This window comes from Coptis chinensis, chromosome 8, assembly GCF_015680905.1.
Source record: "Coptis chinensis isolate HL-2020 chromosome 8, ASM1568090v1, whole genome shotgun sequence".
NCBI classification, from domain to species: domain Eukaryota; kingdom Viridiplantae; phylum Streptophyta; class Magnoliopsida; order Ranunculales; family Ranunculaceae; genus Coptis; species Coptis chinensis.
This window is the reverse complement of record NC_141463.1, coordinates 57,081,607-57,222,729: the sequence shown is the minus strand read 5'-3', so window position 1 is coordinate 57,222,729 and position 141,123 is coordinate 57,081,607. Positions and strand designations below refer to the sequence as shown.

The window sequence follows — 141,123 nt, the reverse complement described above, 5'->3', positions numbered from 1 at the left end:
CAAATCTCCATAAATCTCTCTTCTCCTCCTACACTCCCCCTCAAGTTGGTGCGAAAATATCGATGGAGCCCAACTTGGATAGTATCTCTTGAAACTTGGCAGCGGGTAATCCTTTTGTGAAAATATCTGCTAACTGTTGACCACTACGAACAAAGGGAGTGCAAATGGGATTGGCTTCCACATTTTCACGCACGAAGTGACAATCTACTTCAATGTGCTTGGTCCGTTCGTGAAACACTGGATTCGCTGCAATGTGGACAGCAGCTTGATTATCACAAAACAGTTTTGTTGGCTGAGGAGCATCAAAACTTAAATCTCGCAACAGGGCACGAAGCCAAATAATCTCGCTAGTGGTAGATGCCATAGCTCGGTATTCTGCTTCAGCACTCGATCGAGCAACAACATTTTGCTTTTTACTCTTCCATGTTACCACATTACCTCCAACAAAAGTACAATAGCCTGTTGTAGATCGTCGATCAACTGGGCAACCAGCCCAATCAGCATCACTGTATGCAACAATAGAAGTATGACCATTCTTGCTCATCCAAATACCTCTCCCTAGAGAACCCTTTAAATACTGTAATATTCTATGAATTGCATTCATGTGGTGAGTCTTTGGAGCATGCATAAAACGGCTTACCAAACTTACTGCATAAGAGATGTCTGGGCGAGTAATAGTCAAATAGATTAGTCTACCAACTAACCTCTGAAACTGACTAACGTCCGAGACTAATTCTCCATCATTATCAAGCTTTGCTTTACTATCAATCGGAGTATCTGACGGTTTCACTGCTAGCTTTCCGATCTCTTTGAGCAACTCTAAGACATACTGACGCTGATTTAAGAAGATGCCACGTTTTGAGTAAGCAACTTCTAATCCCAAAAAAATACTTCAACACACCCAAATCTTTGATAGCAAAGCGATCATGCAGCAACGCCTTAAGTTTTGATATTTCACCTTGATCATCACCTGTAATGACAATATCATCAACGTAAACCAAAACAATGATAATACCGTACATGGTTTTCTTAACAAAGAGAGATGGATCAGCACCACTTCTTTTGAGTCCATGCGTTAGGAGCACGAAACTGAGCTTGGCATACCAAGCTCGTGGAGATTGCTTAAGCCCATATATGGCCTTCTTCAGACTTGCATACAAGACCCGGGTTTAGTTTCTAGTGGATGTCGGGGAACACTCATGTAAACCTCTTCTTTGAGATCACCATGCAAAAAGCATTTTTAACGTCCATTTGGAATAATTTCCAATCTTGATTGATGACCCGGAGATAAAAGCACTCGAAAGGTGCTCATTTTTGCAACAGACGCAAAAGTCTCTTTATAATCTTCTCCATAAGTCTGAGTAAATCCCTTAGCAACAAGTCTTGCTTTAGCCCGATCAATGGAACCATCACTTTTAAATTTGAGTTTAAAGACCCAACGACACGGAACTGTTTTCTTTCCTCGAGGTAATGGAATGATCTCCCATGTCTGATTTGCATCCAGAGCCTGCAATTCTTCCTGCATAGCCTTTCTCCATACCGGATTGGAGTTAGCCTCTCGAAAAGTCTTTGGTTCCTGAATATCTGAAACTGCACTTAGAAAAGCAGTGTGAGACTGACTGATATTATCATATGTGAAGTATTCTTGTAATGGATAAGAAACTGCATGATAATTAGTAACATAATCTTTCAATTTCACTGATGGACGAAGTAAGCTCTTGATTTGTCGAGTCATCTGTGGGACAGAGGGAGCCGGTGCAGGTTGAGGAATAAGAGGAACCATAGGAGATTCTGTTGTAACATGAGTTTCTGTTACTGCAGGGACAAGTTCTGTTACTGCAGGGACACCTGTCATTTCATTGACTTCTGTAGGAGGAGGTGGCACATTAGAGATTGAAGGAAGTGGTACCAAGCCAGACAAGTACTCCCCCTGGGATCGAGTCCCAAACTCAAAATAGGATTCAGTCTCCACAAACTTCACATCACGAGAGATACAGATTTTCTGAGAAACTAGATCATAACAAACATACCCTTTCTTGGTAGAACAATATCCAAAGAATACACATCGAGTAGACCGAGCATCGAACTTATCTCGATGAGGAGCTTGTTTATGCACAAAACAAATACAACCAAATACCCGTAAATGTGATATGTCAGGCTTTCGATTTTTCAGCACTTCCAATGGTGACTTAAAGTCAAGGACTCTACTCGGAAGGTGATTAATCAAGTAGGCAGCTGTCAAGACTCCATGCGACCAATATCGTTTGGGAACGTTCATCTGAAACATAAGGGCTCGAGTAGTTTCCAAAATGTGGCGATTTTTTCTTTCAGCAACCCCATTCTGCTGTGGAGTACCAACACAACTGGTTTGATGAAGAATGCCCTGGCTACGAAGATAATCAGGTAAAGGTCCTTTAACATATTCAGTGCCATTATCAGAACGCAAAAATTTGATTTTAGCACCATACTGTGTCATTACCATGTTATGAAAGTCTTTAAAAACAGTGCATACCTCATTTTTCGCTTTTAACAAATACAACCAAGTAGCTCGCGACCGATCATCGATAAATAAAACAAAATACTTATACCCATCATATGAATCAATAGGTGCAGGTCCCCACAAATCAGAATGAATTAATTCAAACAATTCATCAGTTTTAGACAATGAATTAACGAAAGGAAATCGAGTTTGTTTTGAGAATTGACAAACATCACAAACATTGGATTTATTAAAAATAGAAGAAGGAAAAAGATTCAATAAAACACGGTCAGATGGATGTCCAAGACGTTTGTGTAGAGTGCAACTCTCAACTAAACCACTAACATGACATGCCTTATCTGAAGAATTTAAAAAATATAGTCCATGCGAATATGTGCCCTCACCAATCGTCTTCTTCGACTCTCGATCCTGAAAGATGACAGAAGTAGGTGAAAAAATGACATCACAATTTAAAGAATTTGTAATTTTACCAACAGAAAGAAGTTGAACGGGAAATGAAGGAACAACAAGAGCATCAGTTGTTGGACTCTTAGGGAAAAAATTAACTCTCCCAATACCTCGAACAGGAACTTTAGACCCATTGGCAATAGAAATATCATGCGTATCAGAAGTTGGAACAAAATTAAGAACAGAAGAAGGATTATTGGCCATATGATCAGTAGCTCCAGAATCAATAATCCAAGAGTTAGCTTTAGAATGGGAAGCAAGATACGCATGAATGTTACCTGACACGTGAGTCGAAGAAGACTGATCCTTATTTGAAGAGATAGACTTACTGAGTTGTTGAATAAGATGAGCCAATTGATTCATTGACATTGAGGTTTCAGCGACAGCAGCATATTCTTTTCTAGTTTTGAGATGAGGATGTAGTTCCCAACAACGATCCATGGAATGCCCATTTTTATTACAATGTTCGCATTTCAGTAACTCCCAACAACGTTCATTGGTATGTCCAGCTTTGCCACAATGATCACAATGATAAAGCTCCTTCTTTCCTTTGTGGCGTGCATTGTTCTTCCATCTGTCATAACCGAGACTTTTCTGTTCTGCCAAGAGAACATTAGACTCGATCTTTTCATTAAAAGATTTAGATTCAATGATCATTGTTTTCTTTCTAGTTTCCTCCCTCTGAATAGTGGCACAAACAGCAGTAAACGATGGTAAGGAACCACCCATGAGAACATTACTCTTGACGTGGTCATATTCTGGCTTCAAGCTACGAAGGAGAGAAAAAATCTTGTCGTCTTCAGCACGTTTCAACAAGATTTGTGCATCAGTAGTGTGTGGACGATACATATTGTACTCGTCCCATAATTTTTTGAGGTAGCCAAGATGCTCAGTAAAAGTTTTCTCACCTTGTTCTGCCCCTCCAATCTCAAGTTGGAGTTCAAATATTCGAGCTGAATTGTTTTGATTACCATACAGTTTAGCCACTGACTCCCATAACTCCTTAGCTGAATCAGAAAAGGTAAATATTCCAGCAATATGGGGTTCCATAGAATTGAGAAGCCATGACCTAATAAGTTGATCATTAGCAACCCAATCTTCATACCCTGAATCGGTCTCGGATGGGCAATTTTTACACCCATTGAGAAATCCCAATTTCTTCTTCCCACCGAGAGCCAAAGTTACAGCTCTAGACCATAGCACATAGTTCACACCATTTAAAGGGACTGATGAAAGTTTCCAACCTGGATTTGAATCAGAGTCTGCCATGCTGTTTTCTTGTCTGACTTTGAATCAGGTTTCAGCCTATCAACGAATTCAAAAAAAGATCCCAAAAAATACAGTGGACAAATACTGATGCTATGAATCTAACGCCTCTGACCTTGTGTGATTCTGATCTGTGGTTGAAAAGTTACAACCGTTTGAATGAAGACTGGGTAGAGAAAAATTACGAACTTGGAAGACAAAAAATTCTCTTCTTGTTTTCTAATAGCGCGGATTGGATTACAATCACCGCTCTGATACCATGTCGCAAATTAGAAACGATAAACAAAGAACACAATAATTTAACGTGGTTCGGCTGCCAGTGTAGCAGCCTACATCCACAGGAGAAGAGAGGAGTTGATTTTATTCATTGGTAGTTTAAGGAAAAACACACCAGCACTTATATAGTTACAATGGGAAGTATCTTTTACTTGATACTTAAGAAATCTATATTAGGCAACTCAATAATAGAAACAAATCTCCATAAATCTCTCTTCTCCTCCTACACATATTAAGGATGATTATGAATCTGAACATACTAAATTTTTTAGATTGGGTCGTTAATATACGAAAGTGGGTTACCAAAATCCTTCATTGGTTGCAATTTTTTTTTTTTCTGGTTGTTTAAGGTGAGTTTCAGGATTAGTAAACATGGGGTTTCAAAACCCATTTAAGTCTATTCGTTCCTTGTGTTGTTGTGAGGAAGAAGATGATAGACATCATCACTCATTAAGATTTCCTTGGACTATAAGTTTATTTTTACTTTGGGCTTCTACTCCTTATGTATTGTTTGTTCCAGCCCATAACCTTTTATATTTGGGCCTCAAGATCTCAATTTTATTTTGGGCTTTATCATTTTCAGTCCACATATGCAACCTTTTAAATACCCATTTCGTTTTAAGGCCTCTTAAGCTTATTAACCCGTTAGCCCATGGACTGCTCGTGTGTGGATCTGGCCCATTATATTCGGTCGCTTATGCATTTTTTTTACATACCCAGTTTGGTTTGAGAGCCATTTATCTTGATTTGGACCTATACAACTCGTTTAGAATTGTTTTTTGACATATAAATAGCCATTATGAAGCTTTTTCCAAGCCCTACATATTAAACAACCTTGAAAGTGGTTTTGAACATTTAAGAATTCTGTATTAAAGTTGAAATTTGATGTACTCTTTATAGCTTGCTAAGTTAGGTTCTGGCTTATGAACTTGCGGGCATTATTTGTTTTATTACGTTCAAAGCATGCAATATGATAGAATGAATATTTCTTTTGGTTTATTAATATTATTGATGTCTATTAATTTCCACTATAAATATTATTGCATAGTGAACTTTTTAATCTTGTACATTATGAAGGTACACACGTTATACTTCTACATGTTTAGTTTTTAACTATGATTATGTATGTTAATCAATGTCATTTAACGATTTGATACTCACAAATTAAGTTGTATTGGTAGTAGCCACAGTGGCTCAATATTAAAATATTGTGAATGCTTCATTGTATTATTGTTAGTGACATTGTATAATCTTATTTATGATGCTGATTAAGGATCCATTGGGGTTATAATGAAGTTACACGAATTGATATAAAACTGATCATTTGGTAGTCACCACAGTGACCCAACACGTACTGAGAAGTTTTAAATATCATTAACGTTATGGTTCTAATTAATTTTGGGTGAAAATGTGTATTAAAGAGTTAGATATGAAATTGACTGTCGACAGGTAGCAGACCTATCTAATTTTGACGTACTTAATGATTTAACCCTAAATGTAAGTAAACATTTTGTATGTTGTGATACACACCCATAGGTGGTTTCACAATTCTAATGTACGTTCATCATCATAATATTATGGAGTGAACACCTCGTGTGTTGTAGTACTCACCAACATGTGGTATTGTAATGGCACTATTATGTTCATCATTAGATTTTAATCTAAATTATAGTTATTTGTGTTAATAATCAAAGTTTTTAATGTAGTGAGCATTATTTTGTTTATTAAAATATCGATTCATATACCATAAAATTTAATTTACTTGTCAAAACCTAAGGTGTAGAATATTCATATTATGTATAAGTTGGTGTTCACCACAATAATTCCAACTTTGTCCATGAATATTGACTTAAAACATTCACTTTATGTATAGTTTGGTATTCACCACAGTGAACCAACTATGTTCTTGAATGTTATAATAGTGATAATAATTGTTGTTTGTTTATTCGATTGCTTTGAGTTTCCTAGAGGTAGACCAAATATGTAAGGTTGAATAAACATTAAAAGAGAATATGTATTCTTTGGTTAAATAAGTAAAGGATATCCACAGATACCTTACTTGTTTGATTATCGAATAGGGACTTTATTATTATGCATCTCAAAGTTAGAGTTGAACATAGCTAAATGACTATCATTTCTTCTTAGTTGTGGCATGAAGAATATATAAATCTTCAAAGAAAAAGTTTATCGAAAGATTAGTATATAATGTGATTCATTCGAATCTAAATTTGCTAATATCATATGTGTGTGAAATGTACTATAGAAAACAAACCAACACACAAGAATTGAAAGCCACAATAAGTATCGACATTTATATACTTTTTGCCACTTTGTATTTCATTGTGAGATACATCTCACATGAAGATGACAATTCACTTTAAGATTATGTTCCTATCTTACGGAATGAATCTCTACCAGTGTGAGTCGTTAAGATTTACATTATTGAGATTGTAAGCAACTAAACAGATAAGTTAAGACTGTCTAACCAAATTGAAGTGGTGAAAATTAAGTTGAAGGTCAAGTCCTAGACTAATAATTGTTGAAGTTTTAGAAAAACAATGTATTTGTGATAAATACACAATACTTAGAACGCCACAATATAATGATATTGCTGAAAGGCGTAATCGTACTTTATAAGACATAGTTAGGATTAGATTAAGTTAGTCTAATTACCCTAGTTGTTGTGGATATTTAAAATTAAAAAGACGTACTGTTGTATATAAATTGAACTTCTTTATCGTAAGAAAGTTCCAAAGACTCTTTTGAGTAGTTACGGAATAAAAGAAAACCTAGTTCAAGTTACATACCTTTTTGGAGATACCAATAGAGTTTGAGTTCATAAATTATCCACATAAAATAGGATTTTAGAAAAGTTATTGATAACATTATTGGTTATCTTGAAAAATCCAAAAGATATATAGATTTGACTTACCTAACCATAATACGAGAATAGTATAAACCGATAATGTTCCTTTGACAATGGTGAAATTAATGGGAATGACATATCATGATACATGTCTATTAAAGAAAAATGATGACTTAATCATTAAATGTGGAAAGTAAAGAAGCTTTAACGCAAGTTTAGATACTTGTAGCTTCTACAATGATTATTGTTTCTCATGATATTGATTTATTCAATATGAATGAATAATGATTGTATGATCAAACACTCCATAAAGGGATTTTCAGCAATGAAATTATAGGAGAAAAACCACAATGAATAGCATGATAGAAGATCTTAATTGAAACAAATATTTGCAACTCCAAATGACTTTGTGGCATATCTACAAGAATCTGATTATCAAGATATAATTAAGGTCAATGAAGGCTCAGTTTCATTTTTTAACAAGCCATTATAAGTACTGATTATGCTAAATATATTGACGCCATGATAGAAAGTCGAAATCAATGCAACATAATGAAGTTAAGGATATTGTTAGATTGCCTACATGATACAAGTAAGTTGACTATAAATGTTTCTTGAAGACATAAAATGACTATAAAGGCAATAGTAAAAGGCATAACCAGACTCGATTGTTCCAAAGATTCCATCGTAACGAAAGGTGTTGATTATATAAGGAGATACCATCTCTTGTATCCTATAAGGTATAGAATCATTATGGCTTTTGTGACTCATTATGATTTGAAACTTCACTAAATGAATGTCAAAATTGTTTTTATGTATGCAACTTTATAATGAAAAGAACACATAGTTTGCAAACTTAAGAGTCATATTATGGACTTAATAAATGAGCTTCCCAATGATGATATTTTAAGTTGAACAATATCATTAGTCTTTTCATCTTTAAGGGAAGTGAAGCACTATTGATTATTGTGTATACCGGAAATGGTATGCAAATGCATCAAACAAACCTCAAATAATAATTAACGGGTAATCGGAAATTGGATACAAATGCATTGAACTAATATTAAAAAATAATTAACAGGAAATTAAAAATCGAATACAACAACATTGAACTAACCTTACAGAATAATTGGCGGGAAATCAGAAACTAAATACAAATGCATTGAAATAACCTCAAAGAATAGTTAACGGGAAATCATAAACCGGATGAAATTGTATCGAACTAACCTCAAAGCATAAATAATTAGAAATCATAAACAAGATGAAAATGTATTGAAATAACCTCAAAGAGTTATTATTGAGAAATCGGAAACTGGATGCAAATGCAATACTAATTTCAAAGACTAATTAATGAAAAATCGAAAACTGGATGCAACTACACTGAACTGACCTAAAAAAATAATTAATGGGAAATCATAAATTTGATGCAACTGCATTGAACTAACCTCAAAAAATAATTAACGGGAAATCGAAAACTTGATACAAATGCATTGAACTAACCTCAAAGAACAATTAATGGGAAACCGAAAATTGAATGCAACTGCATTGAACTAACTTCGAAAAATAATTAACAGAAAATTGGAAATGAGACGCAACTGCATTAAACTAAAATCAGAGATTAACTAATGGGAAATAAAAAATTAGATGCAATATCCTTGAAGAATATTTAACAAAAAATCGGAAATTGGATGCAAATGTATTGAAATAACCTGAAAGAATAGTTAACTGGAAATCGAAACCGGATGTAACTGTATCAAACTAACCTCAAAGCATAAATAATCAGAAATTGGAAGCTATATGTAAATGCATCGAATTAACCTCGAAAAATAATTAACGTGAAATCAGAAACTGGATGCAGATGTATTGAACTAACCTCAAAGAGTAATTAACAAGAAATTGGAACCTGGATGCAAATGCAATGAACTAATCTCAAAAAGTAATTAAAAAAGCATTAAAAACTGGATACAACTGCATTGAATTAACCTTAATGAATAATTAACAAGAAATCATAAACTTGGTGCAACTGCACTGAACTAACCTCAAAAAATAATTAACGGGAAATCAAAAACTTGATACAACTACATGGAATTAATCTCAAAGAATAATTAATGGGAAATCGGAAACAAGATGCAACTACATTGAACTAGCCTAAAAAAAATTAACATAAAATCGGAAACTTGATGCAAATGCATTAAACTAACTCCGAATTACTTGCAAGTGGGCTTCTGTGTTAATGGGGTCGCTTTTAGGAGAGACTGGGTGTGAGATTACGTAAGTTGAGTTCCTGATCCAGTGCTTCGTTTTATTACTTAGAATAGGATTCTCACCTTCTCGTCCAGAATTCTTATCCCAAACGCACTTCTATTCTTTCTTCTTTCGGTAAAATCCTCCACTGATTACAACGAGAGTTCTTTGGTGAAAGAAATATCTCTCTGTTTAGTTTCAAGTATCTTGGTGGAGTAACAATAGTGGTGGGTTTAGAAGTAACTAATGCTTAGTATCTCCATCTTCTTGTTGGTTACACTAGCGGTAAAATCCTACTCTGACTACAGTGATAGTTCGGTAGTGTAAGCAAATCCTTCTGTTTTCTTTGCATCCTTTCTATTCCTCTCTGCTGCTACTTCACTCGGTTTCGGTTCTTATGGCTATGGTACCCTTTGGTTTTGGTAGAGACAGACACCAAGCTACCTTTCCAAATGGGAATGGTGTTGAATCATCAAGACAAGGTGAAAGTAGGAATATAGTGGAAGCTAATACAACCAGAGAATCTTATGCCAACATAGCTAAAGGCAGGATGAAGCAAACTGTGGATGTCTCAACTTTGCCTCCGCCGTCCAAGAAAGATGATAAGCCAGCTATAAAGATTCCACTAAGCTCGTTAGAAAGAGGAATAGAAGCATGTAAGTTCGCTCTTATTGCTCGCTTGGATTCTAAAGTGCTGAATTCAAACTCTATCAGCTCAGAAGTCAGTAATGTTTGGGGGCTGACAGGAAAACTAAAGTTGTCACCTTTAGGAAAAGGATATGTGGTTTTTCGACTGGATAATGAAGGAGACTTTAATAAAATCTTTTTTTGGGGACCTTGACATCTACAAGGGCAACTGATCAGGTTTATTAGGTGGACGCCAAATTTTAACATAGAGATGCACAGACAAACCTCTGGTTTTGTTTGGATCAAGTTTCCAGGACTACTGTTTGAATACTGGGAGGTGGACATTCTTATGAGTATGGGCAGAGGTTTTGGAAGCCCTATTTGTGTTGATATAAACTCACTGGAACGCAATAATGGTTACTATGCTAGCGTACTTGTGGATGTTGATCTGTCCAAAGCTATATCGGATCAGATATATGTTGAAGTGCTGGAACGAGGGATCGAGTTTTGGCAAAAAGTTCAAATAGGAATGCTACCCAAGTTTTGTAACTAGTGAAAAATTGTTGGCCATCTAGTGGCAGAGTGTAGGCAGGCATCCAACAATAATGTACCAGCTACTATGCCTCAATAGGTAGTATCCGCAGCACAGTAGCAAGCTCGGGACAAAGGAAAGGAACCAATGACACAAGATGCTCTCAGGGGCAAGAAAACAATGTAAGATTGTCTAAGAGCCAAAGACGAAGTCTGAAGAGAAGGAATTAGGCCACAGAGTGGAGACCTATAAACTCTACAGCTAACTCTGAAGCAACCACTGTTGCAACAGGCAACTCTGAAGTAAGCAGGGGTTTAGTTACAAACATGCAGCAACCAAGTGAAGAAGGATCATGTCCTTCTATAATAGTGCATACTCCTTCCATTTCTTGCCAGGTGGAAGAGGTATTACAAGGAGCTCTAGAGCCCATGGAACCAAATATCTCTCCTCGCATTGTGGACGTGCCTATTGAGGCAGCAGAAAATGGAAGTAGTGACATTGTCGTATGGAATGCGCAGCGGCAGAATTTAGTTTTAATCGAGGAGCAAGCTCTAGTCCTTCATGACCATGAAATAAGCATGAATGCGATATTAGAACAGGAAATGGCTATGGCTTTTAACATGGAGGCTAGCAGGTTCCACGTGCTAACTGATGTTACTGAGGAGGAGGAAACATCGGACTTAGAGGAAGTGCAAGAGGAAATTCAGTTTTTTCATGTCAAAGTGCTAGAGAAGGACGATACTGAAGCTGAGCCATCTACCCCATTGATGCCCAATGGTGTTGTTATACGATCGAGTACAGTCTGTAGTGCAGCAAGTAAGCAATCCAGCAAAAAACACAAAGAAGCAACAGCCAAGAATCAAAGCAGTGGTAAAAAGGGAATGGGCAGACCAAAGGGCTCCAAGAATAATAATCACAAATGATTACATCTATGTGTTTTTGGAATGCCAGAGGTACTAATGACATTAAGAAAGCGCGGGAGATAAATAAAGTAAGAGTAAATAAAAAGCTTAGTGTTTTTTACCTACTTGAGACCAAAGTTAGGCAAGACAAGTATGACTATATAAGAAACATTTGTTGCCCGCTGTGGGAACATACAAATAATTATGGTAAAGATCCAGCAGGCAGAATTTGGATTTGTTGGGATTCTTACTTGATAAGTATTGAGAAGATACAGGACTCCAACCAGTTTATCCATTGTCAAGTTACTTTCAAGCCTTCCAATGAAATCTTTTTGCTAACAGTGGTGTATGCTAGAAACTCTGAAGGTCTCCGACAAGCTCTTTGGCAGGATATAAATGTTCTTCAAAGCTCAGTTATGCTTCCTAGGGCGGTAGTTGGTGATTTCAAGAACATAACTAAAGTTGAGGAAAGGATGGGGGGAAGCCCTATGCACCCTAGAGAAGTCGAGGGCTTTGTGGAATATCTACAAAGGTCAGGATTGTCTGATCTAAGTTTTAATGGGTTCTTTTTCACTTGGAATAACAAGGTAAAAGGTAAGGGCAGAATACAATCCAAGATTGATCGCTGCCTAGTCAACAGTTTATGGACTGATATGTATCCGTTATCAAAGGTAGAGTTCTTACCCCATGGGGTATCGAATCATTCACCAATCCTCCTCTTTTGGCATGATTATGACATGAAAGCTTTACCTTTTAGATTCAAGGATTATTGGGTAGAACAAGAGGAATTCTAAGGCATGTTGCAAGAGGTTTGGGAGGTACAATTGTTTTCAAATCCAATGTACGTTCTCATGCAGAAACTAAAACTTTTGGAGGCCAGAGTTAAACCTTGGGCTAGAGCTCAGTTCTCAGATATTCACAGTAGAGTTGAGCAAGCTAGGGAAGTGTTACATGATGTGCAAAGGCAATTGCAAGCCACACCTTGGGATTTGGTGGTGGGACAAAAGGAAAAGGAAGCTCTTCAAAAATATAGTGACTTGGCAAGAATAGAAGCGGCTGAAATCAAGAGTAAACAAGATGATTTATGGGCTAGAGATGGAGAAAAATGCACGGCGTATTTTTTTAAATCATTAGAGGAAAAAAAAAACTAAGAATGGCATATGGTGCATACAGAATGCAGATGGGGATATTGTAACTGGGCAGGCTGAGGTTATACAATCATTTGTAGGCTACTATACTGAGATTCTGGGGTCTGAGGCAGGGGAAATCTATGGTATGGATTTTTTCAACAATCTTCAGGTTAAAGCTATCATCTCACCTGCCATGAATCTTCTTCTAGACTCTGATATTACTCCTGTAGAAGTTAAAGAAGCTCTTTTTGGGATGAAAGAGAATGCAACTCCTGGGCCAGATGGTTTCACTCTGTTCTTTTTCAAGAGTTATTGGGAAACAGTTGGTGGCGATTTTACATGTGCTATCCTTAATGCATTTAAATATTGTAGATTTCCTAGAGGTGTCAATGCTACCTTTATATGTCTTATTCCCAAAGTAATACCATATATAAATGTATCTCTACGGTTATAGCGGACAGAATAAAGCTAGTTATTAATGACATTGTGCAGGCTAATCAATCAGCTTTTATTCCTGACAGATCTATACAGGACAACATTTTGCTTTCACATGAACTTCTCCGGGGGTATGATAAAAAGCATGGCACGCCTAGATGCTCAATCAAATTGGATATCAGGAAAGTGTATGATACAGTAAGCTGGGATGCTATCTTAGCTATGATCAAGGTTTTTCACTTTCCTCCTTCAATGGCTAAATGGATAGAGATGTGCATTATATTGCAACCCTTTCTTTCTCCGTCATGATCAATAGTGCCCCAAAAGGTTATTTTGCAGGCAAGAGAGGTATACGGCAAGGAGATCCTTTATCATCCTTTCTGTTTGTTCTAGTGATGGAAATTCCCAGCTTATAATGAAGAACATCAACAACAAAGCCATCTCTCTTCATTCAAAATGTAACAGAGTGAGACTACCACATCTAGCATTTGCGGATGATGTCCTCTTGTTTTGTAAGGGAGATTGTGCCTCTGTCAATGCTGTTAAAGAGTGCTTAAAATCTTTTGGAGAAGCGACGAGGTTGAATATCAACAAGCACAAAATATCTTTATTAGCCGGAGGGTTAAATCATCAAGATGCTCTAACCTTGGCGAATATCTTGGGGGTGGAACTTGTGAAACCTTTGGTGAGATACTTAGGCCTACCACTCATTTTAGCCAGATTGGGAATAAGGGAGTGCCAACCTCTTGTCGAGGAGATCATGAAGAATATTACAAACTGGAAATCAAAGTTACTCTCTCATGCAGATAGATTGCAGTTGATCAACTCAGTTATTATTTCTTTCCACACTTATTGGTCGAGAACCTTTATTCTCCCAGTAACTGTTCTTAAACAAAGTGGAAAAGATATGTGCACAATTCTTATGGACTGGTACGACTATGAAGAAAGGCCATCACCATGCATGTTGGAGTACAGTCTATCTCCCCAAGGATGAGGGTGGCTTGGGAGTTATGAATCTACAGAGGTGGAATCTAGGAGCATATTGTGGATTAATTTTCAAACTGGTGACAATAGAGGAGACCATTTGGGTTGATTGGACTTGGAAGCAGCATATTAAGGACAAATTTTTCTGGTCCATGAGTATACCAAAAGACTGCTCGTGGACTTGGAGGAATGTGTTGAGCACTAGAGTGGTGGCAAAGAAGTTTATCAAGTATTCGATAGCAAATGGGGAAAACACTCTACTATGGCATGACATATGGTGTTCTCGATCTCCGTTGATCCAAGACGTCGAAGCTTTGGCTGCGTGGAATTTTCCCCTGAACTCTAAAGTGAGTGTTCTCATGACTGATGGAAGTTGGAATGATGAAGTACAAGGGATACAATCTCCTACACTTAAGGGAAGCATAATGGCAGTGGAGATAAATCAAAGACCTTTTGGCCGACTTCATAGTCTGGACACCTCATCAGAGTGGAAATTTTACCTCCAGTAGTGCTTACGCAGCTTTGTCTCCTGAGCGAGAGAAGAAAAGATGGTGTAAAATGGTGTGGGGATGATGGGTGATGCCACGACATTCCTTCACCACTTGGCAGCTATTTTCGAACAGTATACCCACACAAAACAGGTTAGTCTGCAAGAAAATTCTCACACAGTCGGCATGCTGTCTTTGTTCCTCTTGTAGGGAATTCTCTGCTCACCTATTTTTTGAGTGCCAATACTCTAAAGATTTCTTCTCAAGAGTAAAAAGACTGTTGGGCATCTATACAGATAATAATAATGCAAATAGGGAATGGGAATCTTTGTTGAGATTGTGTAAAGTACCAAAAGTGGGTGAGATATATAAGGTATTCTTTTGTGCTTCGGTCAACTTCATATGGAAGGAGAGGAATGACAGGAAGTTTCACTAAACTACTAAGCCAGTGGAGGCAGTGTTTCACAAGTTGGTTCGTGACTTAAGAAACTATCTCCAAGTACTAAGACCGAATGTCAGAGACACCGAGATGGTTAGAAACCTTTTCCTCAGGCTTAACATAACCACTCAGTTTAAGCAGCAAGTGGAATCTAGGGATAATAGAATCAAAGTGAATGCTGATGGGGCCTTGAATAAAAATGGGCTAAGCCATGGGGGGGGGGGGGGTGATGAGAAACAAAGATGGTTTAGTTGTTGCACCCTTTAAGGGGGGGGGGGGGGTGCAGGACATAGATCAGTGATATTCCAGGAACTTAAGGTAATAGATGCTTGCTTGGAGAGATGTGTGCTCGAGGGCTTTACGGAGGTTGAAGTGGAATCAGATTCCATGAGAGTTATTAATGCAAACAACAAGATAGAGAAACATCCCTGGTATTGTAGAGATGTGGTGGCTGCAATTGAAAGGAAAAAGGTTAATTTTGGGTACATAACCTTTTCACATGTCTTTAGGGAAGTGAATAGGGTAGCTGATTACCTTGCTGGACTAGTCCATAATCATGAGCTGAATATTGTACACTTTGCTAATCCTTTAGATTTTGCTTTACATAGCATTGTAATTGAGAATGCAAGTGGAAAAATCTATGTAAGGAAAAATTGATCTAATACAGGTGGGGGTCTGCCTAACCCTAGCTTATTTGGGGAAAAATAACTCTGAAACATAGTTGTATTATATGTAGGGAGAATATAATGTCTCAACAAGTATAGTTTTGCATTTTAAGTAGTGTTTATCATAATTCTTTTATTATGATTAGGAATTAATGTCTTGTTATTCAATTAGCTTCAATACCATCTTCGCCACATTGGGCATTCTCACAAAACTTCAATCAAATTTCTATTATTAAACCTAACAACAAAAAGAAGTCGATGGGTTTTATCAAGGTTTGGTGCTTTCTTTTTATAGAGAGTGGTGCAAGATATTTGAATGAGTGATTAATATAATTTTCGTATCTCATAGCTCTGCATAGTTGCTAATATTTTTTTGAATAATTTAATATAACGACACCCATTTGTAGGACGGGTTCAAAAGCTAGTTATTGTGTATACCTGAAGGTCAGTGTGTGGGAGCATATTTTTCGATCCTATATGTTATGCAGTTTTGTTAGATAGTAGTGATCTTGGTTTAATTGCATAAAAATAGATAATTTTTCTCTTAAAGAACGTTGAAATGAAAGATATTGACGAAGCAACATATGTGATTGGAATTGAATTTTTTTGAGATCAATGGCAATAACTGTTAGCGTTGTCTCATGAAACACATCTTAATAAAGTTCTAGAGATATTATATATATTAAGTTTTTTCAGTTACTGATGCATTTTAAAATAATATTTGTCTAGTAGCTCATGTTTATAATGATGAATCACTTAATCGTGATTGAATATTCAAACTCAGATTATGTTAATTATCTTTTGTAGTAAATTTGAGTTTCGTTACTATATTTATGAACGAGCAAGTTTGTGGAATAATGTGAAGCAAATTACCTTGCTACTTCCACTAATAAAACTAAGTTCGTGGTTTGCTTTGAGGCCACAATTTATGACGTATAGTGTACATATTATTTTAGAACTTGGAGTTAATAACATTATTTCAAGTTGATGATAACTTAATTTGTGTCTATTTCTCCAAAAATGACAAACCACTATTGAGGTGCTAAACTGGTGAACTTGGAGAGAACTTATGAAATGCAAAAACAAAAAGTGTCTATGGATGATAATAACACCTACTTAAGAACTAGCTAGTGTGTCATTAACCATTTGGTTACTATCAAAGACGATTATAAATTATGTCAACAATACAAGTCTTTGATGCAACCAATGATGTTATGATGGTTATATAAATACATTGATGATTTATGTTTATTCTATTATACACTTTAAGAGCTTAATTTTGTGTTTTTGCCAACTATGTTTAATTAGTAGGAGTTTGTATATATTATGAATGAAACAAGTTCTCACTGTTGGACATTTTAGGCAATTATACATTGACCTACACTTCTTACTTATGGGTTATATTAAATACATTACTATTGGTGTAATACATTGAAGGGATGGTGTCGCACACATGCATAAATGACACAAGACTGATGTGACTCGTCTTAATAGATTGTTTGATAATGACATTATGATGGCCAAATTAATGAGAAAATTGGATTGGATATATTTTCTAAATATCGTGTGTGCATGTAAGATATTTTTAGTTAAATCCATGATGAGTCATATTACAAAACTATTATAAAGTATATATTTTCGATAACACTTGTCATGTGGGCCAAGTGGGAAACTGTTGGATTTTATTGAATCCCTAAAAATGTCCCACATGATTGACACATGTCATGTATAATTAATGGTTTAGAAAACATGGGTATATATGATGAAGTATCCAAATCCATATTAATATTAATATTTTGGCAATGAGAAGTTGTTTCCAATTATAGTCTAATTTTTATGAAAAATTAGAATCATTGTCCAATTAAGGAAATTTTCCTCTCCCCCCTTTTCGCTATATATATACATGTCTCATAGTTGTGTATTATGTAAAGAAAACACCTTAGGGTTAGAGAAAAGCCTTAGGGTGATAAACAAGTTCTCCTTCATTGTTCTACGCATTTTATTCATTATAGCTATAGATTAAGATATGTTTGTTTATGTTTAATTATTAATTTATGATTATTATGATGTTGGTGAGTTCATGCGATTCAAGATCCTTCGTTTAAATTTAAGATTATGTTTACATGTAATACTTATTGCTTACCAGAGTCAACCAATGTTTAACACAATGGCAGACACTTAGACCACTCATGTTTTTTTTTCATATAGCTCCAAGCATATCAAAGAAAAACTTTAAATCAATATAAAAATTAAACAATTGTCCTATATCAATATCAACCTAAAACAAAATTTTAGTAAAAGTCAATGCCATATATCCAATTTTTTCGATGATAATGCCATAAATCCATTTGTTTCATCCATATAGTTTCAAGTGTATAAAGTAGGTTCCCATAGATTCATTGCTCAAAAAACAATTCTTAGTTCGTTAACCGTTGAAACTTTAGGCAGGAATAACTTAAACTGTTGAAAGTGTCTAACCCATCAAACAACCGATTTGTTCTCACGCAAGTGAGCCTTAAGCCAACATCTCAACAGGGTAAAAGAAAATAAACTAACCTCCTCAGAGGAACCCTATAGGGAAAGTAGTAAGGAATGTACTATAGAAACATGAGATTATATTAGATGGTCGTCATTCCCCTCCTAGAAAAAAAAACTAATTAGAAACCGGGTATTGGGCTTATACTTCAGCCATTTTGAGGCCCGCCCCTCGCTCTCTCTCTTCCAAAACACACTTTTAAGAGGATGATTCGACGTGTATTCATGCAAGGAAAAGCGCTATTTAAAGGTTTGTAATAATTTTTTTTTTCTTTTGAATTCGTTTATGAACAGAAGTAATTGCACACTCTTAGTTTGTAATGATAATTTTATTGGTTGATCCTTTGATGATTCTTTATACATTTATATATATTGGATTGATAACCAAGTGAGCAGCTGTTAGAAAGTTGCAAATGTGCATTTTGGATAATACCATTTTCTTAACTTCATTTCTTAGGTTCTCAAGTTTTTCTTCAAAGGCTATAGGAAGTTTCTCATAGCTTCTTGTATATATTAATATTATAAAAGTAATGCCCATAGGAGAGGTTTTACATTTTCTACATGGATGGGTTTTACGTGCTCTTATTTGTCTTTTGTAAAGATTTTGTTGTTAATATTTCTCGTTTTATACTCGTATATTGTGGATGGTGTGCTAAATATGCCTAATTTGGTCGAAAAGTGGCATGATATGGTTAGAAGATTGTATATGGTATTAGCGCCTAGTGATATGATTGTTAATGGATGTAGTTAAGTATCTTATTATTAGACACAGTAAAAAAAAATTGAATAGTTCTAATCTAAGAACGTGCTTTTCTCAAACTTGCAAGTTTTAAACTATAGAATATAAAGAATGAGTGATCTCATTTCAATAGTTGGTCCTCTCATAGTGGAAGGGAAGAGTGATTTTGACATTGCTCATATTGCAGAAGTAAAAGCTTGGGTTGCTCCCCAATTTGAAGTTATTGGTAAAGATGCTGCACATTTACATGCCATTGCCATCGTTTCTTAAGCAAAGACTCAAGCAGCTGTAACCATTGCTTCTGATCTAGGGCAATGGAGTATCACTCACAGGGTTAGGTTTTTTATAACTGCATTTATGTTTATTTATCTCATCTTCAAACGCGAATATCTCAAAGCAAAAATGTTTTGTTTTCCTTTTAAATGTTTAGCTACCAGAGTTAGAAAGATACATTAAAATATAGGACTCACTCAAAAAATTTACACCAAAATGCAGTCGTCTCAGTGCAGGTTATCGCTAATATGAGAAACTTGTGAATATAAGAGATAGAGTTAAGTAGGTGAGTGTTTTTACCCTCGCCAGTGTGCGTATGTTACTTTTTCTTTCAAAATAGTTGATGTTAGATGTGTTTGATTGACCAAGATATAATCATATTCTTAAACTTAAACCAAGGATCTTGAATCGTATGAACTAACCAACATCATAATAATCATAAATCAATGATTAAACGTAAACAAACATACCTTAATCCATAACTTTAGATGAATGAAAAGTGTAGAACGGTGAAGGAGAACTTTTTTCTCACCTTAAGCCTTTTCTCTAACCCTAATATGTTTTCTTGACCTAATACACAACTATGAGGTATGTGAATATATAGAGAAAAAGGGGGAGAGGACAGTTTCTTTAATTGGACAATGATTCTAATTTCCCATAAAAATTAGACTATTAGACTATAATTAGAAACAACTTCTAATTGTCAAAATATTTATATAGATTTGGATACTTCATCATATAAGCTCATGTTTTGTAAACCATTGATTATACATGACATGGGTCTATCATGCGGGACATCTTTAGGGATTCAATAAAATCCAACAGTCTCCCACTTGGCCCACATGACAAGTGTTATCGAAAATATATACTTTATAATAGTTTTGTAAAATGACTCGTCATGGATTTAACTTAAAATAACTGACATGTATACGCGATTTTTAGAAAATGTATCCAATCCAATTTTCTCATTAATTTGGCCATCATAATGTCATTATCAAACAATCTACTAATGCAAATCACAGCAGTCGTGTGTCATTTATACATGTGTGCGACACAATTATTTCCATGTACTACGTCAATAGTAACTTATTTACCATAACACATAGTAAGAAGTATATGTCAATGTATAATTGCCTAAAATGTCCAACAATGATAACTCGTTTAATTCATAATATGTACAAACTCCCACTAATTAAACAAAGTTGGCAAAAATACGAAATTAAGCTCTTAAAGTGTCTAATAAGATAAACATAAATCATCAATGTATTTATATAACCATCATAACATTATTGGTTGCATCAAAGATTTGTATTGTCGACATAATCTATAGTCGTCTTTGATAGTAACCAAATGGTTAAGGGCACACTAGTTCTTAAGTAGGTGTTATTATCATCCATAAACACTTTTGTTTTTGCATTTCATAACTTCTCTCCAAGTTCACCAGTTTAGCACCTCAATAAAGGTTTGTTATTCTTGGAGAAATAGGCGCAAATTAAGTTTTCAGCAACTTAAAATAATGTTAACTCAAAGTTCTAAGATAATATGCACACTATACATCATAAATTGTGGCCTCAAAGCAAACCACGAACTCAGCTTTATTAGTGGAAGTAGCAAGGTAATTTGCTTCGCATTATTCCACAAACTTGCCCGTTCATAAATATAGTAACAAAACTCAAATTTACTATAAAAGGGAATTAACATAATCTTGAACATTCAATCACGATTAAGTGATTCATCAATATAAATGTGAGCTGATAGACAAATATTACTTTAAAATGCATCAGTAGCTGAAATAATTTAATATAGATAATATCTCTAGAACTTTATTAAGATGTGTTTCATAAGACAACGCTATTAGTTATTGCCATTGATCTCGAAAAATTTCGATTTCAATCATATGTTGCTCCGTCAATATCTTTCATTTCAAAGTTATTTAAGAGAAAATTTTCTATTTTTATGCAATTAAACCAAGGTCACTACTAACTAATAGAACGTCATAACATACAGGATTGAAAAATATGCTCCAATGACCTTCAGGTATACACACTAATCAATGGTGCTTCAATTCCCTTCAAGCTGAAGAGACTAATGATATTGTTAAACTTAAAATATTATCATTGGGAAGCTCGTTTATTAAGTCTATAATATGACTCTTAAGTTTGCAAACTATGTGTTCTTTTCATTATGAAGCTACATACAGAAAAGCGATTTTGACTTTCATTTAGTAAATCTCCAAATCATAATGAGTCACAAAAGCCATAATAATTTTATATCTTGTAGGATACAAGAGATGGTATCTCATTACATAATCAACACCTTTCGTTACGGTGAAATCTTTGGAACAATCGAGTCTGGTTATGCCTTTTACTATTGCCTTTATAGTCATGTTATGTCTTCAAGACACATTTATAGCCGACTTACTTGTATCGTGTAGGCAATCTAACAATATCCTTAACTTCATTATGTTGCATTGATTTCAACTTTCTACCATGGCATCAATATATTTAGCAGAATCATTACCTATAATGGCTTGTTAAAAATGAAACTGAGCCTTCATAGACCTTAATTATATCTTGATAATCATATTCTTGTAGATATGCCACAAAGTCATTCGGAATTGCAAATCTTTGTTTCAATTAGGATCTTCTATTATGCTATTCACTGTGGTTTTTCTCCTATAATTTCATTGTTGAGAATCCTTTTATGAGGTGTTTGATCATACAATCATTATTTATTCATATTGAATAAATCAATATCATAAGGAACAACAATTGTTGTAGAAGCTACAAGTATCTAGACTTGCGTTAAAATTTCTTTACTTTCCACACTTAATGATTAAGTCATCGTTTTTTTTAATAGACATGTATCATGATATGTCACTCCCACTGATTTCACCATTGTCGAAGGATCTAACATTATCACTTTCTATTATTCTCGTACTATGGTTAGGTAAGTCAAATCTATATACCCTTTGGATTTTTCAAGATAACCAATAATGTTACCAATAACTTTTCTAAAATCCGATATACTTTTATATGGATAATTTATAAACTCAAACTCTGTTGGTATCCCCAAAAAAGTAGGTAACTTGAATTAGGTTTCATTTTATTCCATAACTACTCAAAAGAGTCTTTGTAACTTTCTTACTAGAAAGCGAGTTCAGTTTATACACAACAATACGTCTTTATAATTTTAAATATCCACAACAACCAAGGTAGTTAGACTCCTTAATTAATCTAATCCTAACCATGTCTTATAAAGTTCGATTACGCCTTTCAGCAATATCATTATACTGTGGCGTTCTAAGGATGGTGTATTTATCACAAATACAACGCTTTTCTAAAACTTCAACAATTATTAGTCTAGGACATTGACTTTTATCTTAATTTTCACCACTTCAATTTGGTTTGACAGTGTTCACTTGTTTGTTTAGTTGGATACAATCTCAATAATGTAAATCTTAACGACTCAAACTAGTAGAGATTCATTATGTAAGATAGGAACATACTCTTAATGTGAATAATTGTCATCTTCATGGGAGATGTTTTCACAACGACATACAAAGTGGCAAAAATTATATAAATGTCGATACTTATTGTGGCTTTTATTTCTTGTGTGTTGGTTTGTTTTCTATAATATACTCCACACACATATGAGATTAGCAAATTTAGATTTGAATGAATCACATCCTATACTAATCTTTCTATAAATTTTTTCTCTGAAGATTTATACATTCATCATGCCACGACTAAGAAGACATGACAATCATTTAGCTACGTTCAACTCTAACTTTAAGATGCATAATAATAAAGTCTCTATTCGATAATCAAATAAATATGGTATCTGTGGATATTCTATACTTATTTAACCAAAAAATACATATTACCCCGTAATGTTTATTCAATTGTACATGTTTGATCTACCTGTGGGTAACTCAAAACAATCGAATAAGCAAACAACAATTATTATCACTATTATAACATTCAAGAACATAGTTGGTTCATGTGGTGAATACCAAACTATACATAAAGTGAATGTTTTAAGTCAATATTTATGGACACCAACTTGTACGTAATATGAATATTCGACACCTTATGTTTTGACAAGTAAAATTTTATGGTATATGAATCGAGACTTTAATAAACAAAATAATGCTCACTAGATTAAAAGTTTTGATTATTAACACAAATAACTATAATTATATTAAAATCTAATGATGAACATAATAGTTTTATTGCAATACCAACTATAGGTGAGTACTACAACACACGAGGTGTTCACTCTATAATATTATGATGATGAACATACATTAGAATTGTGAAACCACCTGTGGGTATGTATCACAACATACAAAATATTCACTTACATTTAGGGCTAAATCATTAAGTACTTCAAAATTAGATAGGTCTACTACCTGTTGGCAGTCAATTTCATATCTAACTCTTTAATACACATTTTCACCAAAAATTAATTAGAACCATAATGTTAATGATATTTAAAACTTCTCAGTGTTGGGTCACTATGGTGACTACTAAACGATCAGCTTGATATCAATTCATGTAACTTCATTATATCACAAAGGATTCTTAGTCATCATCATAAATAATATTATACAATCTATATAATAAAACAGCTTGGTTTTTAAGTGGTTTGTGTGAAGCCTACATCGGATGGCTAATAGTTAATACAATTAGTACATGAGACGGTAGACTAGAACGATTAAAGAGTAAGTTGATTCCAATTAGAAAACAATCTTTATGAAAACATACTCAAATAAATTACTACTAACTTATCTAAGTAACTTATCTAACTTATTTAAATTCTAACTTATCTAAATTTATCTAGAGTTATGTAAATTCTAACGTACTGATGATATTAATCCTCATAGCCTTCTTATCGACAAACTCTTCGGAGAGTATTATCCAGGTGTTGTGAATTCTCTAAATAATAAAGCATCCTTGGTTTTTTATGTATTTATATCAAGCGGTCAGGGAGAAAACAGTTTTGGGATGATCTAACGGTAATTATAACACTTACTAATACCCACAAAATTAGGAAATAAGAATAAGAATCCTTCATCGGGCCAATCTCTCTTTTTCCTTCAAATCACTTTTAGTTACCAATAAACAAATCACTTTTAGTTTTGGGATGATTTGACAGTAATTATAACACTTACAAATACCCACGAAATAAGGAAATAAGAATCCTGGGCCAATCTCTTTTCGTTATCAATAAACAAATCACTTTTAGTTACCAATAAACCAAATAACAAATCACAAAGATACCGTACAACCCTTTCTTCTTCCTAACCAGTAAGGTAACACCCTTCTTCTCACCCTGTCATGTTTGAGTGCAAGGATCTACTGACGTAATCCTCAGTTTAAGATAAAAAAATCTCATTACTTTGTTGTCAGTGAGTTTTGTTGCTTTTTCCACGTTGTTTTTTCAGTAACCATCTTCAATACTATCTTCTTCTCTTCAATAAGAATTCTTAACATGATTTATCTATCTCGGTTCTCTCCACTGTGTCATGCTCTCTTAACCACTCTAAGTCGCTTCTTCAACAGGTAATATTAATTTGTATTTAGTTTACATAGTGGTTCAGTGCATAGTTTTATGGGAGTAATGAAAACTATACCTTTAACACTCAATTTGGATTTCAGCGGGATGGGATTTCAGCAAAATCCATTGATACGTGAATAAATCTTTTCTATTGAATAAGATTCCTCGGGATTAAACGACAGTTGTGAAGGCAAGTACATTTTAACATCATTTCCTTCTAATTGTTCAAGTTTATTTCTATGCACAGAACAACAAATAAATAATTTACATTCATTTCGGTATGTACAGAGTGCAGAGACTTCAACGCTTTTTTTTGCAAGATTGAACTAATCAATGGAAGGTTTACGTATTGTTGAATGGGAACGTTTTCAGTCAACATGACTGAGAATGTGTCTGAGTTACAAGAAAATGTAAGAGTGAAGAATTAGCTATAATGGAAGCAAGTAAGTTAGTGGAAAAGTTATTTTTTACTATTTATATTTGAAAAACTATGTCTTATTTGTCTGTAGATGTATGCTTCATTTTGTACATTTTGTAGTTGTAAAGACGTGTTGAAGGGGAGACTAAATGCAGAAGAATGTATCGTTTCCCAATCCCAAATGTTTGTGTTTGACTCATTTCCCATGTTTATTGTGTTGCATAAATGCATGGTCAAGGATGCAACAACAACCAAAAGAGTATAAGTCAAGGCACAAGTAGAACTTCTACTTCTTATGATATCATCACTCGAGTATCGAGGATCAATATCCTCTCTTCTTATCAGATTTTTGAATCCTCATAATTTCTAATATGATAGTTTAGTTTCGATAAATTTTTATATTAAGGTTGTAGTTTCTTGGATGTTTTTGGCCTCTTTGTATTGTGACTTTGTGTGCACTTATTAGGACTTCATAACTGTACCTCACAGTATATGAATTTAGTTATCATTTGACAGTTATTAATTATGTTAAATCCAGGTACAAAGGATTGTGGGTTGAATTGAAATCAACATTTTGAGAATGTGACACATGAAGACTATATCACACTAAGATCAGAAAAAGTAGATAAAGGTAGGCAAGAAAGCACCCTCTTCATCAGACACAATTGAGTTGCATATTCGGGTTAGAAGTTTGGAGGCTAATGGTTTATATCCTTGGATTGTCTAACGAACGTAGCCGGTGACATGCACTCCTTTTTGTGTGTAGATGAGATATGGATGATGTAGATAGATGATGGTCGTTGAACAAAATAGAAGTGTATCAAAACCTAATTATCCCTTAATAAGTAAAGGATGAGTAGGGTATCGTTCCACTTTTAAGTGTATGTTATATAAATGACAGGACTGGAAATGGGGTTTGAAGGATTAAAAACTATGATTATAGATTTTAGATTCTAATATTAAACTAAACTAAACTAACTAAACTATTGAGAATTTATAAGAGAGGGAATTTAAGAGATTAGAATCCACCAATACTTTTGACCTATGACCTTCTGCTTCATGGTTGTTCTTACAAGTAGACTACAATTAGGCAATCGAGCGAGTGTCGATGCTCTCTTGGACGAAACATCGTTAACAATTAACTTTACTTAAGGTTGTTCCTATGTTTATGCTATTAAATCTTCTTTCCTTTTATGTAAGCTCGGGCAGCCATTCAATGTATTACCGAGAGCAACATTAAGGAGTACTTCCTAATAGGGCAACCATTCAATGAATCACCACTTAAGACAAACACAAAGAATACTTCCCCTAGGCAGCCACTCCCTGAGCTACCCCTTCTAAGGCAACACAAAGAATACTTCCCTAACTCTAAAGAACTATACTACTAGAAGAAAAGTAAATAACACTAGCATGATATTAATATTGCAAAACATAAAGCCTATTCTACGCTTCCATCCCCTGGTGTGGGCAATGGAACTAATAACTAAACACATAAAGAACTAACTTGATTGAAGAACACCATGAACCAGAAGAATCATTAAACCTTAAGCATCGGCTTCATCTCCTCCCTTGAAGGAGAAGATTAGTCTTCCATAAAGAAGGAAGAACACGAAGAACGAGAAGAATAAGAGTCGAAGAACATAAGACTAGAAAGACTAATTTATTACGACTCGACTAGTTAAAACCGAATATTTTATTATTAATCTCTCTCTGCCTCAAGTTCTGGAGACAAGAATATAAGTGAATTGGTAAATTACATGAGGCACTTAGGTCCTCTATTTATAGGGGTTACAATGAGTTCTAGAAATATTCCAAACCGCTATTTGTTTCCTAATACAAATCAACTTCTTTCAGAGTCCAACTTCGTCTCCAAAACTGAGAAGAGAGTGGCTACAGTGTCATTTCATGCATCTGGACGCACGATCTTTGCGTCTCAGACATGAGCATTGTGTCTAGACGCACGATCCTTGCGTCCCAGAAGCGGAAGTCTATTTTGCCTCTTTTGCTCTATCCTTCTATCCTCTTTTGCGGGCTTTGGTCCAAGCAACAAATTCTTTTGCCTTGGGCTTCCAAATAGGCTTTAAAATAGGTACAAGTCACATATTTAATAGCTTCAATTCCTTGGCCTTCTCCATGATTGTCCACGGGCTTTCTATGTGATCCTTAATGCTCCGAATTGCTCCGTTTTACCTCTTTTTCTCTAATATTCCACAAAACTCTCTTTTTCACCCATAGAATCATAAAACATAACTTACAAACACTATTATTCCACTAAGATGGCTAAACAAGAGGCATAATCGAGGGTTAAATTGCACTTTTTGAGCACTTATCAGCCGGCACTACACCATTTGGGTGATTTTGCAACATTTGGGTTTTTTTATTAGTAACACTTATGCATCCGTTAGCAAATTATTCACATTTATAATCCGTTAGAAATACTATCAACCGTTGTTGAAATACTTGAATTATTTTCTAACATTTCTTGAGATATTTAGTGACGTTTCTCTATATGTTAGAAATTGTAAAATGGAAAAAAGAAAAGAAAAATCAGGTTGGAAAAAAAAAGGCAGTGTTATCAGACTCGGCTCAGCCCAGCGGTTTGACCCGGTGAACTAGCGAACCGGTCACTAAACCGGGTTGGTGTCACACCCTGAATTTCGACAGAATTCAAAAAAACAATATTTGTTCCCGACTTTTCGATTTTCGAGGTGTGATGCACTTTCCACTTCCAAAAAACCTATCATCTATTTAATTACGCGGATAATTAAAAACCAATAAAATTTTTAAAATAAACAAAAGTCTTTTTCATTACCAAAAACTCACAAATATGATTAAATTACAAATCTCTTTTCAACCCTCTTTAATTATAATTACAACTGAAAATACAAAACAACATTTGTCTAAACTAAAATCTATTACACCTTATGGGAAAACAAAACATATCCTGAATGCGACGCTAACGCAAACCACAAGCAACAACCAACCTTCTTCAATACTAATCCTGTCAAGACTTATCAACTATGTTCATTTAATAAACACACCCGATAAGCAAACATGCAAATCGGGTCAGCATTATAAACAATGCTGGTATGAGTAGCCCTAAAATACAACATATACTTATACATATATTTACACAATAAATAAGGCAGTTAGTTCCTCCACCGAGGCGCCTTAACCTCCAACGAATAATACAACATCCTTAAGTACCATAATTAAGGCAGGTAGTTCCTCCACTGAGGCGCCTTAACTTCCCGCTAACCACATAACAAACCATACATATAATAAAAATGCATTTAGTTCCTCCACTGAGGCGCCTTAGGTTTTAACTAAACTAATAACCAGCCAAGCATATTCTATACTTACTGCATTTTGCTCAATCAATTCTGAGTGGGTCGTCTCTGCACAAGTAATTAGTTTGACCCACCCTTCTGCAAAACCATATACAATCATAAATTTAAAGATATATCATTAGCCAACATATTACCATAATTATATTATTTAAGGCTTTCTTTGCATGTCCCTAAAATCATGTCGTATCTATGTCTTACCTAGTCTCCCTGGCTACCACAATCGCTACCCAACGCCGAACATGTACATCCACATGCCTTCCCTCACATAGCGGACCACTCCGTGCGCAATTACCCTGAGCGGGATGCCGCACACCAGGTAACCCTCACACGAAAGTCATTATGTAAGTACTGCCACTATTCGGTATAAAATATCGCGCGTCTCGTTCTAATTTTGCGAACGGAATAATCAAGCCACTATTCGGCTATGCCAGAAGGGCCATTCAGATTCACTAAAACGCCAGAAGGGCCAATCATATCACATACGCCCATCACAAGGTCCAAATCACATGAGTTGTGGTAGCTAGGTTCTAGAATTTTCGTTACGTAATTTATTAAGGTGTCATACATTCATTACTCATAATAATTCTTGTTCTATCTCATGCCAGTATACTTAATTGTACTGAAGTTTCACGTTTCTCGTTATAATAAAATTCACATTATCACGTGCCAATACTATTCATTGCACAATTTCTAAGCATCTCTATATCAAACCTCAAAACTTATTATTTCACATGCCAATCATATATTGCACTACACCATATGGAATATCTCAAGCCTTCATAAATACTACAATTCATTTAAGTAGCAACTCATAATAGTAATCAATCATGAAATGTATTCGTTTAATATATTTATGTGAACTCAATTCACCATCAAAGGCACGCATTATTTTCATTTGTGCACAATATAAATAGGAAATAAATAATCAAAATATATGTCCATTCTACCAATGTCAAAATGAAACGACTTTAAAAAAAAGAACAACTCAAGTCCAAATATCAGGCATAATTATTCAAGTCCAAATCACAAGTCAAGTCAAACTGATCAACCGTCAAAAGCCCAATACTAAAGTCCATGAATCTGAGTCCATGTGTAGTTTAATTCTCATAAAAACGTATATATCTAAGTCTTATAAGAATTCCCCTCTTATTACGTGCCAATATTTATATGCTTCACACCCTACTCACGTCAAATCTTAATTAGATAATGACAAATAAGGTTATACCATTTTCAACAACATTTTATTATTACATTTGTTCATAAAATTAAATATGTGAAAATCTGGAAAAAATCAACATTCCACCGTCAATGGTCAATGATCAACGGTCAAAGTCAAAGTCAAGACGTCATTTCCATGTTCAACAAGTTCATGGTCATAACCATGGTTCATGGCTAAGGTCATAGTTCATGTCATGGCTAAGGTAAAGGTGCATGGCTCATGGGCTCATGGCTAAGGTCATGGTTCGAACCCAACTAGCCAAGCTTATGACTCAACCAAAGATTTAAATAATGTTAGTCGGATCCAACATAAAAGCCAAACCAGAAACCGGCCCAACAATAGATTTAGCCCAACTAGAAATATCCAAAAGAAACAGATCCACTTAAAACAACAATGGCCCAGCCCACAAAAATAAAAGAAAACCGGCCCATGTAAACAAAATTAGAACTGGCCCCAACAAAAAAATAGAACCGGCCCAACTCAAAACTAAAGACTTTGGCCCAAAGCCCAAGCCCAACCAAAAGAACAGAATAGCTGGTTCTTTTTCTTCCTCACCAGCAGCTCCTTCCACCACCAGCCACCACGAGTCTCCGCTCGTCCGACACTCCAAACCCACCGAAACAATTCGGTTTTGAACCTCATGAAAACCCCGTCTTTAGATACCATCAAAATCCGATTCCCCCACTCCTCAAAATTCGCGGTTGGCGCCATTAACAAAGCTTGGAAGCTTCAACAGCACCATTAACAACCCACACACACACACTACACTACCCCATCACCAACAATCCATTCCCGTACTCAACCAAAACCACAACAACAAGGTTCAAATAATCTAAGCTACTGGGCAATTTCTTTGGCCACCATTAACGGCCTTTCAAGCTCCAACAGCCCACCCAATCACCGATTCTAAACCCGACATCCATCTCTAAACCCCCGACATCAACCAAATCAAAATAAAAATCAACCCACAGAACAACAGTATAGCAGTTTCAACGATATACAGTACAAATGTTAGTTTGGGCTCGCGCCGCCATTAACAGGCCCATAAAGCTTCAACACTTCAGCTTCAGAGTTCCACCAGTTCCGACAGTTTCAATAATAACAAAACAATATACTAATATTTAACCAGTTTAACAATAACGACACAGGACGAAGAAGAATGAACAGTAAAACTTAGTGAAAACATTGGACAGTAAAATTGTTTCTATATATCAGTGAAGTAGAAAAACTAACTACTCACCTTAATCAAAAGCTCCACAAATCTTTATAGTCAGAATCGTCGCGCTCTAACTCTCTAGCAAGCAAGATTTCTTATCTCCGCCTCCATTTTATTTTATTTTTATCTAAAAACCCTATTCTTTGGAAAAATATGTATATATACTTGGGTTTAAAACCTAAGCCCAACACAGACTCGGGCCCACGTATCCCAAATCCAATCCAATAAATTTTAAATAAATAAATAAATAAATTAATAAATAAATAAATACGTATTTTAAATATGGGCGTTATAGTTGGGTCACATAGTAGATCATTTAAGCAGTTGACCCAGGCCAAACCCGGTTAACTCGTCCGATTTTCTTGTAAACCGCTTAAACCTAGACGATTTAGTCCGAGCCGGTCCATAACTAACTTTAGAAATTATAAAATTTTAATTTGTTGGTACTAAGACTTGAACCTTGGGTGGCATCACAACAGCTTTTCTTGCTAGTTATTAATTATATAAGAAATATAAATAACATCTAATAGTAAACTAGTAAAGAAACATTTTAATTTTGAAAAACATAACCTATATAGACTTGAACCTTCGTTTATTGGAAAATAAAATGGCTCTAAGACCACCTAGGCCACTAATGAAGTTGTGAAAATCTATGTACTAAGTGAATTATATAATAATTTTTAACTTAAGTACTGACCCACTGGTTGAACCAGTGACCCACTGGTCGAACCGGTGACCCAATGACCCAGTTTATTTTTCGGGTCAGTGTCTGGGCTGGGTCTGATAACTATGAAAAAAGGAAAACTTAAGCGGGAGTTTTTCACCTCTCGCGCTCATCGAAAAGTGGAAAAGAGAAAAACCCTAAACCGTAAGGTTGTTCCTCACTTGGTGAGTCTTCCTCTCCTTCTTCCTCTTCTTCTTCCTTCCTCCTCCTACAAATTGTCTAGAATTTTGATTTTGGTTTTGGGTGGCTAGGGTTTTGATTTTCATTTTGGTTTTGTATGGCTAGGGTTTCGAGATTCATTTTAGGCATAATTGTTCAATCTATTGAACAAAAGGTTCTCTTTAACAGAGGTAAGTAACTGTGGTTTTCCTTATTTGCTAAACATGTTTAATTTTGGTCACTGTGGTTTTCCTTATCTGCTGAACATGTTTAATTTTGGTCGTTAAATATTAATTTCTAAGTAACAAGTTTATCACTGTTTTCGAAGATTCTAATTCAAATATCAGACAAGATCAGAGCTTTTCCATTTCTTTGTTCATTAGGTACTAATTTCTCATCTTTTTGAGTTTTTAATACTTTGGTTTTGAACCAATTTACTTAATTTTGATTATTCTTTGTCGATTTCATTATTTGGGGTTCAGTATTTTAAGTTTTTGAAGGTGCATGTTGCCATTAATTGCTGTTGTTGCTTCTTAATATGTGCTTGATCTGCTCAAGGTAACAACTAATCTAGTGTTTTTAGTGTAACAGTTTTTGACATTAGGCTTTTAGCTTATGGGTTTGGTTGAATTACTTTAAATTATTATGTAAAATATTGTATCTTTATAGCTTCATATATGGTCCTTTCATGTTTAGTTTCTAGTGGAAAAGGTAATTTTGGTTCGTTTTATGGTTGGCAGTCATGGTTATTAACTTTATTATATAGTTCATATAAGTTACATTAAATTTACACAACATGCATTTGAAATGCACTGTCTGATCAATGTATGTTATGTGTCGATATATATTACTCGACAAGTGTGCTGCTTGTTTAATATATTTTGTTGAAAATAATTCTGTTGTCATGTTTTATGGAACTGGAATTATTTTTAATGGTTTGTTAGAGCAGTGGAGTTCTATTTCCTTTGTTTCAATGGTTCTTTGGGTCAGATTTTGTAATGTATAGTCTGTTATTCAGTAATAGAAATTTCGGCAGATTCCGGTAGATACATCTGTCGCAAAGGCCGTAAATTTTTTATCTGAAGCCAACATCATGTCTTCTCCTGTTAGGAATCCAAATGCGGGAAATACTGCGGATTGGAGGGAAAGATATATAGGCATGATAGATTACTCGGCTATCATTCTTTGGGTTCTGGTGAATGCAGAACTAACTAGTCGCTGCATTACTTTGTCTGCGGGATCTGCGAACAATGAACTGGACCAGTGCAAGTGCGGTCGGTGCTCTTGGAGCACTAGCGATGGGTGCTATTGGTCCCATTTGCGGTTGCGGATTGATCAAGCTTGTTGTTGTGGGTGCAAGCAGGTGGCTAGTGGTATAGCTGCAGAAAAAGGAACTAGAAAAGATGGCCCAACTGCCGCCAGTAGTTTAGGAAGGGATTTTTATAATGTTATCCTTCAAGAAGAACCTTTAAAGTCCACCACGGTAAGCTTACTCGAGCCTTACGTAGAGATCTTGCTACTTTATAAAATTACGCACTTGCATAGATTATTATGAGTACCTATGACCTAGATTCAAAATTGTTTTTGAAAATGAAACCTATAATGTTAGTTTTAGGGATGCTTTGTAAATCCTTTGAAAAGAAAAGGAAAGAAAAGAAAACATTCTTTCATACGTCTAGCCTTTCCTCGCTATATATTCCTTTAGCATTTTGGTGTACCATTTTTTTTATGTGTTGCAGTGTTGTTTAGTTGCATTTTATATTCCATATTGTGATTTGTATGGCCTCTTCCTATATTTTTGTAATGAATATGTCCTTGTGTTTTAGGTCAAGCAAATCATAAAGTCCTTCGGATGGGCTCTTTTTCTTCCTGATGCAACTGTCAGCAGTGGTGCAAAGTCTCCAACAATGCAAAGGAAGGGACTGTTTGATTACATTGCAGGTCACCCAATATTTGATTTTGGACTTCCTTTTACGTCGTATCAGGAGGTGAGTTACTATTATATAGGTTTAGTGGTCTACCAGTCTATGTTTCTTAGCATTTACAGCTCACTTTGTGCGGCAAAGAAATTCTAACAATAACCTTTTGAAGTATGACACTGATTTCCTCATTTCCACATCCCAGTTGATCTTTTCAGCACATTTCTATCATTAGGGTGCATATAACATAAACTGCTGCAACCATATGTCAGGAACCCCTTATTAGGGAGTCATGGTTTATTTGTTTCTATCCTATATATAACATAATCATTGCATCATCTTATTCGTTCTCCAGCACTAAGACAGTTACAATCAACTATTCATGTTAAGTGACATGTATATGCTATATAGGAGTTGATTGGGGGTGGAATTTAGACATTGGAGCTTATCTCTTTATGATCAGAGAATATTCTGCTGGACAAGGTATTGATATACAAAATTTGCAACTTGCTCTTAAGTGGCAATGTGTGTTTCACAGACTAATTCTATATATGCATTGATTTATGACTCAATTTCGCTTAATTTAATTGTGGTTTAGATGTAATATTTCTGGTATTGATATTTGATGCAACTAGTTAGCAAATTTATTCACATTGATTTTATTTGGTCAAATAGTAATGGTCAACTAAATGTAGTACACTAAGTTGCGCCCTGGTACGTTTAATATTTTTGTACTTGTTTTCATAGTATTAAATGGGTGAATTACTCTGTGTGAGCATCTTGAAGTGGATCAGTAAATATAGGAGAGCCTCATGGTTATATACTTATATATGTATGGGTTCCACACCTTATGATATCTAGAAAAATTTAATTGGAGGTGGACATGCAGGATGAAGAGGAGGTGGCTTGCACTAAGGTATGCTAAATTTATTAACACGTTTGTATTGGTTATATGCTACACACGCCTCCTGCTTGAACCAAACAAGAGCTGGTTTGCTCCAAGTGACCCAGTACAAAAGGGGGATAAGAAGAAAATAAAAAGGGGTATCCACTGTTTTTCTCCTCCATTTTTTAGTTACCTTATATCAATAATAAACAATGGGTGAGGGTTTTAATATATGCTTTGCTTAGTTATTTGACCCCATATACATGTACATCACATGATCACACTACTTTGATTTATTATTTTTTTTTTTTTCAAATTTGATTCTTTGTTCTTGGTTGTTTCATATGCTCACAATCTATCTGATGAAAGTTCCTTAAGGGCTTTAGTTTTTATGCTTTTACTATTTTTGAAAATTAATAATTACAAACAATGGTTAGTGAGCATAAGCTGAGTATAAGGTGGTGGTGCCTAAGCTTAGTGAGCACATTATAGCTTTACACTTTATAGCTAGGACCACTAAATCCCGAGGTATTGTTTTACTTAGTTGAAGAGCTTGAGAATATTTTATCAAGGTTTATTAATTCTACATATAGATAAGTGGTGTTGATGATTAATCATCTTTTTGTTGTTTTAGAATATGATGACTAATACTTTAAGTGACAAGTATAAACCCATGTTAGATAACACCAACTTAACTAAAAACAGGAGCTGGATTTCATTTTGGGAATTTTTTGAGAACATCAAGAATATGGGGGAGGACACATCGCTAACTTAGGGGTCTTTTATTCTGGTAGGTTGATGATTGGATGCTAGGTGGTGCCTTAGTTCTATTAAACCATGTGTGCTGGAAATTTAATGTTAAGTTAGAGCAGGAAAGCTTGCTCAAGGAAACAAAAAAGGAGAACTGGAGGAAAGGGATGCCACTTACCGTATTAGAGGCATTAAAAGCAAATTTTGGAAGTTCATTTGAGTAGCAAACCTATTCCCAGTGGTATCTTTGAGTGACAGATCGAACTATTCCCAGTACAGTGTATCTTTGAGTAGCAGACTTATAAATTTGTTTACAATAGCCATGTTTTAATTGGGCCTATTTGAAGCTCCATGGGTTCTATATTGGTCATTTGAAATATCTTTATTTGTTCAATATAATGATATAATTTGTAGTGCATCTTACATATGATCTCTTATGCATTTTTGTAGTAATTGTGTAATGGACGTGATTAATTAGATGAATTGAATTCATTTAGCTACTGTCTTCGAGCTTTTGATGTTGACAAAATCAGGAAAACTTTAGAACTTTTTGTTACTTCAGCAGTTCATATTAGTTCGTTACTGCTTTTGTTGTTGGCTGTTGACACTTCGTTTGGCAGTCCATTGGATTGCAGACTTGCAGACATGTCCTTTAGCAAGAAACATTTTATATCAATTTGGGATCTTAGTTGTATGATCCAAGCATGTTCTACCACAGGACAATCTGCAGAACTATTGATGATGATAATAATTATGTGCTCATGAATAAGCTAATCTTGTTATGTATATATTTAGCAAGATTAAAAACAAGTAAGCCAAAATACCCACAAAATTTCTCTCAAGAAGATTGTCATTGGCGAAAATTACATTTGCCTACTTAACGACGTGGATGGGGTGTGCTTCAATGTTCACTCTAAGTATACACATGTGCGACAAGTTCTCACTAATAGCCTAATAGTGCTCCAACAGTATTTGTATAACCCTTGAGCTTTAGGTTCTTATTGATAGCAATATATACTTTGGATTATATGAGTATGCTATTGACTTTTTATTTATTTTTCTAATTCTTATAAAGGGGCTTAACAACTATTCTGGTTTTGTTAATTGGCGTAAGGCATATTTACTCATGGGATTTGAAGCACTTGTGGGTGCATCACTTTTATGGACATATTACCATGTGAAATTGAGTATGTATGATGCACAAAAGTTTAATTTAAATGTAAAATAATAGTGGAAACACTCTTGATTTTTTCCCAATAAAATTGGGGTTAAAATAATAAATTAATACGATTTTATTTTGCTAAATTCACTTGTAATGACTCAAGTGGCGTAGCCACGGGTTAAATTCTAGTGTCATTAACAATAATACGATGAGATATTTATAATATTTTAATATTGGGCCACTGTGGCAGCTATCAATATAGTTTATTTTGTGATGACCATATCGTTAAATGACATTGATTAACATACATAATCATAGTGAAAATTAAACTTGCACTGGAATAACGTATGTGCTTTCATAATGTACATAATCAAAAAGTTCACTATGTAATAATCTTTAGAGTGAAAATTAATAGACATCAATAATATTAATAAACTGAAAGAAATATTTATTTATACAATATTGCATGCTTTGAACGTAATAAAACAAATAATGCACGCAAGTTTATAAGTCAAAACCCAACTTATCAAATCATAAATATTATATAGACTTTCAAACTTAATATCGGAATTCTTAACTATTCAAAATCACTTAGGGTGTGTTTGGCAACCAGGATTTTAGGGTGGAATTCATAATATATTTCCGAAAATTAAGAGTCACCTGTTTGGCAACTTTTTATGCACTGGAATAGAAACCTCAAATCCCCAAAATCAAAGAATTGTAAGTTTCTATAGGGGGTAGAAACTTGAGATTTCCATATATTCAGGAATTTTAACTACTTAAAATTGTAAGTTTTGGAATTATATTTTCAATTCCAATTCCAAAGGAAAACTTCCAAACACACCCTTAAGGTTGTTCAATACATAGGGCTAAAAAAAACTTCATAATGGCTATTCATACCTTAAAAAAGGACTTCAAACGAGTGGTGTGGGTTTAAAAGAAAGTCAATGGGCCTAAAAACAAATTGGGCCTACATAAATGACCACTTTAACGGACTAAAACCGGACCAGTTTTTATGGATTGGACCTGACCAAGTTGATATGGTTAAACCAGACCCGGTCTTTAAGTGTCAAAATGGCTCGACCGACCGAAGTCAGTAATATATGCAGGTTGGGCTTTATAATCCGGTTCAGGTGTCGGGTCAAGTCCTTTTTCCAGTTCTGTTAATGGGTTGGAGTGTTGGACACTTGGACAGGTCATTGAAATAGGACCAGGTCCTTATGGGCCATATCTGAGTCATGGGCTGGTCACTTATTAAAAGGTGGGTTGAGACAGAAATTAAACTTAAGGAGTATAAGCCTAAAATGACATAAAATATAAAGCCCAATCAAAACTTTAGTTTAAGAAGCCCGAAGCAATTAAACTGTTAATGCCCGAGGAAATATAATGAGTGTTGCTGTCATGATGATATCATCATCTTCTTCCTCTCAGGGGACGAACAGAACTTTAATGGGTTTTGGAATCCCATCGTTTCTAGCCAACCAACATACAACCCTTCAATTACCATGGCTAACCATGCATGCGCAGGCTAATATACTTAGACCATGGATAACCACTATACCATCTCTGGGTAGACATGATCTACTTGCTATTGGTGTTCCAATCTTAATGATCACCGTACTAAATCCGAGACAATTCGTCACCGGATTCACTGTAACCCAAAAAAAAATTACAAATGCCATATTTCGAAATTGATATCATGACATAATCGAAATCAATTAACGTAAGTTTCAAGTAGTGGTAGAATCGGTGATATAGAGTATTGGGGTAATAATGACCCGAGGTAGGCTGTGGTAGGGGAACCTGGAGGGTAGAGGATCAGTAGAAGAATTGGGCCGAGATAAGATATGTGGAGGGTTCACGAGCGCCGGATCAGTCCGCGGACTCTCGGGTACACGGTAAAAACCCTACACGTGGGAGAAGAGGAAGCATGGGATGAGGAAACAGGTGGACGACTATGATAGAGGGTTAGGGGTATAAAAAGAACAATGGAGAGAGAGAAGGGGAACTTTTTTCGGAGAATTGAGGGGCGAGACCTAAAGAAAAGGAGAGAAAAGAGGGAAGTAAAGGAGGGGTTCTAACATTTGGCGCTGTCTGTGGGGACTGAAATCTAATCAAATGGAGAAATGGCAACAAGAACGAAGAGAGGAGTAAGAAGGCCAAGGAAGGTGGCGGTTGTAGAGGAGGAGGGAGAGTCGGTGAGGAGTGATAGGGGAGAGCAAGGCGGAGAAGAGACCACCGCGTCGGTTTCAGAGCGAACAAGACTGTTACATGAGGAAATAACGAGATTGAGGGAAGAGAACGACGGACTTCGGAGGGAGAAGAAGACATAGAGGAGTTAGAGAGAGAGGCGTCGAAGTCGGAGAAAGAGGAGGAGGGGAGGCCCAACTTGATGGACAATGTGGTGCATGAACTCACGAGGGAGTAAGTGAGGGAAATGATTGCCAGTGACCTGAAAGCGAATCTGGAGCAAGCTAAGGGCATAAGTGGAGCGGCAAACCAGGTGGTGGCGGGGCTGAACTGCAACCCATTAGCTGACGCAGTTTGGAAGTCTGAGGTTCCAAAGCGATTCAACCAACCCAGATTTGAGAGGTATGACGGGAAGGGAGATCCGGCAGATCACATCCACCACTTCCGACAACAGATGCCATTGTGGTAGGAACCTCGGTATGATGGACTGCGATGCATGATGTTCCTCGCAAGCTTAAAGGGGGGAGCTTCTGACTGGTATTACCGGTTGCCATCGAAGAGCATAAACAACTTTCAAGAGTTAGAGCAAGCTTTCGTGGACCACTTCATACACCAGAAAAAGCGGGTAGTAGATATTGCGGCTCTGTTCAATGTGAGACAGAGTGAGAGATTTCTTATGCAGATTCAAGGCAGAGTCGTTGAAGGTGGAAAAATTGGACGAAAGAACCGCGGTGAATGCGTTTGAAAGGGGGTTGCGCCCGGGAACAAAGGTACATGAGTCTATGGCCAAGAACGAGATCGCGACATTACAAGATCTATACCTGAGGGTGGAGAAATATATAAGATATGAGGACACTATGCAGAAAGAGATGAAGAGGCCAGGGAATGTCGTGTTGTCATTAGAAGGAAGTGAGGATCGTAGAAGATATGAGGCATCAGACAGGGGAAGCAGTGGGTATCGGGGCTACTCTTTGCGACCTGAAAGGGGGAGAAACGAAATCAGGAGGGAGAACAGGAAGAGAAAACCTTACCGGGAAATGGAACAGGCACCGTTAAACTGGCCGCTGAGTGAGATATTGCCGATGATTCAGAATTTGCAGGGCTATTAAGGGCCGCGAACCAAACCAGAGGAAATATCGGGTAAGCCTTATTGTGCCTACCATCAGATACAGAACCATGAGATGAATGAATGCTACGCGTTTAAGTGGTTAGTACAGAGAATGATAGGGAAGGGGTTGTTGACGGAGTTTACAATGGGGAAGGGGAAAAAAGAGCAGGTACCAAACCAAGGAAAGATATTGGGGACAATCAACGTCATTTTCAGTGGAAAGATTTTGAGTCACAATGCCCACTGTGATAGGATAAGACGAACCGTGAGCATCCAGCAAGTCAATGAAGCATCAGGACACTCACAGCCAACCCCATGGACCGTGACTGAAAGGGAAAGCATAGTGTTTACTGACGCGGACTTGAAAGCGGTCAACTCCCCGCACGAGGACGCATTGGTAATCACGATGGCAATGGGTAACTACATGGTGAAAAGGGTACTAATTGACTACGGCATCGCTGTGGATTTGTTGTTCAAAGGGACAATGGAGGAGATGAAGATAGACAGGAAACAGTTGAGACCATCACAGACAAATTTGTACGGGTTCAATGGAAGCATGACTGAGCCTTTAGGAGAACTCCTGCTCCTTGTGATAACAGGACTAGTGATAGTGTTCTCTCGGTTCAAAGTAGTGGACGCCGGTTCACAGTACAATGCCATTCTAGGGAGGCGGTGGATTCACGAGATGAAGGCGGTACCATCCACTTAGTACCAAGTGATCCGATTTCCCACCCCAACTAGGATGTATGAGGTTCGTGGAGATTAGGTGACGGCGAAGAATAGTCATCAGGGAACAGTGAAGAGGTTGATCCGAGGGGATGAAGGAGAAACATCGAACCCTAGGAAGAGGCGGGCATAGCAATTATAGTGTGCCGCCGCTGAGGGGGAGTTGGAGTCGCCAGCGGTACTGAAGACTCTCGATGAGATTGAGATAGTGAATTTGGGGATAGGGGAGGAAGAGAAGTTTACGTCAATAAGGTCCAGTCTGACTGAAGAGTGAAAGAACAAACTGATACAGTTCCTCTTTGAGAATAAGGATGTCTTTGCTTGGACAATTGAGGATATCACTGGATTAGACCCGGGTTTTGCATGTCACCGTTTGCATATGAGGGAAGATGCTACTAAACATGTGAGACAAAAGATGCGAAGTATTAGGCCGAAGTATGCTGAGGGAATTCGCGAGGAGGTTGCAAGGTTGAAAAGAGTGGGAATAATACGGGAAGTGGAGTTCTCGGACTGGTTGTCCAACATCGTCGCAGTACCTAAAAAGAATGGCAAGGTGCGTATGTGCATCGATTTCACAGATGTCAACTCAGAGTGCCCTAAAGACAGTTACCTCATGCCACGAGTGGATGAGCTATTGGACCAAACGGCGGGATTCAAAATATTCTCCTTCATGGACGCGTCGATGGGGTATAATTAGGTTGCGATGTATGGATCGGACTAGGAGAAGACGTCCTTCGTAGTGGAATGGGTTACATATTGCTATACGAGGATGCTGTTTGGTTTGAAGAATGTCGGGGCCACTTTCCAGCGGCTGGGAGAGAAAATGTTCGAGAGCAAGATCCGAAAGGGAATCGAAATATATATAGATGACATGGTGGAAAAGAGCATGTCGGAGGAAGAACACCTAGAGGGTCTGAGGGAGACATTCAGCATACTGCGGGCACATAATTTAAAGCTTAACCCAGAGAAGTGCACATTTGGGGTGACCATGGGGAAGTTTCTGGGATACATTGTGACTCATCGGGGAATAGAAGCCAATCCCGAGCAAATACGATCGCTGATGGAGATGCCTTCACCTCTTAATATTAAAGAAGTACAACAGCTAGCAAGAAAAGTCACGGCATTGAACAAGTTCATTTCTAAGTCGTCAGACAAGTGCAGACCGCTTTATCGATTACTAAGGAGTACTCCGAATTTCGTTTGGACGACTGAATGCGAGGAAAACCGGTGTATTTCCAGAGTAAAACCTTGTTGGATGAGGAGACATTTACAGTAGAGTGGAGAAATATGCTTTGGCATTGATATTCTCAGCATTGAAGTTGAAACCTTACTTTGAAGCACATTCGGTAGTGGTGGTAACAAACCTGCCCCTCAAGCAAGAGCTGAAAGCAGAGAAGTCAGGGAGAATGCTAAAATGGGCGGTGATGCTGAGTTCTTATGAAGTTCAATATCAAATAAGGACTGTGGAAAAAGCGTAGGCAGTGGTGGAGTTCTTGGCTGAGTTCCCAGCGGAGGATCCAACTTGAGGGGAGGAGATGGTCATGGAGCCTGAACATGAGGGGGAGCCGGACATGTTAGATCCATGGGATAAGAGGAAGAGTTTATAACTATTTAGTACCACGAACTTTCATTTTTTTTCCTAAATGGTACCCGAACTTTGAAACTCGCCTATTCGTACCACGAACTTTCAATTTGTTTCAATTTAGTACATCAGTTAATTTTTCGTCCAATTCCGTCCAATTTCACTAACGGCGTTAGCACTATTCACGTTTTCACACAACACTATTCATGTGAACAGTGTTTTCACTATTTACGTGAACAATGTTTTTTAAAAAAAAAATCAAATTCTGGGGAAAAAAAACCATTCACGTGAACAGGGAAAAACACTGTTCACATGAATAGTGATTTTTTTTTTTCAATCTTAAAACTTAAAGATTGGTTAAAGATTTTTTTTAAAAAAAAATACTATTCACGTGAATAGTGATTTTTTAAAAAATCTTTAATCAAACTTAAAAATAAATTAATTTTTAAGATTGATTAAAGATTTTTTTTAAAAAACACACTATTCACTATTCACGTGAATAGTGATTTTAAAAAAAAAATCTTTAATCAATCTTAAAAATTAACCTTAATTTTTAAGTTTTGTTAAAGATTTTTTTTAAAAATAACTATTCACAACACTATTCACGTGAAGAGTTTTTTTTTTTTTTTTTTTTTATCTTTAATCAATCTTAAAAATTAATTTATTTTTAAGTTTGATTAAAGATTTTTTTTAAAATCACTATTCATGTTCATGTAAATATTCACATGAATATTCACATAAATATTCTTTAAAAAATCACTATTCACATGAATAGTGATAAACATTGTTTACGTGAATAGTGTTTTTAGTTTTTTCAAAATTTGAATTTTTTGAAAAACAATGTTCACATGAATAGTGTTTTTGGTTTTTTTAAAATTTGAATTTTTGAAAAAATACTGTTCATGTAAATAGTGAAAACACGGTTCACGTGAATAGTGTTGTGTGAATAGTGCTAACCGTGAATAGTACTAACGCCGTTAGTGAAATTGGACGGAATTGGACGAAAAATTAACTGATGTACTAATTGAAAGTTCGTGGTACGAATAGGTGAGTTTCAAAGTTCAGGTACCATTTAGGAAAAAAAGTGAAAGTTCGTGGTACTAAATGGTTATAATTTCTAAGAGGAATGGATGGAGAGTGTTCGCGGACGGGTCTGCCACGGATACGTGCAGCGGAATAGGTGTCGTGGTGGTTACTCCAGATAATGACAGAATAGAGTTATCTATGAAGTTGGGGTTCGCAGCAACCAATAATGAGTCAGAATATGAGGCTGTGATAGCGGGATTAGGAATGGCGGAGGATTTGGGGGTGGACGAGTTGACGGTATACTCATACTCAAATTTGGTGGTATGCCAGGCAAACGGAAGCTTTGTTGCTAGATGTGTGCGAATGTCGAGATATTTGGAGATTGTCCATAGCAGAGCAGCAAAGTTCAAAAAGATCAGGTTTATACATTTGGGTCGCGGTGAGAACAGACATGCGGACGCCCAGGCTTACGTCTCGGCTACAATATCGGGGTCAGAAGAGAGAACCATAAGAGTAAGGAGGTTGGAGAAGCCGAGTATCGAGAGGGTGAAAGAAATATGCCAGACTGCGGAAGGGATAGGAGGATGGATGGACCCAATTAAGCACTTTCTGTCTGGAGGAGAGGTGAGTGATAAGAAAGAGATGAGAATGTTGGAATAGACTTCGTGGAGATACACTCTGATAGAAGGGGAGGTGTACCGAAAGAATTTCGATGGACCGCTGTTGAGGTGCTTGGGGCCGGACCTGGCACAAGAAGTACTGGCAGAATTGCATGCGGGAGATTGTGGGTTGGGAGCCATTTCGCGGGAAGAACCACAGCACACCAACTGTTGACTCAGGGTTACTTTTGGCCTCATATGAAAAGGGACGCGGTAGAGTTTGCTAAAAAATGTGGAAAATGTCAGAGGTTTTCTCAGTTAATATTTGCACCAGCGGAGCCGCTGCACAATGTATCAAGTCTGTGGTCGTTTGCTATGTGGGCCATGGATATTGTGGGTCTCCACTGCTAATGGCCAGCGGTAAGAGGAGATTCATGCTAGCCGCTGCATATTACTTTACCGAATGGATAGAGGCCATAGCATTGCAGCAAGTGAAGGAGGAGCAACTGATTAAATTTTTATGGGAAATCATCATATGCAGATCTGGGTTACCGCATTCCATCATAGCGGATAATGGAACATAGTTCACGGGGTCAAAGGTGAAAGAGTTTTTCCAAACTTATAATGTGAAACAGGGATTCTCAGCTCCCTACAATCCGGAGGGTAATGGACATGCCGAATCATCTAACAAGACCATAATGAACAACCTCAAGAGAAAGTTGGAAGATCGGAAAAGGGCATGGGCCGATGAATTGAGTCACGTGCTCTGGGCTTACCATACTACACCGCGAACCTCCACTAGAGAGACTCCTTTCTCGTTAGCATACGGCATAGAGGCAGTGATCCCATCGAAGATGGTGGCATCCACGACATGCACTAAGGTTGTCGAAAGGGGTTTGAACTGGGGCACACTGTCTAGAGACTTGAACTTGGCTGAGGAGAGGAAGGACACTGTGTGTGTCAGACTAGAGGAGTACCACAGACGTCTGCAAAGGCAGTATAACAAGAGGTTGAAACCGCAACAATTCCAAGTAAGAGACTTTGTGCTCCGCAGAGTGAATCCAAGTACCAAAAAAGTAAATGACGGGAAGCTGGGACCAAATTGGGAGGGACCCTACACTGTAGTGGATGTCGGAGGGGCTGGCACCTACAAGCTGCAGACCATGGAAGGAAAGTTGATAGAGAGACTTTGGAATGTAAGAATGTTGAAAAAGTTTTATGTTTAAATGTAACACCAGTCCGGAGCAAGGGACTTGGGTTGTTTGCACATATATAATACAATGACACTTTTGAGAAATTGACATGGCGAATTAATAAAGGCAGATTAGCCTCAGAGAGACAGGGGGGTGGGGGTGGGACGAGCTTTTCGCAGACAACACGTCCAAATCAAACTTGGGGGCAAGGTGAGTTGCCCCAACATGCTCATCAGCCTCAGTGAGACAACTTGGGGGGGGGGGGAGCCCATCGCAGACAGCATGTCTAAATCAAACTTAGGGGCAGAGTAAATTGCCCCATCCGCTCATCATCCGCCGCGAGAGGCGATCTTGGGGGACGAGCCCTTTGTGGACAACACGTCCAAATCAAACTTGTATTTTCTTGGCCACCCTCTTGTCTGCCAGAGCTTTGAAGCAGTTTTGGAGAGTGACCATATCCGTCTTGTGCTGCTCTAAAAGTGCGTACTTTCCTGATGTTGCAAAGTAAGAGCATCCAGTAGATTGGTGCTGCAGGAGGAGAGTGGCACACTGGTGACTCAAGCGATCATTGACACTGTCCATATATTGCTGGTGGCTGGTTTTCGCAGTCTTTAGCTCATATTGGGCCTGGGTTTTGGCTAGATTCGCGGCTTCTAGATCTCGTTGGAGATAGGCACAAGTGGCCCTTAGCCCATTGGGATCACTGGATTCCTTCTCCAGGGACTCCACCTTAGCCCGAGCACCAAATAGACCGCAGATCATGTAGGAGATGTCAAGGCTCACCTGAAAACGAGAGGACAGGAAGTCAGAGGAGAAGAACGAGAGAACAAAGGCGGAGATAGGAGTGGATACCTTCTCCCAGTTGGTGTAAAGGGAAGTCTGGTGTTGCTCAAAGGTCCCTCCTGCATAGGCCATATCCTTTGGGAGGTGAGAACCATAGAAGAGGGAGGAGGCCACGGCAGGGTTCTCAAGGGCGGAGTCCATGACATTAACTTTATAGGTGCAAACTTTGAAAGTAGGGGTGAACTCTTCAAGGGCAATCTCTTTACCCGAAGGGAGGGCATGCTCCTTACCAGACCGGCGGGCGGGCACTGCAGGGGCTGCAGAGTCAAGTGCCAGGGTTGTAGTGGCAGGTTCTGCAGATTCAGATATCCTCAATTGTTTGGTGGGAGGTCCTTCCGTGGAAGCCACCACATCGGTGGGCGAGACTTCCATCACTTCATCATCATCTTCATCACTATCAAACAACTTCATTTTTGTGATATCCATGTCTGCGGAGGGAGAGAGTGGAGGGGTGTATTGATTTTCCCAGGTAGAAATAGATCTGTAAGAAGAAAAGGGTTCTGAAGCGGATGGAGAAAGAGGATCACTGGGTGCAAGAGCCGTAGAAGAATTAGAGGAGTCTCGGATAGGGTAGTGACGGGGAGTGTGGGGGCGAGAATGTTTCTTAGGAGGAGACGATGCTCTATGTTTCTTATCGTTGGGAATGGGTGGACAATAGAAGGGCGCGGAGAAGCCCGCGATGTTGTGGAGGTCGGGCACTTCTAACAGTGGGGTACCCGTAGACGGATGGAGGTTCAGAAAGGCAGCTTGGGCTGATCCTAGACCGCAGAGTGTTTCAAAGATGGGAGTGGTGACTCCAGAGTATATGCGAAACTTGGAATCAGGCCGCCACCATGCATGAGAAGACATCAACAAAACCGTTAATAACGTGGGTTAATCGCAAAAATAGAAGGAGGCTACAACTACTCACCACTAGATTGGAAAGCAAGGTGATTAAGTGTCAATCCTAAGGGGAGGTCCACAGGCAAGAAATTCCCCGATACATACAGCGGGTAGTGATGCCACAGTTTGTCAGAAGTAGTGATGCGAAGGACAAATGACTTCTTTTTGGGACGGACACAGGAAGATTGGTATCCCACACTGACATCTTTGGTGCTGGTCTTTATGAAATAGTTAGAGACAATATCGCAACATGACAGTTTGGGATTCTCGGACCTATTATAGTAGTTCGCGGCATACATCACTCTCCAAAAGTTCCCAATGCCTTGGCAAGGAGGGATGTTGAAGTGATTGCATACTTCAACGTCTAACAAGGTGAGGGGAAGCTGCATCCCAGCGACAATCTGACCGACAGTAACTACAAGAGACCCCGGCAGTCGGGGAACCAGATGAGGGTTGTGAGTGACAGATGGCACATGATCTATGGTGATGTCAGTAGGGATTCCGTAGGCAGCCCTAATCGCATTCAAATTAGGTTTGCGACTTTGGGGAGGGGTGGCAACGGGAAAATGAATCGTCTAAATGTGGACAGGACCGCAACAACGACCACTGGAGGTGGAGAGGCAACCTTCGTAGATCGGGGAGAAGAGGTGTCCTCTGAGTTGGACGCCGACATCGAGAGAGGAAGAGGAACAATTTTGAAAAAAAGGGGAAGATTTGAACAGTTGTTATGTAAAAAGCAGAAGGGATTTAAAGACAAACACTAAATCAAAAGGGAAAGGGAAATGACAAACCTGAATCGGAATCCCAATAGAGAAAAGACGAACCGGAGCAATCACCAAGGGTCTCGGTGGATCGGAATGTGAGAGAAGAGGAGGGGCTGTTGAAGAAGGAGAGAAGGAAAATGAGAGAAAAACGAAGTGAAGTAAGTGAGGAAGAAGAAATGAGCGGGACTTTAAGTAGGGGAAGGGTAAAAGGGTAAAATCCCTAGGGTGATGAAACCGAAGAATCGGCAAGTGGTCCAGCGGATGTGTGACATGTGGAGGCGCAGAGTATGAAGGGACAATGAAAAGATGCGCGTGATGAGTACTCACTGCATCACACTCATATCGATGAATTGTCAGAAAAGGGAGGCTGGGTGATGGGGAAGAGAAGTAAAGAGTAATTCTCGACTCCGGGCCTATATAGGGCCGCGGAGTCGAGAAGGGGCATCTGTAGTGGTAGAATCGGTGATATAGAGGATTGGGGTAATAATAACCCGAGGTAGGTTGTGGTAGGGGAACCCGAAGGGCAGAGGATCAGCAGAAGAATGGGCCCAAGGTAAGATATGTCGAGGGTTCATGAGAACCGGATCAGTCCGTAGACTCTCGAGTACACGGTAGAAACCCTACACATGGGAGAAGAGGGAGTGTGGGATGAGGAAACAGGTGGATGACTATGATAGAGGGTTAGGGGTATAAAAAGAACAGTGGAGAGAGAGAAGGGGAACTTTTTCCGGAGAATTGAGGGGCAAGACCTAAAGAAAAGGAGAGAAAAGAGGGGAGGGGTTCCAACATTTCAGATGATGGAATCAAACAGTTATTGGTTTTCATGAACAATAGTTTGAACTCTATGATGGTGAAACTTATATCACTTCTATCAATAACTTCTGATTCATACTTGTTTTTTATGGTGCTCGAAGCTTTGATAAACACCATGCAATCAAATCCATCAGCCACACAATTTTGATATCGAATCGATGATGAAACAGTAAATATATAGACCTTAAGTAGTGGCAATCCGAGTTTGTCAGAAACATTATACAAACATTAATATATTAAAAAATTCAAATTTTTTTATGGGAGAAACATATAATTCACACCAAAACCAAAGACCGACCTATAATTTTTAAACTTAAACCAAGGATCATGAAATGAATTGCATGAACTCACCAATATCATAATAATAATAAATCAATGATTAAATGTAAACAAACATACTTTAATCCATAGCTTTAGATGAATGAAACGTGTAAAATGGCGAAGGAGAAGGAGAACTTGTTTCTCACCGTAAGCCTTTTCTCTAACATGTTTTCTTGACCTGATAGACTATAATTAGAAACAATTTCTAATTGCCAAAATATTCATATGGATTTGGATACTTAATCATATAAGTCCATATTTTGTAACCATTAATTATACACCATCATGTGGGACATCTTTAGGAATTCAATAAAATCTAACACAATGAACCATTGCTTAAATCTGTTTGTGAGAAAAATAAGATCTATTTTTGCGTTCTGTGTTCATTGTTTTTGTAGAATAATCTCCAACATCAACACACCATACACCAAGATTTCTTTACATTGAATGTGAATTTAGTTACTTTGTAGCAATGGGAGATATCATTTTAAGGAAGACTGGTGGAGAAGAGAAGAGAAGAGGACAAAAGTACAGAAGGAGTGCAAGCTTCTTTTTTATCATACTCGCAAGGAAATTGCTGTCTAACGTGTTTGGAAAGGTCGATTATCTAAAAGAGCTTCTTGCTTGTGTTTTATATGCTTGTTGGTTTCAATCCACAACTAAGGGTGGAATTCGAGCTAAACAAGCCGAGCTTTACCATGCTCAAGCTCGACTCGCTAATTACACGAGCTTTAAATTGAGCTCGGGCTCGGCTCATATAGTTAAACGAGCGAGCTCGAGCCGAGCTTAAACGAGCCAAGCCCAAGCTGAGCCCGAGCCACTCGGTTATTTTACACTATAACTATGTTATTTGAGCTAAACGAGCCGAGCTTCATCAAGCTCATTTGTTACACGAGCTTTAATTTGAGCTCAAGCTCGGCTCATATAGTAAATGAGCGAGCTCGAGCCGAGCTTAAACGAGCCAAGCCCAAGCCGAGCTCCGAGCCCTCGGCTCAAATTCCACCCTTATCCACAACAGAGTATATCAAAAGTATGATTTGACTGAAGTAAAATAAACTGATAAGGAACCTTTTTATTCTTGTAGAACGCTTGCTCAGTTGGAAGATGATCGAAGTAATGGTGACTTGGTGAGGCTCAAATGGTTAATTGGAAAACATATTTGGAGATTAAGCTCTCAAATGAACAGCAATACTTTTAGCAAAATTCTAATTACAAGGTACAAATTTTCCAAGTTCTCTTTGTTGTCGATCGATATGTAGAAAGCTGTATATATATTCTAAATAGGAAACAATATATTTAGGATATATTTAGATAGGAAACAATATATTTAGAATATTATGTATTTAGAATAGTGTCTTGGTAGACAAGAAACTAACTTGTATATAAACCCATGTTATAGATGAATCAAATACACCGAATAGAATTAAAGTCTTTTATTCTACATGGTATCAGAGCATGTTCGATCCTTTGAACTTTTTTTTTATTGAATCTTGAATTCGTTGCATACTACAACCATTGAAATCAAACCATTCTTGAATCTTTGAATCTCAAATCCAAATATCAAACTTTTTCCCAAACCTAAATCTCATAAAGTTTTTTTTTTCTACAACAAATTTCTGCAATGGCTACCGAAAATCCAATTGTGCTTGAAAATCAATCATCCTCACAAGTCATTCATCACCACTACACCCCACAAGACAACTCGGCATTTCCAGAAACTATTTCATTAGATGAGTCAAACTATACCATATGGGCTCCTCTCATGCTGATGCGTATTGGAGCCAGGGGAAAGATTGGTTATTTGACTGGCGCAAAGGTTGAACCGCATATGGCTTCTCCAGAATATGAAGTTTGGGCAACATATAATGGAAAGGTGAACAGTTAGCTTATTGATTCCATGGAGACTTCTCTTATGAACCGATATATTCATCTTCTTACTGCAAAGGACATTTGAGAGGCTGTGGAGAAGACCTTCTATGATGACTCTGATGAAACTCGAATCTTTGAATTGAATATGAAGTGCTTTAAAGTGAAGTAGAATGGGAAACCTATTCCTACCTATTACAACGAATTGGTGGCCATGTTCTAGGAGATTGATCAAAGGGTGACTTCCCAGAATAATAATGTTGCAGCTATAGTCCATGAAATGTCCACAATGTCCAGATTGTGTGTTCATATGTTTTTGCGTGGACTAGATTCGGAGTATGATCAGGTGCGTGGAGAGATCCTTCGCAAGGAACCTAAATTTTCCTTGGAGCAAAGCTATGCTTACATTCGCAAGGTCCAATCTGAGAAACAGGCTATGGGGCACTCTGTATCAACTGAATCCTCTGTCTTGGCTGTTCATAGCAAGACAAATACTCCTCCTTGTTTTTCTGGTCCTTCACGCCACCCTAAAAGTAAATCAAATCCTTATGCAGATAAAAGGTGCAGTGTTTGTGGCGAATTGGGTCATAGCAAGGAGAGATGTTATGAAGTGATCGGCTAACCTGATTGGTGGGACTTTGCAAGGAGGCCACAAAAGAATATAAGCAAGGCCGCCATTGCTAATGCTGTGAATGGATATCCAGACAATGCTTCGGCTAATGTAGCACAGTCAGGTATGAATGGTAAGGTTATTTCGAATAATACATAGATAATTGATTCAGGTGCATCTGACCATATGACAAATGACCCTAGCCTTGTGAAAAGTCTTAGAGCTTCACCTCAAAGCGTTGTTTTTACTGCTGATGGTACTCCAACTCCGGTTAGCAGAGAAGGTTCTATTGTGTTATCTAATACCCTCACTCTTGAATTTGTCTTAGTTGTTCCATCTCTTGCTTATAACCTATTGTCTATTTGTCAGATTATTCTAGCACTTGCATATATTGTAACGTTCTATCCATCTTTATGTGTTTTTCAGGACATTCTGACTTGACGGGTCCTTGGTTATGGTGTTAGAAGGGGGAAACTGTACTATCTAGATTTGACAGAAACTGGAGAGAAATAGAAGAATTTTCTGGGGCAAGCTAATCAGGTCAACAAGGTCGAGAATGCAAAAGAAGTTGTGTGGTTATGGCATCGTCGTTTAGGTCATCTATCTTTTCGTTATCTTAAGAAGTTGCAACCTCATTTATTTTCAGTTGTTAGTGATTCTGAGTTTCATTATGACATTTGTGAACTGGCCAATAGCCACCGTATTTCATATTCACCAAGTATTAATAGATGTCCTGTTCCTTTTATGAAAATTCACTCTGATGTTTGGGATCCTGTAAAAGTTTCTTCATTTTCTGGAACTCAATATTATGTAACTTTTATTGATGATTGCACTCGCATGACTTGGGTGTCATTACTGAAAAACAAAAGTGATGTATATGGGATGTTTACTGATTTTTACAAAATGGTGGCGAGACAATATCAGCAATCTATCAGGGTCTTTCAGTCGGATAATGGTGGAGAATTTGTGAAAATGGTTTAGCAGAACGGAAGAACAAGCAGTTGTTGGAAGTTGTTCGTGCTTCCTTGTTTGGCATGAATGTACCTCGATCCTATTGGGGTGAAGCAGTGAAATCAACAGCATATGTTATCAACCGTACTCCCCCACGGGTAATTGAGTTCCAGAATCCTTATCAAAAACTCCATACACTTTTGTCCATCCCATTTATGCCTAACTTGGAGCCTCAGGTGTTTGGATGTACAGCTCATGTCCATATCCCAAAACCAGAACGAAGTACACTTGACCCTCGTGCGAAGAAGTGTATTTTTGTGGGTTATGCAGAGTTTCAGAAAGGGTATAGGGGTTATGATCTAATTACTGACAAAATGCATATATCTCTTGACGTCTCATTCTATGAATCAGACCCGTATTACTCAGGGGGAGTTTCCCAGTCTTCTCTTCAGGGGGAGAGTGGCGGTGAAGGGAATCCTTGGTCTATTGACAACTTTGATGTCTTTGAAGAATTGGAATACTTGGAGGAACGATTTGATCTTCCTGTAGTAGAAATTGATCCTGTAGCAGTAGAGAATAATCATGAACAGACAATCAACCATTTGGTTCCCAGCGATCAGATAGAAGCACATGATCAGGATGTATCTGAAACTGTAGCACACGACATTTCCCCTTCTACATCAATAACTGAAGATCTCGGTCAGAATGATCCGCCTCAGGTACCTCCTATAACCTTTAATGAGTCTGTTGGGTTAGAAAGTCTTAAACCTAGAAAATCACAAAGAGCGAGTAAGGGAGTTCCTAAGAAACAATATGAACCAAACATTAAAGCCAATGCTAAATATCCTATAGCTAACTTTATGTCTAACCATAGGCTTTCTGAATCACATGCACTTGTTATAAATTAATTATCTACTGTATCTATTCCTAGTAACGTGCAGGATGCTTTGAAAGATCAAAAATGGAAGAAAGCAATGAATGAAGAATTGGAAGCCCTTTAAAAGAATATAACATGGGAGGTAGTTGATATGCCTGTTGGAATGAAGACTGTTGGATGTCGTTGGGTATTTACCATGAAACTTAATACAGATGGAACTATTGATAGATATAAGGCAAGATTGGTTGCCAAGGGATACACACAACGTTATGGAATTGATTATGAGGAGACTTTCGCACCTGTGGCGAAGATCAATACGGTCCGAATTTTAATTTCGCTTACAGCAAATAAAGATTGGCACTTGCACTAGCTTGATGTGAAGAATACATTCCTGAATGGGAATTTGGAGGAAGAAGTATACATGGATATGCCTCTAGGTTTGAAGAACCACCCCAAAGATGTTGGGAAGGTGTGTAAACTGAAGAAGTCTTTGTATGGCCTGAAACAGTCTCCAAGAGCTTGGTTTGGAAGATTTACAAAATCCATGAGAGCTTTTGGGTACAAACAGAGCAATTCTAACCATACCTTGTTTATCAAACACAAGGATGGTAAGATTATAGCTGTAATTGTGTATGTTGATGACATGATCGTTACAGGGGATGATCCGAAGAAAATAAATGAATTGCAGAAGTATTTGTCAAAGGAATTTGTAATGAAGGATCTAGGACAACTAAAGTATTTTCTGGGTATTGAAGTTGCAAGGTCTAAAAAGGGGATTTCACTCTCACAGAGGAAGTATGTCCTTGATTTGCTTGCTGAAATAGGGATGTTAGATTGCAAACCGATGGAGACACCCATTGAGATAAATTATGGACTCGCCATTCATCCTGACCAAGCTCCTACTAATAAAAGAAGGTATCAGCGCCTTGTAGGAAGGTTAATTTATCTCTCTCATACTAGACTTGATATTGCTTATGCTGTGAGTGTGGTTAGTCAGTTTATGCATTGTCAGAGTGAAGAACATATAGATGCAGTCTTTTGTATTTTGAAGTATTTGAAGAAGGCATCTGGCAAAGGTTTATTGTTTGGAAAGAATGTTGTATTGGACATTGTTGGACACACAGATGCAAATTGGGTTGGTGATAAAATTGATAGAGGTTCTACATCAAGATATTTTACTTTCGTCGGGTGGAAATCTTGTAACTTGGAGTAGTAAGAAGCAGAAAGTTATGGCCAAATCGAGTGTAGAAGCTGAATTTCGAGGTATGGCACATGGAGTATGTGAATTGTTGTGGATCCGTAATGTCTTGAAGGAATTGGGCTTCAAGCTTCAAAAGCGTTTGGATTTACATTGTGATAATCAAGTCGCCATTCAGATTGCACATAATCCAGTTCAGCATGATTGAACAAAGCATGTGGAGGTTGATCGTCATTTTATTAAAGAAAATCTTGACAGGAAGGTTATTCGCTTTCCTTTCGTAACCTCAGATGAGCAATTAGCTGATGTTCTTACCAAAGGTGTATCTAAAAAAGTGTTCAACAACTCAGTTGACAAGTTGGGCATGATTGACATCTATGCATCAACTTGAGGGGGAGTGTAGAAAGCTGTATATATATTCTAAATATATTTAGGATATGTTTAGATAGGAAACAATATATTTAGAATATTATGTATTTAGAATAGTGTGTCTTGGTAGACAAGAAACTAACTTGTATATTAACCCATGTTATGGGATGAATCAAATACACTTAATAGAATTGAAGTCTTTTATTCTACAGTTTTCACATTCCGGTAAGGAATGCATATATCTTTTAGGCTCTTTTAAACCAACTTGATATGTTGACAAACCCTGATAAGCACGACCACAGACTTTCTTTCTCATACTTGACTGCCAAAAAGAAAGTATTATTGGATCAAGTTTTTTTGTCGGAAAAGAAAGCAGTGCTTACCGGGATAATAGTTAGTTATTAAATTCTCCTCCTCCCCAACAAAAAGCGAAAACATGGTGGGAAAAGAAACAAAGAAGTTCACAGGCAAAATATTTGAATTCATTGTTCCCCACACCTCAAGGTCTGTTAACATCTTTAACAGCCAATTAAATTTTTGCTTGTATCTTATGTAAATAAGCAAATGATTATTGACATTTCCTTTTGGTTTCATTGCTCGAGCTGCAGTTACTTGCTTCCATTGTTCTCCTGCTTGTCTATTTATTTGAACGCTGCTAATTATATGCTAAATTATTCTTGGGAGCAGGCTACTCTAAACCAAGTGAGCTACACTTCACATATTAGCCATGGCGTGCTGGTTGAAATGGCAGACTATAAGAAAGTGTAGAATTTAACACCTAATTAAAGAGACAAAACACAATGATTTATAGTGGTTCGGTGCCAATGCAAATGACTCCACCTGAGGAGGAGAAGAAAGGTTTTATATTGCTTGATTGATATTGGTTTTGTGTTACAGAGGTGTTTATATAGCACAACATGAGTGCATATTCGTGTCTATTGTTTCTAAAAGGATTGGGGACTTTCCTTTATAGAAAACATACGAATTTGACAAACACTACACCATAATAGCCATTTTGTAACAGTGCAAATTTTCAATAGGTAACGGATATAATAAGCATTCGATGAAGAATGCTGATTATATCCGTTACTTACTACAACAAGTGTTACTTAAAATCTTGAATTAATATTTAATAATGTTTTTACGGTTATTTTGGGATATGCTAACATTTATATCCGTTAGAAAAGGAAACAAATATGCATAATAAATTGAAAAATAAAAAAATATATATCACAAGCGGGCAAATTTGGTAACGCGGTCACATTTCCCCCTTCTTTTTTCTTATTTTTTTCAGCTAACAATTAGAAAAGGAATTATAATCTCGCCTCTTTTTTCGTACGGCAGGAAAAAAAAAAAAACCACTCTCTCTCTCTCTCTCTGAAGAACCCTAGTTTCTATTCGCATCTTCTACGATTTCTCATTCTCGACGAACCAAGTCAATCTCTTCATAGATTCTTGATTTAAAAAGGTTAGTTTTTTGCTGACTCTCTCTCTCTCTCTACTCTTGGTTGTTTGTATAACTTATGGATGTAGTCCCAATTTCCGTGATTATAGGATTTTGTCTCAGAACACATAATGCTCCGCTTACCACATACACGAACGGACTTCATTAGGATCTGTTTTTAAATTGAGGGGGTGATCGGGAGGCTATCTGAGAGGGCATTCTTTGTCATCGTTATTTCATTCTTGGTGATGAAAAAATAGTTGTAGAGATTAAGATTTATATAGTTCTGGCTTTGCTGCAAATAATGCGATAGTGATCGATGATTTTCGAGCATCCGCAACTCCGGTGTCTTGTTTTATTGATGGTCTCCTTGTTCTCCCGTGTTTGGTTATGGTTTGCTTCCCCTTTACTTGGAGACCGAGAGTTTTGAGTTAGGGCCTTAGCTGGTATCTTTGATATTGTTCAGACGATTTAAACTTAATGCAAGCTTAAGTCAGAATTTATAAAAGCAATATGTTTGTTTGCAAATTACAAACGTGGCATACTTTATTTGGTTAAATAGGAAATCAATCATTTACTCTCTAAGGAAGCCTATATGCATCCACACTCATTACAAACTGAAGCCTTAAAATCAATTATCCACCCCCTTCTTCCTCTACCTAACAATTGGGAGATCGATCTGTTTGCTTTTCATTGATGGCTCTTTTCTCGAAGATTCACGGTTAAGATTCACCAGTTGTGAAGGCACTATAATCTGGAAATGGCTTTGATAAATTCTTTGAAGAGTATTATTCCTTAGTTCTATAATAAACATGTCTGTATTTAGGATTGAATGGACTTATTTACTTGTTTTTATTGAGTTTTTTATTTTACGCATGTAAAGTGTATATTATTTATATTTATGATGCCGCTTCTTTCTTGTTTTTTGTTTATACATAGTTGGAAAACTAGCTAATTGGTATTTATGTTGACTATTATTTTTCCCTGGTTTCTAAATATAGTATAGAATGTCGAACCAATAGACAAAGAATGGATGAGTGAAAACGAAAAGAAGGCGAGTCTATTCATTGGGAGTTGAGGTTTTTCTTAAATTTGCATTGTGGAAGTTGGGCGGGAAGAAGTGTCCTTGTCCGTGCAAGAAGTGTCGGAATAGGTATTGGTTGACTTATAAAGAGGTTGGATACCATTTAATCTCAAAAGGTATAGAGAAGTCCTATTGTGTATGGACTTTACACGGTGAGGACTTATCTAACGCTGCTGTTCATCCTCCATTGGTTGCAAATATTGGGGAAAAAACCTCGGTTGATGATGGGTTTGAGATGGGGGACACCGAGGAAGAAACCATTGGGGATGTCGGGATTGGGATGGGAAATTTTGTTGACTCTGCTTTTAGATTACACGGTGATGCGGTGACAGGTGATGGCAGTTTGGGAATTGAATTTGATGAACTTTATGTTCCTGAACCAGACTTAGGAAAGAGGTATTACGATTATAAGAAAAAAGCAACTGAAAAATTGTATCCTACATGTGAGGGTCCTGAGACAACTCTCTCAGCACTTGTAGAACTTCATAATGTAAAGAAGGAATTTGGTTGGTCTGGAACTGGTATGACAGTACTCTTATCCTTGTTGAGGCGATGGTTGCCTAAAGGTAACACCCTCCCTGAGAAATATCCGGTAATGAAGGAGATGTTGAAAGACTTAGGGATGAAGGCTACGTGCATTCATGCGTGTGAGAACAATTGTATCTTATATTGGAAGACGAACAAAGATTTTGAGAATGTCCCGAGTGCCAAGCACCAAGGTTTAAAGTTAAGGAGGGGAGTAAAGGGAAGAAGAATTCCAAGGAGCCTAACAAGGTACTAAGACATTTTCCTTTAATTCCAAGACTCAAGCGGTTGTATACTATACCGTGGATAGCGCATGAGATGACATGGCATGCACGAGCAGAGACTTCTACGGCTTATATGCGTCATCCAATTGATTCAGGTCAGTGGAAAATTTGTAAAGAAAAGTGGCCAAACTTTGCTAATGAGCAGCGCAATGTTTGGCTTGCAATTGCAACCGATGGGTTTAATCCGCGTGGCATTCAGTCTACTAGTTATAGTTGTTGGCCTGTTATCACTGTGCCTTACAATCTCCCCCCTTCTATGTGCATGAAAGCAGAGTTTCAGATGTTGTCTTTACTTATACCCGGTCCAAAGGCACCAAAAGGAGACATCGATGTTTTTCTTGAACCATTGTACGATGAGTTGAAAGAGTTGTGGGAAGGAGTGCCGGCTTATGACATGAACAAAAGAGAAAACTTCAATTTGAAGGCTATGCTAATGTGGGGTATCCATGATTTGCCTGCATATGGAAACTTAGCGGGCTGCATAACACATGGTTACAAAGCTTGTCTTGTTTGTGGTGACAATACTTCTTCCATATATTTGAAGTCTAGTAGGAAAAATGTATACTTAGATTACCGTATATTCCTTAAAAGTAATCACCGTTCGAGGGCGGCAAGTACTTGGGACTAATGGGTAGCAAGAAAGAAGAGCGTAGAACTCATCCTCAACGATTAAATGGCGATGTACTTTTGCAAACATTGAGTTATGTGAAGTATAAACCTGGTCAGAAGCGGAAGAGAGGTGGTCAAATTGTGGTTGACGACAATGAAGGTAATGAAGTTACATCGGCATGGTATAGAAAGTCCATATTATTTTTTCTTGTTTACTGGATCTACCACAAAGTTCGTCATGTTATTGATATGATGCACATTGAAAAGAATGTTGCAGAGCACATACTAGACACAATCCTTAATAAGAAAGACAAATCGAAAGATACAGTCCAGGCACGAGAGGATATGAGGGAACTTGGCATACACCGGGATCAGTGGATGCAAACTGACCCTGCAAGTGGGAAACAAGTTAAACCCTAAACACCGTTCTTCCTAGATAAGGTAGAGAAGATGGATTTCCTTAAAACTTTGAAAACTTTGAGGCTCCCTTCGGGTTTTCATCTAATCGAAAGTAACATTGTCGGGTCTTGATCCGCTTTGGTTTGCTTGTAATGAAGTCACACAACTATCATGTGATTATGCAATATCTTTTGCCTGTGCTACTTCAACATGCTTTTCCAACTCATCCCGATTTCGCGGAAAGCTCTTCATCGATAAGCTTATTTTTTAACCTTTTGTGTTCGAAAGTTGTAATTGGGAAAGAAATCCAAGATGCCAAGTACATGGTTGCAGAGGCGTTATCGCGTCTTTGGAAAAGTACTTTCCACCATCATTTTTGATATTAGCATTCACCTTGTTGTGCATCTAGTCGATGAGGCATTGATGTGTGGACCCATTTCGAGATCGTTGGATGTATCCGTTTGAGTGGTAAATAATTCTTCTTTCAATCCCAATTTTTTTCCTTGCTTTTAAATAAAATTAATAAATGCATTCATGGGTTTATCACTTAATTAGGTCAATGAAGGAGTGCAAAGATATACCCGGTAAAAGCGATTTGTTGAAGGATCGATTTAAGAGTCATTATCTTGTCTCGAGTCCATTAGGTATGCAATGGAGTACATTCCAAATTCACAGCCCAAGAATCACAAAACCACCGGGTCAAGTGTTTCTAGATGAAAATGATGAATATAGCGATGAGGGTTCGTGTTTGAAGGTAAAGATGTAATTTTGTCGAAGGAGCAATTTGTACAAATCCGTAGATGGCTACTTTTCCGTTTGGAAGTCGATGGACTTGATGATCACTCAGGTGTTAGTTTTGGCATGAATGTTTACTTCCTATTAATAAATTCACACATATATACTAACTTCTTTGAATAAATTGTAGTGAGTATCGTGAGTCTTTGCAATCTAGTTCGAGGTAGCAGAGAAAAGGAATAGCAAAAAAGGCAGTAGAGATACAAACAGATTTTATCGACTGGTTATATAATAAGGTCTTTGTTAATTAGGATAGTAAGTTATGCTTTTATGTTATTTTCACTTTTTGAATTGTGGTATGTTCTCTCTGTAGTTGTTGGAGAATGGCGACACTTCATCTGAATTGTGGTTCTTTGCTAGAGGGCCATTGTTCAAAGCTAAAACTTTTCGAAAGTATCGCATCAATGGTTATGTATTTTCTACTAAGTCTCACGATGAAACCGTTCTTACGCAAGACTGTGGTGTTTGCATGAGTGCAATTACTACATTTACATCAAGTAGGAAAGATAAAAATCCTATCGATCGCCCCGCTAGGTGGTATGGAGTCATCAAACAGATACTAGAGGTGAATTACACAAATTTCAAGGAAGTGGTGTTTTATTGTGACTGGGTTAGGGTGGAAGATAAGACCAATGGATGTAAGCTATGCCCAGACTCTAACTTGGTGGTGGTAAATTTTAATCGGCTCAAGAGTTCCGACAAAATGTTAGATGAGCCGGCCATTTGTGCTAAAGAAGCCCATCAAGTGTTCTATTCAAGGGATTTGAAATATCCTGATTGGTGGGTGGTCATACATTCACCAAGGCGAATGACTAGCGAAGTGGACAAGATAGAAGCACCAGAACCAGAAGACTTCCTATCTACTCTTGCAGAGCAACCTCATTTGAGATCATTGTTAGAACCACGTCGTTGATTGTAGTGTGCAATAATTTTGAAAATATGTTCAAATGCATGCCTTCCTTTTTTGATGATCATCTTAAGATTTTCTAGTAGTTTGGAAAATTAATTTTGGATATTATGGTTACTTTGATAGTGCATATTCTTTTATTTCTTTTCGTTCTTTTTGAATAATTGATTATGTCATATTTTAAGTGTTATGAAATCCTTAATAATTTATTTTCAAATGTTGTTGGAAATTGTTAGGCTATTTTTAAATAATGGAATCGAGGTGGTACAATCAAGACACCCTAGTGCATCGGATGCCTCTTCTCCCACAGGTCAATGTACTTCTCAGTCATCCAAGAAGACACAATTAATGGGTCCCTCCGGGAAAGTGCTTGTTGAGTTATGGCCTAATGGCCAAATTGTTGGACAAAATGCAAGCAAGTTCAAAACTGCAATAGGGAACGAAGTGAGGCTTAATATCCCTATCAACACCAAGGATTGGAGACTAGTGGATGATGGCTTTAAGGATGCAATTTGGAAAGCCTTGACGGTAATTATTTTTATTTATTTATTTAATGTGTTAATTAAATAATCAACTTTACCATCGAGCTCAAAATGTTAAATGTTGAAAAAGATGCATCTTGAAGAAAAAATTGTTGAAGTACTTGATATGTAATAACATCATGTTTATCACAAGTTATGGAACTAATTGGAAAGAACACGACTTTTATCTTTAATTACTTCGGTTAGTTATCCAATCTTTGATATGGAAGAATGGTAGGTTTTGTAAATGTGTTTTGATGTCTGCTTATCTGATTTGTTGGTGTAGGATCATTTTTCGATATATTGCATAACTCTTATGTGAAAGGTGGTCTTGCTTTGGGAGCTCTGTTGGGCCCAGGCCGAGGTTAGTTTTGGTGTGCTAATTAATTTACTAGTTACAGTTTTTCAACAAGACTGGATTTAGGTGCTGAAATTTGAAAGTAACTGTGCTTAGATTGAGTCATTATTGAGTTTTGGTGGTTTCATTTGTCTGCAGACTTGCTTTTTGATGGTGGTCTGTTAGCATTTGGCAAGGGTTCACCAAATATGAACTCTCTTGTGGGATTTGGATCTATTGCGCATTTCTTATAAGTGCGGTAAGGTTTTTGAAAAGTAGACTGTTTCTTATATAAATAGTTTTTTTGAGTGATTTGGTTTATCCGTTCCTTATAAGTTGTCTCTCCTAGTAGGTGTCATTGCTAAACCCCGGCTTGGATGGGATGCATCATTCTTTGATGAAACGGTGACTTTTTATAATCTTAATCTTTTAAACTCATTTGGTTTCTAAATGTACTCATGTACTTGTTTGCATGCCCAATCTTAGTTAATCAACAAGAGTAACCTTAGAAGTATGAAAGTATTAGAGGCATGTTTTTTTCCTTAGTTTCCATGGTCCACTCTTTTGTGATATAAAACACCTATAGAAATCTAGATATAAGAAGCTTTCTTGATGGGCAATAGATGAGACAATTGTTTTGTTCTTGGTTATATATGCTATAGGAAGAGTGCATTACTAATATGCATCATATTATTAATCAATTGAACTCGTTCATCGCTAATTTCACTACATTTGTAATACGTTCTCCTTGCTAATCCTTGCCAATCGATTATACTTAACTTGTAGGTCCGATCTCGCCCCGACTTAGATTTGAAGTAGTTACACTAAAATATATTGATAGGGAAAAGGTTTTGTTGAATATCACTTAACAATATCAAAATATGTTCAAAACAATGAGACCAGGAAAAACTTTTTTGCGACTCCCAAATGGACAAATTGTCAACTACTCATGGCAATATTATGTATGAAAAAGATGAACAGTGTATCCCTTGAATATAGTTCTCAAGATAAGCTGTGGTTTTTAGTATGCGGTCATGCTTCTTGGTTTTTGTTCTTCTTGGACTCTCTTGAAGAAAAAGCGAGACTTAGTGCTTCTAGTGACATGAATGAACTCTTAGTAAGTGCAACTATTTTTCAGACTTTAATTAATAGCATTCTAATAAAAAATATATTTTTCTATGTCCGAAGTTTGAACTAACTCTGAATTTTCTGCGATCACTAGTATCTTCTCAATCACGATTAGTGATTACCTCGGTTGAAGGTGACCTATCTGGCCGACATCGTACTTTCGGTTCGATTCAAATGCATAGAAGTTCCTACCGATGATGTATGCGGCGTCGGAGATTCAGTCTTAGTTTTACTCGGGAAACCATTCGTAGATGTGAGCCATTTAAGCAAGCTTTTACATTTCCTATGAGCTCGACCATTTCTTCGTTGGACGGTGACTTGCTTATGTGTACTATAACCGTCTTTTGACTACCGACTTCGGGGAAAGGTTATGGCGGAGAGGTGTTGTTGATGAGTCTATGCTTACAGGAGAATCTCTTTCCGTGTATAAAAGAAAAAGGGCTTTGCGGTTCAATTTGGAACGATAAATTGGGTATGCTTGCGTAATCTTAGAGCTATCCGACTTATTTACCACTACTAGGAATAGCTTCAATTTTCATGCGGTAATCTTTGAAGTGCCCTAATACCAAATCGAGAGACCTAGTGTGCTTATTAAGTATTAACGATTAGAGAAACTACTTTTATAGACCTTATTTGGTAGTCCGTTATTAAACTTGCTTTTACGGAGGATGGATTTTGACGTTGTTTGAAAGAAATGCAATTGTTTCTTTCCGTCGGGATGGTCCTCTACGGATTGAAGCCACTACAACCCGGTTCAATGTCAACAATTTGAAAATTTGTACGCATGGTAAGTACGCTTCTCAATCATTGATGTCCTGAAGTTTGAACTACCATTTTACTAAGTACTAGAGCATGCTATTCCTGTTAACTCATGGTTATGGATTCGTCAAGTTGAATGCGTAAATGTTTTGTGATCCAGATTTATAATATCATGGTAAACCACATGATATGCTATACTTTGTTTTCAGCACTTTCCGACTTGAAGACGCATGGGATAATTATTAAATATTTATCTACAAAATGGAAACCTCGGAGGGGAAGCGGGGGTGGGGCGAGATGATAGTGGGTCTCTCCCCTAGCAAGAAAAATTATTAAATTAAGGGTTTAGAGAACAACATGCTAGATCTTAGATTTTGTGATTTTCTTCTCTCCAAAGCTGACTAATTTCTTCTCTTCCTTCTCTTCTCTTCCCTCCCCGCAAACCCCAATCCCTATTTTCAATTCCTTATCTCCAATCCCGACAAGATTTCGATATTGTCACCGTCCACACGGTTACTAGTAAATAAAGTATGCACATGCTACTTCTCTTCCTTACACCTTTAGTGGTTGTTGTACATGTGTTTAGGTACTACATTGGAACTCATATATTTCGCACGTATTGCTCAATGATATCTCGGACTGATGGAAACCCATTGCTTTTGAGTATGAAGCTTGCAGTGGATGTCTTGGTGAGTATCTAGAGACTATATGTTAGCTTAATGATTTCTGGACCTGAGAACCCATTGCTTTTTTGAATAGCATACTAAGTATACAAATAAATGTAGTTGGCTTTATTTTTTGATTATTTAACTATTTATTTATTTGTTTGTTTTTCTGTTGAAGGTGTAGTTATCTTCTTTAAACGAATTACTTTGACGTGTATCTAGTTTTCTAATCGAGTTCTCTTTGGCTTACGTGATAGTGTGAAAACAATTTAAACAAATTTAAGATAAAATGCGTTAGATGAAGACGAAAGAGATGATCTTGCAGCATTTCTTTCTGGAACGTCAGGGACCTCCCAAAGTATTTCTGAATTTCTGAATCTCCTTTACAATTACCCTCTAGTTGAAGCCGTTCTGTTCAGCGGGTTCCACTTGGTTATCATTTTCAACTGGTCGATTTTCATTCTCTCCCTGATTCTCATCTCCAGGTTGTCCCTCAGCTTGAGCAGCGTTTTCACCATCTCGCCTAGCAGCGGCACCAAGAGCATTCTCCCTAACGAGGAGGTTGTGGTTGTGGAGGTGCGCTGCCCTATGCATGCCTTGTGAAAGCCACTATATCAAAGGAGTGAGAGCTCCGATCGATAGAAATAAACCCGGTGTTCGCGAAAAACCGTATAGGGCAAGTCTCTGTTTTGATCCATCTTGGTTGAACACAAAAATGACAAAGACCAACTTCAGTATCAGCAGCAAGTCAAGTTGGAATGCGAAGTGAAATCTCCTTACAACAACTTGTCTTTGTGGTGCATGTTGTTGCCGCCCCTCTTATCCATGCTCGTCAGTCATCGCTCCACCCTCAGCAGTAGTTCTCCTTGTTGGTACAGTGTAGTTAAGAGGAATTAGTGTGTTGGAAGGAATTCCAGACATCGGAGGCATAAATGGGAAAGTGGGCACAGCATAAAGACCAGCACCAAGGTTAGTCCGTTGTTCTTGATTTTGCATAGGAATTAAACCTGGCACAAATGCAGGGCACATGATTGGAAACATCATTTTGATATCACCATTAGGAGATGTCGGAAACCCACCGGCTTTGAGATCGCGCCGTTGATTTGGGTATTGAGGACGAAGAATTTGCTTCCGTCGTCGCCATTATTATTGCTGATTCAATTGATGCTTACCATTTTTTCTGATTCAGTACTGGAGTTTCTGGGACACATTCCGTTGCTACAGAGACTCCCTAGTTCATCTCTCAAGAAGATGTTACTTCATATGGGATGGAGAGGTAACATGTTGTTGTTTATTGATGTAACTGTTCAAGTTTATTGATGTTGCTAAATCAATGATCTTGTAGGTATTGTAACTCCTGTTCACGAGGCAGATGTAATTGTTTTGTCTAAGGTATTTACTTTCTTCAATACCAGTGTTATTATGTCAATTTTAGCATATTTACACCCCCCACCAACACATGCACACACCGAAAAGCAAGGACGAGATAGATTAGATTCTGATGCATTGTAATTTGATGATGGCAGCTCACCGCTTGGTCTTTGCCTAATAGATCTGATTCTTTAATGAAGCCAAAATCGATATGGAATGTTGATGATACACTATGCTCAATGTTGGAACATTTACTGCAGTTGGAGCCAATAGACGTAAGTTTCATTATTCGATTCTTTTACCATCTCGTTATTAGGAGAGGATACAAAAAAAACCACAATCTAATTAATTTTGGTAGAAACAAAGAGATCCTTAAAATAGAAGAAGAATACTATACAGATCTAGTAAACTATAGTGAGCCAGTAGTAGATTTAGTGATTCTTTGCATAAGGTGCACATGGCAGCGATAATTTCTCAAATGAATTTGCCTAAGTGATCAACGCTACCAATACATTAATATCTAGTTGATGTTTTATTAATAGATAGTTTTTTTCGCAGAATTCTTAATGCACTGTATCTCTAAAATGTTCGCGATTTGCGGGGCCTTGGCTGCGACATCAAAGACTTGTTGATTGCCTTAAGTTTGTCCATAGTTTGCAGAGTCGTTTTCTTCTTTCTGGGGATCTTAAAGGTGAGTGCATTTTCTATGTCTTAGATTAAATAGTCACCAGGGACGCCGTCACCAGCCGGTGAGATAGCATCAGTAGCTGTTTATGATGGACCGTAGTATCTTATTGCTTTCCTGAGCCACGTTTTATAAGCAAAAATGACCTCATCAGCGTGGTCTTTTTCAAGATATTGCTTTCAGCACTATTATTGGAGCTACCAGTGCACCATTCAAATCAGAGTACGTGCTTTCAGTGACAATAATGAGATTATAGGTCATAATCCCAGTGCAAAAAAATTGGTCGGCATAAGTAGGTGTCTACTTGTAACCCTTGTGTGGTTCATGAATAAACCTTTATTAATTTGTATCCTTAACATAATCTTGACTTATTTCTTTCACTTGCAGTCAAAATTGGACGGCCTGGCTACCGGGTAACTAAGCAATTTGATCTGGAGACAAAGCAGCAGTCTCTTCTCTTCCAGGTGTTTATCTTTGTCTAATACTATCCGTTTAGTTAACTTCTATGACATTTTTTTACCAGTATTCTATCCTAATGCCTTTGTCAAAAAACATTTTACTAGAGCTAGTAAAGTCACAAAAACCATTGTGGGTCAGCTTGAAGTGATTTGTATGGGCTTAAAGTATGCCTTCGTCCATAGAAATTAGTTGTTCTTATCCATAAGCTTTATTCAAATAGTGGTCTAATAGCTGAGGAAGTGCTACTGCAAGAGCTGACATTAGCCCACCACACTAACCTACTCATAGTTTCTTCAGTTCTCACAACCCGATGAAAAGTTTCTTAAGAAATTTTGTAATGTTTCTCTCACTTTTTTCAGTTCTTGCCAGGCTTTGTCAAATAAGTGGTGATATCGTGGGAGAAGTTATGGGAATTGCAAATGTGCACCCCTGAAATTGATGGGGGAACACTTGAGAGAGCAATAACAGGCGAGCAGTGACGACCAATACAATGGGATATTCTATGACGACATATTAGACATCCCAAAATTAGGTTAGGTGAAGTCATTTCTATATAAGTTTGATTTGGATTGGTGTCTATATTTTTATACTAATTAATGTTTAATTGATTAGTGGTTTTGTTTTTTGTTATTATATGTTGATTAAGTTTGTGGAATGTGATATCTCTATAAGATGGAATATTCATATGTGCTAGAGTTAGATGTGTGAGGTGAATTTTTTAGACATTTTGATCTGCAAAATATAATAAATATATATTTTTTTTACTAACAAAACTTTAGTAACAGATATATCCGTTACAAACATCGATATAAATAGCAAGTGGCACATATATTACTAACGGATATATCCGTTACAAATATCGATATAAATAGTAAGTTGCACATCTATTACTAACGGATATATCCGTTACACTAATCGATATTAATAGCAAGTGGCACATCTATTACTAACGGATATATCCGTGACATATAAAAATTGATTTCCCGCTAAAAAAGTAACTAAAGAAGCCAAACGCGTTACTAACACTTACATCCGTTAGAAATGAATAGATTTAACAATTGGCTATCCGTTACAAAGAATTATAGTAACGGATATAAGTGTTACTAAGATTACTTTAAGTAACGGTTATATCCGTTACTAAATTTAGCCTAAGTGATCAGAATAACCAGAGCTACCGTGATATAAGCGTTAGTAAAAATATAAGTAACGGATATAGCTGTTACAAAATGGCTATTATGGTGTAGTGAAATATCTATCAAAACCGACTAGGGCGTGCCCCGCACTAGTCTTGCTCGAGGTGCGACCCGTGCTCTTGCCTTGACGAACCTCCAGACGATTGAGAGCTCCCCGTGCTCACCTTTGCCTGTCCAAGGGCACGACCCGCGCTCTTGTCTTTCTTCTCCCACACTCCCCCTCAAGTTGGTGCGAAGATATCCAGCGAACCCAACTTGGAGAGAATATTATGGAACTTGGAAGCTGGAAGTCCCTTGGTAAAAATGTCTGCAAGCTGTTGGTCACTTCGAACAAAGGAGGTAGTGACAATGTTAGACTGTACTTTTTCACACACAAAATGACAGTCAATTTCGATATGCTTAGTTCTCTCATGAAACACCGGATTTGTAGCAATGTGCATAGCAGCTTGATTATCATAGTAAAGTGTAGTTGGCAGATGCAACCCAAAACACAAATCCTTCAGAAGAGCGCGAATCCATATGATTTCACTGGTGGTGGAAGGCATAGCCCTATACTCAGCTTCTGCACTAGAACGAGCCACTACATTCTGTTTCTTGCTCTTCCAAGTGACTAAATTACCTCCCACAAAGGTACAATAACCTGAAGTAGACCTCTGATCTACTGGACATCCTGCCCAATCAGCATCTGTGTAAGCAGTAATAGATGTATGCCCATTTTTCCGCATTCAAATACCTCTGCCGGGTGACCCTTTTAGATACTGCAGTATTCTATAAACTGCATTCATATGTGGAGTCCTTGGAGCATGCATAAAACGACTAACCAAGCTCACTGCATAAGAAATATCTGGTCGGGTAATAGTTAAATATATTAGTTTACCAACTAATCGCTGATACTGACCAATATCAGTAAGAAGATCACCAGTGTTGTCTAACTTGGCTTCACTGTCAGTTGGAAAATCAGATGGTTTTACCCCCAGCTTTCCTGTTTCACTCAAAATATCCAACACATACTTTCTTTGATTTAGAAATATACCTTTTTTTGAATAAGCAATTTCAATCCCAAGAAAGTACTTCATAATACCTAGATCCTTGATGGCAAACTTCTTGTGCAGTAACTCCTTGAGCTTAGAAATCTTGATAAGGTCATCACCTGTGATAACTATGTCATCAACATAAATAAGAACAATAACCAATCCTGACCTGCTAGATTTAACAAATAAGGAAGGATCAGCATCACTTCGCTTAAGACCGATCATAGCTAGAACAGAACTGAGCTTGGCATACCACGCTCATGGAGATTGTTTAAGTCCATAGATTGCCTTTTTTAACTTACATACTAATCTGACCTTAGTCTCCTTCGGATGTCCAGGTGGGATACTCATATACACTTCTTCTTTAAGATCTCCGTGTAAGAATGCATTTTTCACATCCATCTGAAATAATTTCCAATCTTGATTCACAGCTAGAGATACAAGAACTCTAAATGTATTCATCTTTGCAACTGGTGCAAAAGTCTTATTGTAGTCCTGACCATAGGTTTGGGTGAATTCCCTTGCAACCAGTCGAGCTTTAGACCTCTCTAAGGAACCATCACTGTTGAACTTGTTTCTGAACACCCACTGACAATCAACAATTTTCTTTCCATACGGTAGCATAACAATATCCCAAGTTTTATTCTCGTCTAGAGCACGAAGTTCTTCTTGCATCGCCTTTCTCCATACTGGACGAGAGTTAGTTTCTCTAAAGTTCTTTGGTTCTTGCACGTCATCGACTGTACTTAAGAAAGATTGATAAGATGAAGTGATATTGACATATGTTATATACTCTTATAGAGGATATGTAACATCATGCAAAGAACAAAAATTCCTGTGAGTCACTGGAGGATGTCGTTTTCTATCAGATTTATAGTAATCCTTGAGAGTTACTGGAGGTCGTCTCTCTCGCTCAGATTGTCTAGAAACTGGAGGAGCTGGAGGAGCTAGAGAAGCACCAGAGCGCCCGCCCGCCTTGCTTTGCTCATCCCCATCCCCATGTGGATGGATCGTGGATCACTCAGGCGCTTTGCGCTGCTTTCAAGAGAGCCCAATTCTTCAGTGGCAGGAACTATAACTTCACCAACCATTGGGACATGAACAATGCCTTCGCCAACTGCTGGGAGAGGAGCCAAATCAGCCATAATAACAGCTTGGAGAGGTGCCAAATCTGCCAAACACTCCCCCTGGGACCAATTCCCAGGCACAGCTGAATCGTGAAAGAAAGCTTCAGATTCCACAAATCGGACATCACGAGAGACAACCAGTTTCCTTGTCGCAGGATTGTAACATATGTAGCCTTTCTGTGTGGTAGAATAACCAACAAACGCATATCGAGTAGCCCGAGCATCAAATTTATCTCGATGAATAGCTTGCAGATGCACATAACAGACACACCCAAACACTCGCAGATGAGAGAGATCCAGTGGCCTAGCTTTGAGCACTTCCAATGGGGATTTAAAACCAAGAACCCGACTGGGAAGACGATTAATCAAATAGGCAGCAGTTAAGACGCCATGAGACCAGTAGTGCTTAGGAACATTCATGCCCAACATAAGAGCACAAGTGGTTTCCAAAAGGTGTCTGTTCTTTCTTTCAGCCACGCCATTCTGCTGAGGTGTGCCAACAGAGCTAGTTTGATGAATTATCCCTTGGCTACGAAGATACTTAGGTAACATACCTTCACAAAACTCAGTGCCACTGTCAGATCTAAATATCTTGATATTAGCACCAAACTGGTTAGTAATCATAGTATGAAAATCTTTGAATACAGTCACAACCTCAGTTTTCGATTTCAATAAATATAACCATGTAGCACAAGATTTATCATCAATGAACAACACAAAATACTTATAGCCATCATAAGAATTAATGGGAGCAGGTCCCCATAAATCAAAATGAATTAACTCAAACAACTTATTTGACACAGAATTCAAGTTTGGAAATGATAAACGAGTTTGTTTAGAAAATTGACAAACATCACAAACATCATCAGAGTTTAAAGAAACATGCGGAAACAAATTTGACAGGACATGACTAGATGGATGCCCAAGTCTTTTATGCAAAATACGACTCTCAAGTAAATCACTAGTTTGACACACCTTCTTATGTGACTTCAACAAATAGAGTCCATTGGAATAAATTTCTTCACCAATCGTCCTCTTCGACTTTTGATCCTGAAAGACGACAGAGTTTGGAGAAAAAATGACATCACAATTTAACGAATTGGTAAGTTTTCCAACAGATAAAAGTTGAACAGGGAATGAAGGAACAACTAAAGCATCACTCTTGAGATTTTGATCAAAAAAATTCACTTGACCACTACCTAGAATGAGAACGGTGGAACCATTTGCTATGGAAATATTATGTTTTTCAGTTATGGACACAAAATTATGGACAAAGGCAGGGCAATTAGCCATATGATCAGTAACCCCTGAATCAATTATCCATGAGTTACTGTTTTCTGGCACAGTAAAATAGGCATGTAAATTACCTGACACATGAGTTGAGCCAAACTGACCTTTGCTAGAAGACATGGACTTAGTGAGTTGTTGGAGAATTTGACTCAACTGATGACTAATATCTGAGTTGGACATTGATGTCTCGGCAACAGCAGCATGCTCTTTCTTGGACAATTCCTTTTCATTCTTAATATGTGGATATAATTCCCAACAACGATCCTTGGTGTGCCAGTTCTTTCCACAATGATCACAGTGAGACGGTTCTCTTTTTCCCTTACCCTTTTCAAATCCCTGTGACTTCTTTCTAAAATCGTTTTCTGCAAGTAATACAGTAGATTCAGAGATTGAGGACTTTACCTCGGAGTTCATGGTTTTCTTCCTTGTTTCCTCCCTGTGAATAGTTGCACAAACAGCAGCAAGTGATGGAAGAGTGCTTTCCATTAGAATGTTGCTTTCCAGATTTTCATATTTTGGTTTAAGACTACGAAATACTGTGAAGATTTTATCCTCTTCAGCCCGTTTCAACAGAGTCTTCACATCAATGGTGTGTGGACGATATATGTTTAACTCATCCCACAATTTCTTCAAATTCCCAAGGTGTTCTGTAAAAAATTTCTCACCTTGTTGCAAAGCACCGATTGCGAGTTGAAGTTCAAACACACGGGCATAATTGTTCTGGTTTCCGTATAAATCTTTAATTGAATCCCACATCTCCTTTGCAGAATCAGATAAAGTAAAAATCCCAGCAATAGTAGACTCCATAGAATTGAGTAACCAAGATCGAACAAGCTGATCATTGGAAACCCAATTCTCACATTCGGCATCATCAATGGCAGGACACACCTTTGCACCATTAATGAACCCTAATTTCCTCTTTCCACCAAGCGATAGTGAAACAGTCCTAGACCAAGATATATAGCTCATTCCATTCAAGAGAACTGATGACAGCTTCCAACCAGGATTAGAATCAGTTTATGTTGTAACAGCAGACTTTGGGTTTGGTTTTGGACATAGTGTATTGTGTTTATCTAGATTGATTTAGAGAGAGATTAAGCGCTCCGCTCTTATACCATATAGAATTTAACACCTAATTAAAGAGACAAAACACAATGATTTATAGTGGTTCGGTGCCAATGCAGCGACCTATGTCCACGGGAGAAGAAAGGTTTTATATTGCTTGATTGATATTGGTTTTGTGTTACAGAGGTGTTTATATAGCACAACATGAGTGCATATTCGTGTCTATTGTTTCTAAAAGGATTGGGGATTTTTCTTTATAGAAAACATACAAATCTGACAAATCTCTGTCAAAACCGACTAGGGCACACTCCGCACTCATATTAGTCTTGCTCGAGGCACAACCCGCGCTCTTGCCTTGATGAACCTCAGACGATTGAGCGCGCTCCGCGTTCGCCTTTGCCTATCCAAGGGTGTGATCCGAGCTCTTGTCTTTCTTCTCCCATAGAAAGAGTTGGAGAAGAATTCTTGATAGCTTGAGAAGCTACCAAGACTTGCCTCCTGTACTTCTTATTTGCATTTGCGTGAGTTCGTTTGTCCATTCTATGACTGGTCTTTCTGCGTTGAGTCTCGGACACTTGATGCATTTTAAAGACAAACTCATGTAACATTTCTTTCTTGTCGTTTCACAGGATAAAGCTCTTGATGCTTTAGCCATTGAGGACAAAAGAAGGCAGTATGCTGCTGCTGAGAACTACCTCAAAGAAGTTGTTACATTCAGCACTTGCCACTACTTATGTCGTGTGTATTCTGTGTAATAAATTCTTTGTTGTTGATTTATGTTTTGCATGTTTTAAGTAAAACACGTCCGAGAAATGTTGTGAACTTACTATCTGAAAGAGTAGTGCTTTCTGTGGATGGTGTTTGTACTTTGTGCATACAAGTAATACATATGTAACTCATTAATAAAATTGAGTGCTCGTTTATTGATTCTGTCACTAATATCCTTTTTAAGCTCGGATACCATATTGGTCAACTCGTAATTGTAGATCATTTACTTATAAAAAGAAAATTACTAGAAGACATTTGATTTTGGAAAAGATGACCTAAGTGTGAAGTAGGGACAGATGATAGATCTGATGCCTTCGACATGTCATTTGTATTGAGACCACCCCTAGAAGTGTTAGCAGGGCTATTATAGTATTTTTCCTATATTACCTCTGTAATTACTTTATTACCCTTTCTAGGGTTTCTATTATGATTCTATAAATATAAGTGATGAGCTCTCTCATTCACTTAACTTTTACCTAAATTACTTTCTACATGGTATCAGAACCATTAAAGCAAATTGTTCTTATTGCAACCTAAGCTTCCGCGTTTTTTTTTTTTTTTTTTTTTTTTAACCAATCGCGAGATGCGATAGGTGTTGATCTAAATCTCAAATCTGTTTATTATTTTTGAGGTAATTATTTAATCGATATGACTAATAGCGATGATTCTACTATCTCGATTGTTTCTTCGGTTAGAACGGGTGAAGATGTCCAATCCTTCTACCCTGTTCATGATAATCCGAATTTGAAAGTTACCTCGCAGCTACTAGATGGTTTGAACTATGTTCGATGGGCACAATCTGTAAAACTGTTTGTTGGAGGCCGTGGAAAGATAGGATTTCTTCTGGGCACAGAAAAGGCACCTGCAAAAACTGATCCAAAGTATGCTAAGTGGTTCTCAGATGATTCTATGGTGAGGACTTGGTTGATTAATTCTATGCAACCAACAATTTTTGCTGGCTATTTGTTTACAGACACTGCATATCTTATTTGGGAATCTCTCCGTACAATATATTCTCAAAGACAGAATAATGCAAGGAGTTTCCAACTTTCCAATGAGATTGGAAATTTCTAACAGGGAACTAGATCTCTTGGGGCGTACTATGCGAGACTTCAATATGGTTGGGAAGAACTATCTCATTATGATAGTTTTATTGAATGGCCAGCTAATGCAGCAGAGATTTATGCAAAAATTATGGAGAAGAATCGAGTATTTCAGTTTTTTGCTGGGCTCAATCCTGAGTTTGAGTATGTTGTTGTTCATCTACTTGACAAGCATCCGTTCCCAACTCTCGACGAAGCACATGCATATTGTCTCTCTGATCAGAGTCGTCAAGCGCCTGTGCCTCATACTCCTGGTCTTCTGTCTGAGACTTCTGCTATGGCAGTCCGTTATGCTTATCCGCCACCACCGCCAGTTCCTCCACAAACTTTCCGGGCACCATTACCTGGGCTTTTGCCATTGCCAATGGCCTCTGGTAGTTCTCGTCCTCCAAACAAGAAGTGTGATCATTGTGGTAGATTTGGGCATGTAAAGGCAACATGTTATCAATTACACGGTCGTCCTCCTGGTTTTCAACCACCACGATCAACATCTCAGTCCTCAGCACACCTATCTACTGACTCTAGTACATTAGAGTCTTCTGCTTCTAGTGCTCTTTCTCCAGAAGAGATCAGCAGGTTCCAGCAATTTCTCTCTATGTCTTCTCAACCGGGACCTTCTCATGTAGGTAATTTTGCATCTGCCAATAGTGCTTCTACATCCCGGACTTCACCCTGGATTGTTGATTCGGGTGCCACTGATAATATGACTGGTATGTCTTCTCTTTTTCGGAATTATACAACTAGTTCTTGGAAACGGACAGTTCGTCTTGCCAATGGGGCTGAAACGCCTATTGTAGGGCAGGGTTGTATCCCAGTTACTGATTCATTTTTGTTACCTGATGTTCTTCATGTCCCCAAGTTGGCCACCAATCTTATTTCTGTTAGTAAACTTACCAAAGATGTAAACTGCAGTGTAACCTTTTATCCATCTTATTGTGTTTTCTAGGATCTGGTGTCGCAGAAGGTGATTGGCAGTGGATGTGAAGAGGATGGCTTATATGTACTGGATAGACCTATTTCTTCAATCTCTCCCCATGCCCTCCAATTAGAGTCTTCATCTGGTAGTGAAAATGTAAAGCGGGTGTTACGTTGGCATCACCGCTTAGGTCATATTTCTTTTGAGTATCTACGTTATTTTTTTCCATCTTTCTTTTCCAAAGTATCCATGTCAAGTCTATCTTGTGAGACATGTGAACTGGCTAAACATCATTGTAGCCCTTATCCATTAAGTAGTAATAAAACTTCATCTTTGTTTGATATTGTGCACTCTAATGTTTGGGGTCCTGCCCCGGTCACTTCTGTTTTAGGATTTCGCTATTTTGTGTTATTCATTGACGAATTCTCTAGGTGTACTTGGGTTTATTTAATGAAATTCAAAGATGAAGTCTCCTCCATTTTCCAGAGTTTTACTGCAATGGTTCATACACAGTTTGGTACAACAGTTAAAGTCTTTCGTTTCGATCAGGGTGGGGAATTTCTGTCTCATGGTCTTCGACAGTTCTGTGAGGCCAATGGTATTTTGCATCAAACCTCTAACACTCAGACTCCATAGCAAAATGGCAAATCAGAAAGAAAAAACCATCATATTCTTGATCTTGCTCATGCTATGTCTATTGGCATGAATGTTCCTTCACGTTTCTGGTCTGATGCTGTCCTTACGGCGGTGTATCTCATTAACTGTTCTCCATCTCGAGCTCTTGGCTTTCGCACCCCGTATTCCATTATTCATCTTGATCGTTCTGTTTTTCAAATCCCACCTCATGTTTATGGGTGTGTTTGTTTTGTCCAAGTCACCAGGTCTATCTCTAAACTAGATCCACGTGCCTTGAAATGTGTGTTCCTGGGTTACTCTCATACTCAGAAGGGTTATCGGTGTTATCACCCCTCATCGCGTCGTTGTTTCATCTCCATGGATGTTACCTTCTTCGAACATGCTCCATTCTTTTCAGGTGATGTTCTATCTCAGGGGGAGTGGTTTCCGGTACTCCCTTTTCCTCATGAGGATTCACATTTGGTTCCTATTTCTTTTCCACTTCCGATGAGTGTTCAGCCAGAGCCTATAGTCTCCCCTCCAGTTCCACATTTGGTTTCACCTCCTTTACAGGTTTATACTCGTCGATATCCAGGGCGCCAACCTTCTCCACCAAACTGCCTGACATCTTCTGCTTCTCCAGGTTCACCACTTGTCACTGATTCACTTTTATCAGGTATTGAGCCATCTCCTATCCCTTCTGTACCAGTTACTATTGATGTTGATTTACCGGTTGTTGATAGAACTGATACTCCACCTATTGCTATTCGGAAAGAGAAGCGTACTGCAGGAATGCCAGCTAGATATGCTAATACTGTAGCTTATTCTTTCACTAATTATACTTCAGATCATCGTTTGTCTCCTAGTTACAGATCTTTTCAGGATTCTCTCTCATTGGTTGATATACCACGTACAGTGGCAGAGGCGTTGGCCCAACCTCATTGGAAGGCTGCGATGTTAGAGGAATTACATGCATTAGAGGTCAATAATAGTTGGGTCTTGGTTTCTCTTCCACCTGGCCGTAGAGCAGTCGGGTGTAACACGGTGAAACAAAACCCAGATGGAACAGTTAGTAGGTACAAGGCTCGGTTGGTTGCTAAGGGGTATGCATAGATTCATGGGGTTGATTATTAGGAGACCTTTGCTCCCGTGGCCAAGATGAATACAATTTGAGTTAATTTTTCTCTTGCTACGTCCAAGTCATGGCCCCTTTTTCAGATGGATGTGAAAAATGTCTTTCTCAATGGGGCTTTACAAGAAGAGATGTATATGTCTTCACCACCTGGTTTCCGTTCTTCTTCTACTTCAGGCTTGGTGTGCTGGTTGAAAAAGTCTATCTATGGGCTTAAGCAGTCTCCTCGCGACTTGGTCAGGAAACATTTGTCGCGACCATGACCGCGATATGGATATGTTCAGAGTCAAGCTGACCACACCTTGTTTCTTCGACACTCTGGTTCGAAGATTGTTGTATTGCTTGTTTATGTGGACGATATTGTTATTACTGGCGATGATGTTCAGGGTATTAGTGACCTGAAATCCTATCTCAGTACCCGCTTTCAAGTGAAAGATCTCAGCCCTTTACGTTACTTCTTTGGGATTGAGGTTGCTCGTTCTAGTTCTGGTATTTTTATCTCTCAGAGAAAGTATATTCTTGATCTTCTCTCTGCTTCAGGGCAACTTGCATGTCGTCCTGCTGAGACACCTATTGAACAAAACCATCACCTAGCCGACTATGATGGGGAGTTGTTGGACGACATTGGTCAGTATCAGCAGCTTCTTGGGAAGCTCCTCTATGTTTCTCTTACCCGTCCTGATATTACATAAGTGGTTGGAGTTCTCAGTCAGTTTATGCACAAGCCGTGCCTTCCTCATCTTGATGACTATTAGGGTAGCCGTTATCTCAAAGGATGTCACGGGCGTGGCCTTTGTTTGAGATAATGGTCATTCTCGGTCGAGGAGTGGGGATCCGGATGTCGACTATGCGGGTTGTAGATCGATCGTCGATCTATACGGGTATTGTACCACTATTGGTGGTAATTTGGTTATATGGCGGAGTAAGAAACAAGATGTTGTTTCTAGGTCCAGTGCCGAAGCAGAGTATAGGGCGATGGGCCAAGGTGTATGTGAGCTGATATGGCTAAAACGTCTTCTACGAGACCTTTATCTACATGTCTCTCTTCCGATGACGCTTTACTGTGACAACAAGTCTGCTCTTAACATTTTGGCTAATCCTATGCAACATGATCGTACCAGACATATAGAGGTTGATCGGTACTTTCTACGTGAGAAAGTGACTTCTGGACAGATTTGTGTTTTATATGTTCCGACGTCTCAGCAGTTTGCGGACTTTCTTACGAAGGCAGTTAGTAGTGGACTATTTTCAGAGGTTTTGTCCAAGCTGGGTATGTGTGATATCCATAGTCCAGCTTGAGGGGGTGTGTTAGCAGGGCTATTATAGTATTTTTCCTATATTACCTCTGTAATTACTTTATTACCCTTTATAGGGTTTCTATTATGATTTTATAAATATAAGTGATGAGCTCTCTCATTCACTTAACTTTTCCCTAAATTACTTTCTACAAGAAGTAGGTTGGTGTAGAAACTTCAAATTGAATGGAAAATAGAATTCGTGTTGCTGAGATATAACACTGTAGTTACCTCGCATCGGTTTGTTGGTTTGTGTGTGTGATTGTGTGTAAGTTGGTTAAGAATTTCTAATTCAGTATATGCTCCTTTCCAACATCAAGCATCTAAGCAGGATCCGAGTAATTGTTAAGTAACAAACAATCTAGGTGGAAGGGCAGGTCCACAGTGTATGAAGAAAATTGTCCTGACAGATCAACTTGCTGCGTGCATTGGTAGCACTTCCTTCCTTTACAAGTCGTCCTGTCCGAGTTGTACTAGGACAGAACGTATGTTAATCTACAAATTAAAGTTGATAGATAGAATCTTTCTTAGAGCATCCTTAAAAGTTGAGTATGGGATTTAATAACCACTTCAAATAGTTATCTTATTTGTTTCTGGTGCATCATTCTTCCATTGTTAAAAAGGAAATTGACTTCTGATCAAAAGTGTCCATGGTTAACTTTTTAATACATAAGACATGTTTTTTGGCCTCAATAATGTCAAATGTCTCTGCTGTGTGATTGAAGATGCTAGTAAACGATAGCAGTTGATCAACAAAATAAGATAATATGGATATGCTTGTTTATCTGTAGACGATTTCAGGTGGTTTTGAACTATAACAGACTAACAGAGTCTGCTGTTCCAAGTACCACTAAAACTCTACCTAAAATATTAGAGTTCAGTGAGAAGTGTGCTGCCATTTAAACCTTCAAAGTTTTACCTATATTTGCAACGAATCGATCTAAGGGTAGAAACGCTTATGAATTGAACAACTTCAAAGATTCCTGCTAATTAGTCCTAGCTCAAATATATCGATTTACATGGGAAATTATGCAGGTAAACAAGAACAATCTAAGTTGCAAATGTACTGCACATGCAAGGGTTAGACCACCTATCCTACAACATATAATCCCAGTGGAACATTAAAGGTTGCTTAAAATCAAGTCCTCTTTCTTTTATAAATTGGATTAACTAGTATTACCCCCAGATGAGCCAATTAGGATTGCCCTTTACTAGATGGAGAAATTAGGGTCTTCCCCCTACATACACACACAAAAAAGTCAATTTGAGTTTACCTTGTTTTTTTTGTGTGTATTGGGGGGAGACCCTAATTTCCCATCTAGTAGGGGATCCTAATTGGCTCATCTAGTAGGGATATTGGTTAACCCTTCTTTTATTTTTTCTTTTGGTATAAAGATCCGTACTCTTTAGATCAGTAATTCTTTCTAAGGGCTTATAGATTATTATGCTGGTATAGATTAAGTATGTATTAACTTGCAGTCTTTAAAGATTCGGTATTATGTATTATAAAAAGGCCAATTTGTCAGTAGTTTTTTTCAGTTGCATAGTAGGGATTTCCACGCACTCTAAACAATTTTGTTTCAATTGACTCGAGAGAATCCACAAGATACTTTTGTACGTCAGAACATGTACCAGAGAGGAATTGGAAGGGTAGGTTGACTATTTGATCTCCCCAGTTTGGAACATCTCATGTTCCAATTTAGACTTACTAAGTGTAGACAGGACTCAAAAAGGACCCACGTTTAACTTCAGCACATCCATTGAATCCGCAGTGTTGCAACTTGCAAGTACTAATTATTCAGGTCCCAGACAACTCAATGTTGAATAATATGGGGTTTATTATCTGACATGGTGCTGTATTAATGCATATTATCATGACCGGTCAGTCATCATTCCTACAACTGTACGTGATTAACATGTCTGTGATAAGGTTTAGCGGTTTAGCCAAAAGCACAAACAACTAAATAAAAAAACCAACTGACAAACTAATAGATACTTGAAACCTTGGCAGAAATAGCTCTTAGCCTAATGGTAAAAGAGACTTGATGTTTACACTGCCTTTGATTTTGCAATCAGTGCCTCTGTATATTTTTCAAAGGTGTCCAACTCACAATTTCTTTCTGCTTTTGCAGTGCATTAGTTTTCTTGAACAGGTTACATAACTATTTCAAACAATAAGAACAAGTGTATTCTGATGAATCTAGAGTTATTTTCCACGTTACTACTTGATCTTTGGCGATTTTTTTTTTTTTTTTTTTTTTTTTTGCTAAGTGAGCTAACTTTTGTATTAAGAAAAAAAAGAGGGGGGGGGGAGTAATGTACAATGTGGCTGTGAAGCCTACAAAATGCTTTATAAAAAGCACTTCAACACCCAAAACAAAACCATCTAACTATCTAACAATCCACTATGGAGTGGTTTAAGATAGTGAGCCTAAGATTGCACTGTCGGAAAAATCCAACTTCAAGCCAATGCGGGCTTCCTTCCTCTAGTTTAGGCTCTGTAGCATTGGCTCCCTCCATAGCTACTTGATCTTTGGCGACGCAAACTTGGACTTATGTATAATCAAACATGCTTTAGTACAGTAGTGTATAAATTTCACTGAGCAGCAACATGGTACAGAAGTATTCATTTTGTTTACAATTTTATCCCCCAGAAGATTACAGCACGCCAAATGCTTACGCAGATGGTGAAAGGCCCATTGAACTCTCAATCATCTCGCTTGGAAAAAACTAAGGCAGAAATCTTGCCTGCTTAGCGCTAAAAATATCTCATTTGTGAATTCCAAAATAATTTAGCCAATAAAATGTACAAGCTTACAACAAATATACACCAAGAAAGAGCAGAACTCACTTGAAGCTACTCATACGCAGATTGTTCCCTTGGTCCAATAGAACCAAGAACCCAAATGGAGGATCAAACTCGCTTACAAAGTCAGTCCGCACTTCACGGTCTGCTCCAACCACATAGCTAGACCAGACATTGTGGGACGCTCACTGGGCTCGTCTTTCAGTGCAAGCTCAGCTATCTCGGCAAGTTTGAGCAGAGGTTCCACATTTCTTGGAAGTGCCACATTATGATCAAAGAGAGCAGCCGCCCTACCCTGCTTGATCAAGGGAACTGCCCATTCGACAATGCCAGGAGGCTTATAATCATTGTCATAAGCTTTCCTTCCACTGAGAATCTCCAGCAAAACTATGCCAAAGTTGTATACATCACTTGCTATATCTCCATTTTGCTCCTTATTCCCAGTACTCAAAAGACCAAAGTCTATTCGTGCCGCCCAATCAGAGTCCAAAAGAATATTTGAGGCCTTGACATCGCGATGTACAATGGGGGGAACAACATCCTTGTGAAGGTATTCAAGTCCCTTTGCAGCCTGCATTGATATCTTCAACCTGACATTCCAATTTAGAGGAGATAAACCGCCATGAAGATGATCATGCAGTGTGCCATGGGGCATGAACTCGTAAACAAGCAATCTTTCCCCCATCTCTATGCAGTAGCCCAACAAGTTCACTACACTCACATGGCGGATATTGCAAAGGATCTCCAGTTCTGCTTCAAAGTCTCTACTACTTGTGTGAATTATTGTTGCCGCATTGGCCCTCTTCACTGCGACCTGCTGTCCATCAGAAAGAATGGCCTTGTAAACAAACCCATAACTTCCCCTGCCCAGTTCATTGAATTCCTTGAAGCCATTGGTAGCGTCCTTCAAATCTGACAAGCGGAACACTTGGGCAGTCCCAATAGATGGAGCCTTTGATAGAGGGAGCTGCAGCTCAACAGTAACTTCGTCTTCTACTTCTGGCTTGCCTATACAAAATGTACAGTGTTTTTTCCCTTGTTCTTCCTTGTTAGTCATGATACGGGGGAAAATTAACCACCCAATTAATACCAACATAAAACCTGAAACTGAAGATCCAATAATGACTGCTAGTTTCTTTATTTGCTGTCGTTCCTCGTGTTCTATCGTAGATGATGAAGGAAGTCCACATATATTCCAACAAGAACTGTTCTGACAAAGTGAACACGATGTGCATAATCTATCAGCATTCTCACTACATACACTAGAAGGAAAAAATCCAGCAGAGCAATTTGATCCACAAGGCAAGCACATCCTCAAATCTTTCCGAATGCATAAACTCGTCAGATCTGGCACACTAAGGATGCTAGCATTGAAAGCAAACTTTCCCTCACCACATGAACCAGAGGTGCAAAGGCCTGGACTACACAACTGTAATGGAGGATCATAATCAGGAGGTGATGGCTTCTGCATTCTCCAACAATCAAGTAACAGGTCGTCTTCGCGAACTCCACATGTAATAAAATCCGACGAAGCAAGTGCTAAAAAACCAGAATTCTTTGGAATCAGCGAGGCGTCATGATCACCCCAACATTCGATCCCATGATCATCTTCACGAATTCCACAAAAATGACGCGAGCCAGCAGTTACAGCGACAAATTGCCTACCAAGTGGTGGGCTCCTAACTGAATCAGCCTCACCCCAACATTTGACTTCACCTGAATCTTCTGATATTCCACAAATGGATCCCCTACTAGAAGCTAAGCTTACGAAATTTTCCGAATTCTCCGAAACAGCCAAGTTTTCAGACTTTGGACCCCAACAAACAATCCCACCTTCTCTGATATTACCGCAACTAAATCCCTCACCAGAAACAATTTTGCTTAACACAAGGTTGCTTATATTAGGATTAACAAACTCAGACTTAGAAACATATTCTGAACCGTTTTTCAACATTGGATCTATTTCCCAACAATCTACAATGCCAGAATCAATATTTGAATAATAAGATCCTCTAACAGCACATACATGATTCTTTCCAGCAGCAATGTGAGAATAAGCAGTATTTTGAAAAACCAGTGGAACTAGATCTGTACCAGAGTTTACTGAGTTCCAACAATACAATTGCGAAGTATTGGCTACAAGTCCACACATAAAACCTTCACCACCACTCAAAGCAGCCATAGAAGGAAGAGAACTAAAGTAAGCGGAAGCAGAAGATGATGAGTTATCTTTCTCCCAACAGAATATTTCTTGTTTACCACTTGCATCAATGGAACAAAAGAACCCCTCGTCTCCAAATGCCGCAGCAATCGTACACATTGATCCATATCCAACAACAGTGTTGATGATCACCATGAATAGTATTAGGAGAAGAGGAAGTAAGAGGTTTTTGAGTTCCATTACTGAAGTGGTTTTGACTTGAGTGTGGTTAGATTTGTTAACAGATTCATGCTGCTGTTTCTTGTTGGCTGGTGAAGTTGTAGTACCTTTTTTTTTTTTTTTTTATTGATAAATGGAAATCATCTTGTGAAACAGTTTCTGATTTTTAAAATGCGAAAATGGAGGTTTACTAGTTTTACAGTTTTGGTAGACCGTTAGAATATGAATTTCATAACCAGAATGTGTTCAGTCTCAGCGGTTAATATGAGGATTGTCAAATTTGATGTGGTGATGAAGTCATTTTCACTCATTTGTTTGTTTGTTTGTTTGGAATTTTTGGTCTGAGACCAGGTACCTACCAAGGACAAAAAGTTCTGTTTCTCAAATAATTACTGACATCCATAAATCACAAACAACTTATTTGAGTTGCACTGATTGCAAGACCAATCAGGCAACAACATCTTTAACAAACAGATGTGGCTCCATGTGGTTGTGTTTTTGGTTGCACAAGATTGAACTCATGCAAAATTGCGGGGTTTAATCAAATTTTGCCGTATGTGATTTTAACATTTCACTTGCTCCTTGGGTGCAAAGTGCAAACTGCAAATTAATCTAGTTTTACTACTTTTTTTCTCCAAGTTTACGTACGTATGTTCGTACGACATAATACAAAATCCAAAATCCAACTAACATGAGATTAATTGTTTATCATCTCCCTCTTATAAGCAAATCAACCTATATAGTCAGTGTATCTGAATTCCCAGGTCCCATAGTGCAACATGATCCAAAATCCAACTAAAATGAACAATGCATGTGCTGTGGTATGTAATTTTATATATTCGCAAACCAAACTATATCATTTTGGAAGACACGTAGGGAAATGGTACATGTTAGTGAAAGTTAACTCTACACCAAAAAGAATGGTGCCACCATCACCACGGAAGCTAGCTGCTTTGACTAAAATAGAATAGAATCACATGACTCTACATGAGTAAATCTAAAACCTGTGGCATGCATGTGGCGACAAACGCCGATAACCAATATCCTATAGTTTCTGATTGGAGAAAATATAACATGTGCTGCATGGGTCCCAGATGGATCACTGTTCAATCAAATATTCCAAAACCGTATAACATGTTGATGTGGATGATGATGTTGATGTGGATTGATGATGCAGTTTAAACTTTAAAGTTGATTGAATTGATATATGTATGTAACATGTTACGTGGAGACGAGGATGATAGAGAAAGGCAAATACCTCAGCCCACACGGACGATGAATATATTTCATGTTTCATGACTTTATCAAGATGCTGACTTATAAAGATCACAATGGAATAGCTGCTTCGGCTGTTTCGGTTTCATCAAGATTGTACCTCATTATTTCACAAAATTTTAACTCCCACGGTGACCGAAATGCACTCTGTGAACGAACTCATCCTCCAAGGGGTTATGTCCTTATAAGGGACATTGTTATGGATCAAGCTGATCACAGCGAAGAGCAAGAAGAAGAGTTGTTAATTAACCAGTTTTTTAATATTATTCTCAAGAAATGAACAATTTATTGGCTAACTATATTTTCTAAACGAGGATCTCTGGTAGGCGGTAGCTGTCTGTGGTTATACACGTACTGTAATAACTAAATACCAAAAAAACAAATTGAAAATAAGCACATTCTGTGTCTGGCTTAGTATGGTGAATCAATTGAACAAAGACGAACTAACAACATAAGGCAACTAGGCAAGCATCAATTGAACAGTCTGTAAGGAAAACGAGAGTGGTTAATGTTGTAATGTTGTGACACGAGCCACTCATCCCTCATCCCTACAAATACCAAGTTTTGTGTAGGGATGTCCTGTACTTAATGGGCACTCAAGTGGCTCATGACTAAACAGTAAGATTTATTTAATTAGTAATAGCTAAGAATTGTGTTCATGTTACTTAATGAGCTTACAATAGGGACTATAATAATTTATCTAATAAAACAGAACGGTGTGGGCTCCGAAAAGCCGACGGCTCAAAATCCAAGTAATTTAGGAGTATGTACAATTTTGTTAAACCAAATCAGTATTTATGAGATCTATCTAAAAATCACTCAAAAATCAACAATTGCAGCTGGACTTATAAACACTGGGCTAGCCCATAAACTGTTGGGCCTCCAAATTTAACATAGTACTACATATAGGGTTGGCCCAATTGATGTTATTGGGCTTATGACTGACATTGGTTGGGTTTTCCGACGAGTTGTTCATTGCCGCACGGGCAAACCCTAGTAGCTTAACAATTAATATTTTCTTCATCTTCATAAACATGTCCTTAAACTAGCCATGCAACCCGACCTGTGGTCGGGCCTGCTATTCTTAAACCCATTATGTGTAGGCCTATTAATTTTTAGGTTTTTAATTTTGGTTGATGTGCTTAAGCCCATTTGTATATATATATATATATATAGTTCCTAACGTTAGCTTTTGCCGAAATAGTAACATTATGAAGTTACAAATATAATTAACTGAAGATTATAAGTTCGATTCTTTTCAAATTAATCCCAAACTTGTTAACATAACAATGGAGAAAATGAATGTTATTGAAGAACAATTTTAAGAGTAAGAAAGTTCTCACATGTTATTTAACAATGTTAGCAAACCATTGTATTCAAAGTTTCTCAGTGAACGGAAATTACATGAGTTATAACTTTTAAGACGTGGACATCACTAAGAACTTAACATGGTCTTATATCGATCAATGGTCTTTTATTTTCCTATTATTTATTCATAGCTAGCCAAAGAACCTCACCTAATGATTGTGTGATGTAATCCTAGCCATAAAACAAAAGATAAGGTAAGGCCTGTGATGCTTGCAACTTGGTGAAAAAGGAGATATTTGCTGTTGAAGAGTAGTTGCAAACTTCTAACTTGCTTCGAAAAGAACATAAAGTTAAAAGAAGACTAAAAAGCTTGAAGAAGTAAAGAGAAAATGATCATTGGAAACACAAAAATGAACTGTCATTGCCATTGAATATATCAGTAGATAAGTTAGACACACAAAAATATCAATAGACACAAAAATACGACAAAATTCCGCACATTCAACTTTATATTTCTCTTTCACATTTCACATAGAGAGCAATACATTTACATAACTAAATGATCTCATTAGTAGTCCTAAAGTCAGGTGCAAATAAATACCTACAATAAGTCATGCTTATAGTTAATGCTTATTCAGATTAGCTATATCTCTATATAATAGCTAGCCCGATGCCAAATTTTTCACTAATGACAAAATAGTTACTATAGCATCTCCCTTTCTATATACCTTTGCAACAATCTATGGTATGTATCATTGTCTGGATTCCAGAAGAGCTTGAGAAGTTAAATCCTAAGAAATTTTTTCATCCACTCTGTTGTCTCCTATTCCATCTCTTAATTATAATATTGTTATAAACACCTTAATATGCATATGTTTAGCACTTTGAGAGCACCATTGCTCGGTAGCAATTCCCACTGAACTTCCACCTCATGTCTTGAATTCCCTCCAGTGTCCCAATTTCTCCATCAAAATATAAAAATGACAACACAGAACAAATGTTTTTAGAAAAAATATATTAGAAACAAAAGAAGAATTTAAACATACTTCATCATCAATTTAAAAAACAATTAAATGACAAAAAAAAAAAAAAAAGAAGTATGCTCTTTCTAGCCCAAATTTAATACATCTCAATAAGCGTTTCTTCAAATAGAAAAAGGACACCAAAAGAGTCAGGCCATTACCAGCAGAACCTCACAATAACATGCATGTTTTTGAAATAGATACAAAAAATAAATAACTAAAAATCATAAATAACTAACCAAGAGAAGAGAAATAAAAACAAAATGAGAACACAATAATTCAAATAACAAATTTTGACCTTGCCTTTTTTCATCACATACCTTAATTCGATTTGGATCTTGAGCCTTTTTTCATCACATACCTTAATTTGATTTAGATCTTGAGCCTTTTTTTCCCTGCGTTTGGTTGTGTATATGGTCCCCAAGACCCCAATAAATAATTCTCGCTGACCACGTCTTGGGGATGAGATAGTCACTTATCATTGATCGATATAAAAACGTTGCAGGGGCTTGAAGGCTGTATTGAAAATAAACGATAGATTTAGATGGACCTTTCAACTTTTTGAGAAGAAGAAGTCTGCAATAATAACGATGAAGTTGCTGCTTCGAACAATTCTGATTAAATAAATAACCAATTAAAGTTATAAACAAAAGATATTAGTACAAAGCTGCTGAAAAGTGTACCTGCATCCATTGCGTCATATTGTTCTATTTCTGTCATTAAAGCTTGAAGATCGATTGGCTTTGCATTAGACCGGAGCCAATTTTGCATACATATGAGGGCTTCAACCATGTTAGGCTGCAAGGAACTGTCAAATGGATCAAGTATACGACCTCTTGTGCTAAAAGTAGACTTTGATGCAACCGAAGTCACAGGAATGGCAAGTACATCCCGCGCCAGGAGAGAGAGAAATGGATACTCGGTGGCATTATTCTTCCACCAACCCAAGATTTCAAAAGCTTTATGTCCACTTTCTTCTTCAAGAAGATATGTCAAATACTTCTCAACCTCTGACACACTCCCCAACCTTTGCTGCTTCTGGATATACCTTCTCCATTCAGTGGCAAAGTCGTTGACCTCATCGTCAGAGACAATTTCTTCACTCTCATTATGTGATGCCATACTTAAGCTATTCCCAGTATACCACTCATACAAACGCTGTAATGTAGTCTTCACTTTCTTTACAATCGAATCGATCTTCGAGGCTTCATATAAATTCATCAAACTAAACCTCACATGCATATTCCAACTTGAACCTAGGATCGAGAACAACCGCAACTAACAATAACAATGGGTTGATCTTATTTTCGAGGCTCCAATGCATACTGTAATGGATAGGTTGATGTAGAATGAGATTCACAAATAATGTCATCAATTTATGCGAGAAAAAAATGCTTTAGTTGAGGACGGTGATGATGAGATGATAACTGTGAATATATTTCTGATATTCATATCCTTCTTAACAACAAAAAGTAACAATGACCAGTCAAAGTACTTCTTTCAATTCGCTCTTTGTATATGTTGGTTATTCCAAGTAATCCTTAGAAGATAAAAACATCTCAACATCTCCTACATTATAATTTCATATTAATATATTGCTATATAACAGTATAGGGGCTGGCTACCTTGACAGCTAATCTTGACAGCCCACCACATACACTAGATTATAGTCCAACCAACGTCCAGATCTTGATCTCATTTAACAAAGGAATTAGGGAGGGTAACTTACTCATTTGACTTTCTATTCTAAAAAAAACTCACGAACAAACCACCCGACTCTTCTTCCCCTTCCACCCAACAAATTAATCTCAGCTCTTCTCCTTCCACCCAACAAAATCAATCTCTCCCAACAAATCCCAACTGAGAGTTTGATGAACTCTCTCTCCCTCTACATAAAATCTTCGACCGCTCTCCTCACCTAAAGAAAACAATTCAAGTTTGAAGCTTTTTACCTTTTTGGTGAGTTATTTCTATTTTGTTTTAGTGTATCAAATGTTAGGAAGAAACCCACCCACCCACCTTCCACGTTTTTAATTTTTTCTAGTGTTTGTGCGTGGTTAGTTTAATAGGCGCACGCTTATAGATAGAGCACAACTAATAGGCGCACGCCCACATTTAATTACTGTCTAATTTTTTTAAGAGTTAAAATTGGAAATTTAATATGGGAGTCACTTGATATTTATTTCGTTATGGTTCTGCATTTATTCCGTTTGATATTTTCCTCACTTTTTGAATTTTCTAGAAATGGAAGGGAATGTTGGAGCTGTTGACGAGTCTTCTTCTCGTTGTACTGATTCCCAAAGTAAAGATGTCGAGATATTAGTTGCTCCGCACTTAGGTATGAAGCTCAATAGTGTTGATGAAGCAAAGACTTACTATAGAGAGTTTGGTAAACAAGAAGGATTTGAGATTCATGTTCGGACTACCAATAAAAAACAAACTGGTGTGGAATTGCCTTCTAGTTGTCTATTGGTTTGCTCACGTGAGAAGGTCCATAACAAGAAAGAAGAAAGTAAAGGTGTAGCTTCGATAAATACTTCGACTGTTAGGTGTGGTTGCCAAGCTAGAATGCGAGTTACAAAAAAAAAACTTGAAAATATATATGATGTGAGCTTCGCTGCAAACAACCATAGCCATAATTTCGTCTCTCCATCAAAGAGGTAGTATATGAAAGGTAACAAAAATATGTCTAAAGCTGCGAAGTGTTTGACAGATGTTTTTCATGACAACGGTATACTTGTAAGGAAAGTGGCAGACGTTTTCCATGGGGATGCAATTGGGTTTAGGAGAAAGCATTCTTGGAACCACCATTATGGTTTGACGAGAAAAATGCCTAAAGACAATGATGCTACTGCTATACTTCACTATTTTAGGCAAAAGAGTGCTGAAAATCCTCAGTTCTACTATGCCATTCAATTAGATACAAAAGGGGTTACAGTAAATTTCTTTTGGGTTGATGGAAGGTCCCGTGTCCAATATGAGTACTTTGGGGATGTCGTATATTTTGATACAACATATAGAACTAATGTTTACAGTATGCCTTTTGCCCCTTTTCTTGGAGTTAACCACCACATGCAGTCTATTTAGTTTGGTTGTGCCCTACTACTTGATGACGACAGAAGAGACATTTGTGTGGTTGTTTCAGACATGGCTTGCAGCTATGGGTGGTTGTCCACCAACTTCAATGCTTACTGACCAAGATTTAGCGATGACTGCAGCAATTAGAAGAGTTTTCCCTGCTACTCGACATCGATTTTGTCTTTGGCATATTATGCAAAAAATTTCAGAGAAGTTGTCCTTTGTCTACCATAAGCTCGATACATTGTGTTCAGAGCTTACATATATTATTCGGAAGTCATATAGGATTGCTTATTTTGAAAGAAGGTGGTATGCACTACTGTGGAAATATGACTTTACTAAAAATACTTGGTTGACAGAAATATAAAAAAACCGTACGTCTTGGGTTCCGGCTTATCACAATGACATTTTTTTTGCTGGTATGCATACGACTGGGCGAAGTGAATTAATAAATTCTCATTATGATCAATTCGTTAGTTCGAAGACTACACTTAAGGAATTTGTCCATGGTAATGAGAGATCTTTGGAATCGATAGTTAGGAATGAAAGGGAATCTGATTACCGCACCGAACATACTTCTCGCATTGTGGCTAAGGATGCTTTCCTCCTCAAGCATGCAGGTAAAGTTTATACCATTAGTGCTTTCAATAAATTCAAGAAATATTTAGAAAAGGCTAAGATGAAATATAGAATTGTTGGAGAAGAGATAGACATACATGGAACTGGAATTTATACGGTGAAGACAAGGGACATCAAACAAACTTCAATTTGGAAAGTGACTTTTAATAGAGTAACCTTGGAGGGTGACTGTGAATGTAAGAATTTTCAGTTCGAAGGATTACTTTGTGCTCACATTTTAAAGCTTTTTCAGAATTATGACATCGAAGAGATTCCAAATCATTTTATTTTGAAACGGTGGACGCAAAAGGCAAACACATATAGAGTGGTGTTTGATGGTGGACTAGTGGCCGGTCATGAAGACCATGAGCTTTTAAGAGTTGCCCATTGTATTAAAGGTTGCTACTCAATTAGCTTATGATGCATCGATTAGTGTTGAGACATATGCATATTTTGTTCAGAAGATGAGTGAAATGTCTATTGGAGTTTCGGAGCTCAAGGAAACTATCAGCAAAACAGATACAATGAATAATGAAGTACATCTAGTTGAAGAGTCTATAGTTGATACCTCACAGGTAATTTATTTAGTTTGTTGATTATCTTTGCAATGATAAAAATCTTATTTGATTTTAACTCTTAAATCTTCCCTTCATCTCTTGGTTTTAAATCCTAACATTTCTCAAATGAAGGGGAGGAAGAAGAAAGCGGAGAGAATGAAAGGCCCCAGGGAGGAAGCCTAGAGAATTCAGGAAGAATGTGTAAAAGTTGTAATAAGATTGTTAAGCATGACTCCATAAATTGTCCAAAAAAATTAAAAAATAAGAGTGTGGAATGACATGCTTGTCGAGTGTGGAAGGACTGTTGGGTTCTTACACTCTTGTATTTTTGGGTGTTTATTTTTATTTTTTTGAATTGTATGAATTTTAAATTGACTATCCAGTTTTTTGGGAGCTTACAGTGTGGAAGGACCGTCATTTTAAACATGCATCCACGAACACGAAGAGGATCAAGCACCCAAACCCGAAAAAGAAAATGTAACGAAGTGCCACCAATTCCCATTGTTGACGAACCCGATGAAGAAATTGCAAAATCAACAACTCAGTGGACTATGAACACTAAATGTTCATACTCTTGTTGGACTATGAACATTCAGTGTTCATACTCCTAGTGGACTATGAACACTGAATGTTCATACTCTTGTTAGACTATGAACATTTAGTGTTCATAGTTGATGTAGCACAGTTTGCCAATAATGTCAATGAAGTTGGCATATGATGTGTATGTCAATGAAGTTGGCATACGTCAATGAACTGGAAAAGTGGGTAACATAGTTGGAAAGACATGGACGCGGCCATATTTGATTAGAAACGTCAAAATAAGCATAACCCATCGCTTTGCTATGGGCACCACCCTCTTGGGCCCTAAATCTATTGTTTAAGCCTTCAAAATCACATTTTTGCCATTTTAGGAAAGTTTTTTTTTGCTATATCTTTTGATAGGAGAGTCCATTTTTTATTTGGTCAGTTGGGTTAGTTCTATTTTGATTAGTAGTTTCTTAATATGTGGTTATCCCAAAACTTTCCATTTTTGGAAAATTTCAAGTTTTGTGGTAATTAAGGTATTTCGCCTATATAAAGGCTGGTAGTCTGTATTAAAGTTTTCAGTTTTGGTTTTGAGTTAATCATATTAAGAGTTACCACAATTGGACTATGAACAGTGATATTAAGAGTTAATTATTTTGAGTTAATCATATTATGAGCTATGAACATTCTTTGTTCATATCACAATTGGACTATGAACAGTGATTGTTCATAGTTCGGTAGCTATGAACACTCATTGTTCATAGCTATGAGCTATGAATAATGAGTGTTCATAGTCCATATTGTACGTACTATGAACAATCATTGTTCATAGTCCAATTGTGGTATGAACAAAGAATATTCATAGCTCATGACTATGAACATTAATTGTTCATAGTACGTACAGTATGGACTATGAACACTCACTGTTCATAGTCTAATTGTGATATGAACAAAAAATGTTCATAGCTCATGACTGTGGTATGAACAAAGTTGGGTTAATTTGAGATACCTCCTTGTTTTGCAGTGAGAGGAGTGATTTTTCCTGATAATAATATCATCTTTATTTTTGTTTTGGTCAACGGTTGAGATTAGATCATCTAATTTATTTTAGATCGACGGTCGAGATTAGATCTAGCCATTTTGGTAGTCTTCCACACGTGCACAACTTATACATTGTCGTGCACAACTTATACATCGTCGTATATAAGCTTATACATTGTCGTATATAAACTTTCTCTGTTATATAGTGTTGTGTACAACTTATACAGTGAGGTATGAACATTGATTGTTCATACCCCAAATAGGTATGAACAATGAATGTTCATAGCTCATATTAGGGTATGAATAGTGATTGTTCATACCCCAAATAAGAGAGGGTACAATGGTCATTTGACTTTCTATTCACAAAAAAAAAATTAGATCCACAAAAAAACCATGACCCCATTCTTCTTCCTCCTAACAAAAGCCATCTCTTCACAAAACTTCATAGTTGGGTATTGATTTGTGTATAATTCTTCAATTTGGAGATGGGTTTAATTTACCTTGGAGTTATCCTCATAAATATGAAGTGGGTGATCCGGTTATCTGTTGAAGTGAATTCTTTGACTTCCATTGAATCATTGATAAAGAAATACCTTATATAGTTATGACAACCTTTTTTTATGTAAACCATTGGAAGGAATTAAGGATATTGTTGAGTTGAGAATCTTGGTGAGCTTTTGATGGGTGATTGGATTGAGAAATCGCTTTATATGTTTGAAATATATACGGATGTGACCGACCTTTTTCAAATTACTGGTTCGATAAAAAATCGACCGAATCCTTCTTAGAATAAACCATCCATATTATACAACTTTTGTCAGGAGAAGGTCTGGTGGTCTCAAGCATGTTCGCACCACTGAGCTCCTCAAATGTACGAGATTCTAAAAACAATAAAACCTTAAACTATCCAAATTTATTTCTTGGCGGATAAGATGGGCATCACATATTTTCATCTTTTGCTTCTATTGTTGAGCATTGATGTTTTTGTATCTCTTTGATTCTATTGTTGAGCAGGAGGCAATCAATTTTCAAATGAGTTCTTCAAACTTGATTGAGTTGGGTTTCAAGGATTCAACTTTAATTATATTTTCCTTTTGATTCTTAAGATTTGATTGTGGCTTAACCGGTTCCATTGAGTTTCCAGGCAGAGTTTTCATGAAAAAACGTGGTGGTGGGTTTCTTTGAAAACTTGGTGGTGGGTGTCCCTGTAGTGAGGAGAGAGAAAGAGGATGAGGAAGAAGAAAGAGGCGCCGGTTTTTACCAAATTTTCTAATGTAATTTGTGAAAGAAAAATAAAATGACTATTGTACCCTCTCATATTTGCTTTGTGAAATTAGCACAAGATCTGGACGTTGGATCGAGTATAATCGAATGGACGTGATGAGCTGTTAAGATGGGCTGTCATTTTAAGCTGTCAAGGTAGCCAGCCCCCCATATATATATATACAAACATCAGTATTTAGTATTTAATTTTCAAGGTAGAATTATCCTCCCAATCACTCTTTTCCGGAGGGCCACTATAAGACTTTTTGCTTGGATTACTTGTAATCATCATCAATTCAGTGAGGATGAAGAGGGAAGATGTACTTTTGCATTCATCATTTTTATTATGTTTATTGGGTTTTGTATTTCTAACGGCTAATAGGAAAATCATGTGTGTGTTTACTTTTTCATTTTAGACACAATTGAAAAGGCCAAAAGATTTTTTTATAAATTACTATACACACCAATAATAAAGTTAATTTGGTAATCAACCAACCAATTATTTATTAAGTGGGGAATTTTTTGAAAATTTTGCTGACATAGCTCACTATGAGCATCCTGGGAGAATGGATATTAATGTAGGTAGGATATGCACAAAAAAGTGAAAAACACGTACCCATAATCCACATTCCACAGTGTTACGCATGGTCTCCAAGGTTGGATATTATCATTGCATAACCCAATGACTTAAAGTGGAAACAATTTTCAAATAATATTTCGTACAAATTGATAAATATCGAGGAGTAGACTATCAATGACAGAGCTCTGCCATGCAGCGTAGGCACTCCGAAGCCCGGAACCATCATCTATTACCAACTTAACACATTTTATTTAAAATGCGAGAATTCACATCACAAGCTTCCAGTAACATTTTCCTGCAAGAGCTTCAACTCAAAACCCATCCCTTCAATCACCAAATAAAAATTCGTTTTTCAACCAAATTTGTTTCTGGTTTTTGCAATGGATTAACATCGTCGAGCTGGACGTAAGAAAAGTATTTTGCGTGGGTTGGGGAGTTCAAATCTTTGGGAAAATGAGAGTGAACTCGTACCAGAAAATGATTTCAATTTTCCATGGAGATTAAGTATTGTTGATCATCCGACGTTGGCTCCCAATCCAAACAAGTTGTTTCGTGTTTATATAACACTGATGGAGTAAGTATGAGTTTATGAACGTTGTTTAATTGATTTTGATTTAAAATCGTGTTTAGAATTTATCGTATACTAACTATTTCATTAAATGCCTTAACGTGTAGAAAATGAGTTCAATGAAATGGAGATGCGCAATGCCAAGTATTAAAGACTTCTGGAGTCATCTAGTGGAAAGAGGGGAGGAAATGGAGCACGTAAGAGCTCAAATTTTGGGAACACCTTTTGGTCCATTGATATCGTGTACGAGCATTCGGACTGATCGTCCACTAATATTTGCATTGGCGGAATGATGGTAGCACATCACGCACACTTTTCACCTTCCATGTGGTGAGATTGGTATCACACCACTTGACTTTACAATGCTAACGAGTTTAAGTGTGGGCGAGAAGAAACCAGTTATGTTTGATTCAAGTATCGAAGATGATTTTGAAAGGTTGAAGACTCTACTGCCTTCGTTGTTTGATTTTGAAGGTAGACTTGTTCTAGGGAATATGGATGACAGATACATTTTGAACCTGCACATCAGAGAAAAATTCATGCACCGATTAGATGTAGAATATTGTTTAGAACATGAAGTTGACGCCTTATATTTGGGCCCAAACTCTGCGGAGGAGGATGCGTTTATCAGGATTTTTTTGTTATATTTTTTGGGCCAAGTGGGTTTTACAACCGGAAAATCTGGGGTTCGGGCTGGTTGGTTAGCGTCTTTGGTAGACCTTGATAGCTTGGAAGATTTTGACTGGGGAGGTGCTTTCATGGCACATTTATATACAGGGCTTGATTTGTTTGTACAAACAAAACAAATGGGGAAGCAATACAACGGAATTACTTGGATACTACAGGTAATTCAATAGGATTTAACTTTTAAGATATAAGAGCATCTCTAGGTGCTAGTATAACCTGCCTTTTTCTTCATATTTGAAGGAAAATTTCGGAATATCTCGGAATTCCATCTCTAGGTGGTAGCAAATCCGGTCGCATCACCTGCTTGTTCGCATTCTTGTTTGCAAATTTGGCAATTTGGATGCGGATGCGGAGCGACATTGGTAATGTCGCGCGCCATTTCAAGTGTCACCCCTTTTTTTTTTTTTGACTTTGACCAGCACCACGCGCCAGTAGTACTGTCGCGCGCCACTTCTAATGTCGCGTGGGGGTTTTTGTTTTTGTTTTTTTTTACTTTTGGAATGGTTGCGCACCATTCCTAATGTTGTGTGGGTTGTTTTCGAATTGTACTTGGGCGACACTCCAACTGTCGCGCGATAGTGGTAATGTCGTGTGGGTTGACCTTTGCTTATCGAATTTGCAACCACCTAGAGTTGGTCGAAATTTGCGACCAACTTCTTCAATTTTTTTCTTCAAATATGAAGAGTATGCTACCACCACCTAGAGATGCTCTAAGCTTTTATTTTGTTAGTTAAATATTATATAATTTAAATTAGATACACTTTCATTTGATTATTTCAGTACTGGTGGTATGAGTATTTAGCTTGCTTAAACCCTATACTGAGAGAGGATTGGGATAAGGACTTATGGCCTTCGCCCACAGGGATGAGCTACAGACGGTCATGCTAGATTAAGGGATGAGGTTCATAATGATTTTCAAGCTGCTAGGATCCAAATAGAGATGAAAAGTATGAGATCTATTGTTTGGAGTCGGTGGCAAGGTTCTCAATTTGAGAATATGCATATCTGTCAGCATAGTACTCTAATGTCGTTAAAAAGATTCATATTGCAAGCCCCTAATATACGTGCTTGGTTCCTTGGAGATAGGGTGATTATGCAAACCATTGGATATACATATATTCCTGCTCCCCCACCCACAGATATGCGTGTTATGGATGTTTCAGAGAATTTGATTGAACGGTATCGCGTTGAGAGTGTGTGGCAATGTTTTACTGATTATCTTGATTATGAGACTTATTGGCGGAAAGTTTCTAGGGGAAGCCTATTTGTGGGTCCACTGTATAGAGGTACAAACATGGATGTCGCAACTAGTCAGAGTTTTAGGCGAGACGTCGAATTCCCAGAACTTGCAAGTTCCAGAAGAACATCTGGAGTATATCATGGTTATACACCCCCACCTAGTGATCCATATGACCCATGGTCATACCGCGTTGTTAGTTTTCAGGGAATGGAGAGTACATTTCACTTGGAGCATTCAGTGATTGTACCTGAGTTACAACAGTTTAATGAGGTATATTTATATTTCATTATGTTAATTTAAACACACTATGTATATTTAACTTAAATACAATATTGACACAATGCAGAAAACAGTGCATGCTCGATTATCAAATGAAATGCAAATCAACCAGGGGGTTCGAGCTAGTTTAATTGAGCACACTCAATAGTATTATGGCTATTTAGACGAAGAATGAACGTAAAGAGCAAACGCTGAGCGTAGGATGGCTGAGATGACAAACGAATTGGAAGCCTTGGTAATTTTATTATATGTTTTACATTTTCAATTTTTTTTTTATATATCCAATTTTAGATTTTAATTGCATTGTATTGATGTTTCAGAGAATTGCTACTGATATTATGCAGCAAAACAGTGCTCTTAATAAGAGAGGGCAAAAACGGAGAGGGAGTGGCCAGAGCAGTCAGGGCAGTGCTCCATAGTGCTATATTGCACTATTTTATAATAATTTAGTAATGTCATTGTTGTTGTTGTTGGTTGTTGTTGTTTTTTAGGGTTTGAACATGTTTTTGAGAATCTTAACAAGTTTAGGTATATGAATTATGTTGATTAAACAAAGGAGGCTATGTCCAATTTTTTTATGCATTAAATTAATTATTACATTGCATTAATTTAAAGTCAAGATATTTGGGGGCTAGTGAATCTATTTTTTGCGTTAATTATTACATTGTTTTAATTATTATAGCAAATTTAGAATCTATACATGCTTTCTGTTATGTAGACAAAGAAATTCTCATGTGAACAATCAAGCCCATATGAACGTGACTAATAAGCTCATGGGCCTCTAAGTCAAAACTGCATTGCATAATAAAGGAAAAATACACTAAAACAAAGGGATCAATTTATACGTTATACGTTGGCATTATTCCCAAGGGGGGATCAATTTATTATTCCCAAGGGGAGATCAATTTATATCCGTTGGTATTATTTCCAAGGGGGATCAATTTATATCCGTTGGCATTTATTCCCAACGGATAAATTTCTATCCGTTGGCATTATTCCCAAGGGGGGCGTTGGCATTATTCCCAAGGGGGATCAATTTATATCCGTTGGCATTTATTCCCAACGGATATATTTCTATCCGTTGGAATTTATTCATAACGGATATATTTCTATCCGTTGGGCATTTGCATATATATATTCAAAGTCATTTTCATTCCTCACCTCAGCTTCTCATTTTCATTCTCTAATCTTTCTCAACTTCAATTTCTATCTCAACTTCAACTACCAATATGGGCGGATCAAATATTGTCCACATTTCTACACCTGAGATTTGTCAGTGGTGTAAGGAAGTTGGTCATTACGCTACTTCATGTTCATACATTAACATCAAATGCCCAAAACCTGAATGCAACGACATGATGATAGTGGTCATAGCTAGCAATGATGATGGAACATTGGAAGACAAACTTCTAAAGTGTGATGTTGATGATTGTCCCTCAAATATCAATATCGATCATTCAAAAAAGGTTGACATACCTGTATGTCATTTTTGCAAAGAAGCAGTAGATTTCTGCCCTAGGTGTGGCTTGTGCGATCAATGCAATCATTCAATGTGTGGTGGAAAAATAAGTCGTACCTCTTAGAATTTAAGTGTAGGATATGTAATATTTGTATTTTGTTTAATTCCCTAGTGTATTGTCTTTAATTGTTTTGCATGTGTTTTTAATTCCATAGAATTTTATAAGATGTTTTGTGTTTTTATTTCAAATTAAGTTGTAATGTTTTTCATTTCTAGTTGAGTTTATTTGTTTTTAATTTCAACTTATAAACAAACACATTTTTTCAAGAAAATATACTTTCATTAAAACAAAATACAATTTTATTTAAAGAAAAACATACACGTAAACAATAAAAACATATTACAACATAAAATTTAAATACATTAGTATGCTAAAACAAAATCTAATACCACTCAAGTACACACTCAGGCCCAACAGTACAAAAGCCCAATAGTACAAAAACCTAACGGTACAATTTTTGCAAATCCTCTAAAAACCGTTCAGGCCCAACGGTACAAAAGCCCAATGGTACTAAAGCCCAACGATACAAAATCGAGAAGGTTTAATTTTTTATTAAAAAAAAAGAAAAAAATGCTAGACGGAAAAAGTAGTCCCGTCCCACTCTTGGACGGGACAAGTTGTCCCGTGCGAGACATTTCTATATTCTTGACGAATTTGGTTTCAGATTTGACAATTTCGAAAATGAAAACGATGTTTTGACAGCGTGTTGGTGATGATAATTGCCAAATAAATTTTCAACTGTCACGTTAGAAATGAATTATAGCATTGCGTTGATGATGCTCTTAGAACCTTTGGCCGAATGTCCATTTTTTCATCTTCTCCCAAGTTATAAGCAATCTACATCAGTACTTCCCTTGTACTGGGAACAATCCGTCTAGTTGTCTAAGAGGAAGCTTAAGAATTTAAAAAGCTCGACGAAGAACCTTCTGGTAACCTTCCCAAACATTTACCTCAAACAGAAAGATTCAGAAAACAAGGAACAGGATGAAAAAGGTACAGGATATTGTCCACAAGAGTGCATTTTCTTTGGCATCTCTATAGAAGTGAATTGTCCTGTTCAGCAGCGACCAGTTTGGCCTTCAGAATATAATTTTCTCTCTTAAGTTGTATGAACACAACATCAAAACCAAGTAAAAACATAAGAAATGAAGCCAAAATCACCTATGCATGGGTTTTCAAAATTCTTTACCTTCTTGGTAGTGCCTTTTTGTTCTTCCACTAATTCGTACAATGAGGCACATGCTTGAAAAATAGCATCTGCATGAGCTGACTCAAAGTCTTCAACTGAATTAGGATCAAAGAATATTCCCTCCAATTGTTTCACTTGTTCATCCTCCATTGTCGTTGACAACTATCATAGACTAATTCACACAAATATAAAGTATAACGTTTTACGAACACTGCAGTGGTCAGATCTTAACTGAATTGAGGATAAAAAAACCTTGTTAACAACTCTGCTGCACCTCTCGTCCTTAGATAGAGAGGGAACCAGTTGCTTCTTCTCGACTTCGTCTTCAATACAATTCACTCGAGCCAAAGTCTTTATATATATGCTTTGGTTTGCCGAAAGGACAAGCTCAGATACTCTAGTCATCTATATAATAAGCTAAGGTTTTTTTTTATCACTATAGGACAAAATTACAAACAAAGGATGGTCCAGATCTATTTTAGGAAAATCTAACGGCTGTTGAGTTTGAACCCTTCGTCATTTCTACTGACTTCTTCTCTCACTGCATTCTTTTCAACAACACCCAGTTGAAACACTACTCTTCCCCGCTGCAACAACTTTAACCATAATGACACCATTTCAAGAAACCCACCTAGAGTTAAGACACCAAGTTCAGCTCAGTACCACTCATTTGATTCCAAAGAGACTCATGTTATAAAACTCCTTAACCGATCTTGCAAAGAAGGTAACTACATTGAAGCACTTTATATTCTTGAGTCTAATGTGAGTAATGGCTACAAACCACATGTTATTTTTTGTACAAAACTCATGAAAGGCTTCTTTAATTCAAGAAATGTCTCAAAAGCTATTCGGGTCATGGAGATTTTGGAGTTATACAAAGAGCCTGATGTGTTTGCGTTAATTAGCGGGCTATGTAAGGCGAATAGGATTGAGTTTGCAACCAAAGTTTTAGACCGAGGATGTTTGCCTGATGTGGTTACTTATAATATACTCATAGGTAGTCTTTGTAGTAGGGGGAAAAAGCAGTGGTTTTGAAGCAGTGCTTATGATAATGATAAGTGCTCACTAATGAAAAATGTAATGTGAGTACGAATCGGAAGTAGGTTTTATATCCTTCTCTTAGTTGGAATTGGTTAATATGAATTTTCCAAAGCAAAATGCCTTATTTTTCACATGCTGTAGTTCATTGTATATCTTGGAATTTAGTGTGTAGATTGATCAAATAGTTTGATTGCTTTTAGGCTTTCTCTTTGCTCTTTCCATTTCTCACTCACATTTCAAGTAGGCCACTGTCATTGTTTTTCTCTTCTCTTTTCAACATGGCGAGCTTGGGCCTCTGCTTCACTTTGCTTCCTATCACCATTTTGCTTCGGTGAGTGCACTTTTTATTGCTATATAGAAATGCTATTACCTTCTAAGGATAGTAGTTTGATTGCTTTTAGGCTTTCTCTTTGCTCTTTCCATTTCTCACTCACATTTCAAGTAGGCCACTGGCATTGTTTTTCTCTTCTCTTTTCAACATGGCGAGCTTGGGCATCTGCTTCACTTTGCTTCCTATCACCATTTTGCTTCGGTCAGTGCACTTTTTATTGCTATATAGAAATGCTATTACCTTCTAAGGATAGTAAGAAACAAGGATGTTGTAAATATCTATCCTTTGGAAAACTGAAAAGTGAAATTTCTTATCTTGAAATCACAGTAACCTCTGGTAGACTTCTATCTCTATTAATTCCCTGCTAACTGATAGGGGGAACCATTTACTGGTGAACATCGATAACTCGCTCCCATGGTTTACAATTCTGAATTAGGAGAAGGTTTTATACTTTTTGTCTAGGTTCGGTTTTGATGTCTTTAGGAGAGAATTTAAAGTGGTATTGGAAGTCAGATGTTATTCAGTGTGGTATAAATTATTTGGATTTGTCACTATACTTATAACCACTTTGTTAAGGAGGTACTCAGTCTCACAGTGGACATGGGTCATGGGGAGCAATTTGGACTGCTTTATATTGGTGCTGCTTTCATTAGATATTTGTCAATTATTTATCAAACCTGAATAGAAAACTGCTTTACTTCATGTTGTTAGTCAACACCATTTTTTAGGTAGTATTTGAATTTTATTTTTTACTTCCAAGTGAGAGGATTGTAGTGGTGTGGTTTTGTTTATGGTATTCATGGTTTTGTTCAGGAGGATATTCATGAGCTTCCCTTGAGTTTCACAGAAGTTGGTTAGAGCTCCCCTAAACCAATATTCCAGGTATAATATTTCACCCGCTTTTGTTCTTAGAACTCTCCTTATTAAACCATCATTTCAGTTATGATACTATTTAACTTTCTGCATAATTTCCTTCCTAGGCAATCATGGTGAAAAAGCTTAATTTAAGTCGTGCAAAAGTTTAATTGCAATAAAAGATGAAATACTATTATGTGATTTCACTTTGTGTCATAACCACTTTTAAATATCACTTGAACATAGTCCCGAGTAATGAAATTGTTTGTTTTTTTACATAGATTTACACACACCCACACACATATATATTTGTCTAGTTACATATCTATCAACATATTTACGGGCGTATCTTAGGTCGCGACTTCATTACCACAAACTGGAGAAATGAAAGAGAGGGGAAAGGAGTCGTTAATTCACACAGTCAATTCCATAGCACGACATCCTGTTACGCCTCCCAATCCGATATATGTGCCTCCCCATCGAAGATATGCTACGCCCCCGAATCTGGTATATGTGCCTCCTAATCGAAGATCTACTCCTTCTCCATTTGATATGCTTCATAATCGAAGATCTACTCCTTCTCCATCTGTTGTGCCTCATAATCGAAGATCTCCTCCTTCTCCATCTGTTGTGCCTCCTAATCGAAGATCTAATGTAGCTCTCAATAGGCTATCTGTTGTGCCTCCTAATCGAAAATTTACTGCAACTCCCAATAGGCTATATATTGTGCCTCCTAATCGAAGATCCATTGCAGTTCCCATTAGGCTATATGTTGTGCCTCCTAATCGAAGTTCTATTGTGGTTCCCAATATGTTATCTGTTGTGCCTCCCAGTCAAAGATCTATTGCACCTTCTAATCGGAGATCTGTTGCACAACGTCTTCGAAGAGAAAGGGAAATGCAAGTGCCTATAAATCACAATCAAATGACTATAGCACAACAAAATCGGAGACAGAGAGAAAAAGATGTTATGTCTGATTACATAGCAGATTCCTTTAAAAAGACGAGGTCAACGTACGAAGTTGGGTCCTCTTCATCAATGTATAATATCTCTTACAGAGAAAACCAGCCTCCAATCACAAAAGATGTAACAATGCAAAGTTGTGAGGATAACACTATGTAAGTCAAGTGCTTAAATTCTCACTCTTATGTTAGGTTTCAACATACCATAAAGTGTGATATATCATAGGTCTATTTTTGCAGTGATCATGATATGACTAGATTTGACGAAAGTGAAGAAGAAATTCTTAATCCTCATAGAGGCCATGCGCTTCTAGTTCCAAATCGTCGTCATTTTTTGGGAAAGATGGATGTTCTTTGTCCATTTTGTTCGGCCCTTCATTGGAAAGATGAACAGTTATCGAAATCAAGGCGCAACCGACCTTTATTTGGAACTTGCTGTTTACAAGGAAAAGTTAAGCTACCACTTCTTTCTCCACTGCCTCCGGCACTTAAATCTTTATTCGAAGGATCTAATAAACGTGCAAGATTATTCCGTGAGCAGATTTGGCAATACAACGTGTGTAATGCCTTTACCAGTCTTGGTTGCAAATTTAATGATCGTGTGTTACATGGACGTGGTCCTACCTCATTCACTGTTCATGGAGAGTTGCGGCATCAAATCGGTTCATTGTTGCCTGATCCAGGGATGGAACCTAAGTTTTCACAACTTTATATTTATGATCCCCTAGCTGCTTTGGATCACCGCCACAATCGTAATCCGAATTTGTTAAGGGAAGTGTTGAAAACTGTACAAAAAACTCTTCTGTAGACCCACAAGTTTTGTGATATCTATAAGCAACCATTTGAGGTTTTAACTGAAAATGCTTCTGAGAATAACAATGTTTCGGTCCATCTACACTATGATCCGCGTTCGGATAGATGAAGGTACAATCTTCCGACAACTGATGAGATTGCAGTGATATTGCCTGGAGATGGGAGTAAGGTTGACGCCATGCGTGATATTGTACTTCGCTTGAGAGGAGGGCATGAGTTGGAACGGATAAGCGAATGTCATCCCGCTTATTTGCCTTTGCATTATGTTCTTCTGTTTCCTTATGGGGATTTGGGTTGGTCACCTGATTTGAAGTTGTGGGACGTCAAGAGAAATGCTCTAAGCAATGCAAGACTCACCCAATTATTGTATTACGCCTACCATTTGTTTGAACGACCCACAGAGTACTCATCCATCTTGCTGGGGTGTAAATTGTTGCATTAATTTTTGGTTGATGCTTGGGCTGCATATGAATAGAACCGGATGCGATACATTAGACTAAATCAAGACACCATCCGTTCGGATGTGTACAAGTGCTTGACAAATGTTGCACTTGAGGGATTAAGTCCTGATCAAATTGGCCAACGGTTCATTTTGCCTTCCTTGCATGTTGGAAGTCCAAGGCACATGTATGAGATTTTTCAGGATTCAATGGCTATCACCCGACACTATAAGCACCCAGATATTTTTCTTACAGTGACTGCAAACCCTAATTGGCAGGAAATTAAAGATGCGCTCAAAGAACACCAAACTTCGACACTTCGGCCTGAAATAGTTGCACGGGTATTCGAGCTGAAACAAAAGGCAATTATAAAAGAAATCTTGAAGAATGATATCTTCGGCCGGGTGGTTGCATATGTCTATACCATTGAATTTCAGAAGCGCGGTCTTTCACACATGCATTGCCTTTTATTTCTCGCACATGATGACAAGATCCGAAACAGTGAGCAAGTGGATAAATTTGTATGTGCTGAATTCCCAGACCCCAACACCCACCCTGCATTGTTTGAAACAGTGAAGAAGTGCATGGTTCATGGCCCCTGTGGTGATCGAGATTCGAGTGCTTCATGTATGGAAAATGGTCGATGCACCAAAGGCTATCCAAAAGAGCTTGTGGAGGAAACAATTATGGATAAAAAAGGGTACTCCATTTACCAAAGGCGCGACACTGGCAAGAAATATTTTGTGAAGAGGAAGAATAAAATGGTTAAAATTGATAATGGAGATGTTGTTCCCTACAATGCATATCTGTCTGAAATGTTTGACTGCCATATCAATGTTGAAGTTTGTGCATCGTGTCAAGCTGTTAAATATATTAACAAGTATATCTACAAAGGCTATGACAAAGCAACGGTGGTGGCGGCAGGAACAAATGATGAGATTCAACAATATATCGATGCAAGGTATATTGGACCAACAGAAGCTGCATGGCATCTATTTCAGAATCCAATGCATAAAGAGTTTCCAAGTGTCCAATGATTGGCACTTCATTTGGAAGGCATGCATAGGGTTGTTTTCAATAGCAAAGAGCCCATGGATGAAATTCTTGCCCGAGCGAGAGACCAAACTTCAACACTTACAGCTTTCTTTAAAGCGCTGTGCTGAAGATCCAGATGCACAAGCATATACCTATCAAGAATTTCCACGACACTATGTTTTCCATAAAGACTCTCAAGAGTGGACTCCTAGGACTCAGGGACCTTCCATTGGTAGGATGTATTTTGCAAGCCCAAATGCCGGGGAGAGGTTTTATCTACGCTTGCTACTTACTGTTGTAAAAGGGCCTACCCCCTTTGCATATCTTTATAAAGTCGGTGATACCGTGTACAACACATACAAAGAAGCATGTATTGTCCGTGGGCTGTTGGAAGCTGATGATAAGTGGATACAATGCCTAGAAGAGGCGGCAATAATGAAAATTGGATATCAACTGCGGAGGTTATTTTGTGTAATTCTTTTAGAGTGTCATTCGTTACGACCAGATCTACTTTGGAGCAAATTTGCATCGAGTATATGTGATGATCTTGGACACTGGCTTCGAACAAAACATGGCATCCCAGATCCAACTGATGAACAAATAACAGATTACGGCTTATATCTGGTGGAACAAATCCTTTTAGAATCTGGGAAGACATTGGAAGATTTCCCACCCATGCCAAAGAAAAAAGAGGATTGGAGCAAAATTGTTGGCAATATGCTCATTTGGGGAGCAACGCCAACTTCAACATGAAGGCATAGGAGAAGAGGATGCAGTTGATGTGAGTCGTCTTAATGACGAACAACTTCATGCTTACACTGCTGTGACTGATTCAGTATATGGTGACAAGGGCAAACTTTTCTTTTTGAATGGAGCAGCTGGTACAGGGAAAACTTTTTTGTATAATACAATTGCAAAGGCCTGCCGCAGCATGGGTCTTATTGTCATCATGGTGGCATCATCGGGAATTGCATCTTTGTTATTGTCTGGTGGACACACTACTCATTCTACATTTAAGATTCCAATTGATGTGATGGATACCACTTTTTGCGGCTTTGCTAAACATTCCGACCATGCTGACCTATTTAAATAAACAAAACTAATTGTTTGGGATGAGGTGCCCATGCAACATAGATACTGTGTTGAGGTTGTGGATAGAATACTTCAAGATATTTGCGGAAACAAGAAGATATTTGGTGGTATCACTACAGTTCTTGGTGGTGATTTTCGACAAACACTACCTGTTATACCGTTAGGCCAGAGAGAGCAATTTGTTGGTGCATCACTACGGCGCTCTTTCCTTTATAGTTATTTAGAAGTTTTGCACTTGGTACAGAACATGCGGCTTGAAATGGTGGAGTCCAAGAATGTCGAATTCGCCAATTTTTTGTTGGAGGTGTGCTATTAATGCCTTCTAATTAGAATGTTTTTTCTCTATTAGTTCCATATATAAACGAACTATTTTAGAAACTAATGAATTCATTTTTTGCTTTGATTCATTTAAATTGGTTCAAATCCCAAAGAATGCGTACAATTGCCGAATGGAATCCACAAGTGTACCAATATCCAAGAACTCATCTTCTCTGTCTATCCCCAATTGGATGTTATGGACACACCATCTCCAACTTTTTAACTAATCGTACTATTCTTGCTGCCCGTAATGATGATGTGAGTGCAATTAATGAGGTTGCACTGAATTTGTTCCCTGGTGAAGCGCTCGAGTATTTGGTTGCAGATAAAATTATCGAAGATGATATTGATAATCCAAGTGGGGCTCACTATCCCACCGAGTTTCTCAACTCCCTCGACCCTTCTAGCTTACCACCTTTCAATCTCAAGTTAAAACCTGGATGCCCTATAATGTTGCTCAGGAACATAGCACCTAAAGATGGCCTTTGCAATGGGACACGACTTATGGTGCTTCAATGTGCGAGTAAAGTCCTTCAAGCCAAAATTTTGACTGGGGAGAAAGCTGGAAATCCAGTACTCATCCCAAGAATATCTCTGGCTCCCTCAAATTTAGAGTTGCCTTTCAAACTATCAAGGCGACAATTCCCTGTTCGACTAGCTTATGCCATGACATTTAATAAGTCGCAAGGTCAATCAGTGAAATATGTTGGCATTGATTTGAGGACACCGGTTTTCAGTCATGGACAACTCTATGTGGCCATGTCCAGATGTACTTCTTCAAAAAGAATATCCATTTTTCTTCCACCTAATGCAAGAAATTGTACCACAAATGTCGTGTACCCAGAAGTTCTTCTCTAAGGACAACGATACCAATGACAAAAGGCGAGTAAGAAATTAAAGAATGCTACTTTTATTGATTTAGAAATTAAAGAATATGTTGTATCTATATATATACTATGTAAGTTTTTATGATAGTTTTTTTTTTTTTTTTTTTATGATAGCGTGGATACTTAAAAGTAAGAATAGAGATTATTTCATTTTGAGAACCATCTCTTTTGTAAACAATATGCTAAATGTATCAAGTCTAAAAAAATCATGTGTATGTGGTTTGCTTGCAGGTACCAAGTTAAATTGCCAGAATTTTTCAATGACCTGATTGCAATCATTGCTCCATGGCGCATTTATCCATATGGTAGCAGAATGGTGTGAACAGTATGCATAAAGGGGAGAATGAGATAAATGAAGAACTTGATCATTGGGCATGGAGTATTTATTTTATTTTATTTTATTTTTCCCTTTTGTTACTAGAATTAGTCCCAGGTGAAAAATTATGCAAAGTTTTCTTTAATGTTTAATGAGTTGTCTTTTAGTTTTAGTAGTAATTTGTGTTATGTATAAATATGAAGTTATATATTTTGGTATGGTTGATCTATGAGAATTGTATTATTTGATTTTCAGGTTATGACAGGATTTAGGTTTTTGAAATGTTGAAAATACAAAGGAGACTCTGCTGGATTTTTTTATTTTTTAAAAAAAAAAATGATGATGCTCTTAATTGAAGACTCTCTCCCCTTATTTTCCTCATTCTCATTCTGATATGAGTTGAATTAATGAATGTGTAAGGGTATGTGTAATGAGTTGGTTTGTGAGAAATGAAATGCATAGAATTGCAATCATTAAGCTCACTTGAGTATGTGTATGAAATGATTATGAAGTATAAAACAGTTGGAAATTGTTATATCATCGATCCAATATTACTATAGAGATGGTCTCTTGGGGTGTTGTTGAAAAACAATGTGTTTAGAGTGCCGACTGGCACGGGCATCCACTAGTAGATAATAAGATAAGGGAATATAACAACTTGAAGACGCTTTTTAGTATGCCTTGCACCAAAGGGAAGAGTAGTGAACTTGGCTGGGTCTGAGAAAGCAGAAAAAACTCGTAATGTAATCAATCCTATAGTGGGTCTCAAGTGAAAGCAAACCTTGTACCATTCCGTGATTCAAAGCTTACTTGTATTCTGCAAGATGCTCTAGTAAGTCCCGAGTAGTCTTTTTCCCTGCTTTATTCTCTCGAAGTTTATCACTTTGCATTGAAGGTCCACTTTATTTTCTTACAAAGCGGCAATTCTCATACTGCAGTGCTCTGTTGTTGCTCACCTAGCACTTCAAATGCCTTGGAGACCCTACAGAAGTTGACAACATCCAAACACGAAGATAGATGAAGGGCTTTTGATCATCACCATTTAAGAAATTATTGGCAACCAAATTCCCCCGACGAGACCCCTGGCCTGGAGATACTGATAGAACTAATAACTAGTGCTAAATATAGATGAATACTTCAGTTCTAATCCCACATACTAGTTTTCAATCTTTGAATTACTTCCTTTGATACTCCCCTTTTTCAATGTACATATCACATAATGCCCTGAGAAGATAGAGTGGTGTACTACAGCAATTTCGAAAATATAAGGAGTAGGGTAGGGAACGGGTCGAGTTCCGGTCAGATATGGCTATATCCGAATCCGTATCCGAATTTTTTGATAGTATCTGAATCCAAATTTTCAAATATTTCTATCCAAATCCGAAGCGGATATCTGATCGGATAACACTAAAAATTTGAAAATTGACCCAAAACCCTTATCCGAACCCGTATCCAACCCAAATGCAAAAAAGAATAGGAAAATATACCCAAACCCGACCCGAATTCATCGGGTTCCGGTTCAAATTCAAGTCTACCCAACCCGATTCCCTGCCCTAATAAGGATGACTAAATCTGATGTAGAACATGAGTTCGTTTCTTTCAAGGTTCGGTGGTCAAGCCCATGGCCATGAGCCCACTAGTTTAGTTATTCTATTTTAGTTATTGTCCACGTGGCGTGTTACTATTGGTCTATTGTTTTTAGGATTAGTATAAATAAGGGCTTGTATTTAGGTTTAAGGGAGTTGTGTTTTGCGTTTATGAATTATTGAGTGAGATTCAATAAAAGGTGAGACTTTTAGGATTCTATAAAGTGTAGATTTTGATTAAGTGTTGCTTCCGCCACTTCAATCTACATTACTATTCACGATACTATTCACTGAAAACACTGTTCATCAGGTACTGCTCACCTAGATTATTGTTCACGGCAAATTTTTTTTATTGAAAAGTCAATTTTTTTTTTTGTTAGTAGGGTGAATACCAGAGCAACTCGAAGTCATCCTCCATCCATGGATACTCGCATATCTCGTTTAGAAGAAAACATGAAAAACATAACACATATTTTCCAAAACCTGATCGAAACAAGGTTTCCAGTATAAAGAGAGGTGCAACAACCACCTCCACCACCACAGAATAATGGTTCGGTGACTAGTACTGATGATGCGTCTCAGGTTGACGGTTCAATCTCTCTTATGACGGCTACAGATCCAGAAAATGATAGAGAGAACAGAGTTGGTAGAAAAGATAACACCAACAGGGATCCTCAATGAGGAACGTGAGGGTGTACCCCTCAATGATGGTGTCGCTCGGCTGCCAGCAGGTGTTGAAGCTCCCCTATTTGGCGCTCCACCAATCTTTGATAAGTATGAAAATGAGTTTAGTTTTGTTAAGTATGTTGATCCGGTTTAGGAGGGTTTTGATACAGTATACAAAGCTCCTTAGTTATGTGCATCTAAAGTTACAATTGGAGACATTATGGTGCATTCTTCTTCTTGTGAGTAATTTTCAAACTGGGGAAGAGTGATGGGCATCAGCTACAGTGAATTTTATCAGTCAATTGCGTATACAAACTCGAGACGAGTTATTTTCAAACTGGGGAGAATGATGTAGAACATGAGTTTGTTTCTTTCAAGGTTCGGTGGTCAAGCCCATGGCCGTGAGCCCACTAGTTTAGTTATTCTATTTTAGTTGTTGTCCACATGGCGTGTTACTATTGGTCTATTGTCTTTAGGATTAGTATAAATAAGGGCTTGTATTTAGGTTTTGAGGGAGTTGTGTTTTGCGTTTATGAATTATTAAGTGAGATTCAATAAAAGGTGAGACTTTTAGGATTCTATAAAGTGTAGATTTTGATTAAGTGTTGCTTCCGCCACTTCAATCTACATTAAAATCACTGTAGGGAATACCAAAAATTCTCATGGTATCAAAACTTTCAAAGGCTATTATATAATCTCTCAGAAAAATCTAGTATTTCTTTTCTTTCTAAGTGCAATTTAGTTGTTCTTAAGATCAGTCTAGTGCTAAGGTGTCTTAAGATTCTCACACATTCCTTCAACCTTTGTTACTTGTTATCAGCTTGTAATGGCATCAAGTAACACCACAGTAATCTCATCATCTTCTTCATCAATGTCGGTACTCTCTTCATCATCACTTTCACTTCCCTCAAATTGTTGTTATTGTAAAGCTTTGCCCTCTAATTTCCTTATGACGGAATCGTACTAACTACCTAATTTTGAAAGGCCAACTCATCCTTGTTTTGAAAAGCCAATATCTTTATAAGTTTACAAAATAGATGTCTTCCTCCTCCACCAGAGTTTCAACTACAAGAGAAGGGTTCGCCTGCTCTTAATCCAAATTTTATTACTTGGTCACAAATATATCATATGGTTGTTAGTTGGCTGAATGCCACTCTATTGAACCCATTCTCTCTCATCCTTGGTCTGACCACATCTCGTGAAGTCTAGATTAATCTCGAGAACACCTAGTTGAATGCCACTCTTACTGAACCCATTCTCTCCCAATTCCTTGGTCTGACCACATCTAGTGAAGTCTAGATTAATCTCGAGCACACCTGGCTGAATACCCCTCTTATTGAACCCATTCTCTCTCAATTCCTTGGTCTGACCACATCTCGAGCTCACCATTTCTTCTCATATCCATGCTCAAATTCCTCAATTACGACTGCAACTACAGTCAATCAAGAAAGGCAGCCTCTCTATTTTATATTTTCAAAGATCAAGGACCTGGCAAATTAACACAATATATGGAAATGTGGAACAAGCAAGGCTTTAGCCAAGTCGGGAGTGCTATTGGAGTTCCAATGTTCACCGATCGATTAACACAAAACATGTCTCTAACTTCCTATGCTAGATTATGCGTGAAAATTAACACAAGCTACAAGTACCCAGATGATATACCTGTGATCTTGGATCAAAGAAGAGTGTATAAAGTGACTTTCGAATACAACTGGAAGCCTATGAGGTGTACAAGTTGTGCGGTCTTCGGACACTCTGACCAAAGCTGCCCTAAGAAGAGCAAGGGGGAGAGAAATAGTGCTGATCAAGTTTGGTTGCAAAAACCTCAAGCCAAAGAGGGGGACTTAGAGTCAAAAGGTGAGACGAAAAAAGATCAAAAGCTTAAAGGCAAGATGGTAGCGGACAATGAAGTTCAGGAAATTCATGATGTTGAGAACGAGTGGATGACGCCGAGCAAAAAACATAGATGCAAAAGCCGCATGATACAAGGAGAAGGGTGCTCAAGAACACCTGAAACAAGAGATGAGCAGAGTGCTGGTGGAGAAGAGACTAAAGAGGAAGAGAATGAGAAAATACTGAGACAGAAAGGGATTGAAGCAATAGATGAAGGCAATGAGTGTGGGGAAAAACAAATGCAGGCGAAACAAGGGGAGATGCAAGTGGTAAGAAATGATGAAGAGGGTATTGAGGACACTACAAAGCAAGGGGTGAATGATAAGTACAGAGAGGGAAAAAAATCAGAGAAAGGGTTGGGCAGTATGGTCAAAGAGAAACTGGCAGAGAATCAGATGGTAAAGTATGGGGAGAGCATACTCAAGGTTAGTATTGAAACAGACAAAAATATGATGTAGATAGGAAGCCAAGTTACAAAGCAAGCAACAAGAACATCACAGAGAATTCTCGGTAAAGAAGGGGCATTGAAAAGCCCTTTGAAACTTTCTAAACCTCTGAAATAATAAGTTTCTCTTGTTGGAATGTAAGGGGATTCAACAAAGCTTTTAAGCAAGTTGAAGTCAGGGAAATGGTTAGAAAATTTGAGATAAGTGTAATGGGGCTGGTAGAAACGAGAGTGAAAAAGAAGAATCAAGACAAAGTTTTTAACAAAACTTTCATAGGATGGAAAATGGAGGGAAATACAAATGGAGATGAATTGGGTAATATATGGTTCTGCTGGAACCCTAGAGATTGTGAGGCAACGTTATTACAAAAGGACTCACAGCACATTACTATGGAAGTGGCTACAATTGCAGGTGAGGAGATCATAGTTTCTGTTGTGTATGGGAGTACAGACTTGAATACTAGAAGGCATCTATGGAGGAGCATGGTAGAGCTGTCATGCATTATACAGAAGCCATGGATAGTATTGGGTGATTTCAACTCAATCTTAAATGCTCAAGAGAAGGTATGTAGGGGGAGTTGAAGTGAGAAGTTCTCATTTCGCAGACCTGCTAGATTGTGTTAATGCGGCTGGGCTAGTGGACATCAAGTTCAAAGGTAACCTATTCACTTGGAGTAATAAGCAAGATGAAAGAATAAGTTGTAAACTTGATAGGGTGATGGCAAATGCGAAATGGATAGGGGAATATGGGGATCATGAGGCTGAATTTCTTAATCCAGGAGCTGTCTCTGACCATTCTGCCGTAGTGGTAAAACCGATTAGTATGAGAAATAAAAAACAGAGAGCATTCAAGTTCTTCAATTTTTGGTATCGAGAAAGAGAGTTTATGAGTACAGTTGAAGAAGCTTGGAGGAGTGAAGTTGTGGAGAACCCGATGTTTGTATTCATGAAAAAAATAAAGATAACCAAGGCAGCACTCATACAGTGGAATAGAAGAAGAGTAGGGGATGTGGTTAATAGAGTCAAAGAAACAAAGCAAGCTATGGATGTGATACAAACTGAACTACAAGTACAGCCTCTGGATCGAGTACTCATCAGGAAAGAGAGAGAAGCTATCCAAGTACATGTTACAACAGTTACATAAGAGGAAGACATGTTTAGACAAAAATCACGAGATCAAGAGATAGGATCAGGAGACAATAATACCAAATATTTCTTCAAATCTATGCAAGCCCGAAGAGTATTAAACAAGATCTCATGTATAAAAGATGGTACTGGGAATGTCATTCAAGATATTAATGACATTGGTGATGAATGTGTGGCATTTTATAAAGCTCTATACATCCCAAGAAACATGCAAGAAGTTAACTTCTCAGGGTACCAAGAGATAGAGTCATGCCAGCAGATTGACACAGTTGATTATAAGAGATTGCAGAAAGAGGTTACTAGGGATGAGATCATAGAAGCCTTGGCTGAAATTGGTAATGACAAAGCTCCGGGGAGTGATGGCTTCTCTTTATTCTTCTACAAGTGCACTTGGAGAACCATTGGAGATGATTTCATAAAAGCAGCTAAGAATTTCTTTCACTCCAATCAAATGCTGAATGAGGTAAATTTAACATGTATTACACTTATACCAAAAGTGCAAGTCCCTACATCACTTGGGGACTATAGGCCTACTGCATGTTGTGGGGTACAAATGCATAACAAAAGTCATGACAAAAAGAATGAAAGACTTGATGCCTAAAGTGATAAATCCTAACCAATTAGCTTTTATAACTGGTAGGAGTATACAGGATAATATTTTGCTTTCTCATGAAATTATGTTTAATTATCATCGAGATCATCATCCACCTAGATGTGCTGTAAAAGTGGACTTGAAAAAAACTTATGACTCTGTGAGATGGGAAGCCATAATCTTTGCAATGAGAAGAGTGGGTATACCAGAGAGATTCATTGCTTGGGTGAAATCTTGTGTGGAAACAACATCTTACTCTATAATGATTAATGGCTCATCCTATGGATACTTCAGAGGAAGTAGAGGGATTCGACAGGGTGACCCCATATCACCTTATCTATTTGTTCTTGTCATGGACTTATTTTCTAATATCATGCTGCATAGTGTCAGAAGTGGACAGTACAAACTACATTACAAGTGTGTAGATCCTGTGATTACTCACTTGTCTTTTGCAGATGATCTGATGGCCTTTATGCATGGTGATGTACAATCTGCTGTCAAACTCAAGGAGAATTTGCAAGTTTTTAAGAATACATCAAGGCTAGAAGTTAACCTACAGAAGAGCAACATTTTCTTTGCAAGAGTGGATGATGCTACAAGCATGGAGATTGAGCAAATTTTACAATTTGAAATAGGAGTGTTGCCTGTAAAGTACTTGGGTTTGCCTTTGATTACTACAAGGTTAAGATCGACTAATTGTTGTTCGTTAATTAATAAAGTTTCTAAGAGAATACAGAGCTGGAAGGGGGAGTTACTCTCGTTTGCAGGAAGGCTGAAGTTAATAAAAGCTGTGTTAAACAATTTGAGCGTGTATTGGTTGACCTCATTCACTATACCTCAGAAGACTTATGATGATATCAATAGATTGTGCAGGAATTTTTTATGGTCAGGCCGGATTGTGCGCAGTCCCACGCACTCATTGGGTGGGATGATCTGTGTCATCCTTATGAAGAGGGAGGATTGGGCTTTAGGAATTTGTCAATAGTGAATCAAGTGGCTACTATGAAACATATATGGAGGATTGTAACAAGGGCTGACAACTTGTGGGTTACTTGGGTACATAAGAACTTGATCAAAGGGAGAGACTTCTGGATGATGAAGGTTCCACAAGACTGCACGTGGAGTTGGAGACACATACTCAAGGAAAGGAAAAAGGCAGCAAACATAGTGAGACACCATATTGCCAATGGGAATAAGACAAATTTCTGGAATGAACCTTGGTACCCTACTGGAATTCTGCGAGCAAAGTCTCCTCAAGCCTTGTTATACAGTAGTACATGTCATGTGAATAATAAGGTATCCGATTTCATTGAGGAAGGAAGATGGAGTATCCCTCAGCACATACAAATTCACCTTTCTGAGTTTCTCGGGGAAATTGATCAAGTAGAGATCATGGGCCAGGAAGATAGAGTTATATGGACTACATCAACACATGGTGAGTACTGTACAAAAGAGACATATGATAACTTGAGGAGTGTAAAACAAATAGTTCAATGGGGGTAAGTTGGTCTGGTTTTCTAACAGAATCCCTCGCCACTCATTCATTAGCTGGATGGCTATGAGAGGAGGGGAGGGCTCAAGACCTTGCAGAAGCTCAAGGAATGGAAGAAAGTACCAACAGATACCTGTGTGCTATGCTGGCAAGGTATAGAAACAGAGGTACATCACTTTCATAACTGCACGTTCGCACACTCTGTGTGGAGTGCACTATTACAGAGAATGGGTTTTGTTCGAGTAATGGACATCACATGGCAAGAAGAAATTCAATGGATTGAAATGGTGACACGAAGTAAAGGATTTGAAAAAGATGGGAATAGGCTTGTGTGGAATGCGTACATGTATATGATCTGGAAGACACGAAATGATCACATTTTTAACAACAAGCATGCTGACGCGCATCAGGTGATTGATGAAGTGTGGAGAGATGCTAGAACGAGATTAATGGGAATGAATATCAATATGGAGACAGACCGAGTCCGCTTAACTTTATGGAGAAGTGGAATATCTGATTGGAACAAAACAGAGGAAACGAGAATACCGCAGATGGGTGAAAGCGCACAAAGGGATATGCAACTTAAACACCGATGGCACTGAAAAGGTGTGAAGAAGGATGGGCAACAGCGCTTCGTGATGACCAAAGAAGAGTAATAGCTGCAAGTCATGGAAACTCAGATATACAGAACATAGCACTGATAGAACTACAGGCAGTAGAGAGAGGTATGGGGATGGCAGGGAGAAAGGGTATTAAAAAAATCAAGGTACAAACTGATTCAACAAATGTAATCTCGTTGTTGAACAAGACCAGCAAGTATCCTTGGGTAGGAGAAAAGATGATACAGATGATCCAAACTCTCAAGGGACAGCTAGAACACTTCAAGATAACTCATGTTTACAGGGAAACTAATAGATTAGCAAACGCTTTAGCAAACAATATTCCTGTTGTTAGTTATATAGATTTAGTGCCAAGCTCTTTTTCTGAGGATGTAAAAAAAATAATTTATGAAGATGCTAGTGGTAAACAATATGTACGGTTGTAACAAGCTTTTCCTATTTATGAAAAGGTGTAGGGGACCTCTCTAAAAACCTCGCTTACCAAAAAAAAAAAAAAAAAAAAAAAAGGACCTGGCAGATTCACTTGCCGCAATCAGACAACCAATTTCAGACACTTTTTCCTGCACACTCTTGCTGGTTTAGGTGCTGAATAAGGAGCTTATGTCACGTCTATGACTAGTCGAGTCATTCCACCCACCTTTACTTATCTTGGTGCTTTTCTCCTCAGGCTCAAGGGAGTCGCCTTGAACATCTTCATCACCCCACTCATTAATAAAACCCGTAAACATCTCTAGTAGATCAGTCGTCTGGCAGTCATGGACGGAATGGTTGGTAGAATGGTCTTGAACGAGGACAAGGGGAAAGTTATGGCATTAGTCGAACTAGAGGCGGTAGTCATAATTCTAATTGTAACTCAGGCCTTCATGGTTCAGGCCCTACACCTGATCATTCTCGAGTTGCCAGTCAAACCATACAACACTTCAATGCAAACCATCCTAGCTGATTACTTCTTCGTTCGTTCGCTGTTATATCAGCCTCTTCTTCACCGTTTGACATGTTTGACCTAGTAGGGATGTTTTAGTATCCATGCAAATGCCTATAGACCCAGTCACTTGGTTGTAATCGGGTCATCTTTTTTCACTAATAAAATTTTCATTCTTACCATAAGCTAGAAAGACATACAAAAACATTTTAGAATTTCATCTTTGCCAATTTTGGTGCAATAATGGTTTCACTTCATTGCCAGTGTTTATTGAAATGATGTCAGAGGAGAGACAAGTACATGTTTCGACCAGAAATTGTTCACAAACTTGTTCCTCAACAGTTTGGATAGTTTTACGCTGCTAGCATGGGACATTATCCTAATTATCATCACTCAAACAGGGAAAATGTTTTGCAGTGAACACTAATGGTAATCAAATTATGGTTTCAAAACATTGAACACTATTTTACTTAAAGATAACAAATTATCCCTGTAAGAATAATTCAAAAAAAAAAACAACTCTAAAAACAATTTCATAATCTAAGATCCAATACTAAAATTACAAAGAGTTACTTTAGAGACAATAAAGTGGATCACCCTAAGATTTGTAGTTTGAAAAACGGGGCTATGAAACCAATAAGTTACAAGAAAAGAACATTAAGTTACAGTGTGCCCTTTCTGACTAACTCACACAGCGATTAAGTTAAACAAATCATAAGCATCCATGGGAACAATATCAATAGCTAACTCCTGGTAGCTAAGGACTACTGAAGAAGAAAAAAATGATTTAATTGCAACATTACCGCATTGTTGGCGGAATAAAGATAGGGGTACGAACGAGAGTCTTGGACTCCATTGGATAAAGTGGTTCAATGCTCTTGTCTTCTAAGTTAAAGACTCCAATATCACAAGGTCCATATCCTTCTACCAAATAATTTTCACTGTTATCGTCTGTGAAGTAGATACTATCCGGCCTGCATCCAGGCATATCAGAAACCGGTAGCGAGCGCTCGCCTAAGCTCTTCACCTCAATCCACTCAGATCCTTTCAGCTTATAAACATCAAATCCGGCGGTGAAGTAGAAATCATCTCTAGAGCCTTCTTCCATATAATCTATGTCTCTGAAAACTTGCAACAGCTCCCCAGATGATTCCACGAGATAGTTCTTCCCCACAAGAACATCGGGTGCAACAAATGACATCATTGGCATCAAGAACAAAAACCACCCCACCCGAGCGGATGGCATAAAACTTATCTTTGTAATTTATGACATCTATAATACGTCGCAGACGAGAGTTAACCTGTTTAGCTCGTTATGAATTGCCATAGCTACAAAATTAGGTTCTGAGAAAGAAGTATCTTGCGAATGTAACCAAGATGCTGGATACTTTCACCAATCACAGAAACTTTGGCAAAAGCTGTCAAGGGAGGAAGATGGATCTCATTACTTGGAGGAGGCAAGAAGGGATTCAATAGGCAAACTTCATAACTCTCTAAAACAGTTGCAAGCCATCCATGGCTAGAACCAACACAAAATCTATTATGGAACTGGAAAATTGTAAGGTCTTTTTAATGAAAGGCTGTAGAGACGCGTGCTTTATAGTCGTTGGGGTCGAACACCATCGGGAAGGTCTAACCAATAAACTTCTCTTCTATCATTCTTATGATGATTTGAATCCTCCATACTCTTCAATTCCATTAAGAGATCAGATTGCTGAGATGGTTCGGCTAGAAGAAGATGAAAGAATCAGATATGAAAACGGACTCTCAAAATTATAGATGGAAAAGGCTTTTGATTTTCGGTCAGGACCTTTTCAAGCACTTTGGCCCCAACTCCCCCAAGTCTTTGGGACTAAAACAGGTAGAAACAACATACTCAGAAAAAGAGCGGGCTGAATTAAACATAAAATAAAATGGTTTTTCAAATGGTCTCAAGAGTTTCTGCAAAGCATTTTAAGTTAGTGCTAGTTGTATGAGGTATTTTATCTCTTCTCGCATTCTTCAAGCTAAAGTGACTAAAGTTTCATTATTTTTTTCTACTATAGAAGCTACAATTTCTTTAAGAACTCTCTACTCTTGACACAAGACAGAATGATCGTGGGGATAAGAAAAGAGTCAATCTTTAACAAAAAGTTTAAGTGTAATAGTAAGTTGAAACTCCCTCAGATTGTGGGGCCAAGGACAAAGTAAACTGGTTAAGATCTGAAAGCATTTTAAGACCTTCGTCATTCTGTTCATTGTTAATAACATGAAACTTGGCCGGCAGACCAGTGAGCTGGAGCGCAGCCATCTTATCCACTTAACTAGCTTCAGACCAGGCCGACCCAGAGAGGAACGTGACAATGAGGGGCACCACCATATCGATGTTGTAGATGAACCTACTAAATAAGAAGTTGAGAATATCATGGATATACAAAATTCTCATGACACAAGCAACATATAAAAAGAAACAAATCAAAATTCTATTGCAAATATACTCGGGTTATACACATATGGTTAATTCATTTGTGTATTCTTAACAACCTGCACAATAGGCAGCCTCGAATTTTGACACGAGGAAGGATAACATATTTCTTTTCCACTTTTCTAGAACATATTGTTATATCGTTGAACAAATTTGGAAGATCTTAGAGGTTGTTTTACAAAGCTTACCAACTTTGTCCTAATTTAGTTTGTATATAAAAAGCTATGACATTTTGGGATTTGAAAAATCATTTTCCTCTTCAACTTATGTATATCACATCTTACATCCTTCTATGTGTGTTACCTTTTGCCTTCTTTTCTTTCCTAGTCGTTTAGATCTTGTAAGTAAAAAACATGCAGTGGAGTGGTTAGTCGATCTTAATTGTAACAAACAATTTATCCTATTCAATCTCCGCAGGGTGATTGATGGTTTTCACAAAATAGTTCAGACTATATCCAAAAACTATTTTTTCTCTATTACATAGATATCTATCTTATATACTTATGGAACTTAAGTCTTCTTCCATTTACTCAACACAATTCGCTTTCTCTGCTGTTGTCTTTACTTTTCCATGACACCTATTATAACACCCCGTGTTTTTCTTTTACTTTTCCTTATTAGCATAATAATAATAATAATAATAGGTAAAACAAAAAGAAATAGGATAAACTTTTGTTAATTAAGGATAGGAAACCCCGTAGGTTAAAAGATAAACCCTCCTTCCTTGTTTTTTGCGGGGTTTTAAAACAAAAAAGGAGTTTGCACGGAGAGTGGGGAAAAACACAGAGAGTTTTACACAGAAAAAGGGAGAATTTTACTGAGAGAGGAAAAGGAAGTTTTCTGAAAATCTACGGATAGCTAGCTAAAAATCGGAGCTAATCACGGGTGAGTAGATAGTTTTATCTTTTCACTGAACTCATAGTTTACGAAACTTATTCCCTCATTATTTTTCTGTTTGTTCTGTTTAGTTTACATACTGCTGAACTTTGGTATGAACATATTTGTCGACATTGTAAATTGAACAATCAACTGCTTTTATTTTCATTTGAATCCTATTAATTGTTATGAATTGAACATGGTAGATTTTGGGTAAGGTGTTGAGGGTTTTGTGTTGAGTGGACACTGCTCTGTGGTGCCGAGCGATACTATTGAAGCTCTGAAAGAGCTTTAATGGGCGTCGGATGTTTTTGTGAGTGGGGAAATCAAGTAGATGGCACAATAGGGTTGGGTTGTGATTGGGAATTGAAACCGAGTGGTTTAGGTGTGGGTTGAATTGTGTTTGAGTGCTGTGAATGTTGATAGGAGCATCAATGGCAGACAAAAACGCAAATTTTCAAAAAGAGAAAATCACGATTTTTGGGTATCGGTAGATTGGGTTTTTGAAGGGGAGTAGAACCGTGGGGTTCATAGTGGAGATAGGATGGTGGTTGTGGCGGTGGTGGCTGTTGTAGTGGTGGAGGCGCTGTGAGGAGGAAGGAGAAGAAGGTGAACAGTGCCGGTTTTTTTTGTTGGGCTTGGGCCGAACTAAAAAATGTGGGCTTGGGTGTTTAATTTTTGAAATTTCATATTTGGATTTTAGTTTTAGACTTTGGGCTTTTGGGTTAGAGGAATTTGGGGACTGTTATTGACCTGGCTAGTTGACTGCTGTTGACTTTTGGCAGGTTGACTTTGATTGTTAACCAGGGTTGACTTTGACCAGTTGACACAATTTGACATTTTAACTCAGATTATGATTTGGGCTATTAGGATAGGTCTAGGGCTATTAACATGCTTGGCTTTAGGCTAAGACCTTTATATATACGTGTGTACGTGTATTAACTACTATGTGATATTTCAGTTTTTATATATGACGTTATGACACTTAGACATCGGTATATTAATAACGCGTAAATAATAATACAAGGAACAAGATACTCCTCCTTTATCTGGAATAATATATACAATAAAGTTCAATAGTGTTCTCAACAATTTACCGCACCCTTTTAGATCTGTCCACGTCTCAAGTTTTGGAAAGGAGTCTTATGACTGAAGATGTCATGTGATAGGTGGGCATTTATTGAATGTGCCATAAATGGTCCGTTAGCATTATATATGGGTATTCATTGAATGTTCCATGAATTACCCAAGTATTCTTTGAATGTGTCATGAATGACCAGATTGTTTTGACTGCCCTAGAGAGGAACTAAGGTATTCGCCTTGAGGGTTAGTTATATTCATTGATTGTGCGGGTGTGCTTGGACTTGCATTTGAATACCTATAGGCTATCTACATATGTTATATAAAATTTCTAACTTTCTTTTGCAGGAGGGTAGGACTTAATAATATTTTGTGCAGGGACGCAGTCCTACCCTTATATAGCAGTGGATATCGGTAAGTTTTAATTCAATTACTTAATTATTATAACGAGTTAATAAGATGGGAGTCTTGTTTGGGAAGAAACTATGCGGTTGAAATGACGGAACTACCTGTCTTCCAAGCTGAGAATGATTATATTATGATATATTTAAAGTGTTAGTTGGATAAATAAAGATTGGAAATGTTTATATGTGGTTAGTCTACTCATACCAGCAAATTCCATTTTGTCGACCCATGTTTGCTTTGTTTTGGCAACGTGGGTGTGTTCTTAGGAACATAGGTGGAAGGCAGTGGAACCGCGGCGTTTGATTTGGATTTATTTCTTGAGCAATCTAGGAGTTTATTTTATTAGGTCTGATCTTTTGGAAGTATGTAATAACGTAGTTTCCTATTCATATGACATGAGAATGCGATGTTGAAGACCTATTATTCTTAGAATGTTATATTGATGATTTTTGGGATGGAAGATAGTCTTTAATAAAGTGATGGTTGAGAAAGTTTGGAGATTATTGTTGTTAAGTTGATTCTTTATGATGTGGTATTTTCGGTTTTGGCGTGTGTTGTATCCACCCCGTCATGGCCTGGGTTTCTAGACAATTGAACATAGCGATGTTTGAAATATTTATATTTCAAATATTCACTTTGTAATTGTTTAAAAATTCGGGCTGTGACACCTATACATAGTCCCTCTGATACGTACTGTCGGTGGGGATCAAGTAAAGATAAACCGTAGATATAGAGTTTTGTAATAATGTTGCACTCATCCCCATAGAGAAAGAGCTTGTTTCTGTGTAAAGCTAGGTTATAGCTATGAAAGAAATGTAGATGGGTATAGTAGATAACATATGTTTGTCTATGACTCTATGGTTTCCTCTTAAAGCCTTTAATCTCCACCAAAGTAGTCCTTGTCTCAGCTTTAGATAACTTTAGAAATTGTTTATCGGAAAGGTTTCTTATCCTTAAGTCTGCAACTGTCCTGTTAATGTGATTATTTTGAAAATGGAAGTACTAGGGGTGATAATTTGGCCCTCATGCCCTCACCCCGCCTCCAACCCGGGCCTTGAAATTGCATGTTCAAGCGCTCAAAAGTTGGCCCTCACAGATTTAAGGGGCGGGCTAGCCCGGCCCAACCCTCATACTTATAAGGAGCGGGTTAGGGCATAGGTTCTGAAGTATGAGCCTGGCCCTCATTAAGCCATCACCGGCCCTCACTTAGCCCTCATACATTTTCTTGTTATTTTACATTATATTTATGTATTATACTCTAATTATGTAAGTTGTATAAAAAAAAATCACTAAATTAGTTTTCAATAGGGGATAAATTAGAACGTAACATAATATAATATATGTGTATTTTGTAATTGATTGAATGATAGGTATATAAGTCATACATAAAAACAAACCTAACCTAACAACATAGTTAAGTATGAAAAATATAGATGTTTTAAGAGTATCATCTATTCCACCATCTCTATCTTTTTTTTTTCTTCTAAAAGCATAAGAATTACTTTTGTATACTTAGTTCAAATTAATATACATAATCAAAGTATGATTAAAAAAAAAAAAAAAAAAAAAAAAAAAAAAAAAAAAAAAAGTAAATTAGTGAAGTATAATTAGACCGGGCCCTACCCGACCTTCATTTGGCCCTAAAAAATGAGAGTCGAGGGGCGGGTTAAGGACTTGAGTTTTCATGTTTTACCCTACTCGACCCGACCCTCAATACAAAATAGGGGCGGGCTGACCCGTCCCTCAATCATGAGGGCTTTAATGGTTTGAGGGCTGGGCTAGCCCAGCCTGGCCCTTTTATCACCTCAAAGTACAACGACAAGAGAGAGACAGTCACTAGAGAAAGAGAGGAGAAATGGTTATACTATAGAAAGAAAGAAAAAAACATAAAAAAATAAAAAAATGGTCAAATTGTAAGAGCCATATGGCAACTCGAGTCAACAATCTGTGTTAGACACATATCAAACACATTTTATGTGTGATTTACCTCTATATTTGATGTTTTGCCGTGTCAGACACTTCGTATCTGTGTCAATGCAACTTAGCCGAAAACAGATTTCCAACTAAACACAGAAATCTCAAAGCATGCACCTCTCAAATCTAGGTACTGAGATAAAAATTTCTGAAGTCACAAATTCCTTATTTTTTTTTCTTCAAGTTTTGGTGATTTGCTCTTTATATTTCTTCACGAATTCCTTTATAAGACACCTAGTTTATTCCCAGCTTTAGTAAACTACTAAACTCTATCCGCAAAAATAGAGAAAATGTAAGTATTACATTAACATGCTATTCGAGTTATAGAACATACCTCTTATCCAGCGAAAGAAACCCGAAGTCAAAGAATGATAACCTTTGAGAGTTGTTACTAGCTAGCCTTGTCTCAAGAGAAGGATTGTTACTAGAATCAATCCCCTTTGTATCCACACCTTAAGCCCCACTTCACTGTGAATTGAGAAAAGAATAGTCTTTTTTTTTCTTCTACCTCTTGTGTTTTTAATATCTACGTAAGGTATATAAAACCAACCAAGCAAACAGCTAACCTGACTCTTGCGTAACAAGAGATTCTGGATAGATTCTATTCTATCCAGTAGAACTACGATCCTACGATCCAGGGAGTAGCTTATACTAAGGATGGATCCTTGATCAATGTGGGCGGACCTAAGTGGTCCAACCCACTTACATCTCCCACTCACCCACATAGGGCAAATCTCAAACTCTTTTATTCATCTTTGCATACAGAGAATAAGGTGTGTGACCTCACGAGAAAAACAAAGAGCAACAGGAGCGATATTATTAAGTTTTCACCCAACAAATAAAAACGCATCACCCAGAAGCATCTTGTATATGCTTTAGACATTGTTGATTACACTGGAATCAGCATTCTTAATCCCTCGTATAAAGCAGTGCTACATCCCCTCCTTGTTTTGTACTCATGACATATTAAAATTTAGTTGCGGGCCCGCTATGAATTACAAAATAGATGTAATATCAAAAAGTCTTCCCTAAACATTCATGGCATTTCAATTATATTCAGTCGCTTTCCTAGAAATGCCCCGTAATACGGTAAATCTCGTCGTACTTAGGAAGCACACTAAAGTAGCGTCACCAAATATTCTCTTCATGACATAACCTTAGGTTAAGAAAGGCATACAATGGGAAAATATTTTAATTATCCAAGTGGCTCACATAACAATGAAGAAGGGATTCATTCATTGCTCTCACTATCGGTCAGCAAAGCACATACAATATGTTATGTATGCTATGGTGTTATCCCATTAAAATGGGTATGTCATTTGTTAAATTGTAACACCATACGAATTTTAGTCTAGTCGCTAAACAAGCGCCTAACTTGAGTTTTATCCCAGTCACTCTCTAGCGCCTATAAAGAAAAACACTCATATTCGGCTTAACTACAGGCTACATAAAATTGTGGACAAATTTTATGTTCGACCTTTGTTTTATAAGGTCTCATTTTAGTTCAACTAAGGCGACATTCAAGAATTATATATATATATATATATATATATATATATATATATATATATATATATATATATATATATATATATATATATATATATATTCTTTTAAGCTCTTTTTAGCTTAAGAATATAGATGTCTCATCTTGCTCGCTCTCCAAGCGCCAAGGTGAATCACCCATGTGAGTAGGTCGATTCAAGCCCGGTGACAAAAATAAATCAAGAATGTGTAATTATAAGAATATTCCAAAAAAATCTGAATTAATGAAATATATCAAAAACAATGTCAATTACATAAAAGATGTCCAAACATATCGAATCCTACGAAGTCCCATACTCCTAACATGAGATTTAAAAGCATCTCGTGCAATAAGTTTAGTCATGGGATCAGCCATGAATTTCTGAAGTCATGAATTCCTTATTTTTTTTCTTCAAGTTTTGGTGATTTTCTCTTTATATTTCTTCACGAATTCCTTTATAAGACACCTAGTTTATTCCCATCTTTAGTAAACTACTAAACTCTATCCGCAAAAATAGAGAAAAGAAAATAAAAGATTTCCCCTGGGGGGTACGGAGAGCCTTTTTATCTTCGTGAAATTATGGATCTTTCAGAGTTTGAATGTCCTCCTGCTCCTAGGATGACGGTGGAAACTCAGAAAAATTTGTGGCCACAATTGAAGAACAGAGAAAAACTCCACAGGCTGCAAATGGAGTGCATGACATTAGCAATGAAAAGGAGGAGAAACAATCTTATGCAGATAAAAGGAGAGTAAGAATGCATCAAACGGTGGATTTAGAATTGCTCCCTGTACCAAGCAAAAGAGGTGAGACTCCTGCTATATATTACATCAATGGCTAAATCAGTAGAGAAAGGCTTGGAAGCATGCAATACTCCCCCGTAGCTTGAGTTGATATGCAGAAGCTAAAGTTAGAAGAAATAAGAGCTGAAACTAATACAAAATGGGGTTTGAGAGAAGAAGTAATAATATCCCCACTAGGGAAGGGATACCTTATGTTAAGATTCAAAAATGAAGATGATTTTAAAAGGGGTTAACTAGTATCAAATCCTACGAAGTCCCATACTCCTAACATGAGATTTAAAAGCATCTCGTGCAATAAGTTTAGTCATGGGATCAGCCATGAATTTCTGAAGTCATGAATTCCTTATTTTTTTTTCTTCAAGTTTTGGTGATTTACTCTTTATATTTCTTCACGAATTCCTTTATAAGACACCTAGTTTATTCCCAGCTTTAGTAAAGTACTAAACTCTATCCGCAAAAATAGAGAAAAGAAAACAAAAGATTTCCCCTGGGGGGTTCGGAGAGCCTTTTTATCTCCGTGAAATTATGGATCTTTCAGAGTTTGAATGTCCTCCTGCTCCTAGGATGACGGTGGAAACTCGGAAAAATTTGTGGCCACAGTTGAAGAACAGAGAAAAACTCCACAGGCTGCAAATGGAGTGCATGACATTAGCAATGAAAAGGAGGAGAAACAATCTTATGCAGATAAAAGGAGAGTAAGAATGCATCAAACGGTGGATTTAGAATTGCTCCCTGTACCAAGCAAAAGAGGTGAGACTCCTGCTATATATTACATCAATGGCTAAATCAGTAGAGAAAGGCTTGGAAGCATGCAATACTCCCCCGTAGCTTGAGTTGATATGCAGAAGCTAAAGTTAGAAGAAATAAGAGCTGAAGCTAATACAAAATGGGGTTTGAGAGAAGAAGTAATAATATCCCCACTAGGGAAGGGATACCTTATGTTAAGATTCAAAAATGAAGATGATTTTAAAAGGGGTTAACTAGTATTACCCCACCCTTCCAAACTAGATGAGCCCATTAGGATTTCCCCTCACTAGATGGAAATCTTAATTGGCCTCATCTAGTGGGGGTAACACTAACTAACCCTTTTAAAAGGGTCAGCTTCGGGTCCATGGTATCTGGGATTTCAGCTACTGCAACTATCACAATGGACTCTGTAAAGGAGCGTTTTAGTTGTTCCTTACAAATGAGTTAAGATAAGAGAAGGGGTTTGGATATGGGAAAGACCGAGTTCGTTATTGAGCGAACTGCCTACGTATCTATCTCTCGATTCTGGGGGGAGAAAAGAATCAAGTCTGGCGTAGTTCATATGGGAGGTATTTATAGGTGGTGAATGTGGATCTCTATCCAACACGTGTATTGACAAACACAAATGTATGATTGAGATTGAGAAGGAGTATTGGAATGGTGTTGGTAGAAATTCTATAATGATGGTGAGTGGTTGCAGTGGTTCGTAATTTGCTGAGACAGCATGTGTAAGTACGGCCTTAGCATTGATTGCTTCTATAATATACGCTATGTCACGGATCAGAACGCTCTGTGTGAGGATGTGCGAGTCGATCTGTTCTGGAGCGATTTCGTAGCTCAGGGGTATGAGCTGATGATGTAGGTCGCTCTGAATGCAGCTCGGGGACGTGTGGTATTTCCGCTATTTTAGACATGTACTTGATATTCCTGAATGAGAATATCACTCCCTCAGATACTCCAAAGTTCTGCATTGAGAATCATGGGCAATCAACTGCGTTGGTCGGGGTTAAGTTTCGAGGTCTCAGTTTCAAATATTGGGAAGTCGACAGGTTAATGGCTATGGGACGAACTGTTGGAAGTCCTATCAGGGTAGACAAGAACTCGCTTGATCAAGATAACGGATAATATACCATCGTGTTAGTAGACATAGACTTATCCAAACCGTAACTCGTTTTAAATAACTTTAGGTAGCTAAATGCCTAGAGTTGAAGACAGGAAATGTAATCGACCTCTAGATTGGTCTCAACTTGAGATTTGTCACTTGGGTAAAATTAAATGTTGGATTTCCCTCACAACTTGAGATTAGTCACTCGGGTGAAAAGTGCAAGTGTTGGTTTGTCCGTAAAACATGCAGGAAAACCTTCACACCTTTTCAGGCAAGGGGTAAGCTTTATGTTAAAAGCAGTTGCAAAAGCTACTCCAAGACATGCTCTCTCATAAACTCTGCACACACACACACACACACACACACACACACACACACACACACACACACACACACATATATATATATATATATATTAAAGTTTTCAGGAGTATTTTTCAAACTCTATTAAAATTTAACGTCATCTCCTATTAAAACGAGAATTTCTCTTCTATTTGAAAAACAAGAATTTTTCTTCTATTATAACGAGAATTCTTCTCATATTAAAACAAATTCTAACACTTTTAATTAAAGTGAGAATCATTCTCCTATTAAAATTTAATTAAAATAATTTGTTGAGAAATTAAAACGAGTGTTTACATATAGTTACGATTGTTGAACAAATTTTTAAAAGAGTCGGTGTGTATGCACGGGTCTACTTTCTAGTCTTAATATTAAAGCTCCCACAAGGGGTATTTTTCGAGCTCTATTAAAATTCCACGTCATCTCCTATTAAAACGAGAATTTATCTCATATTTGAAAAACAGGAATTTCTCTTCTATTATAACGAGAATTCTTCTCCTATTAAAACAAATTCTAACACTTTTAATTAAAGCGGGAATCATTCTCCTATTAAAACAGAATCTCTCTCCCAATTGAAAAAACGGGTTTTTAAAACTTAATTTAAAACAATTTATTAGAAAATTAAAACGGATTAGCAACTAAAACAGTAATCCCAATTTTCTAAAAAAAATATAAATGTTTTCAAAAGAGCCGGTGCGTATGCACGGGCCTACAAGTTAGTATCTTAATATTAAAACTCCCACAAGGGGTATTTTTCGAGCTCTATTAAAATTCCACGCCATCTTCTATTAAAACGGAAATTTCTCTCCTATTTGAAAAATGATTTTTTTTTTTTTTTTACAACTGGAATTCCTCTTTTATTAAAACAAATTCTAACGCTTCTAATTAAAGTGAAAATCATTCTCCTATTAAAATGGGAATTCCTCCCCTATTGAAAAGTGAAATTCTAGCATATCTAATTAAAACGGAAATTATTCTCCTATTAAAACAGGATCTCTCTCCCAATTGAAAAAACAGGTTTAAAATTTAATTAAAACTTCATTTAAAACAATTTGTTAGAAAATTAAAACGGGTTAGTGACTAAAACGGTAGTCCCAATTTTTTTTAAAAAATCTAAATGTTTTCAAAAGAACCGGCGCGTATGCACAGGCCTACAAACTAGTCTTAATATTAAAGCTCCCACAAGGAGTATTTTTCGAACTCTATTAAAATCCTATGTCATCTCCTATTAAAACGGGAATTTTTCTCCTATTTGAAAAACGAGATTTTTTTTTATTTTATTTATATATATAATTCTAACACTTCTAATTAAAGCGGGAATCATTCTCCTATTAAAATGGGAATTCCTCTCCTATTGAAAAGAGAAAATCTTGCATATCTAATTAAAACAGAAATTATTCTCCTATTAAAACATGATCTCTCTCTCAATTGAAAAAACGGGTTTTTAAAATTTAATTAAAACTTCATTTAAAACAATTTGTTAGAAAATTAGAACGGGTTAGCGACTAAAACGGTAGTCTCAATTTTCTAAAAAAAACCTAAATGTTTTCAAAAGAGCTGGTGCGTATGCGCGGGCTTACAAGCTAGTTAGATCTTATTTTGCACAAAATTTTTAGCGAGATATTAGGAGGGTAAAACCAGAACCCTAATAAACAAAAAGCTTTACAATATAAGGAGTAAAAAAAAAAGAAAGCAATTGATCTTCTCGGTTCTCTCTTTTACTTTGTTGCAATCCAATATTTTTCTTGTTCTTTTGGTGCACTCATTGATATGGAGAAGAACACTTATTGATGTGTCTATTTTGTTTTGTGTGGTGAAATTCTTGGATTATGTATTTATGAGCAGTAAATTTTGCCAATTGGGCAATTTTTTAAATGAGAGATGAATACATTAGTTAGCTGGTTGATTGGTTATGATCAATGTGTTATTATTGCTTATTATGTGTAATAATAAACGCTCAAGTGCCATATCTGTTTTGTGATCATGTGGATTGTAGCACCAAAAATGACGCTAATGATGATAATTTTATATATCTCATGTGTCATCTTATTATACAGTCCATTTATTGAAGATTCTGAATTGTGTCTTTACAATGTTATTAGGTAAGTCTCCTAAGTTTAGCTCATTAAAGATTTCGAGTACTATTTAACACACAAACTGGGTATGACGCTGATTTTTTTTTTTTTTACCTGTTATAGGCACTTTTATGGTCGACAATATTGAACTATTTCTGTAGCTTTGTTGCCTTGAGAATAGTGCCTTTCATCATTCGCCCACAATTGATTTCATGAGTTTTCATCATATTTACTTCTAAATTCTAATGCTTTTGTTAGACAAAAATGGTATTACTTGGGTTGTGGTTGGAGTTTTAATCTCAATTTTTTGAGCTAAGTCTCGCTTAGTGTCTGCCACGTCAGCCCAAAGATAAATATCATTGTAAATCAACAAAAGCCTATGGTTCAATCCACATGGACATATGTAATCTTACTGATCATCAACGATGTTAATCTTTTCAAACCTCAAAGGTTTTTCATGTCACTACTCCAGCTAAAAAGTCTGCTCTCTGTTTCAAGCTTTCTCTCTTTTCTCTCTTTTCTCTCTATCTTCCAAACTTCAACTTCTTTTTATACGGACCCTACTAATCCAGTGAATCAAGCATCCACGTCAGCTCAACAGACTCAACAGAATTAGTTGTCATAACAGAATTAGTTATGCAGTTGTAATAGAGTAGGACACTTATCATTATCTTAGCAATTGTATGAATACTATAAATACATGTAATGCGTAGAGAATTACAAGAAAATAAAATCATTTCATTCTAAAGTTTGTAATGGTATCAGAGCCATCAGCTCAAAAGCTAAAAAGACGATTCTGAGACTCCATTAAAATGTTACTAAAGTTTCAACAAGCTAAGTTTTCCTTCTGCATCACTCTCATTATTCAAGTTGTTCACTCTATTCTCTATTCGTTTATCTCATTTCTCTTTCAATTCTAATCTGAATCAATCAAATTGATCAGTATTCATCTTTCAATCTTCAACCAAAACAATGAATTCAACAACACCTTCAATGACTTCTGTTAACATAAATCATTTCATTCCCATTAAACTTACAAAAGACAATTTTCTACTCTGGAAATCTCTCTTCATGCCAGTGTTGAAAAGCAATAATCTTCTTCATTTTGTTGATGGATCAAGATCAATTCCAAATCAATTTCTTGCTGATACGACTACTATCAATCCTGAGTATCTTCAATGGTAGAAAATGGATCAAACCTTATTAATCTGGTTAAACGCAACTATTTCTGAAGGAATCTTGCAGTATGTCATTGGTTGTTCAACTGCAAGAGAACTGTGGATTTTGTTAGAGAAAAGATTTGCTGTGACAACACGTTCTCATATTCATCAGCTCAAAAGTCAACTTCAAATGACCAAAAAGGGTAATTCAACCATGTATGAGTTTCTACAAAGAATTAAGCACCTCTCTGATGCTTTAATTGCTGCTGGAAATTCACAAACTGATGGTGATCTGGTTACGCATGTTCTAAATGGTCTTACACCTGAATATGATGCATTTGGTACTTCAATACGGTTGAGAACTGAAGAAGTGACTTTTGATGAGTTGTATGGTTTACTTATCAGTGAAGAAATCCCAATTCTATCACGACATCAAGCTTTGGTTGATTCTGCTCCTCAAGCCTTCTACTCCAATTACAATCAAATGAATCGAGGAAGAGGTTATCACAGAGGCAGAGGTCGTGGAAATAATCATTCTCATGGTAGAAGGAATAATAGTTTTGGACGCGGTTCTAATGGTTTCAATCCAATGAGAGGTTCAAGCTCGAATTCTGATTCTAGTGAGCAAGTTAAAGAAAACAACTCTCTTGGTTCTACCTCAAAGCAAAGTTGTCAGATTTGTGGAAAAACTAATCACACTGCTGTAGATTGTTACAATCGCATGAATTATGCGTATCAAGGTCGAATTCCACCAGTGAAACTTCAAGCAATGGCTGCTAGGAGAATGGCATACAACAACTATTCAGATGTTGATTTCTCTTCTCAAAATGCTCAAAGTAACTACTATGACCAGGGTAATGTCTCTACTCCTAATGCTTCTAGTTACTCAAACGTGTATGGGCATGACTCTAGCTGGCTTGCTGATACTGGTGCCAACAATCATCTTACTCCTGATTTGTAAAATCTGATGATCTCACATGATTATGATGGCCATGACAAAGTGATTGTTGGTGATGGACAAGGTCTGTCTATATCTCATGTAGGAAACTCTTTATTACACACACCACATTCCACTTTTTCTTTTAAAAATATACTTCATGTGCCGTCAATTTCACAAAATTTACTCTCTATTCATAAGTTCACAAGTGACAATGACTGTTCAATCACATTTACTCAATTTGCTTTTTATGTAAAGGCCAACAAAACAAGAAAGATTGTTTTCCAAGGGAGACATAAGAATGGTCTCTATCCTATGCAGTTCACGCATACTTCACAAACATCTCTTCCTTTAGCTTTTCAGTCATCATCTACTGCTTTTCATACTACCTTCTCTGGTGGAAAGGCATCTTCAACTTTATGGCATCACAAAACTGGACATCCCTCCTTGTTCATTTTAAAGAAAATCGTCACTGACTATCATCTTTTACCATCATGTACTAGTGTTGATTTTTGTAATGCTTGTAAAGTTGGAAAGAGTGCAAGACTTCCCTTTTCAATGTCTTTGAATAAAGTTACTAAACCTTTAGAGTTTGTACATACTGATCTATGGGGTCCTTCTTCCATACCATCTACTCTTGGGCATATGTATTATGTTTCTTTTATAGATGATTTCTCTAAATTCACTTGGATCTTTCCTTTGTTTAAAAAGTCTGATCTTCTTACTGTGTTTCAATTATTTAAAACCAATGTTGAGAATCTAACTAATTATCATATCAAAACTCTTCGATCTGATGGAGGGGGTGAGTACATTAGTCAAGTATTCAAGACTTTTCTTCAACATCATGATATCTCCACTCAATATTCATGCCCTCATACACCATAACAAAATGGATTAGCAGAGAGAAAACATCGTCATATCACTGAAATGGCAAGAACTCTCATTGCTCAAAGCAACATTCCACCAAAATTTTGGGTTCATGTATTTCAAACTTGTGTTTACCTTATTAACAGAACTCCTACACCTTCCTTATCATATCTCTCTCCACTTCAAATTTTTTTCAAAAAGACTCCTAATTACTCTTTTTTCAAAGTTTATGGGTGCTCATACTTTCCATGGCTAAGGCCTTATACAACAAACAAGCTTCAAGCTAGAAGCAAAGAGTGTGTTTTTATTGGTTATAGTCCTCATCATAAAGGCTATCAATGTCTTGATCGCTCCATTGGAAGAATCTATATTAGTAGACATGTCATTTTTAATGAAAATTCATTTCCTTTTCGAAATTCAACACCAACATCAATTCCTTCTATTCCATCTGCTACTAAAATTCTTGTTCCTTCTTTCCTACACTCTGACATGTCTTCATCCTCTGCTGATGTCACCACTACACATATAACACCTTCTGACACATCACTTTCTCAACCACCACTTCTGCCAACTCCATCTCACCAAGTTCAAACTAAACCAACTCGGTCCAAACAAGCTCACCTTCCTTAGTTGCATTCTATGATCACCTTCCTTAGTTGCATTCTATGAATACAATATCAAAAATGGGAATTTCCAAAAAGAAAGTCTTCACTGCATCTAAACATCCTATTGGAGCTTACATATCACAGTCCAATCCTCAAGTTATAGTTCCTACATGCTACACTCAAGCTATAAAGGATATCAATTGGAGGCAAGCAATGGTAACAGAATATAATGCTTTACTCCACAACAATACATGGACACTAGTCCCATTTCATTCATCTCAACATTTAGTGTATAATAAGTGGGTGTTCAGGCTGAAAGAGAAATCTGATGGTAATATAGAGAAGTTTAAGGCTCGACTGGTTGCCAAGGGGTTTCATCAAATAGCAGGAGTTAATTTTTCAGAAACTTTCAGTCCTGTTGCAAAGTCAACCACCATCAGGTTGATTCTTACTATTGCAGTCCAGAATAATTGGGGAGTTAGGCAATTGGATGTATCTAATGCTTTTCTTCATGGTGATCTCAAAGAAACTGTGTACATGAAGCAACCACCTGGCTTTGTTGATCCAAGTAAACCCGACTATGTGTGTAAACTTCATAAGTCCTTATATGGTCTTAAACAGGCACCAAGGTCCTGGTTTGAAAAATTGATGGGTGCCTTACTTGAGTATGGTTTCATTTCAGCCAAGGCAGATCCTTCACTATTTATAAGAGCTGCAACAGACTCAATCACCTATATTCTTGTCTATGTTGACGACATTCTAATTACAGGAAGCTCACCTTCATATTGTCAAGATTTCATTCTTCAGTTAAATCAACACTTTGCTATGAAAGATCTTGGTGATATTCATTTTTTCTTGGGTATTGAAGTACTTAGATCAGCTCAAGGCATGTTTATGTGACAAAGCAAATATGCTTTAGATGTTTTGAAAAAGGCAAATATGTTGGATGCAAAGCCTGTATCTACACCTTGCTCTAGTACGGTGAAATTGGATACACATTCGGTGATATTATTTCGATCCCGGATTATCTGAGTCTCTTGTTGGTTCTTTGCAATAATTAACATGGACAAGGCCGGACTTATCTTATCGCGAGTGAATCAAGTGTGTACAAAGATATGCAAACACTAAGAACTACTCATATGGCAGTTGTTAAAAGAATTTTATGATTCTTAAAAGGATCAATCACACATGGTATCTGGTTAACAAAAGGATCACAAAAGATTACAAAGATTCTCGGATTTCGGACCGGTCGGGTTGTCCCGATACTAGAAGATCAACAAGTGGATTTTCTATCTTTTATGGCTCTAGTCCTATTAGTTGGTGTTCTAAAAAGCAACCAACCATTTCCAGGTCATCTACATAACAGAATATCATTCATTAGTCGACACAACAGCTGAGTTATACTGGCTTTGCATCCTTCTGAAAGATCTTCATTTATTCTTGTCAGAACCACCTCTCTTACTCTATGATAATGTCATTGTTATTTCATTATCTTTGAATCATGTTTTTCATAGTAAAACGAAGCATATCGAGGTCAATTTTCATTATATCAGAGAGCTCGTAACAGCAAATTGCATCAAGCTTCAATATATATGCACACAAGACCAAACAGCTGACATTTTTACAAAAGGTCTCTCCTCTGCAAGATTTTCTATTCTTCAACGCAAGTTGTGTGTTTTACTAAACACAAACTTGAGGGGGTGTAATCCAGTGAATCAAGCATCCACGTCAGCTCAACAGACTCAACAGAATCAGTTGTCAGCTCAACAGATTGCATCCACGTCAGCTCAACAAACTCAACAAAATCAGTTGTCATAATAGAATTAGTTATGCAGTTGTAATAGAGTAGGACACTTGTCATTATCTTAGCAATTGTATGAATACTAGCTATAAATACATGTAATGCATAGAGAATTACAAGAAAATAAAATCATTTCATTCTAAAGTTTGTCACCTACAACTTTCTTCCTCTCTCAAGCTTTGCTCCTTCTCTCCACTATGGAACTTAACATCTCCTTTGAAAACATGAGTGAACTTGAGGAATCATTCCAAAGAGTGCTCTCTCTGCCGGGAACAAAGGTGACCGAAACAAACTTCCCACAAGAAGTTTGGGATGAGCTGGTTGTGCATGGTAAAAACACCATAGCTCTACGACTCTTAGGAGGCAGCAAAGTTTAACCTAAGAAGATAATGGAGCTTATCCGTAACTTCTAGGAAGTCCCAACAGTAATGCGCTTGCGTTTTTTAGGTTATCATAACAAAGTGGATCCCCTTTAGCTTTTTGGCACAATTTGACGATTCCAGTGCACTTGTAGAGGTGAAAAAAAGACAACCTTGGACCATTGTGGGTAACCTTCTCCTGATAAAGGACTATGATCCACTCACTGATGTCTCACACATCCAACTTCACAAGCTCCCTCCAGGCCTCATTAGTAGTAAAAAGACAGTCATGAATATCACTACTGAAGCCGGAAGGATACTCCCAGACACATATCAAGCATGTGTAGGTTATGCAAGGATCAAAGTGGAGGTCAATCCTCTTGTCCCGCTTGTTGCTGGAAATTTCTCAAAGCTCCCAAATGGTAAGAAAACATTAGTTGTTTTTCGTTACGAGAAAACTGGTCCGATATGCTTCAAATGTGCAATGCTAGGCCACACTGAAAATCAATGTCAAAACCCAATTACAAAGGACAACCCATCTGGTTGTTATTGGTTCTTGGCTGGAGAAAATACGGTTATGGTTCAAGCTCATCACATTAAACCATCGCTTAGATGGAAGAAAGAATTTGGAAATCAGTTTGAACATGAAAAAGATGCATCAGTGACTCGTTTCGCTGGCCACAACCTATTACAAGAGCTGGATGAAGCATCTGATCCGAAAGGTAGCAAGATAGAAACAATCGATGCGGAGCATCATATCAGTCTCCCCATTTTTGAACCGTTGAATGAAGCGCATGTTAAGATTGGGCAGACTCCTTCATGTGAAAAAGCTGAAATCTCTTCTGAGTTGGTTAGTCCTATCAACAAAGAAGCACATCCCAGAGAAAAGATGATGTTGACGCCACATGACACAACAACCAAGGCCCCTAGTCAACTTGTACTATCGCTAGCAAAGGACACAAATACTTTTGTCTTTGGTGAGTCCACCCCTTTGTCTAAGGCCAGAGGCAAATATTCAACTGATAAGTCAGAGCCTTACAGAAAAAAAGGGGTCGTAACTATGTTAGATGGAGAGCCTGTCAACTCTCCTAATAAGACTCCAAAAGACAAATGGCCCCCTAAACCAACCCGAGCAAGGAAGCCCTTGGGTCCTCGAGCCAAATGGAACCAAAACCCTTTACAAATGGACCTCATAGCAAAGCCTAGCCCATTAAGTCATGTTTTCCCAACCAATTCAAGTATGGCCTCAAATCTCTTTGAACAATTGAATAGACAATCTCTTACCCCCCGCATTCCTCTACTCTCTCCATCTCCATCGCTCACCACCACCCTATATCCCAACCTAACAAAAAATATTTCCTCAGCACCACCTCGTTTCTTAGTCACTCCAGGGCAAGATCATTGGGAGATAACCCAATCGCGTGCCCGAATGACATGGGACATACCGAAATTGTGGGCAGCCCCAGTCGTTATGACTATTTGCCACCCATTATAGTGCAAAGGTTGCAAATTGAGAATATTGTGCATACTGTGCAAGAGGCAGATATACCATCATTGGAGCATGTTGAACTGATGGCTATTGAGAACAAAAGGAGCCACTATTATACTCAGCTGGACAACCAGGTTTGCTTATTTATTGTTACATTAACATTTTTTTTCCTTTACAGCATGTTGTATATATGAGGTCCCTCTTGTTTTAGACTCTTACTTGAACATAATGTTTTTAGCTTTGACCCTGGACCATGTTTAAATGATTACAAAACCTTGCTAGACTTTGAACAGTATGAGTACAAACTCTTAAAGGTATACAACTTATTATTCAATAATGACTCTTTACGCTGGGCACATCTCATCGTAGGGAATGTTGATGTCCAATATGTTTTAATGTTGACTAAGATATATTGTAGGGAAAGCTTTTTCATCACACAAGATTGCTCCAAGTACTGTTTTAAAATTCTTATTAGTTGGTTTCATTATCATGAATATACATGTTTTCCAGCCTTATGTACGTGCATATTTTTTGTTTTAATCAGGCATGTCTTCTGCTTTATTACAGATTTTAGTAATTCTCTCATCATGGTTAATGTTGTCTACAATATAGAGAGCAACATCTCGCTGAGTGTTTTTGGGGTTCATATTTGTTGGTACTTTTTGTTTGGTTTGAGGCTTTGGCAATCATACCATTCCTCCCAGACATGTTCTATTATATTGGCGACGGGCTCAGGGAAAGCCCCCCGCCAAGAGCAATGAGTATCTTTGCCTGGAATTGTCGCGGAAGTGGGGCTTCTGTGACAATTCGTGAACTCTAAACACACATGAGCTCAATCAAACCCGATATTTGTTTCCTGTCCGAGACAAGGGTTGATGCGTCAACTAGTCTCGATAGATTCTCTCCTCTCGGTTTTCAACACTCTGTAAACTTTCCTGCTAATGGACGTAGCGGTGGTCTTTGGCTTGGTTGGAATAACAATATGAATCTTGAGGTTCTTTACTCCTGCGAGCGCTACATTGTTGCCCTTGTAAAAAATAATCCTATCGGCACTGAATGGTTATGCACTTTCGTCTACGGACATCCTGATCAATCTCATCGAGCAGAACTTTGGAGTAGCTTCACTGATCTTGCTGCTAATCATAATTATCCATGGCTCATTGTCAGGGATTTAAATGAAACAATGTGTCAAGAAGAAAGATCGGGGGAACCACTTTCAAGTCTGCTGAAGCTACTCATTTCATGCAATTTATGTTCTCGGCTGATTTTATAGATCTAACTAGATTTCGAAGGGGTACCCTTCACATGGTCAAACAAGAGATTCAAGAATAATGGAGTTGATCTTATAAAAAAGAGACTAGACAGAGCTATTGTAAACACAGAATGGAGAACTCTCTTCCCAAATGCTAGAATAGTAAATTTGCCGATCATCAAATCTGACCATGGGCCTATAGTTGTGCACCTTAAACCGCATACACCCCCTGCACCCAAACCTTTTCACTTCCAATCGATGTGGGCAAATGAGCCAGACTGTAAAAATGTGATCTCCAAAGCCTAGAACACTCACTCCCAAGGATCTCAACCTTATCGTTTTTGTACTAAGCTGAAGAAAGTAAAGAGTGATCTCAAAAGGTGGAATAAGGATGTTTTTGAAAATATCCACTATCGGATTAAGAGATTAAGAGAAGAGATAAAGAAGTGTCAGTCAAACCCAAGATCTAGCCCTTCCGTCGAAAGTAGGCTTCTGGAAGAACTTAACCAAGCGATGCAGCTTGAAGAAAAGTTATGGAGAGACAAATCAAGGGATACTATGCTACTTTGTGGCAAACGAACTCGATATTTTCACCTATCAACAGTTGTTAGAAGAAATCGTATTGAGATTAACAAATTGAAAAAGACGGATGGAACTTGGGCTGAAGACCGACATGCTCTCAGTACTGTCATTGAATAACACTTTAAAAATCTTTTTACCTCGTCGAACCCTGTTAGCAAAATAAACGAGCTCAACATCATTGACCCCGTTATTACCAACGATGATAACGAGGGCCTAATCAAAGAGATCACCTTAGATGAAGTCAAAGATGCTCTCTTCTCAATGGACCCTCACAAACCACTAGGCCCAGATAGCTTTACCCCTTTATTTTATCAGAAATTATGGGATATCATCCACCCTGATCTTCTAAATACCATCAAAAGCTTCATGAACTCTGACAACCTCCTGACCGAGATAAACCACACAAATATCACCCTAATCCTTGAATGCCAGAAACCAAAAACTCTAGACCAATTCCGTCCCATTAGCCTCTGCAATGTTAGCCTTATAATTATCACAAAAATTCTTGCAAACCATATCAAACCTCTCATCGAAAAGTTTATATCCCCATCCCAGAGTGCTTTTGTAAAAAGAAGACAGATTTTTGACAATATTGTCATTACCCATAAGGTAGTCAGAACTTTGAAAAGGAAAAAAGGCGCTTCAAACTGTATGGCTATAAAGCTAGACCTAAACAAAGCTTTTGATAGAGTAGAATGGGATTTTCTCTTGGATACCATGGAAGCCCTTGGTTTCTATGAAAAGTAGAGAAATTGAGTAAACCAATGCATCTCTACTTCTTCTCTCTCCTTCAAGCTCAATGGGTCACCTATAGGACTTCTCAAGCCAGAGAGAGGCATCCGACAAGGAGATCTGCTTTCACCTTTGCTTTTCATCATCTGCATGGAAGTTCTATCACGGCTTCTCACAAAAACTGAGAAAGAAAAGAAAATACATGGAGTAAAAATCAGTCGAAGCGACACACCTATATCTCACCTCCTCTTTGCTGATGACAACTTCATCTTTTGCAGAGCCAACCTCTCCGAGACAAATCACCTTAAAGATATTTTGGAGACCTTTAAAATGTGTCCGGGCAAGAGATAAACTTCCAAAAGTCGGGTATTCTCTTCAGCTGTAACACTCACCACTCGAACAAACAAGATCTCAAAAAC

The 141,123-nt window shown here is 37.4% G+C and overlaps 9 protein-coding genes, 2 long non-coding RNA genes and 1 pseudogene across 14 annotated transcripts; 9 read left to right on the top strand and 3 right to left on the bottom strand.

The window, feature by feature from the left end:
- The first annotated feature begins 31,905 nt into the window (after positions 1-31,905).
- On the top strand, positions 31,906-32,604 carry LOC147482076 (uncharacterized). The gene is made up of 3 exons (XR_015204630.1): positions 31,906-31,986; positions 32,123-32,187; positions 32,325-32,604. It is a non-coding gene; the product is annotated as an uncharacterized LOC147482076 (long non-coding RNA).
- A 7,552-nt stretch (positions 32,605-40,156) lies between these two features.
- LOC147482075 (uncharacterized) lies at positions 40,157-41,434 on the top strand. Its single transcript, XM_086579185.1, has 2 exons — positions 40,157-40,705; positions 41,030-41,434. Exons 1-2 carry the CDS (start codon positions 40,157-40,159, stop codon positions 41,432-41,434), a joined length of 954 nt encoding a protein of 317 aa, XP_086435311.1.
- A 1,989-nt stretch (positions 41,435-43,423) lies between these two features.
- On the top strand, positions 43,424-45,170 carry LOC147482074 (uncharacterized). The gene is made up of 2 exons (XM_086579184.1): positions 43,424-43,969; positions 44,580-45,170. Exons 1-2 carry the CDS (start codon positions 43,424-43,426, stop codon positions 45,168-45,170), a joined length of 1,137 nt encoding a protein of 378 aa, XP_086435310.1.
- A 19,314-nt stretch (positions 45,171-64,484) lies between these two features.
- On the bottom strand, positions 64,485-65,299 carry LOC147482073 (uncharacterized; annotated as a pseudogene).
- A 786-nt stretch (positions 65,300-66,085) lies between these two features.
- Positions 66,086-67,233, top strand: LOC147482072 (uncharacterized). Of its 4 annotated transcripts, none has more exons than XR_015205096.1 (4): positions 66,086-66,150; positions 66,315-66,436; positions 66,532-66,608; positions 66,973-67,233. It is a non-coding gene; the product is annotated as an uncharacterized LOC147482072 (long non-coding RNA). The 4 variants fall into 4 exon arrangements; XR_015205097.1 differs by having other exon boundaries at positions 66,315-66,440; XR_015205094.1 differs by lacking the exon at positions 66,086-66,150 and having other exon boundaries at positions 66,157-66,436.
- A 2,541-nt stretch (positions 67,234-69,774) lies between these two features.
- On the bottom strand, positions 69,775-72,051 carry LOC147482071 (uncharacterized). Its single transcript, XM_086579183.1, has 2 exons — positions 70,930-72,051; positions 69,775-70,563 (listed from the first exon to the last, which is right to left on the bottom strand). The coding sequence occupies exons 1-2, from the start codon at positions 72,049-72,051 to the stop codon at positions 69,775-69,777; spliced, it is 1,911 nt and encodes a 636-aa protein (XP_086435309.1).
- A 2,220-nt stretch (positions 72,052-74,271) lies between these two features.
- LOC147482070 (uncharacterized) lies at positions 74,272-75,446 on the top strand. The gene is made up of 2 exons (XM_086577283.1): positions 74,272-74,890; positions 75,127-75,446. Exons 1-2 carry the CDS (start codon positions 74,272-74,274, stop codon positions 75,162-75,164), a joined length of 657 nt encoding a protein of 218 aa, XP_086433409.1. The 3' UTR covers positions 75,165-75,446.
- Positions 75,447-80,711: 5,265 nt separating this feature from the next.
- Positions 80,712-83,625, bottom strand: LOC147482069 (serine/threonine-protein kinase-like protein CCR2). The gene has a single exon (XM_086577487.1). It carries the CDS (start codon positions 83,343-83,345, stop codon positions 81,063-81,065), a length of 2,283 nt encoding a protein of 760 aa, XP_086433613.1. The 5' UTR covers positions 83,346-83,625; the 3' UTR covers positions 80,712-81,062.
- A 20,932-nt stretch (positions 83,626-104,557) lies between these two features.
- Positions 104,558-105,553, top strand: LOC147482068 (uncharacterized). Its single transcript, XM_086579182.1, has one exon. It carries the CDS (start codon positions 104,558-104,560, stop codon positions 105,551-105,553), a length of 996 nt encoding a protein of 331 aa, XP_086435308.1.
- A 58-nt stretch (positions 105,554-105,611) lies between these two features.
- On the top strand, positions 105,612-106,644 carry LOC147482067 (uncharacterized). The gene is made up of 2 exons (XM_086579181.1): positions 105,612-106,263; positions 106,307-106,644. Exons 1-2 carry the CDS (start codon positions 105,612-105,614, stop codon positions 106,642-106,644), a joined length of 990 nt encoding a protein of 329 aa, XP_086435307.1.
- Positions 106,645-107,075: 431 nt separating this feature from the next.
- LOC147482066 (uncharacterized) lies at positions 107,076-107,819 on the top strand. The gene has a single exon (XM_086579180.1). It carries the CDS (start codon positions 107,076-107,078, stop codon positions 107,817-107,819), a length of 744 nt encoding a protein of 247 aa, XP_086435306.1.
- A 24,289-nt stretch (positions 107,820-132,108) lies between these two features.
- Positions 132,109-133,041, top strand: LOC147482065 (uncharacterized). The gene has a single exon (XM_086579179.1). It carries the CDS (start codon positions 132,109-132,111, stop codon positions 133,039-133,041), a length of 933 nt encoding a protein of 310 aa, XP_086435305.1.
- Positions 133,042-141,123: the final 8,082 nt, after the last annotated feature.

Coding starts and splice junctions, on each gene's coding strand:
- LOC147482075 (XM_086579185.1), top strand. CDS start 40,157: ATGGGGAAGGGGAAAAAAGAGCAGGTACCAAACCAAGGAAAGATATTG. Junction 40,706..41,029: donor GGATTCACGAGATGAAGGCG/GTACCATCCACT, acceptor AAACTGATACAG/TTCCTCTTTGAGAATAAGGA.
- LOC147482074 (XM_086579184.1), top strand. CDS start 43,424: ATGGTTATAATTTCTAAGAGGAATGGATGGAGAGTGTTCGCGGACGGG. Junction 43,970..44,579: donor ACTTTCTGTCTGGAGGAGAG/GTGAGTGATAAG, acceptor AATGTGAAACAG/GGATTCTCAGCTCCCTACAA.
- LOC147482071 (XM_086579183.1), bottom strand. CDS start 72,051: ATGGAGTCTACTATTGCTGGGATTTTTACTTTATCTGATTCTGCAAAG. Junction 70,564..70,929: donor TGTTGAAGTCACATAAGAAG/GTGTGTCAAACT, acceptor ATTACTAACCAG/TTTGGTGCTAATATCAAGAT.
- LOC147482070 (XM_086577283.1), top strand. CDS start 74,272: ATGGAGAAGAATCGAGTATTTCAGTTTTTTGCTGGGCTCAATCCTGAG. Junction 74,891..75,126: donor TGCCACTGATAATATGACTG/GTATGTCTTCTC, acceptor TGTGTTTTCTAG/GATCTGGTGTCGCAGAAGGT.
- LOC147482069 (XM_086577487.1), bottom strand. CDS start 83,345: ATGGAACTCAAAAACCTCTTACTTCCTCTTCTCCTAATACTATTCATG.
- LOC147482068 (XM_086579182.1), top strand. CDS start 104,558: ATGCGATACATTAGACTAAATCAAGACACCATCCGTTCGGATGTGTAC.
- LOC147482067 (XM_086579181.1), top strand. CDS start 105,612: ATGAAATTCTTGCCCGAGCGAGAGACCAAACTTCAACACTTACAGCTT. Junction 106,264..106,306: donor GGATTGGAGCAAAATTGTTG/GCAATATGCTCA, acceptor TTCAACATGAAG/GCATAGGAGAAGAGGATGCA.
- LOC147482066 (XM_086579180.1), top strand. CDS start 107,076: ATGCGTACAATTGCCGAATGGAATCCACAAGTGTACCAATATCCAAGA.
- LOC147482065 (XM_086579179.1), top strand. CDS start 132,109: ATGGATCAAACCTTATTAATCTGGTTAAACGCAACTATTTCTGAAGGA.